The 113,650-nt window shown below is 39.5% G+C and overlaps 4 protein-coding genes and 1 non-coding gene across 11 annotated transcripts in view; 2 read left to right on the forward strand and 3 right to left on the reverse strand.

Moving 5' to 3' along the window:
• GFI1 (growth factor independent 1 transcriptional repressor) overlaps nt 1-2,102 on the reverse strand; it is a 12,869-nt gene extending 10,767 nt beyond the window's left edge. Inside the window, exons 1-2 of the mRNA XM_059854246.1 lie at nt 1,962-2,102; nt 194-421 (exon numbers count right to left, since the gene is read on the reverse strand). Of these exons, the coding sequence (XP_059710229.1) occupies nt 194-308 (115 nt within the window). The 5' untranslated portion in view covers nt 309-421; nt 1,962-2,102. The remainder of the gene's footprint in view (nt 1-193; nt 422-1,961) is intronic.
• A 6,100-nt stretch (nt 2,103-8,202) lies between these two features.
• On the reverse strand, nt 8,203-78,405 carry EVI5 (ecotropic viral integration site 5). 7 transcript variants are annotated; one of them, XM_059854232.1, is made up of 21 exons: nt 72,479-73,839; nt 67,609-67,660; nt 67,126-67,355; nt 62,986-63,175; nt 59,787-60,011; nt 58,777-58,851; nt 57,988-58,113; nt 57,054-57,197; nt 55,960-56,049; nt 55,767-55,864; nt 54,323-54,383; nt 52,351-52,404; nt 50,012-50,044; nt 49,305-49,451; nt 42,981-43,115; nt 40,771-40,911; nt 40,083-40,241; nt 38,317-38,463; nt 35,472-35,567; nt 26,477-26,572; nt 8,203-9,475 (listed from the first exon to the last, which is right to left on the reverse strand). In XM_059854232.1, the coding sequence occupies exons 2-21, from the start codon at nt 67,615-67,617 to the stop codon at nt 9,170-9,172; spliced, it is 2,562 nt and encodes an 853-aa protein (XP_059710215.1). In that variant the 5' UTR covers nt 67,618-67,660; nt 72,479-73,839; the 3' UTR covers nt 8,203-9,169. The 7 variants fall into 7 exon arrangements, with proteins under 7 accessions (XP_059710215.1, XP_059710217.1, XP_059710216.1 ...); XM_059854234.1 differs by lacking the exons at nt 67,609-67,660; nt 72,479-73,839 and adding an exon at nt 78,387-78,405; XM_059854233.1 differs by lacking the exons at nt 67,609-67,660; nt 72,479-73,839 and adding an exon at nt 78,124-78,241.
• A 3,249-nt stretch (nt 78,406-81,654) lies between these two features.
• Nucleotides 81,655-88,222, forward strand: RPL5 (ribosomal protein L5). Its single transcript, XM_059854248.1, has 8 exons — nt 81,655-81,797; nt 82,540-82,609; nt 82,706-82,821; nt 84,288-84,422; nt 84,977-85,179; nt 86,056-86,233; nt 87,355-87,443; nt 88,059-88,222. The coding sequence occupies exons 1-8, from the start codon at nt 81,795-81,797 to the stop codon at nt 88,156-88,158; spliced, it is 894 nt and encodes a 297-aa protein (XP_059710231.1). The 5' UTR covers nt 81,655-81,794; the 3' UTR covers nt 88,159-88,222.
• Nucleotides 85,808-85,904, forward strand: LOC132331419 (small nucleolar RNA SNORD21). The gene has a single exon (XR_009487571.1). It is a non-coding gene; the product is annotated as a small nucleolar RNA SNORD21 (small nucleolar RNA).
• A 1,153-nt stretch (nt 88,223-89,375) lies between the features above and the next one.
• On the reverse strand, nt 89,376-101,019 carry DIPK1A (divergent protein kinase domain 1A). The gene is made up of 5 exons (XM_059854245.1): nt 100,763-101,019; nt 94,332-94,466; nt 93,951-94,058; nt 93,103-93,279; nt 89,376-92,153 (listed from the first exon to the last, which is right to left on the reverse strand). The coding sequence occupies exons 1-5, from the start codon at nt 100,814-100,816 to the stop codon at nt 91,341-91,343; spliced, it is 1,287 nt and encodes a 428-aa protein (XP_059710228.1). The 5' UTR covers nt 100,817-101,019; the 3' UTR covers nt 89,376-91,340.
• Nucleotides 101,020-113,650: the final 12,631 nt, after the last annotated feature.

Here is a 113,650-nt window from a genome sequence, read left to right on the forward strand (position 1 = left end):
CCGTGATGGGAGCCAGCCACCTCCCGCGCGGCCCGCTCCCACCAAGGCTTGATGCCCGACTCTCTCCAAGCCCGCATCAACCCCTCCGGCGTCCCGCAGGGGCTGCAGAGCGACCGCCCGGTGCCGAGAGCATCGAGGTGATGTCGGGCGGGTGGGCAGTCTCCGAGCGAGGATGCGACAGAGGGACTCCTACCTGCACAGATCTGGGCTAGCACCGTCTCCAGCCGCAGGCTGTAGTCCTCGTCAGCGGAGCGAGGCTGGTGGTAGCTATGCGCTTTCTTGCTCTTCACTAGGAAGGACCTCGGCATGGTGGGGTGCTGTCACGGCCGGCGCTGCCGCGCTCCCTCTCTAAGCGCCGGGCACGGCGGCGGCGGCGAGCGTCACCCCTGAATCTCCTTCGGGGCGGCGGCGGGGAGACGACCTGCGGAAAGGAGCCGCGCCTGCCGGTGAGGGCCGGGGGCGCCGGCCAGGAGGGGCCGCTCGCCAGGGGCGGCGTGCCAGGTGGCAGCGCGCAGGTGGCTCCGGCCACCGCCCCCGGCCCCGCTCGCCTCGCCCCCTCTTCTAGGAGTGCAGATAACTCAGCCTCCAACCACCCCCAGCAAACGCCTTTTACCCCCCCCTCCCTCCCACCGTGGCCTTGGGGCCGCCCCGGACACGCTCCGACAGCCACTGCCGGATTGCGGGGAGCAGGCAGTAACAGCAGCTGGGCACCCTTCTTCGGACGAGCGGGGGCTGAGTGAGCTAGGGGGTGCGGTCGGGTGTTATCCCGTCCTTCCAAGTGGGCACACCGCGCCTCCGTGTTTGCCCCTGCGCTGGCAGCCACGGCAGAAGCGGCGCCAAGAACTCTCCCCTACGAAACAGCTAATCACATCCCACCACCCTGGACGGGCTGGCCGGCGCGGAGTTGTTACCGGGATGGGAGGGGGAGTCGTTGCAAACCCGACAGCCTAAACCTGGCGCCTGAGAGGCTGTTGCTGTCGGAGGGACTGATTCACCCATCCCGCGCGAACCACGATAACACGAAAACGAACAAAACGGAATCTCTCCTCCAGCCTGCAGCTGTCGGCGCCGCGCCACCTTGCAGCTGCGAGCACCGAAAGCCGGGGCGGGGAAAGGAGACAAGGTGGGAAAATCTCCTGCGGGAGTCGGGGGGGACCGGGTTAAACTAAACTACCCTGAGCCCACTCTTCGGGGAAAGGCCGGAGATGTTCATTCAAACCCATCCAGCACCGGGCCGCTTCTGCCTTTACATTTGACTTCGCTAGTTTAATGCACGTTCGTTTGGGGGACTGGGGGCCTTCGGAGGGTTGCAAACGGGGAAGAGAGGGAAGAGCCCCAGCCCACCAGGTGGGGCCCAGGAACTGCCCCGTAGGTGGCGGCACTGGTTGCGCTTCAAAGCTCCGGCCCGTCTGCGCCCGGCAGGGGTAGGGTTGCTCAGCGCTGCCGGGGAGGCGCCGCCCCCCGGGTGGGAGCGTTGTTGCCAGGACCCACCTGTGCCTGCGTTCATCCTTGAGCAGGGGCTAGCAGCCAGCGGGCCCGCACGGAGGGGGCAGAGAAATCAAAGCGGCCCGATAACGCGTTACCCACCCGCGCCCCGACAGCAACGGCTGCCGCAGCCGTTGGGGGCTCCGGGCGCCGGCGCCTCTCCTGCCGCGTGTTTCCCTCCAAAAGTCACGCCGCGGAGGCGCCGCCGGCTTCCCAAGGCCGGAGCTGGCCAGGCAGGTGCCGGGCCCGTGGGAAGGCGAATCCCGCAGCCCACCTGGCCGCCGTTCGCCCTGGCTCCCGCTGGCCGCACCCGCCCGTCGGCCGTCACTGCGGGGGCGCGGGGCTGGCGCCGGGCCGCGCGGCTAAGGCAGGGCCGGAGCGGCGCGGGGTCCCAGCCGAGAGGAGAGGGGTCGCTGCCGCCCCAGCCCGCCTGCCGGCAGCTGCCCATGCGAGGCGAGAGAAGAGAGAACGCTTACCCATTTGGAGGGCCGAAGAAAGCCGGGCTGCAGACGGGGTATGCGCGGCAGCCTGCTAATTTGTGTGACTTTAAATTTAGTCTCCCTTTAAGGAGTAATGGTGCTTGAGTTTGCTTTTTTTTTTTTAAACTTTTCTGTCTCTCTCAACTCCTTCAGAGCTCGGCCCCCTAAACCACAAATTCCACTTCCTGAGCGTTAGTTAGGAGCTTCTGAAAAAAAAAAAAAAAAAAAAAAAAAAAAAAAAAAAAAAAAAAAGGTTACAAAAAGCGCCAAAGCCTCACAAATCAGTAGTGGTTCCCGCCTCTGTTTCTCTCTCAGTTTTCCTTAAATGAAAACGTCTTACCGTATTCCACATCACAGAGCTCGCTGAAGTGACATCGAAGTGTCATTCTGGAATCGGGCGTTTCGCTTCTCTCGGGGCTCTGCTCTAGAAATTACACACATCTATCTGAACTATTCTTGGATCCCTTCGACTTCCGCAACGAGAACAAGTCACAGATTCAAAACACAGATTGATTCGGGCGGGCAGAGGGCAGGGGCTGGGGCAGCCGGCGCTCGCCCTGCCCGCTGTGCGCCGCATCCTCTGCCCCTTGGCCCGGCAGTGGGGGAACACACCTCCCGCCGCCATCGGGCCGTGCATGGTGTTGTTATCGGGGCTAAGGCCGGGCTCCGGGAGACGGAGACCTCTCCTAGGCTTGAAATAACTTGTTGTGGAAAACTCTTCTGGGATAAATACGCCCAACGGCGCTGAAAATACCTTAAGACCCAAGCCTAGAGGTTTGCTCATTTCCCTTCGGATTTAGGTAATGGTTAAATATGGAAGGGGTAGGCGAGAGGTGTCGTCCCCCCGTCCCGTCCCGTCCCCCCCCCCCTCCCCCCCCGGCTACTGTTGCTTGACAGCGATTCAAACACAAAGGCGAAAGCGGAGCGGAGCCCGGCAAAGTAGGGAGAGATTGCCCTCCTCCTCGTCTGCGTGCCGGTGCTCAGGTGCTAACTCGGGGAGGATCCGTGGGGCACCGGCGACGAGAACGGTAACGGGATTCGCATCAGGCAGCATCCTGCGCCAGTGCGGACCCCTGCGTTGCACAACGGGGAAGCCTGCTCCCTTCTGCAAAAAGAAAAGGGTTCGCCTTGCTTTGTGCACACACACGACCCCAAAAGACAGTCTTCCAGGTCGGATCTCGGATTGCTAACGCAGCCAGGAAGTCAGGCTTAGGTCTTCGCTATCTTTCTGAGGCGGTTCTGGGTTTCGCTCTTAGACATCTCAGGCCATCAGTAACTTCGCTTCGGTGACTGTAAGGTCGACTTAAGTGCGACATTGTAGTGAGCGAATCGAAGTTTAACACCATTTCGCGTTCAAAAACGACAGAAAAAAACTTCAGCCTCCTTCACGCTCAGGAGTATGCTGGCTTTGAGACCAGATGCTTTTTTTTTCACTACCAGTCCCCGAAGCATTTACAGAAAAATTAGCCACTTGGTGCTTGTAAGCCCCTGCAGTTCACAGGACTAGCCTGACTTTCCAAAATCTAACGAAGCAAGCGAACACCACCTCGAGTAAAACTGTCCAACAACTGTGTGATGCTTTACTGTGACACAAAAAGAAGCTGAAGAACACGACTGATACCTTCATTTTTGCCGGAAAGTTCCTGGTGTTGGGCACAGCAGTTTTACTTAGGGCATCTGTGTACCGCGGTCGCCTTGCTGCCATTAATCTTAGGTTGGTTACTCCGAAGATCATTCACGCCTTCAGCTTCAAGAATCAATGCTGGAATCAGTAGAAATAACCAGAACAACTGGGTGTAATTTCGTGTATGCGTCTTCGTTGACTTTTTCAAAAACGATCTCTCTCGTTTGCCTCTGAAATGGGATGATAAATTCACGCCCTTTCGTTTACCTTGCTACACGTCTCTGTGTAAAGAAAGCACCAGAACACATTAAATTACTAGTAATGCTCATAAATAATTGTGACCTGGTTACAATAAAATACACATTGGTCTTTATATATGTAAATTTAAATGTGTACAGGTGCTGCTGTGGGCTGTAAAGCGTGGTGATCGCCGTTCGGAGGGTGCTTGCAGCCTTCCAGGAAGCGGGATGGGCTGCCGGGCGCCGAGTGGCTCCTCTCGGGGCTGTCCTGCGGTAGGCACCCTGCTGAGCCCCTTGTGCTCAGTCCACCTGTGGACGGCCCTTTCTCACCTACTGCTTCCTAATCAGGTTAAACCCCTTCAGCAGAAATAAATAAATCAAACGAGTGAACAAAGCAAATGCTAAATCCAGCATATAATCTCTCGTCTGAATGTGGGTGCTGCACGGGCACAGGGAACGCACCTCCGGTTTCTGGGGTGTCAGCTTTCTCAAACGATTAGATGAGAAATGGTACGAAACTGGCTGCGTTTCGTGTTTTGCAAAACTAGCTCGTGCTGAAGCACATCCCCTGCTTTCCCGGATCTCGGCTGGACGGGCTATTTGTTTCACGCCGCCGGTGAGGACGGGGGAAGCGGGGCGCAGGCGCTGCCCGCAGAGCGGTGCCGAGGATGACCCGAAGCTACCTGCCAAGTTTTGTCTTTAGCTCTGTCACCGGAAGGTGCGCGAGCAGCAGCCTTGCCCGGGACGTGGCTGCGGGTCATGGCACGGGCCGGCAGTAGCGGGGACCGTGAGGGCCCGCACAGTTAGCACAGCCCGCTCTGCCCGCGGGTCATGGCACGGGCCGGCGGTAGCGGGGGCCGTGAGGGGTCGCACAGTTAGCACAGCCCGCTCTGCCCGCGGGTCATGGCACGGGCCGGCGGTAGCGGGGACCGTGAGGGCTCGCACAGTTAGCACAGCCCGCTCTGCCCGCGGGTCATGGCACGGGCCGGCGGTAGCGGGGGCCGTGAGGGGTCGCACAGCTTACACAGCCCGCTCTGCCCGCGGGTCATGGCACGGGCCGGCGGTAGCGGGGGCCGTGAGGGGTCGCACAGCTTACACAGCCCGCTCTGCCCGCGGGTCATGGCACGGGCCGGCGGTAGCGGGGACCGTGAGGGCTCGCACAGTTAGCACAGCCCGTTCTGCCCGCGGGTCATGGCACGGGCCGGTGGTAGCAGGGGCCGGGCGCGGGGCCGCCTCCTGCGCGCGGGCTGCTGCGTCACGTGCCCGCGGGCTGTGGCGCGAGGCCGGCGAGGCGAGAAGCCCTGAGGGGAGCTCTCAGCAGCCTCCTACAGCCATCGTCCCAGGGCTCTTCCCACCCCGAGAGGGACTGCTGTCTGCACTATCAACACGCCGAGCAGAGGTGAAGAGGTTCAGCTTTTATTCTTGGTTTACGGTGTGACCTGTGCGCCGCAGCTCAGTAACCATTGAGATGGTCTTGCGTGTGCAGTGTCGAGCTGTGTGACAATGCCAAGTGTTCTGTGGTCCAGCGTGGAAAAGCCATACGCCAAGCGCAGAGCTGGCACAGCGATGTAATTAATTGGGAAATGTAAGGCTGGGTTTTAAGGAAGTTACTCTAATGCTTCTCTCAAAGGGAGTGTGATATTCAAAGTTAAACATAAAAACTTGGTAAGATGCATTTGAATGCAATGGCACATGATTGTTATACCACAGTGACAAGAGAGGGGAAGAAATAAATAAAAGGAGGGGTTTAAAGTAGGGTGGGATTATGTTACAGTCGTGTTTAAGATTGAAGAGCTACTCAGTGTATGTAACTCACTGCACGGTTTACAGTAGCTGCCTGGTGTCAGCGTTAGAGCTAAAACATAAGATAAGGCACCAAAGGTGTCAAGCTGGAGGTGAGATCTTTGCGTTCAGAAGTGATGAGACACTTTGCAACAGGAGGAAGGGTTTGAAGAACAGGATTTGACAGGTTAGCTGCTTGGTACAGAGGGGAGGAGAAGCAGTTTCCTGTGTGGGGGAGTCAGGATTGGGAGAAGACAGCAAAAAGGATGATACTGTGGGGAATTTATACCCACTTTAAAGTGATAAAACTTGGGATCACAGTTATGCAGAACTGCTCCACTATGAAATGCTGCTAGAACTTGTAGCACTGTGTATTCCCTTGGGAAGTGTGTCTTTACGTTTGTAAAACTTTTTAAAAGTTACTTTTAATGCGTTGCTTGTTGTTTGGTTTTTTTCCTCCCAGCATCTTATCACTACCTTCTCTGTGGTCCTCCTTGTGGCATAAACACATGCTGTAAATATGTCAGAAATTAATCAGTGATTTTGATTGCAATTTTTTTGATTGCTGGGGAAACCAAAGAAACTTCTGCTCCCAGAGCAGATTAGAAAATGATCACTGTGAACACAAACTGGGGAGGGAAAGTGATGGTAGGCTATGGTGTTGAAGGCTGGGATGAAAAGAGGGATTCCAGCTTTGGGAAGGAGCGGACCCAGAATGTACCTCCATTATGAACAGAAAACAGTTGAACAATAGTTACAGAACATAGACTATGCAAAATGTTCTCATAGGAATTCTAGTTTTCATAGTGGGGCACCAGAAACTTCAGTCACTTGTGCAGTACTGTGCAATTCAAAGCGTTTACACGCTTTTTTACCTTATGCTTTTAGTATTCATATTGAACTTTTCCAGCCTGCATGCAAGAGCAAATCTAAGCAAATAGCAATGTCTGTTAGAAGGTAATGAAAAAAGGTCATGGTGTCTAGCACAATTAGCATGTTTTATTTGTTGACATATTATTATATATATTGTCTATTATGGTAATGATTTGTCATTATTCTGATGTATATTCAAGCTATAATACACATAGGCAAAGAGATTAGTGTAATTTATTTGCCAGAAGACTTGGAGAAAAAGCAGAATATTCTGAAGAACCTATCCTGGGCTGTCTTTCTAGGACAGTCAGTGTATAACCAAGTCTGAAACTGCAGTATGTTCAGTGATTCACTTTTATCACTAGAAGAGATGTAGTCAGATGGATACGTACTTCTGCATATTTTATTTATACTATTATTCAGTATCTGTATTTATTCTATTTGTATACTTTAAAACCACAAAAGTTCAGGAAATAACTCTTGCCATCTAATCTCATTTGCTATCACTTGAACAGTAAGTCAGTTATTGCAAAATCATAACACTTCACTATTCAAACAGACAGAATTTTTATGGCCCTCCAACTGAATTTTACTCCTGCCACTTATTACAGAACATTACCTTTAAGAGAGGCTTGCAGCTGGTATTGATGACAGGCAACAAGACACTTGTCACCTATCCTCACAGGCAACAATGATCCAGGTGCAAACATAAGTTAGCAGATGCTCATTGGAAGGAAAGAAGACAACTGCTACTAATTTGTGAACGAAAGTGTTCCTGATTTGGTTTTGCATACATGACATTTTCAACAGGAATCTCTCAGCTAATCCAAGTCAGAAGTGGCGATTTCCATAGGCTGTAATTGGAGCTACATATTCACTGGTAGGATGTGGGGAAATTTGGCAGAAATACTGAAACAAGTTAGGAGCTGCAGAAATCAGTAATTTGTCTTATTGCAAAGATTGCACCTAGGCAGATATATTGTTATCAATATGGTTTGAGATGCCCATACTATGCTTTTTCCATACAGTCTTTATCATTCTTTGAGCGTTTGTTATCTCCTAGTCAGGCTGTTTCTTTCTGAAAACACATTTGAAATAAAGGGAAAGGAAATGTCTAATGGGACTAGCAGGTGCATTCAGCAGAACACTTCCACGCTCTTTGCAATTTTAAACAACTACACTGCTTCTTGTGGGTAGCAAGCCAGTTAACATACACACTGCCTATCAGTACCAAACTTCAGCATCACTACTTTTTATTGAATAGAACAGTTGTAAACATTACTAAAAGAAGACTTAAGGATTGCCTAATTACATAAGAGGGCAATAACAGAATAGTCTTGACTCTAGACTGTGTCTGCAAGTGCACGTAAAGTGCATGTTCATATGACAACAGTAGAATATCTTGTTCTGTTCAAGAAGCTGAGGCTGTTTGACCAGATCTCAGTTTTCAGGAGACTGGAAGCAGATTGCTCAGCTCAGCTCTTACTGCTTTGCTCAATTACAGCTATTTGGTGGTGGCACCAATAGTTTATTTCCTAGATAGCTGTGCAATATAAACTCTAAGAGGACTGAACTATTTCCACTGCACTAACTGTGTCTTTATTAAAACTAAGACATGAATAATTCTTCACCTTATCTGAACCTAGCTAGAGCCCACAAGTAACTTTGTGGCAACCAAGGACTATAGCTTGAGAGGGACTAAACAGTAAATGCTGCAACCTTGTTAAATCATGAAAAATTTATTTTCATTACATATACATGAAGGTAAAAGATTTCAGTCAATAGTGTTTTGAACAAGCATTTCTGACATGAGCCTGTTAGTGTAGCTAGGCTGAAACTTAATGCAAAGTTAGTGTTTTGCCTTTATTTAGTAATTCACTTTTAGTGTGTATATACAGAATTCATTTTCCTGTTAGAATACCAGAGACAGTAATATTGCAACATTTACATTCCTCATATAAAATGGAGTAATGTACATTTTCAACTTGGTGTAGATACATAAATATGTACAAAATAAACATTATTGTAATTAACATATTCAGACCATTAATTATTTAGCAACATCAAAAGCAGATGCACATAGATTTAAGTGAAAATGGTGAAAAACACCTTCATGACATTAGTGACCATTATTTGCATATATGAAGTAGTACAGATAAAGGCTTGCCTTTCAAGCCTTCTGTGGGCATCCAATAACTTTAGTAAAAAAACAAAACTAATTGAGAAGCATAAGATATATATATATATGTGTCATGATCAGATGGTTTACTAGGGTCCATCTTGATCACAAAAGGATAACAATGTAAAACATACACATTTGTTCAGAGCATAAAATATTGCACAAAAGCAACTTCTTTTGAGGAAAATAATTCCTGTGTTTGTGAACAGCAAAACTGCTTCTTACACATTAAAGAAATAATATATTTGCAGTTTCTAAACCAAAGAACATTCAGTAATACTGTCAAAACTGTCATCCATCAACTTCTTCCCAGCCTGTTTTATGGCAATGGTATGTCATTAGCAAGATTTGGCAAAGAGAGAAGGCAGATAGACAGTACTTGTATATATTTATCACAGGCCAGACCAAATCCAATAGTTACCTAAACCAACTGCTGGATGGTTTCAGTTCCCTCAAAATTTCAGCCTTAAAGAAATATGGAAGTCTTCAGTGCTAGTCACAGTGATAATCACACAGTAGTAGAGTAAGATTCTGTTCTTCTCTGCTTAGAAACCATCTTGTCTGAATTCCCAGTCTGAAGGGCACTTTCCTCAGTATCACTGTCACTGCTGTCTACGAGTGTGTGATCCAAAGACATCTGACCAGTCCTCCTGGGAAGATGAAAGTTCACCCCACTCTCCTGTATGGAGTTAGTTATAAAATCTTCATCAGAAGAATGAAATGATTCATCATCTCCTGTGAAATGGTTGACAATGTGAATCCCATCAAAAGTGGGTTGGTCTGAGGAGTTTCTCTGGCCTTTTAGACATTTGATCTGTTAGAAAAAGTGGAAGTTGACAGTTAATCACAGCTCAAGAGTCCAGCTATAAAAAACCCAAACAACAAAAACCAACCAACCAAACAAAAAAAAAAGTGCATTTTCAAGAAATGCCTCATTGAACTCTTACTGGATAAAATGAAAGATGAGAAAGTAGCACATTTGATGATCACTTCAAGTATTACAGTTTTAAGGCTTAATAATCAAGGTACCTAGAATCCATAATGAGAGATTCTGCTCTTACTGCATCTCTAAAATCCCCACAAGGATGGTTTCTATCTTCTAGAGAGGACTATTTGTTTTGACAGCACTTTTGGCCTTAACATTTTACTTTTACAGCTCCATTCTCTCTCATATTGCCTGATTTCTTACTTGAGAAAGCACCCCCTTCAATGAACAGGGACCCAAGTAAATATTGCCAGCTTCTCAGAGTCACAGAAAAAAATCCCCAAGAGTATGTTTAGTTCAGTCTACATTGTAACATTAAGTGTCTTAATTATCTAATTCAGATCCAATGACATTTCACATCAAATAATATGAGAGAAACATCTCTGCACAGCATAAAGAGATTGTAGTTGCAATTTTAAGAGAACATCAAACAAGACAAAAATTGTTGTCTGACCATGGACAGGTAACATTTTAATTCAACGTGCTGCAGAGTGATTCACTATTTCAACCATATATTCAAACTACTCAAAACTAAGACCCAAAGCACTAAAGTTTGGCAAGTCTCCTATTAATTTAATGAAAATATAACTGCAACTCATGGAAGACACTCTAGAGGTTGGTTTAGTGGTGTTGTTTGATCTAGAATTTAATTTTTGTTAGCTTTTAGTAGAAAATACCTCAGGGTCAGTTTGACAGTCTGAGATATTAAGATAAAAAATCCCAAGGATGCAGATAAATATTAAAAATGGATTATAGAACCTTCCTGATGTCACTCTAAAAGCTTAAAAGATGCACCTGGTGCTAATTTAGAAGCAGCTTTTTACAATAAGAGACCTGGAGAATAAAAGGAATAAAATGATGAAGAGTTTCTTTACCAAAATCTGTTTGATGTTTCAGAAATCGGAAGCAATATTCAACTGATATGTAAGAAGTGCTTGTATGTTCTCAGTATTGACACCAATAGGAGATTTTTACCTGTCCGTTTGGGGAAGAAGGAATCTCTGTACTTACCACGGGCTTGTGCAGAAGATGAGAATAAAAAAGGAGTTGAAAAAAGATCACAAGAGTCATAATCATGCTAGAAGCCATTAAATTGCATATTAGCATGTAAAAACTCCAACTTTTGATGTTATAGCAAAAAATCCCTGTTAGGATAACGGGTACATGATGTAGATCTAAACCTTTGTGGTTACTATGCATACTAACATTAGTTTTTTTCATTTTCTTCACATACACATAGGCTGCTGTTGTTTCATGAGGACTTTGTATAAATATAAGAAAAACAGAGCTCCACACTTGTACAGCAAGACTCATGATGCAAGCAAAACCAGCTTAGATAAAAAATAAATACACCTGGAATAGATAATTTTTACTACTTATATACCTAGATGCAGAAAGCCTGGTACATAAATTCTTGTGTTATTTAGAAATATTCTTGAAAATATCCTGCAATATGATCAGATTAGCTACCACATGAATTTTCCAAAACAGCTATCAATTTTAGTTACTAGGAAAATAAAACACAGAAACCCAACAATTTCTCTCCACCCTTACCACAGGAAAAAAAAGAACTGCTGTACAAGTGACTACAAACTTCATATTAGAGTAAGAAATTATATGCTTTTAGGTTTGTACAGTTAAGCCATTGGTTCACCTGAAATTATAAAGCTGATACTCAATGTTAGTTGTTTGGAACACTCAGCCAAGCCAATGACCTCAACTGTTTTCCTGAAGACTTAAACATGATACCTTTAGATGAAGTTATTTAGGTAACATGACAAAATCATGGTTTCACGGTTTTAGGCAGCAACTGTTCCAAATGGGAGTCTGTGGAAAATGCTGTTGGTGAAGATAATCATGAATAGACACAGCCTTTGCCAGTTCCTAAAGGGAGTCTCAGAAGACACTGTGTTATCTTTGTGCATCCTTTAGTTAGAATAACAAATCTCTGACTTTCTCTGCGCTTTTGATCTGCAGCTTTACACTTGCCTGCCTTTTTTCTTAAGCACTCCTCACGTGTAAGGGGAAACAGATTGCTGTGAAGAAACATAACATACTGCAGAGAATACACACTACACATTTATCAATGGTCATAGAGCTCCAGAATTTCTGTCTGCTTCAGGAATGGCCACCTCAGCCAGAACACTGTGGCATAGACCTTGTTTCTATTATGAGGATCAACAGGCTGGAGACCAACACTGCTGAAGAGGACAATGGGATCCTGACACAAGGATGGCTAACTCAAATCCACACCACCCCTGGGCAGTGAGGAAGGCTAACAGCATGCTAGGCTGCACTGACTAGGGCAAGTACACTTTCATAGTTGAAGATTGTTCAGAGGCCCTTCAACCTACTATTTGTTCAGGAGCATTTCTGAAGGAGTTTGATTATTTGGAATTTTTACTGCAACAAGAAGGCTTTATATGGCTTCTCAGAGTATTTGAAACAACTTGCAGACAGCCTGTACTCCAGTGCAATTAAATACCAGCAGCTAATGCCAGCGTAAAGCTTTAAAATTGAGGTTTCCAAAAATTAAGTTTTGTACTCTCATATAATTTTTACTTCTTTTAGAAGTGAGGCGCTACACTTCTAAAAGAAAAAGCAGTATATTTTTTCAAGGGAGGAACATTACTGTACTTTTGGCTCAGGGCAATGGTCCACCAGCCTAATACGGTGTCTCCAACAGTGACAACATGACGTTCATATTACCAAGCCTCCATTCACTTGGCCAGAAGCTGTTGTAGCGAATATGAGTGAAATCTTTTTCTAGCTGCTTCAGCATACGTATTATATACAGACCAGCCATCCCTGACTGATCATGTAATTTGCTGTGTACCTCCACATGCTCCTGTGGCAGTAAATTCCAGAAATTCCTTTATTTCTTTCAAACTAATCTACTTGTTTTAGTATCTGCCCCCAGATTCTAATAATGCACGAACAAGTGGTGAAAAGCAGTCCTGTGGTCATTATTCTCAAACTTAAATCATAGTACCTTCTTCAGTTTTCTCTCTAGAGCAGATGACTTCCAATCCATTTTAGCCTCTCATAAACAAGTGTTAAAGACAATCTTCATTCAGTTCCCTTTAACTTTCCTACAGACCTTCTTTAAATTCTCTACATCCATCTAGATACCAAGTGGCAATACAACTCCCTTTATTTGGTTTTTAATATACTTCCTATTAATGCCCAGTGTTGCCTTGTCTGATTTGGCTGGTGCTGCATGCTAAGCCAGCGTCAGAGGACTCAATACCAACTGAAAACATCTTTCCTGATTTGTAACTACCAATTCTAAGTTTGCCATTGTGTAGGTATGGCTTAGATTTTGCAATAGATGAACAACCACCTTATTCACACTGAAACTAATTTACTAACTTGTCAGCTTTTTAAGACAGACTTGAGATTCTTGTTGTCAGTGTTTTATTTGAACATGGGAAAAGAGCTTAAGGTAGGAACTAAAGCATCAGGCCAAGATCTTGCCATTCATCTAGCAAGCATATTGAGACAATGGGAAATCCAACTAAAGACTTGGAATGCAGGATGTGTGGATCCAACCCAAACACTCCCCCTTAACCCTAGTTCTACTCTATACTTATCCCTTAAGGAACTACAGCTACGTTGAGCAAAGTATGGACTTGCACCCTAGGGTCTCTTAGTTTCTCTTCTCTTTTATACAGTCGATATTGGTTAAAGGCTTTCAGTTTTGGGTCTGGCCTTCCTTCATGTGAAGGGAACTAGATCTTACTCCAACAAGTAACATTTAAAGGAACCTGGTTTTTACTGCTTCAGTTTGCAAGAACCTCAAATGTGATCTCCAAAAAAACAGGTCTGGTAAACCCCATGTGTTTTGTTTTAATTCTCAAATCCAGGCCATATTGTCTAGATTCTAGATGACTGCAACTTCAACCCAGTTTTCACTAAAACATATTCATGTGGTCTTTAGGACATTTCAAAGGGTTAATAACATTATGTGATCAAAATATATATCATTATTATCCCTTCAAAAGCCAGCTGAATCAAGAACAAAATCTTAATAACATGCACATTTATATACCTTCTTGTGTCTAAAGAATTCAGCATTTTAAAGACAAATTGTATGTCTACTGGTCAACACATGAAAAAACTGTACATACTCTTAACAGGTAACAATGTACTTCCACAAATATAGAAGAGCTGAGAAAAGGCTAACAATCAGATCCTTGAACCTTAAAATAAACTTTCTTACCTGATGCTGACTGCCTCATCAAGCCATGCATGAAGGAGAAACAGTAAAGAGAAATTTAGAAGTTTTAAGCAATTCAAAAGGTGTTCCATATTAAATCATAGAATCAAGCCTGAAGGGTGATAGTCAGTTGCAAGCAAGTTATATTTCTAAGTCCCTTTGGGTTTTTTGAGTAGGTAATAAGGTTAAACTTTCAAGTGGGACTTCGTGAAAGAGTTTGACTTAAGCTCTGGATAAAAATAAAACATTTTTATGTTGTAACCTGTGAGGTTTTAAGCTAGGAGTTCAGTGGTGAAAAGTGGAACAAAAATCCTACTGTCTGCTCCCTTTAAAAGGTTTCAATCAGTTATTAATTCTTGAAATTTACTCAATTCCAAATTGGTAAAGACTGGTTTTAACAAAGCCTGCCAATAAGTATTAAATCTAGTCACAGTAAGATAACCAAGAAATACACAAGTGAGATGGAAATGTGACCATTGCCTTGGGTGAATAAAACTGGTTTTGGCAGAAGGCAGTGTATAAATTTAAATGTTTATTTAAAGAATAAAGATCCTGAATTCTCAGTGCTTTTACTTGTAAGAAGAGGAATCTAAAAATCAGAGTTCCCTCTTTATTTGTTCTAACCTTAGTAACATCTGAAACTATTAATAAGATTTCCTACTTAAAACCCAAACATGATTCAAAAGAAAACTAGAATGCTGCTAAAAAAATGATCTAACCACATTTAGCTGAAGAAACAAGTCACAAGCATTTTCAAATACCTTTCCTATAATTTAAAAAACATTGCCAACATTGGCACCCTGAAAATAGAGATTTAGAAAATTACAAGTCAATAAAAAATCAGTTATGATGTATTAAATTTTAATCACATTTAACATGAATCAAAGCAAATTAATTGGAATTCTTAAAAATTCCTGAGACTGTCCACAGCATCTAATGGGATCCCTTATTCTACTTAACAGCTGACTGCTCCTTAGTGATGACTCTCCCATTGTAACAAGATGACTCCAGTTTAAGGCATACAGTAGTACACTGTCACTTCTTTAAAATCACTCCCACTAACTTCTTTTGGAAATATGCTTATCACAGCAAATCAAGTAAGTGGAGCATCTCCAACAGAATTAGTAGGAAATACGTTGCCATTAAGGACACAAATATCAGTCCAGACAAATATTACATCCAGCAGGTATTACAATGCAGAAGCCATTCTTCCCCTGTACTCAGCACTGGTTAGGCTGCACTTCAAGTGCGGTTTTCAGACCTGGGCCCCTCAGTTTAGGAGGGATGCTGAGATGCTCAGACACTTCCAGAGAAGGATGTGTCTGAGCCTGGTGAAAGGTCTAGAACACAAGCCCTATGAGGAGCAGCCATGGGCACTGGGGTTGTTAAGCCTGGACAGGAGGAGGCTTATCACTCTCTACAACTCCCTAAAAAGAGGCTATAGCAAGATAGGGTCTTCTCCCAGGCAACCAGCAACAGGACAAGAGGACAAAGTCTTAAGCTGTGCCAGGGGAAGTTTAGGCTGGACATCAGGAAAAAATGCTTCACTCAGAAAGAGTGTGGGCATTGGAATGGGCTGCCCAGGGAGGCGGCAGAGCCACTATCCCTGGAGGTGTTTAAGACTGGCTGCAGCAGTTAGTACCATGGTCTAGTTGATAAGGTGGTGTTAGGTCATAGATGGGACCTAACAGTCTCATTTCATGAGTATCATTTATCCACTTCTCACTTCTTCAAGCAACTGCAGCAAAATAACCTTGAAACTGGCAAGAGTAGCTCATCAGAAATCAGAGCAAGCAGTAAACTCCAGGCTGGATAATCCTACTGTGGGCCCAAGCCAGGATAGTGGTGAATGACAATATTAAATACCTGAACAGACATAGGCTCCTTCTTCTGCCTGTGCCAGTATGGCTGCTATTCTTAAAAGTTAAAAAACCCAGAGAGTCTCTGGACTGACTTTTTTTTCCCTTTTTCCATCTATAGTAGGCTTAAAAGCAACAGTCATGAGGTACTACAGCATTAATTGAATCTGCCCCACTCATCATTAGCTCCTTGGAAACCAAGATTGTGTATGTGATTAATTACTGAAGTCTCCTGTTTAAGGAAACTACTACCTTTGTTTTCGAAACATACTTTTAAAAGAATGACCAACATACTGCTGTACAACCTGAAATATTTATCTCAAATGAACTTTGCTGACCATACCACTAAAAAGAGATAAGTGTGTTGAAAGTGAAAAGCAAAAGAGCAGCAGAGAATTTCCATGACTGAGTAATTTCAGGCTTTGGGGTTTTTTTATCAGCATTTAAATATTTGGCTTCTGTTTTAAATTGCCAGCTTTCATAAGTCATATTCAGTCTTAAGAGTAATACAAAATGTATTACAAAATTCTTATAACTGTCAGGAAGCTTAAATAAATCTACAGAATAAAATCTAGTGGAGCTTACCTCCAGTTGTCCACATGCTTATTTCATACTGCTCTGAATGTACTCTTAAAACTCTTGACTCAAGTTTTTATAAAAAGTGGGTTTTTTCAACATTATAATTTTGAGAGTACTCGAGCTAAAATGAAATATGATGTTAAATTAAATGTATGTTGTAGATCAGTTTTACCATAGACAAGTCTGCTGCACTGTAAACGTGACAAAGACTAAAACCAGCAACAAGTGTTCAGACCAGAAGGTTTCCAGTGAATCAGAACAGGAAACCAATAAAGCGATCAATGGGAGGTCATGACTTTTTGATCACTGCACTACATGGTTAAGTATCTGGTTTTGATCTAGTGCAGTCTAATCAAGTTTAACTTTGAAGTTAGGTATCAAATATACAATTGAAATAGCAACAGCACTGAGGAATACCCAACTTAAATGTTATTTTGAAAAGAAGTCAGTATTTAGTAACTGTGTCAGGTTTTATTTCTTGAGGGAATTTTTGTAAGAGCTGACAGGTTTGTTGTAGTGAGACTAGGTGCAATTCCAAAGGAAGTTCCAGCATGACAGGCCTAGGAATTTTCCTTCTACCTACTAGCTAGTTATTTATAGAAAGTTCCCAGAAAGTCTTTCTACAAGAAGCTGTAATGGAAGTGTTTGTTTGGTGGGAGGACACAGCAACAAAAATATTTTAAAACAGAAGCGCAATCACACTTAATGTACTGCAATTACTACATTTAAGAAAACACCTAAATCTCAATACTCCTTTTCCCTACCATATGCATCTATAAATACAAATGTCACTGAAACCTCAAGTATTAACTAGAATGTACTGGCTGATAGAGACTGAAAATGCACCCATTACAGGCAACAGTTACAGGAAATGAGCATTTCACACTTTTACTCTGTCATTTAAAAGCAGGACTTAAACTCAGCATTTTTAAATGGACTAAGTAACATTTCTGCCCCTGATTGCAGAAACTACTTCCATCTGTGCTGGCTGTAACTCAAATTGATAAAAGAATTTTAGGAGGTGTTTCCACCATATTTCCACTGTTTGCCTGCTTATATTCAGATAAGCTTACAGAGACCTATAACAAACTAACATCTCCTGAGCTTATTTTCTCCTGGAGCTGGCACCTGTGTATGGGTGCTAATACACAGTTTTTGCAAGGAACAACTACTCAGATAAACCAGTAGAACTTCAATTCCTCCATTTTTCATCATTTTTCCTCATTTCTCCAAAATCAGATTTACAGGCAGAAAAACATGACAGACCCTGACATAGCTCTAATCAGTAAAGCAGACAGGTCACACAGCTTCAACAATCAAGAACATTATAATGCCATGATAAAGAAATAACTTTAATCAGTTTACTTGCTTTGGCAATCCATACAAAATTAAAAGGACACAGTGTAATTAATTATAGCTAGCTATATTTATCACTAATGCTGCAATCAAGAACTATTACACTGCTCAGCAAGACAGATCTGGAACTGTGATGTGTAGGATACAGTCAGGAAAAAGAAGGGAGAAAATGTTTATAAAAACAGCAATCACCAATCTTCATTTATTTTAGCACTGAATTCAATCTGTCACTAGTGGCAGTGAAACAGTTAAGATTCATACCAAAAACCATTGCCCTCATCCAAGTAAACAAAGTCATAGCTGTTCCATTTAAGGACTGACTACACCACTATCCTGGTTATATTGATCACATTCAGAGGTTTTCTTCACCCTCACGAGGGATGGAAAATATTTTGTTGATGGTGTTACTGGGGGGAAGGGAAAGGAATCAACCATATCTGACACAAAGATGATGACTCATGGAATGAAGCACCACCATTATGGAATCAATACTGTCATTTAGGGTAAATGTAACGTGTCTGTGTTAATTACACTGTGACCACTCAAAGTTAATTGAATTATTAAAATGATGGTTATAAAATACATAGAGAGTCCACTGTATATTGAAACTGCCTGTTGATTGCTTATTTAAGTGAGATAGTTTCTAAAGGTAGTTGCTTTATTAAGGACAATTAAATTGGAGAAAGCTACTGAATAATTAAATCTCCCAATCAGTTCAGTCTTTTAGTAATAATCTGGTATTATCAAGCCAGTATAACATCTCTAACTCTTTTATGGACAAGCTGAGTTAAAGGAATAAAGCAATTCACTTTTCTAAAGTATAGAGTATATATTTAAGTATCCTGTGTAGACAAAGCTGCTACATTAGATTGGGTGTTTGCAAACCACATGACCTCACAAACGCTATCTTATCACATCACAGGTTCCTCAGACTGACCACAACCACTTAAATCAGACTCTGCCAGCACAGACATTCTGTAACTTTGACACATACTAGTAAAGCAACTACATTTTTTAGCTGTCCTTGCAAGAGCTTTATTTGTGGGGAGGGAAAAATCTGATCATCTCTTGTCCAACTGTTCTTGCAAGATATGGTAAAAGAAAAGCACATGATTAATTGTGCTATAAACTTCCACCACAAGCTGAAATGCTTACTTTGTAAATCTGAGGGCTAACATATTTCCTTTCAGGGACAAGTCTTTTCTTATCAAGTAAGAAAACATTTATAAAGAGTCACATATTTTGAAAGCACTTGTCTAGTAAAAAAATCTATTAGAAGATGTTAATGTGACTCTAATCTAGATTGAGAAACAAGTGCTTTACAAGAGTTAATACAGGACTTTCAACCAACATTACTGAGAACTCTGAAGGGAAAACAATTGACTGAAGTAAAAATTGACTGGAATGAATCCTACAGATCTTAGCTGATTTTATCAAAGTGAGCAAGTAAAATGACAGTTTCCAAGAGACAAATGTAGCTGTGCTTGCACATGAAAAAGGAATAGTACTCGTCTTTCAGAAGAAATGGAGGGGTGGGAAATAACTTAGCAAGAGACTGAGTAAAAGAACATTATATCTAATTGCAAATATTACTGAAAGAAGATGAGACATTTTGGGCTTTGCTGGTTTTGCCTTAGTTCTGATAAAAGAAATGTGACCTATTTCTGCTCCTCAGGTACTTAAATGGTGATAAATTTGATCTTCTCTCATTCTCATTTGCACATATGATCTGATCCGCTGCTATCCGTCACTCTCTAAGTATGTCCTCAGAGAACTTGAAAAAATTTCTGGTCGGTTGAACTTCAACTAGAATTCACTTTCCCCAGCCACTCCTCATCTTCATTATGCAAAGCTATGTTACTTACTCCAAGTTATTTTCTCTGCTTCTGAATGCAGTCTAGTGGTGCATCAGATAAGAAAACATTTGATTTAGTAAGCATTGAATTTGACTCAATGGAAGGCGAATAATAAAATTAACAGAGGAAAGGAATATTGCTTCCCACTGGTATCCCATCATCAAGCCCAGATGCAATTATTATGAAAGAGACAGGAGCTAGGAATCTGCTAGAAGTGGCCAGCCCATCTTGTGCCACTCCAGTGGGCCACAAGCAGTATCTTAATTTTGCTCTCACCTATGGCCAATGCAGAAATCGTCATTTTGCAGCTTGTAAAGCATATCCTCATCTCTTCAGGGGACAACCTTGATCAGTCCGTGCTGGGGCCCAGAACCACTAACTGATTTAAGATTATTAGCTAACCATAAAAAATACAAGGAGAAAAAGCTTTAGAACACAGTTTACCTACCATATAAGTTTATGGTATTTAAGACTAAAGGAACCGTTGATGTGCTTTAGTATTTCATTCTGTGTACTATAGTGCATTGAATTTTATTTAATTTAAGTATTAATAGTGTGGTCCATATAGATGAATTTTTTTTTAATCCTTCACACTAATGAGCTACAAGTTCAGTTTCCCATCTCCATTTTAGTTTCAGCAGTGAAAGCCTAGAAACCTAATGCCACTTGCAAGATGTATCCTTAATTCAGCCATATAACCAATTACTCTGTTGGTCACAACTTATACATTATTTATCCTCCAAGTCATTACTTAAAGTGTCTTGAATTTTATTTACACAAGCAAAATCTTTTAAAAGCATAGTATTTAATCTCCAACTTTTATATCTCTTTTCATTAAGCCAATCTTAAAATGCTAGCTCACCAGGAGCATGATCAGACCAAGAGATAACACCTATATCAGAATCTTACTGACTGAATTAGGTTCTTTAGACATAATATCAGATCCATTCCTAGATAAATTATACCTATGTGGAAATGGAAGAGTAGTAAACTAATGCTCATTACTTCTTCAAAGAGCCATCAAGTTTTCAGATACTGAAATGGGAGACACCTTTAAAAACACCCCATTTTCTGTACTGTCAATATGCAAGAATTTAATCTCTAGAATTTCACTTTAGGGTACTATTACAAAGTCTTCTAAATGCCTGAAAATTATTTTGGCAGAATAGTTATGCTCCAGTTATTTGCCATCTTTTTCTTTTCCATCAGCCATGCTGAGATATCATTAATTGGACAAGTTGCAGTTTCCAAATGTTGGACCAGTGTGTCACACTAACATCAGAATTGTGGTTTTCATTCAAATATCCAACACCTGCATAAGATTTGCACATTATCCTTGCTTCTTCTCAGAATATTGCAACTAATTATTTGTCAAGAGGATATCTCACTAGAAAGAAACACGTTAGGCGGAATTTAGCTTTTAAGATGAAAACACCAAATCTATGTTTGAAATACTACAGTACATAAAGATAAAAACCTGAAATTTTACAGCAAAACAAACACATTAAAGGATTCCAAGAGCAACAAAAAATCACCTAACAGTATGACAAAGGCAAACTTTATAAAATTTCATGTGAAACAACTTAAGCACTTCAGTCCTAAATCACAAAGTCTGAAAGACTGGAAACCACTTGCTTTTGTCTCCAAAGGTGTCTTGTGGTCTGCCAGTGTAGTTTGTGGGTAAGCACATCAATTCTAATCTTTTGTACCACCCCTGTAATCTAGGTAACACATACAAGCCTTGCAACATCCAACAGGAAGCAGAAGCAGCTGCTGGGTAATATATATAAAGTGACTGCACATACAGAGAGGTAGTGCATGAAATGCAGAACTTCAGCAGTTTATAAATCATTTAATTCCACTCAGTCTGAATTTAAAGGAAAAGGTGGAAAACTACAAACAACCTCCTCCTTGTTTCTCTAGAATATGATTTGTGTTTAAAAGAATAACAGCTTGTTCAATAATCATAGTTTTTCTTAAGCATTCAAATTTACTTAATGGAAACTTGTAACAGGCCAAACTTCCAATGTATTCATTTCCACATAGCTTAACAGGTTTACTTCAGTACTACCTACTTAGTGATCTATTCTCTTCAACAGTAAAAATGTTCCACAGAAGTTGCTTTCACATAACATTTCTGTATCTAATCAAAGGCAACTTCTGTGACATGCTAGCATTCCTGGTGCAGCCTGAAAGTATCTAAGCACAGGACAACTTTAAAGGGTCTGTGTGCTCAAGCCATTTATGTCACATCAGTTAAAGCACATGAACTGGGAGGTCAAGTGACAGAGTAGACTGACCACTACACCTTATTTCTCCTGTGCCAAACCTAGGGCAGCCAAGCTTCGTACTTACTGACAAAGAGTAACAAAAGCTGCTTGACAGAAGCTGCAGCCTGTTGGGGCTGCACAATGAGAAGGTGTTGTAAGTTAAAATCCCACTAAGCTAGAAGTCAAGAATGCTGCAGAGATAGCTTTAAGAATGGGAGGGAAAAGGAGAAAGAAAGAAAATGCTAGGTGGAAAGAGTTCAATTAATGAAAAGAACAAATGGCAACTGGACACGAGATTCTGAGAAGGCAGAGTGTCTAAGGCTAGTACATACTGAAAGCTCTCAAAGTAGTTTACATCATGATGTCACGTTTGTGATGATCCTTGATGATTTCAGGTTTTCACAATAGTTTTAGCCTTCAACAATAAAGTCATAAGTCACAACCACCTAACAACTTTGTGCCAAATAAATCACAAACTCAGCCAATAAAGAGGAGAGGAAGTATAGCATTTAATATACAAGACTGATCACAAGATTAGCTACTGGCTAACTCGAAATACTTCAATCTGAGTGTCCTTTCATTACGCATCAGCTGTTCTTTGAATACTGATAGGTTGTGTAAAAGATTACAGGATAGCTGTCAGTAACCTTCTAGGGAAAGAGTATAAAACCAGATATGTTTACTAAAATTCAAAATGCAAGTAATAATTGATCTACATGTACTTGATTTTTGAGTGGAACTATGGTTGCATAGAGGAATTTAAGAATTAATTCACTATTTTACATAGCATTACAAATTATACTTTATATTCTAACCCATACTTGGTTGTTTAAATCAGTGTAAAGAGGTACATGTAAATAGATTTAAGACAATGTGCACAGAACCACAGAACTGTAAAGTTTGGAAAAGGCCTCTACAGAGTCCAACCATTAACCTAACATTGTAGTGTTCATCAGTAAAGCAGAAGTTTACAGAAGTCTAGAGCCTAATAGAGCAGAAGTTGACAACTTCTGGTTATAATGTTCTCAAAGCTCCAGATTTTGTCTGTTCTCCTGAAGTGTTCATCAACTACATGTTTAACACTTACTCTGAAGTAGTTAATATTCAACTCAGCTTACCATGCTTCAGAAATCCTCTGGTTAGGTATAAAAGGAATCAGGCAGGCAGCTTGTTAGAACAAGCCAAAAATCCAATAATTCCATTTATAGTTATTTTAAAGTGTTTGAATGGTAAGAAAAAAGGCATCTTTTTCTATTTAATTACCTTGTACATTTAATACTAGTGTGGCTCATCAGTTCAGTTTTGGGTGCCATACTACCAATTTCCAGTATGTGTAGTTTTATTCAATAACAGGAACAAAACTTGAATTTACCAAATAAGTGTTCTTATAATATTATTTCAAGACTGACTGTAGCATTACTATTCCTAGGTGAGTAATAAAAGCAGCTGAAATTTATCCTTTTGGCTGCAAGCTGCATTATTCTTAAGAAGCATGCAGAATTTTGAGCTCAGCAAAAGATGACCAAAATTAATTTGATTTTTCAGAAGTTTTGTTTATACTTACAAAAACTTCCAACCAATTGCACTTTGTAATCTGGATCCATTGATTAATTATTTGATACATCATGCAGAGTTCCAATACATAGCTGATTTACGTTATCACATTGGAATGAGTGAGAGAAATATCTGAATACTAAGGGCCAAACTTTTCTCGCCCTGAAAGCCTAGAGATGGTACAGCAGCAGCTTGTTGCACCTGTACTATAGCAAACTCCAATCCCCAACCCACCTTCTAGTGAAGAATTCACCTTTAGACACTGCTCAGTAATAGTGACTCTCTGCTGTCCTTATTGGTGTCCCTCTCTGATATTCTAGATTTCCCTCTGCCTGGCTACTAGTCTGGCTTGCAAACACTGATGAACAGGAGACCTTTCACAAGAATTCTGCAATTAGGATGGATCGTGCTGTTGCCACAGCTTGGTATCACTGCCATCTGATGGATGATATCATAGAATAGAATTAAAGAATATATAGCTCTTCCAGGCTCCACTGACACAGAAACATTTACATTCCTACTGCTGGCCAAAGGCACGAAATAGTGTTTATCCAAAGGCCAGAATATGGACTTAGTCAGCAGTTACTTGTATTCAATACAGGATTTGGTCATTATTTTGTTCCATCTTTCAAATGGAGAACCTGCAACTTTTCTGGTGTAAAAATCTGTAAAAATGCAGTGCCGGAGAGGGAAAAAAAGTTAAATATGCAGAATCAACATTGATGGCCATGCCAAGACACTGCACCTTGTTTCACACATATCTGTCCCACCCCTACCTTAAATTATAAGTTTTGCTTTAATTAACATTTGCATTTATGTGCAGTTTAAAGTTATACAATTGCAATGTATTAGAAGGTAACCTTACAGTCACCAAGAGCTCTGTTCCTTTTCCAGTGCCTTTCACATGCTAACCAGTTGGGAGATTGTGGTCAGCATGTCACATACACCATCACCCTATCTTCAGGAAGATGCATTTGCAAACGTGTAACGTTTCTTTTAGCTTTTGCAGAAGTAGAATCAGAAAGCAGCTAGCCAAAAAACAAAGAACGTGGCCATTAATGGATGTATGCATGAAGACACTTCAGTGCAGATTTAAGGAAGTTGTTTATTTAACTAGCATTGACTAATTATACTTCTAACATTTAGCAGTTGAGAGCGAACATTTTTGTCTCTTCCTGTTGCCATTTTCTTCAGATTTTGCTTTTTGAGGAAACACTGCAGGAAACACTGCTTTCCCTCTTAAGATTTGATTTAAAAACTAGACAAATAAATAGGTAACAGTAAGTGGGAAAGGGAAAAATAAGTCATTAGTAAACAAAGTCTTCTGGGCCTGAATATAGTCTGTGTAAAAAGCATGCAAAATGCTGCCAAGGTAGCACATGTCTATTACACAGAGTTTCATAAAATCATAGAATGACTAGTCAGAAAATATCTGTAAAATCATCAAGTCAAACCATTTCTTCATACTGTTCCTATATATCCTGGAATTATTTCCTTCCTATAGTGTTTACCTAGCTTGGATATTAAAAATTTAGCCACCACAAAGAACATATCTGGAAACGGAATGCTCTTCTATATGGAATTACCCAAACTCTGCTATTGTTGAAATTCATGCTCTTCACAGCATTTCCTTTCTGCAACTGAAATGCTGATAAAGATTTGACTAGAATGAACTGAACCAGGAAATCACTGGTATTACTTAGAATTATCATTATTCTGTGAGCTTATGAACATCATCTCTCATCTTCTTTCCAACCTGTTCACATTACCTTATACACATTAAAGATGTACGATATTGCCTGCCTTTATGACAATTCAGTTGCTCAGCCAGGCATATAACAGATGATTTGTATAGAGAAAATTATGAAAATTCTACTTTTCCCCCAAAGCAGTGTTTCTTACCTTTAAAACCTACAGTGAACAGAGGAAAAAGTTAGTACAGTGCCTTATTTTGCTCATAATGCAAAAATACACTAAATATCTGGCTTTCTGGGAATTCTTCAAGAAAGCAACAAAGAAAATTAATTAGAGTGCTTTAATGGAGAAAGCCAGGTTATTGATTTTTAAATCGGTTTTTAAGTGAGCCTAATGATTAGTAAAGGTGCTGGACTGATGACCCTAGAGACTATGCTCCATCTATTGCATAGTGATCTATAGCACAGACAACATTCCAAGATCCTCAACTGTGTTATAAGTCTCAAGGGGTTGATCCTAAAAGCTTGGATCTACCCAGATTGTTATGAAAACAGTATCTACGCTTAAAGAAAGGATGTGTTTATTTAATAAAAGCAAAAAGGCAACAAACAATTAGGTTGAATTGCTTTTCAATCTATGGTTTTAAGCAACACTCTCAGAGCTGTGTATGAAAAGGCTAGAAAGAGACTCTACTGCAAAGATGACCAGGCATTTTGCACATGATGGAGTATTAGGTAAAGACCTTACTTCACAATGCAGCATGAACTGAAATGAGCCAGTGAGCACAGGAGTTACATAAGCCATTTCGGTTTCAAGACCTTCTGATCTTTTTAACTAACAGCAAGTTGCTACAACTATTAGAGTAAGGAAGTCTGAAGACAGACATTTCATAGATTGAAGGTTTTGGCAGTTTAAAAGTTAAAAATCTGTTAACTGATATTAAGCAAGCATCCTTTCTTTTTTTTTTTTTTAAAGCAATCTCAGTATACAACCACATAAAATTTGTCCTTGCAACAGCAAGAACCAGAAAATTTACACATGAATTCTTCTACTTGCACAAGTGAGGTTTAGCTTCTAACTATAGTGGCCTTAATAGCTGCAGCAAATAAAGACATCAAGGGGCTTATTTTCATATATGCAGTTCCAAATGGAGTAAATGCAACATGAATATGATCAATTCATGAAATTAAGGAAAAAGTCAAGATGGAACACAAATGCCAATCTCATTTAATGTCAAATCACAAAACTAATCACTATTTTGTTCTCTTACATTCCAAGATAAAGGCAAGATTCATGTATAAGGGTTTTATTGCATTCATTTAAAATAATGTACTTCAGCAAAAACAGGTACTGAGGATGTAATAACTATTAAATAAGCAAAACCTGCCACAGGTGAAAGGACAAAAGGTACAAGTGATCAGAGACTATATAATATCACTCACCTCATGATGCAGCTCAGCTATCTGATCTTTCAGTTCTCTGATATACTGGTTAGAATCAGATTTATTAAGCTGCCCTTGAATTTTTCCTTCTTCTTTCTGTTTTGGTTAAAAAAAAGAAATCATATTCAAATTATTCAAAGATCTAGTATATTAAAAATCTTATTTTAACTGTCTGCAGATTTTTGTCATGAACTGAAGGTATTCCCAGACACCACCCAGCACTTTTCATTTGGTTGAAGTTACAGCAGGTATCTAGACATGACTATAGCCCATTTTACTGAAGTTTTAATTACACTTGAAGAAAGCAAACAGTTTACTTTAACAGTCAAATTGAAAGTCATTAGCAAAGAGAGGTTAAATACCTTTTAGAATGAAAAGTGTTAACTGTTGATCAAAGGATAAGACAAAAAGCTTTAATGGAGAGGTTCCTTTAAAATATCCCTCTGAAATATAAACCCCAGGACAAAACTATGAGGAGAGATAACATACTACCTTCCAAACCCTTTTGCTGGATGAAGAGAACAATCTAGAACACTGTCAGTATAGGCAATATCGAAGCACTATCTCTTTTTTTCAGGCTTTTTCTTGCAGTGAGGTATGCATTACAAAATTACTCAAAAAATAATTTTGCCATAATCACCATTAATTCCCACAGTCTGTAACAAGAACAAGATCCTTTAATGCATATTTCCATACTGAACCTAATCTCCAAGGTAACCTATGGCCAAATTCACACACATACACAAAACTAGCATTAATATTAACAATACTTCCTGCCCTAAATTTATTTAAAATATCTAAATGCAGTCTGACCCCATCATCTCTCTCTACAAGAATGACTACTGGCCTATGAAACAAAAGCAACATAACCTGCAGACTAAAAATACATCAGCATATGAAAAAAAAAATCTTCCTTGCTGTCAGACACTAAGATTACACACAATGATTCTGACCTGATCTCTTGAGGTAGCAGGAATATATGGGAGAAATTATTAAGCCCTTTCCCTCTGCTTGAAACCTTGACTTTCCCATTTAAGCCTCTTACTCTATGGACTCTACTATGTCACAGCACACTCTGCAATCAAAATGCAACAGTAAAGCAAAGTTTTAGCAGAAGTAGATCAGAGGCGCCATAGCCCTTCTAAAACAGAAGTGTAAAAACCAGCTGAGCTTAGGTAGAAACTGGGTGCACAAGGGGCTGTGAAACAGGCACTGCCAAGGTCAGTCTGTATAAACTTACAGCAGAAGCAGTAACATTTAGCAGGTTGGGTATGGCACAAAAACAGCTGAAAGCTGTTTGCATAGATCATATTGGAATTCCACACTTCCATTACATTTAAGTGGTGTTACGGTTACTTTTTATTCTAGGAATAACACTGTGAAGTCAATGCAGATATTCCAGAATAATTGTGTGTATTTGCTCATGGAAGAGCCGGCTATAGCTACAGTCAGAGCTGAATGGAAGGCATAAGCCTGGCTTGCAAGATGGCATTATTTCTGAAAGGCAAGTAAGTTTCAGTTTTCCTTTCAGAACTACAGATTTTGTAGAGCTAGCAATTCACCAAAAAAAAAAAAAAAAAAAAAAAAAAAAAAAAAAAAAAAAAAGTAACCCTACAATGGCATTTTCTACAAACACACTTTTAAGAAGGTCACGCTGTAACTTCCTCTTGCAACATTCAAATTGCAAGTGATCAGAAGCTGATCCTTTTAACTCGCTGATAAAAAAAATCATCTTCCTAATTAAATAATTCCATGTTCCGTGGGCTACCTAGTCTGTCTACAGTGGATAAATTGGAAGGATGACATAGAAAAAAACTACGACAAGATATCAGAGTCTTCTTTACAGCTGCTGCTCATCCCTGACCAACAGAAAAGTATAGTCTACTAAGTTGATCATATCAGTGTCTTTTAAAGATTCTTATGCAAGTGTGGTAGCAAACCACCATAAAACATGCAGGAGTCAGACACCACAGCATTAAAATATATTTTAATTTCTATCAAAATAATCTAATTTAGAGAATAAATGATAGACAGCTGAAAGCTTACTTATCTAATGGACAAAAAAGGCCTTCAAAGTTTTATCTGTCATATTATGATTTTTATGCTACCCAATGTTTTTAATACTGTGAAATGAGACTGATCTTTCTCATCAATACATACATTTTTATAAAAGTACAAAGTATTACCATGATCTTCCAAATTGTTTCACCTTCCAGTGACATTTCATGTTAGATCTTAATGCAAATAATTCCTACCTTCTGATGAGCATTCATTAATCAAAGGCAAATTTGAATGTGAGGAACTTAAATTTGGTAGTAATATTCTTTAACAGTAGTTTTTCATTAGGGGAGCTTGACACCACCACCCTTCAGCTTCCTTTTCTCCAAACTAAATCGAGCCCAAAATACTAGGCCACTCCTCACAGGACTTTCTTTTCAGCCCTTTCACCAGCTTTTTACCCTCTGGACACATTCAAGGGCCTTCACATCCTTCTGAAATAGTGGAGACCAGGACTGCAAACAGTAGTCAAGGTGAAGCCATACTATCAGTTACTACACAGATGCACTGACATAAGAAAAATTAAATTGCTTTCATGCAGTTTAATTTCATTTAATGCTTCTTATTGTGGCATTTACTTTAGTAGGAACTGGACATTTAACTCTGCATTGCTTGCATACTGTGCTTGAATAGTTTTGGACTACTGTGCTTGAGCAGCTCTGTACTTCTGAGGAAAGCACTCAAATCAACAGTATGGGTTCAAAACTGAATGTTAAGACTCCACTTACAATTTAGAAGTCTTTAAGGTATAAATGTCACACCTTTTAAAAGAGAATAGCATAAGTAATTAATAATCTCCATGCTAAATTCTTTAAATCTAGAGTTATTCACATAGGATGTGGGTTGCTGGCTCAGTTTTTTGGTGGTTGGGGGTGAGGGGGAGCACTATTATAACAAATCTGTGATATCTGGAGAAGTCACAACACAAAAACTAGCTGGTTGCTAGGCAAATCATAGTAATTTTAAATTTAAAACTAATATACAGAGAAAAAATTAGAAAACATATAAATAAGCAAAGTGTGGGTATTATCAGAATTGCAAAATAATGAAAGCTAGCCAATTCTAGAATGTAGGAATTTGTTTAAAGCATCCTGCAGTCACATGTGAATGAATCTCTACGCCCACATCCTTGGCGTACTGCGTCTGCCTATTGGCACTGCTGCAGTGCCTACCTCCTCTTCCCAGAAGGATTTTTAGAACAGCAATGCCAACTGGTGTTATACTGTAATTAAAGATGCATCATCTTGATTTCACTACTTTTGAAGATTTTTAACTGCTCCTTTTTAGTTTCTTCTGACAGACCAGCTCCGAAAGCACCACCAGGGTTAGAAATCTGTATCAGGGCAACAAACAAACACCCTCATGGCAGCTATCACCTCTACCCCAGGGACAGGTGTTTGTAGCAGTGTACTCAGCCAATACACAGTCCAAGCCCTGCCCCAGAGGCTGTGTATATAGTGGGAGTAGCATGGGCAGCAAAGCAGGAAATGAGCTCTATAGATCAAAAAAACCCGCTGCTAAAACAGAACTTAGGCCCCTTCACAGTTTTGGAAGCTCTCACCTCTCTCATCCTGCTCTGAAGTAGTAGAGTGACTGTACTTGTGTGCATACCAAGAGTTACACGAGAGCTCCTGAGAGGAAAAATCTACACTCCAAAAATTTTCTCCTTAAAATAACAAAAAATTCTGTCCACCAAAAACTATCAGCTGAGAATCATGGATTTCATAGCACACTTAAATCCTCTTTTGTCTGGCTTTCTAAGAAAAAAGCATCTTGCAAAAAAGCAACAGCTAGTCTCAAAAAGCCACCTGATGCTACTGAGAACTCTTGAACATATGGAGACCTTCCAAATTCATTTAGCATCAGGCCAGGATGTATAGCCAGCAACACAAGAGTGCAGGGACAGACTGCTTTAAAAAAATGCTGATTTAAAATAGCTGAAACCATTACTGTAGAATGCCCTCCCAAAATCAAGTTTAGTACTCATAATAAAAAAGGGTTTATACAACAAATACATAAATCACCAGAAAGCACCTGAAAAACACTGGAGGCCTTAAGCTGGCTTTTGCTGCTTGATCAAAGTTAGGATACAGAAGATTAGTGTAATCAAATTCCAGTTGCAGGTGTTGCATCCCAAGAGGAGTACAACTTTTCTAAAACACTCAGTTATGACATCAGATAGGAACGGAAATATAGATCAATAAGAAAATAACATGTTTTAAATAATAAGGAAACATTTAGGGTTGTTTTCATTTTAATAACTGTGAACTTAAAAAACACAGAAAAAAAAATGTTTACATAGGCAGTCAAATTCCAGGCACACTAGACAACTGCCTGTTCCTCAGATAACATCTTTACTAAAAATGACTGGAAGATAGGATGTTTCCCTAACACCCTTAATTTGATCTTTTCTGGCTTAGAAATATTTACTTGGTAACAACTTGCCTCAGCCTCTTTTCAGGAGAGGCTTTAAAATTCTTACTTTGTGGCAAAAGACACTGCATTAAAAATGTAAATTAAGTATATTCAGAAGGGTAGATGTGGTAACTAGTGTCCTTTCAGTGACTTTACAGTGACTCATTCTAGACTTTCAAAAAACACATCACTAACATCACACACCACTATTGATAAGAGTAAAAAAAGGGTTTCCTGTAATTTGAAAAGATGGAAACAATTTCTTTACTGAACAGTCAGTACTTGGAAAAGTTATTAAACAGAGGTCATAGAAAGGCTTCGTTCTAAAGAAATAGTGCTAAAAGTTTAAGCTGTGGAGAAATTACTAGCACAATCATGGATTTCTTTTACAGTTGTTCTTAAAGCTGCTTTGACCGGGTTAGAGATAGGGTAAATGTGACAAAATTCTCTGAATCTGCCAGGAAACACAGCAGGAAGAAGTGATGTTACTGTCTGTCCAGATCAACCTAACCAAAAGAAGAATTAATTATTACGGATATTTTTTGTTTTAAGATTACTCAGATGTAAAACTAGTTTTTCATATTATGAGTTTGCTCTATACTGCCCAACTCAACCCAGCCATGGTTAATTTGAAGAGGATACTACATGTCACCAGCCTGCAGAAATGGAGGGAAAGGAGTTAAGCTCCCAAGCAGAGACTACAGCTGCCCCACTCTGCTTCCTCAACCTGCCCACACTTCCACTGGTCTACTGCTCCTCACCCTAGGCAGCTGAGTGACTGCAGCTTGTAACTGATTTAACCCTGCCTGAATTTTTCTATTCTTCTTGAGGCTGAGAGAGGTGGGGCTGCTCAGCCAACAGTCTGGGGAGACCTTAGAGCCCTTTCCTAAGGCAGCTACAAGAGAGCTGGAGAGGGAGTTTTGACAAGGGCATGTAGTCACAGGACAATGGCTTTAAACTGAAAGTGAGTAGATTGAGATTGGATATTAGGAAAAAATTCTTTAATGTGAAGATGGTGAAGCAACCTGGTCTAGGGAAAGCTGTCCTCCCCATGGCAGGGAGGTTGGAAAAAGATCTTCAAGAGTCCTTGCAATCCAAGGCATTCTGTGATTCTATGTTTACCACCCACACATAAACTGAACTGGCAAGTGAGAGAAAAATAAAGACATGATAGAGGAGTAAACAAATGCTGACAAAGTAAACCTTTGTTTCCACATAACAGGTTTATAACATCAGGGTTTTTCTTTGTCACTTCTGGGGCTTAGGTATGTGCAACATAAGTTAAACTTTAGTTATACTTCAATTCCGTGCTAATTTTGCATGGAAAGTGTAAAGAAAGACCTAGAATATCCATCATGTATTGGACAACTCATTGCATTTCAATATATTTACACAAAAGTTTAAAAGCTCAGCATCATTAACTGAATGCTCAAACAAGACAAGGTGACATTTAGAAAATATTAAGAAATAACTTCTTAACAACATAATAAACTGACAACTTGTTGCAGAATTACATCTGTTATTGAATGATAGTTCACTCTCCATCCCAGTCATTATTACTAACCAAAACTAAGACTGACCCAGAAACTGTGATTTAAATCTAGCATGTGTGTGTGTGTGTGATGTCAGATCAGTTCTTATGTGGGAGTAGTGATACTCTGCATTACAAATTTAACATCACTGTCTTGCACCTACACCTACATAAACTTTTAAAAGAAAACCTTGCAATTTAGGTTAAGCATTGCTATGGCCCATGTGGACCTGGCAATGAATCCCTTGAGCTTCTGAGAAAAGCACCACCCCCCTCAAAAAAAAAAAAAAAAAAAAAAAAAAAAAAAAGGAAGGTTATGTGGTAGGTTAACTTCCCCCCTTCATTTTTATCAGCTTTGAAACAGCTTGACAAGCAGACCTATTTGTGATGCACTGTGCATCTGTTCTTTAATGCTGGTGCCTATTCTCCAAGACTGGCTAAATGTATTTCTGGTATTAAATATTGCATTTCAGGTCATTAAGGCAAGTTCTGATTAAAAGGGCCTCTGCTCCCCACATCAGGTGACACCAATTACAGCTGTCACCTGATTACAAGCTGAACAGAAGAGAGCAGGAGGCAGCTCTTTCTCCAGTGATGAAGAAGTTATCCAGATTTTCAATCTCCTTTAAAATTCCCTTTTGTTTAAACCCTATTATCAATTGCATGTTTTACGGCTGACAAGCTTTGGGAATTCAGGATTTCCAACTCCATTATTACATTTCTTTTGGTGCAGTGTTTCAAAGGCTTTTGAGCATGAGTACCCAAAAAGGAAGTTTTGATCGTAAGTTTCATATTTGCTGGAAAAACACGCTGGTGAAAAATATCTGCTTAGATTTTTTAAAAAATCCCAGACATCTATCACAGTTCAATAAAAGCAGTTCAAGTAATGTCTATAGTGTCAAAAATAAATAAACATTAGCAGAACTTAATTCTGCTAAATTATTTGTTTTAAATACTTTAAAGTTCACACCTAAAATCTGTATTTCACAATTGAAGAAATGATCTTCCCTGCTAGTGTAAGTAAGTTTGAGATCAGATGTCCACCAAAAACCTAACAGTGCAAACTCATCAAATGAACGTGAACCTCAGCCACGAAATGACTCCATACTCCACTCCTGTATACAAAGAAAGCACAGCCACTCTCACTTTTGTGAAGAAAATCAAGAATTTTACTAAGATCAAACTCAAGAAATCATTAGCAGGTGATAATCTGAGAATACCATAAAGACTGGGACTTGAAGTGCACTTTGGAAGGAAACAAAAACCCTAGAACAATAAAAACATAACTAAAAATTGCATTGTGCAAAGTAGTACTTGTGAAAAAGGAGAGATGATGTGAATAAACAACTGAACCTGAGACAGTGCAATATTATGACAAAACAGGAACAGTGTGATCTTTAGATGCATTAGCTAGAATCATAAAATAGATTACATTCCTGCAGTTCTTTCTGTCTCACAACAAGGTATTATAAAAATCCATATGCAATTCTGGATCCCTAAGTTAAGCAGAAATATGGAATAGGAATAAGAGAGAGCAATGAAATGATGGAGCATGGATGGTTTGATCAGTTACACAACAGAAAACCAAGTCAGATGTATCTACACTAAAAAATGAACACAATTGGAACTGCATGACAGCTATCCAAAAATTCCCAACTGATCATTAGGGGAATGATCACCATTTCATAAGATACTGACTACATTTGGAGAGATGTGAATCTATCAAACAATGGAAGCAGATGGCATTTGAAGTCTGTGCTAAAGTAAAAATAATGTAAAATGAGTACTGACTTCTTACCTGCTAAATCACATTGTTTGAAGTAACCTTTAAACTTCCCCTCTCTTTTTTTAAAATGCCAGTTTGAGCAGAAGATTGACCTAACTCATCTACTCTCTTCTTTTCTTACTAGATGATAAATGATTCATATGCAATGCTTACCATACTTATCTAGGCATTTCTAATGTACAGATCAAAGCATTATCTAAGCATGATATGATTTAAAGAAATGATTGCTTTAACTTTCAATAAGTTTAGTGCCTGCTGCACTAGAGGAAATATAACAAAAATTCTTTATGCAAGGTCAATTAAATTTATTTGTACATTCCATATACGAAGAGATGAAAAAGATACAACTAGCTGAGAAATCATAAGGAGTTGGAAACTATATAATAAAATCATCACCTCAAAGGTAAGATTTCAGAGGGAAGAAACACAACAGCAACTGGGTTTAAAAAAAGTAAACCAGAGAGTAACTAGATTGTAACTTAGTCAAAATAACCAAGAAAAACTTTGCATCAGAATTCAGACAGGACAAAAGTATATGATTATAGAAAGGTCACACTACAGTAAGACATCATGATTTCCCAAAGCCAAGAAAATTTAAAGCACAGCAATCTCTGGTTTTCTCATTGAGGGACCAGCAAGTTCATGGGATGCTGAAAGCTCCAAAAGGAACTGAAAGTGTAAGGAACAACACAGAGGCCAAAGGATGCATCTTGAGATCCTACAGTGACGTGGTAGCAGTAAATATTTCTGGTTTCAAGATTTACATGAAGGAAGTAAGCGTTTTACAATAAATCCTTCAATACTAATCATAGCAGAAGAGTAAGCACAGAAAAAAAAAAGGTTACTGGAATCAAAATTGTATGCATCTTTTTTTGGACAGAGGATGTTTTTAATCTCATATATTAATTGGTAAGAAATAGCAATTACAAGGAAAAAAACCCAGAAGTCAGAGTTAAAAAGAGTGCTGTCTTTAACACGGTATTTGTACAAAAGGAATTATTAACACCTCACAAGTATGTGCCCAAGTTAGATTTAAGGCTTTGCTTGTACAGGAATTCAGCAATACAGCATTATCCCACTTGGCAAAGCAGTGTCTTGTATTCACAGTAGAGTAATGAAGAAACACAGCAGAGGAAGAAAAAAAACTCACAAAGTACAAAATCTAATCAGTATCAAGTTTCACATTTAATGCCATCACTCATTACCTGGATTTCTAAATCAGCAATATGCTGCTGGAGTTCTGCCACAGCTGCAATGCGGTCTGCCTCACGGAGCCGTACTGCCATCACTTCTTCTTTACTCTGAAAGGAGTCACAAATGGGAGCTAACTAGTACCAGTTTTAGCTGATTAAAGACTGTGTACTGCTTTTACTCAAAATCCTGAGAAAACTTAATACACTGCTCTGCAAACTACCACTATTCTAAAGAACTTAAATTTAGTTTTAACCCATAGGAAGAGCATGTAATAATCTAATATAAACTCTAAAGTATATTAATCTTAAAAAAAAAAATCTGTGCAGATATGAAAACTTGCTGTTATCAGTTTCAAGGTCCAGAAAACAACTGTCTCGTTTTCCAGAAATATTATATTGTAAATTAAGAAAAAGAATCAACATTATAAAATAAACCAGCTCATGCTTTAATTTTGGACTTTCTATATAGAGAAACAGCAAAGCTACACAAGAGTTACTTATTTCATAATTTCCTTTGTCCTAAAAAATAAATTAAATACAAAAGCAAATGTATTCTCAACCTCATTTAGTCCAGCTATCTTAGTCACAGTATATAACAAAGACATTTTACAACAAAATACTAATGCACGTAACCTACAATCAGCCTCCCACCGTAAGCTTAATCTACTAGTGTGTCTATAAATGACAGGTAATTTGAGTTTGAAAAAGAGAGAAAAAATGTCCAGTTTCATGAGGCAAGTCCTCCAGATTTCAGAACATAATACTATATTGTCAGCAGCCTGGTACAACCACGGAGAAAAAGCAGTGTTAGATAATTAGTGAGCAATACTATCAGCTGAAGAGCAAACAGCTCTGGGGAAGAGACTGATTAGGCTCATGTACACCTACTTTTATAGCAGACTGGTGTAACTAAACTGTATTTACTGCAAATCAGTTCCAGTACTGCAGTTATTTTAATGTGTGCTTCAAACAAACAGTACTCAATCACCCTTCATTAGACAGTACAGTTAAAATAAAATCAAGCTTATCCATAGTAGCTACTTCTAAACATGCTACTTGTTTGGTTTTGGTTCCTTTTTAAAATATTCCTGTAATGGAGGTATATAATCTACAGGACCCAACTAACTGTATTTGTAATCAGTGAAGCCCATTTCAGAGAAATCTATCATGTGCTAGACAAAGTTTAGCCATTCTTGCTAAATTCTGTTGCATGATTGCTTAAATAAAGCCAAACCGACCAGTCCACAGGATTGCACGTATTTAACTGAAAGCTGAAGGAAAGACTGGCTTGGTTTGACTTTGGGATCAGAGATGAGTCAATAGTGCTGCTCTAGATGGCACTAAAGCTTTATCTCTGAAACAGAGCATGTTCTCAATAATTATCACAGAAATTGATATAGTAGGAAAGACAAGATTGGGTAGGGGCACAAACCTTAAGTTGTAAAGTCTTTAGCACAACTGATTAGAAAGATCAGTGGTGAGTTTCAAGAAAAAATTTGAAATTGAGTCCTTGCTGTAGAAGCAGTAGTCAGATTAAAAAAGGGAAAAACATAACAATACACACCTGTGGCAAAAACAGTTGCCATACAGGTGGTATGAGATGCAACTGGCTACAAAAAATTTATGTTCTGCTTAAGCATTTCAAGATATCTTTTAAAAGAAAAGTACAAGCTCCTGAAATAACATACCAGTTTATTATGCATATATTTGGAGTTGAAAATCTAAATATATACTTTTTGAGACAGTAGAAATACTGCTACCTAGCCAAGACAAAAATAAAACTAGATCATGATTTCAAACAACTTGAAAAAACAGAAGGAAAAAAAATACAACATCAGTTAACAGAAATCAGGAATAACTGTTGTTGGTTTTGATATATAATCAAATACTACTTGTAAAACATCTTACAGTGTAAATTGTAATATTTTTTTATTAGCTGCAAAAAATGTTTCAGGCTCTAATGTTAGGATATGTCAGTGAAGATACTTCACTGGCTATTCACCATAGCTACTTTCAGAATTTCAGAGAATCTCTAAAGAGTATGACTGGTGCTCTGTCTATTATTGTGACACTTCTCCAGCCCATGCTAGAACATTGTTCTACAAATGTATTATCCCATTGAGAATACATATGGGCACTAACTCATTAATCAGCTTAAAGACATATTTACATAGTCAACATAAACCAGAATATTGATTACACAGTCTCAATCCTCAATCTCTTAAGGATTAATGAGCAGCTTCAGTATGAAAAACTAATCAAACAAAGAAAGTTATGGGTTATATGAAAAAGACATCACCAAGATTATGATTATTATTTAAAAAAATCAGTAAAATTAATCTCAGCATTAAAAAAATAGTACTTAGGAAACCAGAGGTTATGACAAACAAGAAAGTCAGTAGAAGCAATTTCTTCTAGTTAAGATTCAGTGTCTTTTTGCCTAAAAGTTTGTGATGGAGTTTGATGAGTCATCAGAAGTTACTTCTCTACTGCACTGTACATTCAAGTCCCACTAGAAACAAATGGAACTGGCAAGACAGTAAGAAAAATGAAAACTGGAAAGAGTCTATTGCTGAGGAGTGTCTTTTTATACTATACACAGACACTATTCTGAGTAGAACCATGCTCTAAAGTAAATGTTTATCTTCGTGGGACCACAAAGAAGCAGCTCTGTCAAAACCTCAAGTGGTTTTTGTGAGATAGTAAGTTCAAAATGATATTGTAAAAGTCAGTAAAAAGAATTTTGGTTTTATGATTTATGCTTCTCAGCTAAGACACAATTTTATCCAATAATGGCAGACAAGACTAAAATATACATATATTAGCACACAAATATTCTTTTCAGGATGTTGTTTACCTTGCATTCAATCTCTGCTTGTCTACGTTTTGCTTCATTCAACTGAGCCAGGAGTCCTTTGTTCTGTGCAGAAAGATACTGCACCTTCTCCTGTAGGTTGGTAACCTCTTGCTCTGCCCTTCGTAAGTGATTACTATTGATCTGATTCTGAAATGTACGGCCAAAAAAAGGAAACAAAATACATGTTAAGGAAAGGATATTAATCTAACTCCCTGACATCTGACAAAACAGACTTAGAGATGATTTACCATAAAAAACTTTTGATGAAAAAGCATTCAGAGTTTTCCAAGTGTAATCAGAAGAGACTGCATAACATTTTGTTTATCACCAGGATAGTCAAATTGTTCTTAAACAGAAGACTCATTGTAAGAACATTATTGCAAAGCTCCACCACAATCCACTAGATCTCTTTTTCCCAATTTGTTGCCTAGGTAAGGCAGATTTTGTATCCCAACTACACTATGCATCCAGGAAAGATCAGGTATGTCGGAAATATTGACATTGCACATTTCCCTGCCCAGTGAATTCCTGAAAGCCACACGGCACCTTAGTTGAGATCAGTGCACAAGTACAAGTCACAGCATTTGTACCTGAAGCTGTGCACACCATACCACGAGAATGGTATTTCTGTCAGATGACAGGTGAACAGCCTAAGCACGTACAAAGACTCGATGTGTAGCACTGAAGTGAGAATACCCAAGTACATGGGAGGCAAACAGCAGGATCTCTCCGCCCCCTACTGACCAAAACAATATTGACACGTCAGTGAAACTTAAAAGGTAAGGCAAGAGGAAACTTGTTCAGTTGGCATAGACGAAGTGGTACCTCTGTCAGAAAGGCATCCCTTTGTCTATACCAACTGCCTTCATATGCCTTCGTATGCCTTGCAGTTGGTTCATCTGTGTTCAGGAGCATGTCCTTACATGCTCTCCTGCTTTCTGGAATTGCTGAGCCTTTTCAAGTAAAGCTGTTGATGTTTAGTTTCCTGGATGCATAGATCTCTTTCAAAAAGTAACAATTAGCAGGTATTTAATGGGAAGATTTCTTAGAAGCCTCATACAAATCCTTCTCAATCATCAGCACATTGTGCTTATTAACTTGAGTGAAAGTTTACTAATACAGTATGAACTCATCACTTCAGTGCATTCTCATTTCAGGTGCTAAGCAACTTATTCCCTAGTTATAAAAAAAGAATCTCATCAGTCAAGGTATAAGTGTCTTTTCTGCACAAACCTCAGCAGGAGTAAACCCATGCTTTTCTGTTCTGACACATTAAAGGCAAACCTCCTGCTAAAAACCCCTGCCCAATAAACAGCTGCTTTGCTGAATCCACAACTTAGTAACCAGATTCATTACCTCAGCAGAAAATCAATCACCAATATCATCAAAAGAAAGCACACACTGCCACCTAAACATTATCAGAACTGCCAATCCGATTTGTGAAATTTAAAACATCTTAAATATACTTTTGTTGTTATTACACCTGTTAAGACTTAATGACTTAAGATACACACACATTCAGTGTCTAACAACTAACCCAAATTAGAAATTCAAGAAGCATAATCCTGGAAAAGATTGAAGAAGAGACATTAAAGTTAGACTGTATGCACTAGATTCTCTCATCCCTAAGATAAGTAAAAATGTCCCACATTTCGGAACTGAAGTCCTGCCTGTAGATAGTGAAGATCATCATCAGGTACCTACCATTTAACACCAAACCGCCAGCACCCAGCTCAATTCACACATCCTTTTGTTCAATTACATACCTGTGTCTCCACCTCCATCATTCTTTGTTTGGTCTCTTTCAGCTCAGCCTGAGTTTCTGCTTCTCTCAAGCGCACTGTCATCAGCTCATCCTGTAGCTCATTCACTGCATTTTTTCTGGGAGGATCTTTCCATCTTCCCGTGGTACGAGCTAGGTGACGCTAGAAAAATGGCATGGTTTTGCTGGCAATGCCTGATCATTCCTGGTGCTTCCTTACTTCATTTAAGGTCTCAGTTATATGAGGACAAATAGCTAGAGTTCCCCTGTTGATCCTAAAAGCTAAAAACCCATGGAAACTTACTGGTTTTAAGGACAATTAAAAAACTGAACACATTCATTCCTAACTACATTAAGTCAGAGAGTTGCATGTATATCCTGAGACTTTCATCTATTTCTAGATCTTTTTAACATGCAGCAAAGTGGGAGTACTGAGCATGTATTTCCCTCCTACCATTACAGTTACCTGGTTGCACAGGCCCTCTGCCATCGATAACAACTAAGCACCGATTTCTAACATATTTTTGAAGTTAAGTTAAGTTTCTTTTGACAGCTGAATTTAAGGATTTTCTCACCTCAGCAGTTTGATCCATAATCATTAGTTTCTACTTGATCTCAGTATCTCAAAATTTTATAGTCTTATGCTTTATCACTGAAAACAAAAATTCATAAAATTGTATTGCAACCCATACCTGCCAGTGTTCCTCCAAATCTTTGACTTGCTGCCTTAGTTCTTTGAGACCCATCAAAGATTCTGCTTCTCTTAATTTTACTGCAATCAATTCTTCTTGTAGTCTGGCAATATTTTCCTCATCAGGGAGGGAGCTGTTCCTCTGCAACAAGGACCATCCTCTTAAATATGTATTTGAATAAAATTGTGCTTAGTGAAACCCAGTCCAAGAACATAGACATGTAAAAATAACTACGAAAACGTTAATGCACATCCTCTGCAAAATAAAAGCCATCAAAAAGCTAAGCTTCTGGATATCATGTGTACAAATAACTTCCAACTGCCAACTACAAAAAAAAAAAAATTTATAAGGTAGTAGTTCTAGGTATTCTTACTTCAAGCTTTCCCTGAATGGTATCCCTAACAAAATGTTACACTTACAATATCAGAACACACTATCAAAATATGGAGAGTAATCTGGAAGGTTTTGATCTAGTTGATAAAAAGTAAAGCAACAATGAACTGAAATTACACCTTAAAGCTATAACGCTTATTTAGGTTTACAGGAAAAATAATAAATGGAAACTAATTTTTTAGGAAGTAGGTCATCAGCCTTTGAAAAGGAGAACAGATATGCTGACAAAGGAACCATCTGTTAATATTTATAAACAACAACCAGTCAAGAGGTCTTAGAGATGAACAGGGCAAGACACAAGAGGAAAAAGCAGAAAGGTGAGAGAAGGCTAAACAGAAAACATGAAAACACCAGGAAAAGCATAACAGAGACAAAATCCTAATGATGGAAATGTGGGAGAAAAACAAGAGGGGAAGAAAATGGACAGGCTGTCTACAATATCCCTACAACAAATCACTGGTCACCAAATATTCAAAGCTGAACTGTTCTTCATGACTTTATTTCCCTATTTCCCACTTGATTTTGCTGAGTTGTTCTCAGCAAAATCAAGTGGTTTTGCAGATGTATAATACTGTGACTGTTGTCAGGTTTTCTTGAGAGTTGAGTAAAGTACCTGATTAACATTAACAGAACTCAGCACAACCACCATTGATTAGCATTCCATGGGAATTTTGGGATGTGAGTATTGGCAAATACAGGAAATGAGAGGGTTTGTTTCTCAATGCTTAAGGCAATGTCATTGTGGCCATGCAAGTCTCAGCTCATTCAGCAGAAGCTCCCCAGGTTACACGACTCATCACTACCAGCAGTAAAGAGCTCTACTGGAGGAATGTCAGGGGCTTCAGCCACTTGCTCAGGTGCATTAGTTCATTATGACAGACTAAGATATTACTGTATATCTGAGTTTGTCTGGTGCACTGGAAATAATCCCACTATTCCAGTTTTTCTTCACAGATAAGTTTTCATTGTATGCTGTCTCCATGCTGATGAAGATTAAAGAGTCTCCTGAATTTTGAAAAATACTTTATATCCTGAATTCTTACCAATGGTCAATACAGTAAAAACTACCACACTACTAATACTAAGCCCATCAGATAATTGAAAAATAAATCTTGACTTCAGTGGGTTAATCTAATTAGCTAGTAAGTTCTAGCCAAAGGCCAGGTATATAGCTCATTAAAATTTCCTAAGGAAACTAATTCCAAAGTCAGTACAACAAGATCTGAAAAGCTTGCTTTATATCAGGTCAGTTATTGTTTTTCTGGGTTTTTTTATCTTGCAGTTAAACTTTGCTTCAAAGAAAGGTGAATGTTTGACAGTAGGTTTGATCTCTGGCATCAATAAGTTACAAGCTAGCATGGCACCCAAAAAGCAGTAGAGATTCTGATACTGAGCAGTGAAGGGATAAGGGATTCTTTCCCTGCCCATAATGGGAATGGTATTATTGAACCCATTCTTCTTCCCCTTCCAAAATATTTAGCTTCACATCATCTCAATGCTCACTCTAAGCCCACTGCTCTTGCTGCAGGATATAGTTTCGAAACAACTGATGTTTCCTGTCAGGACTTCACCAGAATCCAAGTTTTCCACTACAGCAGGCTTCAGGAATAGAAGAAAAGTGATCAGTTATTCACAAACCTTTCCCAGCACAAAGAGACCTTAGTTTTACTGTTGTACTTTCAGGTTTAAAAAGCATCTTGCAGTCACAGAAGCAGAGAAGAGAAGGTTCTAGAGCACAGTTCTGCTTGCTAGGAATGACAGGGACCTGTAGTTTGTTTCTAGTGCTGTTCTGTATAGAAGGTCCTGGTTTGATTTACCTTTTCCATCTCTAGAACTTTATCTTGCATCTCCTTCAGGGCACAATGGGATTCTGCTTCACTCAGCCTGGCTTGGACCAGCTCTTTTTCCAGCTGTAGCACAAAGTCTTCACTGTATCGTGAACTGCATTTATGCTACAAAGTTTGCAGAAATATGTTTAGTATGAAGTATAGATTGTTTGAAAGGGGTTTTATATACCAGATTTGGTGGGACAAGTACATTCAAATGTCTAATATCAGGAGTACCAGCATAAGTGCTTATCATATACAAGTCTATTAATGTCAGTCCAGACTGCTAACAAACGTATCCCTACTGAAACAACTGCACCTCCACACAGCCGAACGTGTCTGACAAAACTGAGACCCCCACCAGTACTGACAAGCAGCAACTCACACTTTTCTCTCATTGTCAACCTAATTGAAAGATTCTCAAACAATCTGTGATTATTTTGTGATCTGTAGAAAAAAATGTTTGGGAAAGACTAACTAATTACAAGATTAGTACAAATATCACTCAATCCTTGTTCACTTGAACTCCAATTCAACAGAATCCTTCCATAATCTTGGCTTTAAAATAAAACTACATGACTTTTTACAAAGTCATAAAACTTCAATGACTTTGGTTTGCCCTTTTCTTCACAGCTCTTGGGTCTCGTTTGCTCACACACTGTATATTCCTTCTGACATTCAGATACATCCAACTGAAGCACTTATATTTAAAAGACTCTCTTTTCCCCCAGTCAATAGTCAAAAAATACATTTTATTTCTTTCCCGGGTCACTTTAAAATGACTTATCAGTTTAACAGATTGTGAAACTTGCTTGATGGGCAACACCAACCTAAATCAGGTTTTAAATTTCTGATTGAAGAAAAAAGTGGGCGTTGAAATCCTCAAAGCGTAGTTGTTTAGATACTGTGTTTACATAGCTACCCTGAAAATTACATTTAGAGGAAAATAATCTATTTTTGGTGTCATTAACTACATTGTGAAATATAAGTACTGCCCTTGGATTCATAGATTCAGTTTTAATTAACAATTCAACTTTTTAAGGATTATTCATTATACTAAAGATACAGCTGTGTCTTACATTATGTTTGCATCAAACAATTTCATCTAAAGTTTCATCATAGTTTGCATCTAAAAAACAGTAAAAATATGAACAGAAGTCTTCAGTTCCACATGCTTCTGTTAGGGTGTGACACTCTCTGACTTTTTATGTATAAATAAAAGGCAAACAGGACAAAACAAGGATTTAAATGTAACTATACAGTCAAGGATTTTTTTTTTTTTGCTTTTATACTTCTGCATGCTAATTGAACCTTTTGTCAAGACTTACAGTACAATCCAAATTCAAAATGTACACCCGACTCTTAGTATTACTATATTTCTTGAATATATATGTGCCTACAGGAAGCTGTAATGAAGGGGATATGTACAAAGCATTAAAATGCAAAGGCAGCTCAGGCAGGCAGTTTTTAGTGTCACTGACACTGTCCACTTAAGCACTCGGCATACTGTGTGCACATCAACACACATGGAACACAGATACACTATGATCCTTGTACATTAATACTAATTTCTCCCTTATACAACACTACTTGAATTCATAGTATTTTCAACCCACACAGTGTTCTTGCCTCAGCAAGCAGTGGAGGCAGACCTAATTTGAGCATAAGGAGGAGGATGGTGGACAATGCTGCTTCATTTCTACAGTTGTTTCGCATCATGTAGCAACACAAGTACCATATGTAACACCATGCAGAGGCAGAGCAGAAGCAAGCACTCTTTTCTATTCCCTGGCTGTTTGTACAGGTTCATCCCCCAATACACAGAGCAACTCAGATGGACTCTACATTTCACGTTCCAGATTTCTGTCTGTGACACGTACGGAATAAGAGCAAATGCAGCATTCTCCAGGACATTGAGAGAAAACAGCAGATTTGAAGAACTGAATACATGCTGATTTTGCAATAATGTAAGTGTATTCCATAAAAATCTAATTGATGTTTATCAAATAATAAGTAATGGAGAATGTAAGAAAAGTTGTTAATCCAGTTTCAAGCATGAGCCATGACTTCTTTAAATCTGTCTTTGGATTTTGCCTGCCTAAGGAATACGTTAAGAATACTTATTTACTTAGCCACAACAAACTCTAAGTCAAGTCTTGATATACAAAAAACCCCAGCCAAGATCAAAACAGGCTGAAGAAATCAAGATTCACAAATTAGAAGGTGTGCATTTTGCTACCTAGTAAAACAAAGCACATTTTCAATAATTTAGTATATAAAAGTAACACAAGTTATAGTTAAAACAGCATTTGAAAACTACTTTTAAATTGACTGCAGGAAGAATATCTGCTTTTATATATTTGCCTTAATCCCTAGAATTTCTGACAAAAGCCACAATGCAAATACAGACTTTCAGGCACCAAACATTTTAACCACAGTAACACTTTCTTGCCTACGTTGAAGAGACATAAGTAATATAAAGGACTAAAACTGTAGTTCTACTGCCATTTAATTCTAAAAGAAACAAGTCCTTGCTGGGCTCCATACAACTGGATTTATTTTCACCCAACTTTTCTTAAACATAACCATACCAATTATTATTTTGGCTGATGACAGATGTAATTACACAATGTTTCTCCAGTACACTATACTGAAGAGCCCTTAACAGATGATTCAGCAGCACCCAGCTAACTTTATTTATACATTTGAGCATTAACTGTAGTACTTCCCTAAATACAGTATTCTTATTTTCTGCTTTTTTGTTGCAAATCAGAACACAGTATTAGGAAAGTATACTGTAAAATAAAGTGAAGCCTTTCATAAAGTTGCATCACTCATTTTCAAGCATATATTCCCAATATCAATTACTATGTTCTTAATTATTAGTCATTTTCGCATGAGTTCCTGAAAAGAAACCATGCATTATGAAGTTGCTGTAACAATAACCAAATACATCTCTATAAATTACCTTGTAAAATGCATATGCTTCCATCTGAATGCTTAGTCAATTAAAATTCTATCTTCACATAATATAGCTGAAGAGCCTATTTAAAAATAAGATGTGAACTAATTTTAGCTTGATTAGCCTCCAATTTATCAGATTCAATTTTAAAGCATTCAGATTGATGAACTGGGTAATCATAGACAATTACAGTGTCACAGGGAAAGACAAGATTTGCATTCTGGAGGTGTTTACATCCAGCAAGAAGCTACCCCTTTCATTTAGAAAAGAAGGGGGAAAAGAACAGAAAATAAAACCTTCAGCACATAATTATCAGGAGTAAGTTACAACAGGCTGATTACCCCTTCCCCTAACTCCTTAAATACCCTTGCTTTTAGCATGCCTCAAAAGAAAACTGTATTTTGTTCAAGTCAGGCAAAACTTCCTCTATGCAGTTCTCGATTTACCAGCAGTACGAGGAAGAAGCCACCTCCCTCTTAATCACTTGGTAGCACACCATGACTTGCCTTTGGCAAGCTTCCACATTTAAAGGCCAGACAAGCCAAAGAGAGGTTAGTATCATTTGTTAGTATAATGATTACCTCTTTAAGTAGACTCCACACTTCATTATGAAGTCTTTTTGGTTCAACTAAAAACTCCCTATAAATAGTTTAGCACAGGAAAAAATAAACTTGTATGTAATTTGGGCTTCTGGTGTTGGGCTTCAATCAAAAGAATATTCTTCTACACACCTCTGTATTCAGAAGTGCTGCAGGGGAGAATTTCTTCAGACACAAATCCAGTAAGTATTAAAAATACTTACCCTTAAGCCATCCAACTTATGCTATCCAACCTCACAGAACAGGGAATGAACCCTTGATAATACTCAAATACAAATGAGTAGCCTTTTTACAAAGGCTATGTTAACCTTCTTAGAAATACTATTGTTTTGATTTTTTTTTGCTACCAACAAAACAGTGGGTTTTTAAAATCCCACAGTGCTGTTCAGAAGAGGCAGTTGCAAGTACCTTTAGGCAGTTCTTTCCATACATTTCTATTCAGAGAATCATATCCAAATATTACAGTTGTTCATCATGCCAAAACAGACAATTCAATACTGAAAAAGGTGTAGATGATAAAATATATACAATAGATGCTGTATCTTTAAAAAAGTACAGAAACTATGCAGTGATTTACAGCTTTACAATGCAATCATTTTTGCTGACAATAAACAAAGGTGAAATAATTAGAGAAGAAAACATTAAAACAGATACAAGACAATACTGAAAAGGAGTACTGCCAAGAACAAAGCTACTGGCACTAGCAAGTGGCAAAAAATTAGCAAGTGTACAGTAAAACGCCAAAATTCCAATAAATCCATGCATTCCCACCAGGTGGCGCCCGAAACGCACGCAGCTGCTTATATTTGTTGCTCCCACTCCCATGCTTGGAAACAGTTAAAGCCTGTTCGATTACAGCCTTACTGACGCAGCAGGATCTCGCAAACGCTCCTCACTTAAACCATTTTAACTCTTTCACCACATTGTCTAATTCTGATGAGTCTCAAAGCCATACTGCTATTCCTTGCACGTCTGAATAAGCCAGCACAAATCTGTCTATAACCATATGGTTTTACAGTCTCAGTTCCACACACAGACAACTTCCTATAGCCATGTTTACGTTTAAGTGGAGGAAAACAATGCTGCAAGCACGGAAAGGAGGAAGCGTGCTCGTAATTTAATTTACTCTCCTCTCCACTCCTGCAGTACTTATCCAGCTGTCTGCACCCAGAGCTCCAACCCAGCCAAATTTACAACCCACAGTTATCTAAGGTTTTGCTCAGGATCAGTTCCCACACCTAGGCAACCTGTCAGGCCCCCCCATCATTGATACCCAGTCAGGTCCACAGCATAAAGGCATTAAAGGTCATATTCCCACCAATTGACAAATAAATACAGTATCTCAGTCTTCTTCTCATAACTTTTCACTGTATACAGGTCATTAACATGGATGTCTCTGAAAAATACATTCCAAAGGAATGGAAGCTGGATATCCAAAAGTCTATAAATGCTTCTCATTGTACTTCATTTGAAAGATTATAATTTATCTAAAAATGTTGGAAAGTATTACTAGACCATCCCATCTTAATCATAATTTCTTCATATTTTTCCTCCTAAAGAAATTGTTTAAGTTCTATAAAAAGCAGTATTTCACATGAGAGAGTAATAGCTCATTAATCTCTTCTTACAGCTATTCCAAAAAACGTATCTTCTTACACTGAAAAGCATTAAACATACATAATAAAATAGTTCTAGAATGTTGCATTTAAGTTGTGACTTCTTTTCAGTCTAACAATAAATCTCATCTTTACCTTCCAATATGAGACACAGGTACTTCTAGAGCTTTGGCAGAAGACATGTAAAACAAACTGCCATACTGACATTAAGAAACCTGGGAAGGAGCTGCAATATACTTAGTTCTAGTAAGTCGTATTTCATACACCTGAAATTCCCAAGACTCCAGACAAGTACTTGGATACCACTTACTTAAAACAATATGAAGCCATTCACATCAACACTAGTAGTGCACAGTTTATTCAGCAAGTGAAGATGCTAAAATGCTTCCCCCTATCCCCCAAAGAGAAGATACTGAGCATTTCAAGTGTCTTAGGGAAAGTAACTTCACTATTACAGCAACAGTCAGAAGTTTTGAACATTTCACTACCTAAAACAGAGTGCACACAAATACAGCACTATAAAAGGCTACTAAAATTTATTTTCCTGCTCCACATGCCCATAAACCCATACCTGTTAATCAAGTTTTGTAGTTGCAAAATCAGGGATGATACTCTTCTACTTCAGCAAGCAGTCAATTTTAGCATACTCAGAAAAAACCAATTACGGGTACCCAGAAGAAACACCAACATGAAAGAAATTACTTAAATTATACACTAGGTAAGGGCACTGTGACTCAATCCTCAAATTTGAGTATTCGAGTGACACAACTTGCAACAACTAGATTCTTAGCATTAAGAGCTATGAGAGGTTGTATGTGTGCTTTTTCTTAGCATTTCTTTTGTGGTGGAAGGGTTTTGGGTTGGTTTGTAGGGTTTTTTGCTCGGTGTGTTTCATTGTGGGTATGCTGTTTAGTTTTTTTAATTAACTCATTAACTTACACCTATCCAGGGTTATGAATCTCATCTATCAGTAGAACAGAGCAAAATTTCATTTAATCCAATTTGTGTAATTTTAAGAATGCAAATCACAGTGAACAGGGGTTTAAAAGACAGCACAGAGACCATGTCATGTAATGATGAGGAAAAATAAACACATGTGAGGGGAAAAAATGAGATGATGTGCTGCCAGGCTCCTTACCCATTGCTGCTGTTGCTGGAGCTCCCTGATGGTATTCTCAGCTTGCTCCAGCTTAGTATTGGCCTCATCACTCTGCTGTTTGATGGTGGCCAGCTCCCGTTTTATGAGGTAGTTTTCCTCAGCCTCCTGGGCCCTTGTCACTTGTCCCTTAGGACATAATTTATTTTTTTAGGCACTTGATGACAAATCCAAGGAAAACTGCCTTTGTGATGCTTAGCTGCTTATTTTATCAGATTGGTTTTGCAAACAGCACAGAGTACAATTGGTAGAAATTTTAGGACAAGTAGTACTAAACAGCTGCTTTAGTACTTTATTACAAAGTTCAGCATCCATCTAGCAAGCACAGCTTTGCACTTGCATTCAATAAAATTTCTTTCATGCATTATTACTCAGTTGTACATGCACAGATTGAGGCTCACAATATTCAATTTCATTGTTAATACAGTGTCATAGAATCCATTTGCCACAGGAATTTGTACAAAAATTACAATAGGTTAGGAAAATTACTATAACGTGCAGGTATTGGGTTTATATATTTTTAGTAAACAAAATTAAACAAGTTTCTAGCAAGATGTATTAGCTCTGTATTTATTCCAAATCAGCAAAGCAGGGATAGAATACAGCATGCAAATATGCATGCATTAAAGCAGTTGGGTTTTTTTATGAGTAGGAAGAGAGTCATACAGTAAAAGACTAAAAGACTATACCTGTATCAATCTATCTGCCAAGGAAGCACTTTCCTACAAAGGAAAAATTCAGACAGGAATGAGGAAAAGGGAAACCAAAATACAAGGGACTGATAAATAGTGACAAAAAAGACTAAGAGCTGATAGAAAGAAAATGCCCAAATTCTACCCATTTTTAGTAAAAACTCTTTTTACAAACTTAACAACTCTTCATATAAATGAAGGCAACTCTGTCCAAAGATCCCAGGAAGCAGCCTTTTCTGCAACGGATTTAACACAGTCCATCTGTGATACAAAAAGGTTTCAAAGCCAGATTTCTGTAACATTTAAAATTCACCTACAGGAGACTGGTTGTTTTTGTTTGAGTGGCTTGCTCCTGAATTAATCAATGTTACCAAAGCATTATCTGATAGGATGGAACAGATAGCTGCAAGACACCATCTACAGTCCCCCCACAACATGAAACAAAGGCATAATTTGAGCACTGAGAAACTCCACTAAGCACTGAGGCACTCATGCAGAACTACAGCTTCCACTAAGATGAAGCAGAGCAGTTAAAGGGTACAAACTGACAGACAAGTAGGAAATGTCAACTATGACAGCTAATGTTCTGTTTTACTGAACTCTTGCACTAACACACTCAGCAGTTCATAGTCTCTTTTCTTGCCAAAGTTGTGCAAAAAAATTTCACTTTAGCACACTGATAAACCCGACCGCCCTGCAGTTGCATTTAATTAATCCCTACTTTATCACCCCTGAAACCAATCAATTGTTTTGAACATTCTACAACAGAGAAATACATCTATTCACAGACCTTCTTTGTCCTTGAAGCTTTTATTAAAACTGAAGTTCAAACTAGTAGATAAGAGCTATTTCTTAGAAGTTCAGGTACACTAAGGAAACCACAACTAAATCAGATGGGTTTGAATAAAGGAAAAATGTTTTTAAAGTGTAAGTTTCCAACAGAAGAATTTAATGTATTTTTCACACTTTATGATATTCTTCGAATGCTGCAATGACAATGATCTTCAGGAATTCTTAATAATATTTTCCAATTTTGAATTGTTTTGATTCCAATCAGATTGGGATAATCTGAAGGTGAATTCTGAAATTGTAAGCACAGAATTTGCAAAAGCACTAGCATGTGGCAGTTCATCCTGGACTTTAGAATTAAAAAAAGAAAATATTTCAAACCTCTGCAAGTATAAACAGGGGTATTAACTATTACATATTTACCAAGGTCATTGAAATGAATCACTACAGCTTCAAGCTTCTTAAAGAGAACCTACTCTCTTCCATTCATTTTATAAATGTCCAATACTAGAAATAAAAATGTTCATAAAATTGTATTGTTGGTCACAACTTTCACTATGTGCCCTTATTATGCATCTTTTCCAAACTAAATTCTGAAACCAGTTAATTAGAATTTGACACAGACCAACTTCTTTTCAAAAAATTGCATTGGGGTTTAACATCCTAAGTGTGATGTCTTTCAATTATGTCACTCTTAATTGAAACATTACCATTTTCTTCCCTGTGAAACATGAACAACTGTTTGCAACTCATAAGATCATTCAATTCCATTTGCTGAAAGATGGTCCCTGTTGGTGCTTAAGATGGGCAGGAATGCTCTCATTCCTGAGCCTCTAGAGCAGCTAAGATGCAATTTGCCACAGGAAGTTGATACCAGGATACAGTAGAGGCCACTGGAGAATAGTTGGAAACGTATCCACAGCAGAACTCATGCAAACTTTTGAAGTTCCAGTTAGTTACAAAAAAACCTAACAAAACTCTACTCCAGACTAAACACACGAGAAATAAGTCTTTGGATATTCTCCCCACCAGGTACCCAAAATTGCCACAAAACCTCAAAACCACATAGAACGAATGAATGGCAGTGTTCCTGTTCTCAATATAAATGCTGCAACATCTCTTGGTCATTGGAAGGTCTGTCATTTTGCTCCAACATAAAAACATCAAGCAAACTCCAGATTTTCAAAACTGAGGATTCTCTCACAATGACCTTTTTTTCCAAACAAACAGTCCACTATTTCATGGAGTCTTCTGGACTTTGAACATATGCTTCTAATTCAGAACGAAAACAGTACAACATAAGCTGAGTATGTCAAAATGTTTGATTTTATAATCACTTAGACATAGACATAACCTTACATATTTAAAGCATTGACCTTAATTGCTCGGTGATAGCCATGTTATTTGGCTAAGCACTGCTAGTTAACACCAGGAGATTATCAGGAAAACAGTAAACTATAATTCTGAGATTCCCATTTCATATAATGAAGTTGCCATCAATAAAATCTAAATTAACAGAGATTAAATCTAATCCCCAACATACTTACTTTTTCTAGCGTTTCAATGCGCTGTTTTAGGAGTCTATTTTCAGTTCTTAACCTCTGGAAGGTAAACAGTTCACAAATCCATTTCTCAAGTTATGAATTGAAAGTCTGATAAAAGCAAAGCAAACTACCAACATTTTTATCTCATCACATCCATGAAAATCAATATAAATACAAAAATAAATTGTGACCTTCTTAACCTTTCATATTATGCACTAGCTCAAAATATGAGTTTGAACAGCTTGCTACAGCAAAAACAAGAACACATCTCATGTTATGTGAAACCATCTATGTTGCATTTGCTGAAAGCTGTATGTCTGCAGGGGAACCATGGGGCTTAACCCACACCAGAGTGGACAGCCTCCCTTTCATAAACAGGGTCAAAGTCTTCATGGTTAAGGGACATGACAGCCCACTCCCTGCAGTAGGACAGGCTAATGAGGCAGCTCCAAGGTTTCCTTCCCTTTCCTCACAAGAATTTACATTAATCTGTAAGGTTATACAGAGAATTACCTCAAATGTGCCAGAAGTAAGAAAGAATTGTACTGAACTCTATACTTTACAAGGGCACTTCCTGTAAATTTTAGCAGTCAGCATTCAAACAGAAGAGATCCATATCCCTCAGAAGAGAGGACTGGATATCAGTTCAGCAAATGCTTTATTCTGCCAGCCTAAAAGGCAAACTCAAAATATGATTCTATCTCCCCTAAAATAGTCTCTTCTGCTAAGAAGCTCTGCTAAGTCAGAAATTATTTACGTATGTCCCAAAGCAGGGCCTAGAAACAGATAGCTTTGCATTGTTTGGTTGGGGTTTTTTTGGTTGCTTTTTGTTGGGGTGAGCTTCATGGTTTTCGTTTTGGGGAGGTTTTTTGCTTTCTCCCTTTTTGGGGGGGAATGGTGGCAAGAAGCAAGAAAGGATTTGAAATGAGTTAATATACTAGAATCTAAAGTTACAGTTGTCTTTCATATGGTATTACTCTGTCCTGCTCTGCAGAGAGCTGTCATTTGAGCCCTGCAAACCTGATTTCAGCTGCTGTTACAGCAGATACTCCTGCTGCTAACTGCCTCACTGCCTGGTACAATAACAAACTGCCTGAAAAGACTCCTAATACCTTTAGTTTCCCAGGTGCATCTCACAGCCATTTTTCTGAAGAACTGATGCCTCAAAACCTGATATTGAAAGGCAAAATGACTAGCAGTGGACAGGAAGAAGGAAGGCTGTTCCTAACTCTCTCACCCAGGTTTTATATAATATACTTGCACATAATTTCTCCCACTGTCTTTTCTCATAGAACTGGCTAAAACCACAAGGAAGAAAATCCAGATCAAACAACATGCTGTGAAAAAAAAAGTGAAATAGGAAAAAAAGACATCAAAAGCCTATTTATGTCACAAAAGCAAAAAGATGCAGTGATTAGGTACATACAGGAAGTAGGTCAGTTAGTAAAAAGGGAAAAATAAACTCCACTGGCAGCTTGGTTTTTTTCCCTCCAGTTTGTATTAACTGCAAAAGCGCCAAAAGAAAAAGTGACTGCAGACAGAAGATGCCACAATTTGAGTCCAATGCATAAGAAAAATCAAGATATTAAAATCAAAGACAAACCACTCAAGTGCACTCTATGAAGTCTATCTTAACATGTGTCATACAAACCTCCTGTGTGGAGCACCTACATCTAAACCAGCATATTTGGAACCTCTGATAAATGAGGGCATCTATTATTAAGCTTTTGTCAGCAGGAAATACTAAAAAAATAAGTACAGACGGTCCCCAAAGATTTTTTTTTTTAATGTCCACCAGAAGTCTCAATAATTTCACTGTAAGTGTCCTCTATGAACAGACATCCCAAATATAAATGCTGAAAGAAAAGAATTCAGGGGCCTTAATTATGTCCTGCTACATGCAGAGATCAAACATGTAATCCCCCCATCTAGGAATTAAATTTATTCATAAATATATTTGTTGAGGGCTCCTTACTTTAATTTCAACTTGTTCTTCCATTTCTTTTGTCTTTATTGTAGTGTATTCTTTTTCTAGCCTAAAAATTAGAAATAGTAAGTTATGGTCAGAAACATTGCGGATAATTTACTTCTTGGTGTAATACCTAACAAATAACAGTAGAACAGAGATACAGATTATTGATATTTCCTCTCAAATACACTCCAGTAAATGCTTAGGCAAGACCTTAAATTTAAACACAGGTTTCAGTACATATGAGCTGACTGAACCAGCACTCTGAAGTGCAGGAGCTTGCTTGGATACATTACAGTGGCAGCAATTTGGAGCTACTCTGTAATAACCCCTTCATGTAATATAGTCATCAATTCACTAGATTCAGCCAAAAGAAATCAGAGCTTGGAAAGCCTGGAAGACAAAGATGCAAAGAAATCTGAGAAAAATACCTTAAATATAAACCAATTTTAGCCTTTCCCCAGCAAACCAAATGAAAAGAAAAACCCACAAGCTGAGATAGCAATGCCTCTACAGAAGGCAGATCAGGAAGTTCAGACTTGAAATGGTGGATTTTCAACTGCATACACTTGTACTGGTTTGCAAAGAAAATATTTTTCCTGAAAGCTTTGTTGTTACTTCTTTTTTTAGAGAAGATTGCTCACTCTACTGATCATAGGCTGCTGACAGAAAAAAAGAAAAAAAGAAAAAGATTGACAAATTCAGTTTGGAAGACCCTGGGCACAACCTGCAGTGCAGCAATGAACATAGGATACTTTACAACCGACGGGTGACCCAACAAACTCAACTCTGGCAAATCACACTATCTGCAGCTTGCTAATCAAAACAAAATTTACCAAAGGCAGAAGAGACATGCAACTAACCTTAACAACAACAACAAGTAGCAGTATTCTCAAGATTTCAAACCCCAAATTAAAGTTGTTTTACTGTTGTCAGTGTTACTGCAAAGTTTTATCAACTGATATTTTAACTAGCACTAATTTTGACTATAAATGCACTCTTTAGCACCATGGTTATTCTTCCAGTTCCTGAGAACTAAAATCTTCAGAATTTAGGCCAGATCACAAAAGTTTCATGTCCGTTCACCCTGAAAAAAACAAAAACAATCTCCCCTCCCACCAGAAAACCACCCCCTACCCAACGTTCCTATTCAGTTCCTTTTTACAGAAGTGCTGTAATTCCCCATAACTTGCAGTTTCTTCAAATGCTTTTTTAGTTATTTTTGTAAATGAGATATAGCTTTATTATATTTAAGAAAAATAGCAAATACTACTTTAGAATCTTTTTGTTTTCAGACAGAACTGCAGTTTTAACTGTTCATAAAGTATAAAATCCCCAAAAAATGTAAAGATGGAAAATTCAGAATGAAACACCAAATAACAATTTTTAAGGGTAAACAAACAGTAACTCAGCAACAGTATAATCTATTTTCTCAAAATGTAATACCTACTTTTTCATTTTTTTTGCATTGTATTTGACTTGGTAAGATGCTTGGATTAATTTGTCTGGACCACTGTCAAACTGATGTGGAATGACCTTTTGAAAGTGCTAAAAGCAATCAGAGCACAAGATTACATATAATTAACAGCTGCAAGGAAATAAACACACTACTATCTCTTAAAATTATTATAACCATAGCTTACCTGTAACATTCCTTCCATGTCAAGTTGCAGTAATTCTGCCTGGTTCATCTGAAGTAATGCTAAACCTACTCGAAATACTATCTCTAAACCCTGAGAAGAGAAGTCAAAAAATATCCAACAATCATTCATGCCATTGTCAATAGCACAGAGCTTCTCTACTATTTACTAACATTGGAAATCTCACCCAAGTAAGCACAAGTAAAAGGGCTACTGAAAAGATCTCTCAACAAATTACTTCTGTGTTTCTTTTTTTGTTCCAAGGACAAGCAATCTGGCTATTTGTCCTGATGCCAGACATCTCTCACAGAGAAGTTAGTGATGAGGCAAAATCTCAAGTGACAGGAATTCTCTAGGTCAGCTCTATCAACCATTTAAAGTATATCTAAGTAGAAAAATCCCCAGTACCTCTCAAAAAAGCTATTTTAATTTCAGACACAGTACAATGCACTTAAACTACTGGGGGGGGGAAGTCTCACTATATACTCCATCTTGGACTTTCTTGAGGGCAAGCTGAAAGGATCCACCTTTGACTTACTGCTTTCTAAAAGCTGACTGAAGGCAAGCATAAGCTATGATTTGTTACTAGTTACAATTGTGCAAAGCTCTAATCCTAAACACAGCATAGGTGTCTTTGTGATGACACTGAATAATTCCCAAAACTTCTTTGGCCCCCATCATCATCTGGTCAATAAAAAGAACCAACATTCCCCCTTCTTGGCTTGCATATCCCCAATGAACTTCAACTTTGGCCTGAAAGCAGCATTAGCTTCCACTGCAAACTCTCCATAATACTGAGGAATGGATATCCCTGCTGCATGCAATGCTAGTGCACTGCACCCAGAAAGAACAGATTTGGGAACACTTCAACAGGCTTAGACAAAGCTACACACAATACCAACATTCAGTGACTTAGCTCTCTTCCTTGACAAACTGCACACACAGACACCTTCCCTTAAAATAATCTGATCAGTATAAGAAATAAAAAGCAAGATTATGAGATTCGTCCATCATGAGGGGATTTATACCACTACCTAGATAACTGCTTTCAACAGCTACTCTTGAAATATAACATATGACTACTCTTTAGTAGTTACCTCAGACATAAAGATATCAAATATTCTCGTTGCAATTGGTAGTGGAAAAGTTGTAAGGAATATAGTTAAAAACCATGACGATGCATACATAGAAGTGTGAAAACTCTGAGACTGAAAGTGCACATAAAGCTCTGGAAGATGTTCCTGGAAAAGAAAAGGAATAAAATACACAAGTATGTTAAGCTACAAGCTTCTGCTTGTAGTTTTAGTGCAGATGTGTTTTTGACAAATTTTGAATATAAGAAAGTAATTGATACTTAGTACAGATAGGAGCTGTACTAGCAACAGGACTAGGAAAGATATGACTCATCTTTATTAACCATGCAACTGAAGTCCCAACACAGAATATCCTACAGAATGTCTACCCTGGAAAGCAGATAACAAAAACACTTCCTGATCCTAAGGGGAAGTCAAGCTTGTAAATCCCTGAATAATAACTAGAACAGGCTACTAAAAAGAGCTGAAAAATCTAAGGCTATGTGATATCTCACCCTTGACCACCATGTTAGAAACTGGATCACAAAAGAGAAACCTATTTTTCTCCATCAGCCTGACCAAGAAGAACCTGCATTTCAAATCTGAAAACAATTTCAATTCTAGATATGAGGGTCCCTCCCAATCTTCACCTTTTAAGATACTATAAATTGACTATGAAGATTTTCAGTGTCTTCAATCCAAACAGTATTAAATATTCCTCTGTTTAAACTGCAGCAACACAAATCCTCATGCTTCAGTGTTTGAGGCCAGTCACTGTCTGCCAAAGGTTAAAAAAAATTGCTCTCAGAGCCACATGCATTTAGTTGCGAAGTTCTGAAACCAGCTGTTGTCAAGAGTGCAGCCTGTTAGCCAACAGACATGCCTGCTCTTGAGCTGTAACTCCCAAGTTCCTTACTAATAGTTACCGAAGAGCAAGTTTGATAGATTTTGTATGTACCTGGATCATGCATTCAAACTGGTACATACAAAGGCCCAGTTCAGCCATGCTTGGTTTAAAGAGTTCTCGCAGTCTGTAATCTTGCATTAATTTAACAAACACACAGAATGCCTCTTCTTCCGGCATCTATATCAAAAACAAAAAAGCACAGTAAAAACTCTGAACAAACATAATGATATATCAGAGTAAGTGCCTTGGAGGATTTAGGGTGGGGCTTTTGTGTGTGCGTGCATGTGCACACAGCGGAGTTTTTTTCTTGGTTGCTGGTTTGTTTTGTTTAGGGGATTTGCAGCCAATTACTCCAATTAATTTTGTATATATTAAATTCTAGCAAATAATTTCTAAACTGAAATGGAGGTCTGTAAGTTTCTTACGATATAGCCTACTTTGTCACAAACCAAAAACCAATAATACAAAGGAAGCTTTAAGATAATCAAGTCAACTGCGTAGTTTCATTTGACCTCTGAGGAGATTCCATGTAATAGAAGAGAAATAAGAAGTTTGTTTATTTTTGAAATATCACTCACCAAAATAGCTTTCAAGCCTGCAATCCTACCTTAGCTCTGAGAAACCAATACATTCTCCCAGTCCAATACAAGTATTTTGGCAAATAGAACGACACCAAGTAAATCTCATTTTATTTCCAGACTAAACAGCTGTCCTTGACACCTCCATTGTAACAAAATTATGAAGAAAAACCATTGCAAAAATTCCCAAAATAAACCATCACAATATATTATGCATTCTAGAATGGATTTTAAAGGTTCACGTATTTTTAAATATTTTTACCTGCATAAGCAGCAATCCAACTATAAAAGCGCTCCCTTGACAGTATCCAACCTCACGATCCACCAAAGAGTAAGCCTGGAAAATAAAGTTAAAACTCTCAACAATTAAAACCTCATTATCAATAAAAAAGTAATCATGGCTCATTCTGCTATCTTGTTAATAACTTACTCTCCCTCTTCCCAAATCCAACAAGGGCAGACATCCTACCCAGAAATTTTAGTCAGACATTCTAGTTTCTACCTGCTGCTACAAACTCTGCTCTCTGAGCACACACAAAGCTAAAACTAAGGCATACCTATCAAACACACAGGCAGTTTTCAACTACAGGAATTTGGTAAAAAAGAAGAGAGACCACTGGCATACAAAGCTCACAAACTACTACTTTTACAAGAGACAGACCAGACAATGAAACAAATTGTCTTCAGAAAAAATACGTGCAGCAGTTTTATTTACAGATGGATGAAACGTGGTGATGTCCATGCAGGTGGCATCTTTGTTTTAGAGTTATGGAAATTACTATGGTTTGGAAACCTGCCAACTTTTCCATTGAAACCATGTTCTATGGAAAAGTCTGACCTTCAAAGTTTAAGTGCAAACAACGCTACATTGGCATTTTCATTTTATGTTTGGGCACTGGAACAACTGCACATTACCTTGAACCTGCCACGTGCACTTCAGAAATACCTGCAAACTGAATACCAGTTCTGATTGCCAATGTTCTTGTCTCGGGCAATACTGTTTAATTCATGACACACTTCATTCCATTACACAATCAGCAGTAAGTATGTGGCTTTGTTTTATTGCCAACTTGGTTTTACCATGTGAGATATAAAAAACTTACAGGAATGCCATCAAAAGTAAAACAAGATTTGTTAAACCATCCCAGTCTCTATGGTTTAAAAAAAAAACTTATAACCCATGAAACTGGTGCAAGTTCTTTATATACAAGGCAATCCAAGCTGGTGCATGTTCTTGCTAATATATTCTCAAGGGCTGAAATACCAACTCACCTTCATTACGTTGAACAAGACCTCCTGCCCAAGGCTATCTTTTTCTTTGAAAAAATCATGCTCAGGGTATGTTCTAGCAATGTCCCTTCTTATTAATTTTTCACAAGGAGATGTCATTTTTAAAAGCTCTGAATACTGATCCTTAATTGGCATGCTTTGAGCACTGCATAAAAGTTGCCAAACAATTGCTCTGAAGTGATGAGGTATCCCTTTTCGAACCAGCTCCTAAGGCACAAAAAGACAATTCATATTTCCTGAAAATATTACAAAAAATAAACCTAGAGAAAAAACAACTTGAAATCAAGTTCCTCACAATTTCAGAAAAAAATTTACATCACGGCAAAACCTCCTCATACAGTTTATAACATCAAATTTAGTGTGATTATTAAGTTCACAAAAGTAAGCAGTCGCTGAATCATTTTTAGTGGCTAAATTAGCTACTGAAAGTAGGTCCTTATTCATGGCAAGCTATGTGACAAACAGAATATTCAAATAATTTTACACAAGAACTTCCATTAAACAGAACTTAATACAGTGATATCAATATTTCATGAAAGATTACTGAAGATAACACCTTCAATAATATCTGTAGTAACTGAGACCTAAGAAATCATGACTAAAAATTACTTCCAAGATAGGTAAATGACAAAACATAGAACTAACGGTAGCATAGTCAACTGCAACAAAAAAATTGCACAGTACAGCTATCATTTAACAAACATGAGAAGTTGTGTCCAGTTTTTCTGGTGTGCCAGTACTTCCAAGTTATTTTCTAAGAAAGTATTTAAATGCAGTTTCAGACACTGCACCAAGAAAACATTAAGTTTACACCTACTAAATTAACTAAATTTACTTTATCTTTTGAAAAAAATTTCTGCTAGGTACTATACAATTCAAACATGCCCAGATGAGTACAGCGAAGAACCTGTTACTTGTCCTTTAAGAAATCACAAGGACAAGTAGTCTTGATGTTTGATCTGAAAACTGAGAAAGAAGCATTATTCAGGAATTAAACAGACTCTTGGTGGTATGTTCTGGAACTAGAATCAGTCTGACCTAGAAAATTGTCTCATCAAGACTATTTCCTTTTTGTACCTTAAGAATTGTTATCAAGTATTCTGTCTCCTAAAGGCTAATTTCTTTCATTACTATTTATTCTGAAGCTAGAGTAACCTCCTATTCTGCAAAGCTTCCTCTTCCTGTTTGTTCCACATATTTCTCCTACTTCTCTAATATTACAATTAATTAATGCAACACTGATAACTTTCAAAGACACTCTGCCTTTCAAGCTTTGTTTTTCTTAAGCTTAAACTCTGCTGCAGGAGTTTTACAACACTGACCTCCATTTTTGATCATCCCTAAGTTCTCAATCCATCCTTCTACAGAACCACCATAGTAATGCCACTCCAACTATTTCTCCTGTCTACAACACCAATGTGTTTTTCCTAAAAGATTCCCAATCCAAGACAAGAACCTTAATACATCAGCTTTACACAACTGTATCTCCCTATCCTTTGTCAACACAACTGGACTACACACCAGTCATCTAAAGCCTCAAGGGTACTAATAAAGCAAGAAACTTCTTGGTAATGCCTCATTAATGTACCTGCTTGATAGAATAATAGTGTTAACCCCTCCAACTTTCCTACAAGGAACAGTAGGAAACACATCTACTGGACATGCCATGTGAACTGAACAGCAGGACTTGAGTCATCCTTCAGAAGTGCTCCATAAACAAGAAGCAAGTTCTGAAGTGGATTGAGAGATGTAAAGGATGGAACACATCATCTTTGGAGGAAGGCTTAGACACTTATGCCTAAAACCTAAAAAACTTACCAGATTTCTAATAACCTAAGACCAGCTGTTACAGCCAGGACAAAAAGACACCTATGCTGCTACCTATTTACCTACTGGCACAATCAGGGAATAGGAGTGGATGTTCTGATATTCCATCATAAATGCAGACTCACAGCTAAGGTTGACTTTCAACAAAAAAAAATACTGAGAATTATTTAACAGCAAAGGAAAACGTGGCTGGTTTTCAATATATTAGTCAGCAATACAATTAAATATTCCCTGAAAGTTAGTCAAATACTCCTCAAATTGTACTTGGCCAGCTGTAAAAAACAAGTGACACTTTTGACACTTGAAAATGTTCAAACAAATTCTCACTAACCAGATCTTATTACCACCTCACTTTTCCTTTTCTTGCCAGATCCCCGTGGCCTTCTTTTCATGACCTTTTGGAACACCTTTCCAGAAACTGCTTTCCCTATGCATGCAGGAAATCTTTAGTTCATTTTCTTCCCTTGTTTCCTCTCTCAAATCATGTTCTCTCTTCACAACCGCTCCAACAAAAGATACTTTACTTTAGCCCATTGTTCTGCCTTCCCACAACCTATTCATAGACACACATTTCAAACTGTTCAAAAGACCCTGACACATTTGTATTCTGCACATAAAACTACAGACTACAACCAATAAAGAACCAAAGCAGAACAGACTTGCCTGCTAACAAAAAAATCCCACGCTGTTCTGCTTGCTGCCACTGAAACATGAATATGTTCAAATGCACTAAATGCTTTTTGGTTTGAATTTAAAGTGTAATTGAACCCCACTTCTGTACATGACCACAACTAACCCAGACTGGACACACTGGACAAAGTTCATCCAATACATCCAGAATTTAGAAACTGTGTGTTCTTCTGCCTAAGGTCATCTCTGGGGTCAACATACTTGGCAAGCACAAAAACCTAAACTCATCGTAGCCTTTGAGTAGAATTATCAGCTCCCCTATTAAGAATGCTTTAAAGAGAGCTGCTCATTATATAGCAGCATAGCATACACATACGTAATCAGAGCATCAAGCTATCAGATGCCCTTCTGTTGATTTTCAGTAATTCCATTTTTGGAAAGATGAAGCTAATCATCCTTGCACTCATGGAAATCTCTCAGCAGAAGTAAACTGAAAGCTTTAGTATTCAAGATTCAGTAAATGCATCTGGTTTTCAGCAGGAGACATTTGCTGGGTGACAGCACATAGGAAAGTTACAAAGGAAGCATTAAGGCTGAGGGATGGAAAGATTCAACTGGAAGTTTGTCTTACATTTTAATTTTAAAAGAATAAGCCCATCACAAAGATAAAACAGTATCATTTATATCACATTAAAAATAAATCCAAAAACCAGTTTCCAACAACCTTAACTTGCTTTTCTTTCTTTTTCCGTACATCTTCCCATTCATTCACAATCCGCCCCCACAGGATCCACGAGTCTTCTTCAAGATGGCTGAGATTGCTAGAAGCTGATGAACTAGATACAAGAGAAGATCCACTATTTCTTCTTGACCCATTTACTGATCGTAAGGATTTGCTATCTGTTTCCAAAAGTCTGCAAAGAAAGCACACAAAAACCAAATTCAAGTTCTTCTAATCAAAGGGTCGCACTATTAATTGTTTTCTTGACAAAGAACACACCCAGAGGCTCAGTGAAACTGTTTCACCAGCATTCATTTGGACTAAATGTGAAAAGAACTGTTCAATGTTACTGCTTTCTCTTGAGATCTCAAGTAAATCTGCAGATAGAACAGTTCACACTGCAGCATTTTAAGAAACAGATAAAAATGTCACCCACAGCTGTCATGCATCAGCCTGACAAAGAAAACCTAAGGAAGTTAAATATCTTCAATGATAACATCAAATGTCACAGAACTTAAAAAACAGTGATTTAAAAGACAAAAAAAATTAGCCTCCTCTAAGTCTACCTGATTACACTTTTTGAAAATTGACAGAATAAATAAAGACAGAACAACTAAAACCTCTGAAGCAATTTTAAAACAACTGACGCTTGCTGACAACTGTGCACAAATCAACACAGTGTTTTATAAATGCAGGGGAGAAATCCCAGACCTGCAGACCAAGGACAAGGCAACACAAGTGACTAGCAGAGCTAATGAATGTGCAATTAAAGTGAGGAGCTCAAACGTGAGAACCTCTGGGGCTGCCCAGCAGCAAAGTACAAATAAAGATGGGTTAAGTGCTAGACAAGTTCCTGAGGAGACCTCCCTGTGAGCTGGTTGCTGTGGCCATGGACTAGGCAAAAAGGCAATGCTTTGTTTATCCTCAACTAATATCAAGCCTCATAAGCATAGGAAATTTTTTGGACCATGTGTTAGTAAGAGCAAGAATTCAGACTAACTTGGAAGTGTTTCACTATACCATGAGTTCCATTTGTGCTTTAACTTCTAAGAATCCAACATCAGTATATCAGAGCCACGTGGCTGAATAATTTCTCATAAATTAGTACAAAAGTTAATCCCCCAGCATTTCAGAAAGGTCAGATTATGTTTTAGATATTTAACAAATTATAGCCCAAGGCATATTGTATCTGAGACGGTACAGAAATTTCAGAAATACCTAATATTTAATAATACAGAAATACCTACAATATTTAAGCTCTCTGCTACAATGAAGTTATTTATATTAGCTTTCCCTGTTCCCAGCTTTCACCTACTGGTGTTTATGAAAGCAAGGGAAAAAGTAATTTAACTCATGAAGATAAACAGCACAGTTTCTGCAGGAGTATTTTGTTTGGAAGAGAGTTAAATGGTAAAAAAAAAAAGAAACAAAAGAGCATTTTCAAGACAAAATTTCATTTGGGATTTTATTTTTTAAAAAATTCAAATAATTTACCATTTATTAATGGAATGCATAACATTTAGTTTTAAAGAAAATACTTTAAAAATCCACTTCAGATGCTTAGAAACCTGGCTTATACTGGTCCATAATGAAAAATTAGTTTGAAACTCTTTCTCTCAATCCCAGACAATGCCTCAAAACCAAATTCAAAGTAACCACAGAGGAAAAAACACAGAATAAACATTAAGATTATAAAAACAAGGTTCTAATGGGACACTTCCAGTTTTCACAGGTTTTTGTAAAAGTTATACTAAGTTTTGGTAATTAGACCTTACCTGGATAAACTCATTGTCCTTAGATTTGAAAACAGGAAGTTCTGTTCACAGTAAGTCGCAAGCTCTGTGACATTTAGTCACTGTTTTCTTTCATTTAAAACTTTATAAATGATTTACTAATGCCAAACTGTTCTACCAGGACTCTGGACTGAGCTTCCTCTTTATTCTGTGGGGACTTTCAGTATAATTAGATTACAGAATGCTACAAGACATAGCTTGAAACAATTTGAGTTCTTCCCTTTTCTTAACTGTTACCTAATTCATATTCTCCTTCTGTCATAAAAGCTTACAAAAAACCCAAAACCTTTACAAACATCCACAGCAGCAGTTCTTCCAGCAAGCAGAAAGAATGGTTCCCTGTGAACAGAGTACAATTGTCAACAAAGTGCCACTGTGCTAAACTGCAGATGCAAACTGTTCTGAAACTACAGTGCAGCCAGCACAAGAGCATCGAATTTCAGTATTAAAGGGCACTATCTCACCAGCAAGGATACACTTGATAGGGCAGGCTCTAAATAGAATTCACACACAAGACTAGTGTGGGACTAACATGTCTGGCTAAAAGGAAATAAAACCAGACAAGACTGGCTAGTTTACTTACTAAATGAAGAAAGCTGACTTGAGGCAGAAAGCCCAAACTCACGTTCTTCTTTCAACAAGCCAGGCAGTCTGACTGAAGGCCTTAATGAGATGGGCTCAAGATGTAAAGACATTACACTCCAACATAGATAAGCAGTCCAAAGAACAGTTTGCTTTTCAAATACAAGTTAGTTGCTTTGTCCTGAACAGACTAGAAAGACTCAGATTAAATGCAAATTAGCTTTCTAAAAAAGCGCTGTTTAACTATTTTTCTGCTTCTTTTGATAATTTTTCATTTGCACAGCAAAAATTAAATGGAGTTCATCTTTGAAGACAAGGAAGAGTGTACAAGGTGGTTCTAGAAGCTTCCTTCTATTGTCAAAATCTAGAGAGATGTATCAAATTCCCTTAAAATTGTGGTGCTATCAGGATGCAGAATGCAGACATAGGAGAAGACATGCCTGGTGACACACAGGCATTGCCTCTCCTCCCCCCAGTTACTCGCTTCCTCCACTCAATGCTACTACCCTCAGAAGTGACTCAGCAGAGAAAAAACAAACAAATAAACAAACCAACTAAAACAAAACCCCAAACCAAACAACCCCTCCCAACCAAGAATAATATTTTTTAAAAAACCAAAAAACACACACAAAAAGAACACAACCAAAGAAAACCACATAAAAATCCACGAAAAAGCAACCCCCCTCCCCAAACCAACCAACCAAAAAAAAACCAAAAGCAAAAAACCTTCAAAGAAATCCAACTCAATCGAATAGAGTACCTCAACTGCCTCAGTGCAAAGGCCAGCACTCTCATAGAAGCTGGAAGAGAAGCTAGTTTGAGCTAAATTATCAAACCTTCACTTCACTACAGCTCAGGGATATCCATCTCCAGTAGGTAACAAAGCCCTGCAGCTAACTGCCAAGTCTAAAAATCTACTTGGAGATCAAGTTGTTAACAGCCAATGTCTCAAAAAATATTGAAACATACTTGTCAAATATAACCAGATTTTGCAAAAGGACAGATGACTTAGGAGTCCTGCCTCAAAAGTGCAAATGAGTACGGCTTCTAGAAATTCAGCCTTAAGAAATTATACAATCCAATTTCATTTCTTAGTGATCTTGTGAATTTGCATCACTGTGCACATCAAGAGCAACTGATCCACCTGAAAGTTGCATCTTCAGTTGTACATGGTGCAGATAAATAGGCACATGAAAAGACTACCATGAAAACTGTTACTATACATAAAAAGGCAAGATGAACAGACAAAAATCTCATTAGGAATTTATTTTAAGTAAGACATTATGCAAGAGGCACAACCAGTGTAACAGCAAGAAGGTAGCTGAACACAGTTCTATCTCTCTACATAGCAGGTTATGTAGCTGAAACAAGAACTGGATAAAAGTGGGGAAAAAAAAGAACTGAGAAATATTCAAGATTTCAAGAAATTAATAGAAATTATAGTTATGATCTAAGAAGGTAAGAAGGTTATACACGTCTCATCCCTGGGATACTCTAAATTGGATACTAAAAATCATAGTGTAATTCCTTACTGTCAGAGGCAGCTATAAACACTCCTGTAAAACCAGTAGAGAAAAACACCTTCTAGAGTTTCACAAAAACATAACTTGTAAAAACACAAATTCTTAAACCTTTGGGCTTTCAAACTGAAGTGCAGTGCCATGAAATTTTTAACTAATTCCCCTTTAACACCCTCTATGCTACAATTGCAATAAACCAATTTTAGTCTCATTACTGTACTTCGAAGAGCAAAAAGTTTTCCATTCACCTGTTCTGTTCCTCAAGTTTAGCAAGTAATTCCAAGTCGTCTGGGCTCAGCTGTGTTGGTGAGGATGGTGACAGGGCGGGTGTGGACAGAGTGGTGGAGGGGGATGTGGTGTGGAGGGAGGCAGATGGGCTCGCCACCTGGCTGGCCATTTGACTGACGGTGTGCGATACCGTGTTCTTCACCCATGAGAGAGTGGAGCTCAGCTTGCCTGCAACCTTGTCTGTCGCCACCTGCATCGACACAAAGAACGGGATGCAAAAGTTGTCCTTTTCAAACTCCTTTTTTCCAGCAAACCTGCTGCATCCAACAAAGGAAAAAATATACAATAGGCACAAAGCAACACTGAGATTATATTTCTCCAGGACCCCAAGGCTGTCAGAAGTAACACAAGCATCACCAGCAATACAGTATTATAGAGGTAACATGCAAGTCTGTTGCTATTCCACAAAGACAAACCCCAAGAAACTCCTCATGTATACTCACAGAGCTCATCTCTGCAGTACAGAAATACCACAGGATCCAGGATCAGCTCCGACTTTCCATTATAAAAATAAATAGAAATAAAAGCTTATTTTAAAACATCTTTATAAACTAAAATAATGGCACAGAAACTGTAGAAATATAGATATAGAAACAATCAACTACTTTACTGATAGACACTGAAGCAGAATATCAGTGTAACCCCCCAGACCACCCACTGCTCACCTTCACTTATCCCTATAGTGCCAGGACAAGGAGCAGGGGCACCACATTTCTGATGTACACCAAAGCAAAGCATTCCTTAGCATTGCCAGTGTGCAGAAGTCACCAAGAATCTATGCCCATAAATCTACAACAGCTGAAAGTCTCACAGTAAGGCATCACACTGCTGCCTCTTTTCTTTCCTCACTTTCTCTTCAGGTCACTTCTACACCAAATGTCCTTGATCCCCAGTCCCACTGCCAGTGCCTGGACAGACCCCAGGGTTTTGGGGGAAAAGCAAGAGGTGCTGCTAGAGTCAGGGAATCAGTGTGCCTAGGAAAGCAAAGGTTAACTGGTGCTGATCATTATCTGCTGCTACTTCTTGACCAGTGCAATGGACAGAACAGCAGCTGTTGGAGGCATCTTCCAGTGAACCCCTCACTAGAGCGCTGAAGAGGAACTTCTGAAGTGGTGTTGCTGGTAACTATTTATTTTGAACTTTGCTGATTTCCTCAAAACACTGAATTACTCAATGCCACAAAGAATTCTGCAGTACAGCCTATAAATAATTACTAAGATTCTAAAGACACTGAGCTACAGGGAAGACAAAATCCCTTCCCAAGATCCTCCAATAGAATCTAATTAAATCAAAATATCAACTGAAATAAAAAACTCCATCTCATCACACTGTGCATTTATCTGAAGTACAATATATAGACTTAATGACTGATTGCTGAAACAGAAGCTTTTATTTGGATACAATGCTACAAAGAACTCTCTTGTCAATCAAATCCAGCAGTATTTTATTTTCACTTCATATCAAAAAGAAGACACACTGAATGCCTTCAGAAAACAAGCAGAACAACACAGACCAAACCCAAAAAAGTGGTAATCAACCTTCCCACTTATTCTTCAACAACAACATGACACCTAAGAGCTCTCCTAGAAGAAATTTCCGATTTCCATATGCTTAGCATTCATTCTGAAAACGGTTATCAAATTTTGCTGGAAGTCTTCAGAGGTAGGGATGCAAACCACAGGTGGGGATAGTAAAATACCAACTTAAGCATCAGAAAGGTTCCAGTTGGTTCTTGTCACTGTTGAACAGCAAAAGTCAGGTATAGAAAAAGAAGAAAAAAGGAAAAAGAAAAAAAGCCCCACAACAACCCAAACCAGAAAGATCCCAACACATATCTTTTAAATATAATCTTGGAAAAAAATGCTTCCAACACTAGCATTTGACACCATCTTCTATAAAAGAAAAGAATGAAAATTACTAGAGGTTTCAAAACTCTAAGTTTAAAACATGCATTAATATTTCACTCAGTCTATATCCTTTATTCACTATTGCTATGAAAGGATAAATTACTGCTGTTTCACTTTGAATAAAATCACATTATAATGAAGGTAACCCATACATCTCACTTAAGACTGATTATTTTCTCAAAGGCTTTAAACTGCTTAAAATATCACAAGTAATTCCAAAAATAAATGCTGGCAGAACCAGGGCCAATCTCAACACAGTAGAAATGACTGCCATACACAGCAGGCTTTAGGAGTCACCCCTCTAAGAATCTTAGGTGTAAGGATTAGAAAAGCAATGATTTTGAGTAATACCCTATGTGGTGCAAACAGGAAAAAAAACCCCATACATTCAATTTTTATCTAAGTAAAATAACTGGAAAGACTTAAGGCATGAAACAAAATTCAAGGTCAATCTGGCCTATAAATGATGAGGTTTATACTGTACAGTAAAACAGCTGAAGGGGGTGGTGTAGGGACGGAAAGCAAGAATCTTCCTAACATTCATTCACCAACAAATCACATGGCATTAAAATTAACTCAAGTGTGAAGAAGCCAAATATGTGAAGAATATAAAAAAAATATGGCCAAGTCAAAACAATGTGCCTAACAATACTGTTTCTCAGGGCAGCTCAGAGGTGCATTAGAATGTATCAGAGAATTAGTACCCCAAAACTATTTCTAGCCAGCTATCTGAAAATATTGACAAACAGAGCAGGCAAAGTGCACAACTACCAAAAGCAAATGTTTGAAGATCAAAAGGCTCACAGTGAAATTTGCATCAAAAACACATGCAGAATTTTTTGGGGGAAAAAGAGTTATGGTAGTCACCTAGGGCCAAGCTAAATTAAGAAAAACACAATTCTGATCAGACAGCTAACTAGTCACGCCTACATCCTTTTTGCCAGGCTTTTCCAGGTTTCCTAAATATCTAAAGCCAGCTCTCTTAACTTGTCAGCATCAGCAAAGACTCCTGAACCAAGACATGAAGGTATTTAGCTAGGTGTTCATCATCCATTTCCCTAAATAGGATACAGTAACAGGATTTTTCATATTTCATCATTTTGCCTATCTTAATTTCAAAATTTACAACAGTGGCAGAAGATTTCATGGAGCTAATCTTTGAAAAGTGATTTAAGACCTTCTAGAAAACTGAAATTTGAAAATGAGAAAACCTTGGGCTTTATCCCAAGAAACCTGACCTGAACAAATGCATACTTCATTAATAAAGAAGATTCTACATTTTTTTATATCTATGGCTCTATTAAACTCCCTCCAGAATCCAATATGTATCAGAACATTAATAGTAACATAAGTCATATGCACAGTTTTTAGTGTTTCTTTCCTCTGTGTGGTTTTACTCTAATCTGAGAACAAATTGGTATTTTGATGAGAAGTGGAAATAAAATACTCTGATTTGGAATTACAATGTACAGGATTATTTAAAAAAATAAAAATTATAAATTTGAAGAATTATAAAATACGAGGATTTTTGAAAGCGAGTATATATTTTCATTAGTAATTTTAGGTGTTTGGCTTTGCTTGTTTATTTTAAGTATATCTTTTCTTTTGGTTCCATTTAAATACTAACATCTCCCAGCTCCAAAGCAGGCACACTCACTCAGGCTCCCAGTCCTAGTAGCAGCTACACGGCTCTTGGCTTGCCAAGGAACCCAGAGCACAGGAACTATTCATTGGCTTCTGCCTGCCTAAGGTCATGCAGAAAGCCCCTAAAGAAAGGTGTGAATTTTGAGTTGGAACATACTGATCTTTAAAATGATGGGGGGACACAAGACACAAGAATTCATTACCAAAGACCTTGTACTCTTACACAGTCTCCACTGTAAAACAGAACTACCAGCAATTCTCAGCCACCTGATGAGTCAATTAGGCAAGACACAGACCTATCTAAAATATTGCAAAGATAATAAATGCTCATACTGATACTAAACACAGATGCATGATATGCGGCACATATATATGCCAACTAAAATATATAAAATTCGGTATCTCAACTTTTTGTTTAGTACCCTTAATTAGCTGATGATTACAGGGCTTTATTACCAAGAGGACTACAATACTGTGTTTAGTTTTCCAAATTACTCAAAGGAATACTGCATTGAGGCTGCATATACAATATTTTAAGTAAGGCCAGCTAAAGGTAGACTGCAACATTCTACATTACACACAAATGTATAAGCCTCTTTCCCTGAGAATACTCAGGTAATGTGTATCACCTTACAGAAGGCCTAATTATGCTAGCACTCCTTGTATTCGCATTTGCCAGACAAAAATCTATTTTTCTAAAAAAGTCTATTTAGATTTCTTTAAAAAAGATATTTCACTGTACATGTTGAATTTGCTTACTACCTTTTACCTGCATTTACCTGAGGAACATTTGTATCAAGCAATTATGTCTTGAAATCTTGATTACCCAAAAGATTACAGATATCTTGAAATACTGTCTCAATTATTCTTACCACATGACAAAGTAAAAATAACTGCAAGCCTTACACAAACACTACTGTATGTATCATTTGTTTCAACAATTTCTTCTCTTCACGAAAAGAAATGGGAACTTCCAGAATACAGGAAGTAATCTCCATACTACTCTACATATAAAAAGAAGTCTGACATAATTGGGTCTGAAACTGTATATGTGGTTTCAAGCCAGTATTATAGCATTCCATAGACCCAGTCTCCTTCCTGCTTCAAAGTTAATAGCATTCTAATATCTGTAGAACAAATTAAACCAACTCAGTCAATGACACATGCAGGAGATGTAGCTGGTGAGTCAGCCAGCTATCATGCTCCCTTACAAGCTAAAATCCTAATTCAGGGCTCAAATATGGCTTCACTATAAACTTCATTTGGGTCTTTTACACTAAAAATTCATAACTGATTTCTGCCAAAGCATGAGTGAGAAGTCCTCACTTATGCTCATATTCCTGATTTTTCTTGTAATATAACCTAACAATAGTTAGGAATATCATGGCTACCATTCCCTACCTTCCATTTCACTTGATACACACTAGCTCTCCAAGTCTTTCTGAAACAAAAATATAAAGCAGTCTAACATTTTAGATTGTACAAAATTTAGGCTATCATACTTAGCGTAGCATCATTTTTAAAACTCATCATCTGACTAACATGTCATGGGGTTTTGATTGTCCCACAGAAAGCTGAAGTGGCAGTTCACATGTACAACTAATATATGAGGTGCTTTAAAGAGGAACTTCATTAGAAATGTTGTAGCAACCCACTAAAGGTTGAAACCATTGCTAAAAGTCATATGAGTATCATTTCCATCACTGACCAAGTTGTACTAAATTTCGTTTCTTTCAAAGAACAATTCCAGGTTTTTAATTACCTCTGCAGTCCAATGTGATTTACAGTCTGTCAGGCATTGTCCCAGTGTGCTCAGAAGATAAAGCAACAGTGCTTTTGCTGACACTATCTTCTGTCCATCTAGAGATGGTCCTTTAGCAAAAAAAGTTTCGTGTCTGACACAGGAATGTAACAACCTTCAAGAAACTGAGGCCTTCTTTCAAGGGAAAATAATTAGATACAGCACTTTTGTACCCAAGATGGCTGAAAGCTCCTCAGAGCTGCAAGAGAAAATACTGATTAACTACAGTAAAAACCTTTAACAGAAAACTTCCTTTGTTCTCTTAGACCTCAGTCTGCAAAATATCTTTGTATTTGAGGTTCAGCATGTCAATGGCACACACATGTACTTGAAGGAATATAGCCTTGGCTAACAAAACAGAGGCAACATTCAGATTATCCAGCTAAAATAAAATCAACCTTGTCAAGTTTTTTATGCAATTGATTGGAAGATTTAGGGGTTTTGTCTTTTCAGTAAAATGCAACTCAATTATTTAACTGGAGTTCAAGTATTATCAGGCACTTAAAAAAGAGTAACACACTCTGAAGCACATATGTTTATAATTATAGCTCCTTTCTACAGATTTTACTTTCCTACTCATTCCCCAAAGCCTAGCTTCCTCCTGGAAAGGAGGCAGGTTTAGCATCTACACTGCATTAGGACAGAAATAAACAAAAGTGCACAAATGCAGTTAAATTTACTAAAAGCTTTAGGTCCGTATTTTGGAAGTGAAAAACAATTTTGAGTCCTAATTTTAAACATTCACTACCCCTTAATCAAATTCAATGTTTTTAACACAACAATTCATTTTAAAAAGATACAAAATTTACAAATAGTTCAACTGGTAAGTTTAAAAGGATTTCGTTTCTGATAGATGAAAATCTACCATTCCATGCAACTTGGCTTACATACTAGCAGCTGAAGAATTTTCTAGGTCTAATGCTCCTTTTTACAGAGACCAGATAAACACAATGTGCAGGTTAGAGCCAAAATGCTCATCTCTCATTTACCAAGCTGGGCACAGTTCCCTTCCCAAAGAGATGTATGAAATGAGGCTTAATGGAGAAACCAAAGGACACAAGGATGTCCCTCATGCAATACAGTAACACTTAAAACTTTATTAATTACTTCCTAGAAGAAAAAAAAACCCACATGACAGAGGTTGGTGAGACCCTCATCTTCAGGATATTCCTCTCCTTCATATGATCAGCTAAAAGGCCACCTTTCTATCAGTTACACTCAAAAGTGAAACAGTTTCTAAATTACTGACTGGTAGCCAACCTTTCTTGCGAACTACAACTCACTGCAACCTGCAGCTGCTGACAGACAAGAAATAGAATGTAAAAGTTTCAGCAGTGAGAAGAATAACTAATTAGTAATTTCCACATAGGAAAGGTGTCCAGGCTATCCAGTAAATAGAGCAAATATAAACACAGCTGCAAACATCAATAGTCACTTCTTTTAACACAATCCATACCAACATCTGTGGTCCCACAGTAATATTCAATTTTGCCCACTAATTTACTTACCATAGCCATGACTTGCCTACACAAGCACTTACAGCATAACTGGAAGCAGTGTACTTTTGTGCTGTGGCAGGGTCTCCCTCCATGCTATTCAAGTCTGGAATAGCACTCCAGCCTTCTCTGAGCACAGCACAGAGAAATCTAATTTTCCTTTGATATTTAATAAAGAAAAGAGAAATGGCTCTTCAGAGAAATGATGTATCTGCTCATCATCAAATGAAGTCAGTTATGTTCTGATTAGTTGGCCACTGACTTCTGCACTTTTATTTGGAAATAAGGGCCTGTTTACTTCTTTCAAAACTGGGGAAGAAGGAAAGGAGATCAATGAAACACAGATGATTTTTCATGTCAGCCTGACACCAAAAAGTTCACATAAAAATACCAGGTCCATTTTAACTTAATGCATCTCATTATGGGATTTAAACTTGCTTTTGCAATCTTGCCTTAGAAAGACTGATCACAACTCTTTCTCCAAAGGGCTGGGAAATACTTACTAAGACTTAGCCAAACCCATAAAGTTCCACCAGTAATGCATTCTAATGGAGGAAAAAAATTACTTTGCTCAATAAACACTAAGTTTTAGCTCTGCTGTTTCAGACAGCATAGAAACTGGAATTTCTTTTTATTATGTCTGGAAGTAGTTCACTGCTTGAGCTACATATAATCAAGAAGAATGCATGAAAAGTGAGACACATAAAACTAACTTCTACACAAGTTATGTCAACAGTACATGTTCAAAATGTAAGGTTTTGGTTACCTAATAACTTTTTATACCCATTTTAAGTGACATTTGATAGTTTTAGCCTTCTATAACAAAAATTAATGGTAAGCTCCTTTAACATCATCTTAGCTACAAGTGCACAGTAATTTATGGCAACAACAATCCACTACTGAAAGACTGACCCCATCTGCCAGCCTTATGGAAACAATGAAAAAATACATAGTTAATGCAGTATAAGATACTGCTGAGTCAGAATTCTAAGATCATGTTATGATGTCATCAAACAGATATTTAATGCTATGCTAAGAATCGCTAAGATTTAGACATGACGATAGGCCATAAGAAAACTCAGGAGTTTGGGAAGATCAGTAGCTTACCATATGGCAGAATAAATGAACACAGCCTACTACCAAAATATTAAGTTTGGATTTTTCTTTCTTTTTTTTTTTTTTTTTTTTTTTAAGGATTGAACCATAGAAACAAAAGCAATACTGGTCAGACAAGATGGTAAAGTAACACAACCCATCAGAGACAGGTAAGGCTTGTTCAGGCAAAAGAACAAAAAGATATTTGATGATGGCTTTTGGCTGCTTTCCAAGTTGAAAATTAGGACAAAATAGGTGTCCACAGTCATTCTATCACACCACCTTACTTCTTGTCTAGAATAAAGACCCACCTTAGTATTTTACTTCAACCCCAAATATACAGCTGCCTCACTGGGACTGGGGAGGATCACTCCTACAGACAATTAGCAAACAAAGTTGACAGTCACACTGTCAACATCATCATTGTCATCATGACTGAAAGGAGATCCATTGCCTGAACCCCAGAGCAGGCTCCACACTTCCTAGGCTGTCCCCAAAACACCACTTGATGGCTAAACTGAATAGTTTCCAGAGTTCTCAGCAGTTAGATGACATTAATTATGGAAAAGTGACAATTCACTAAATCACTTCTGCTGCTCTGAGCAGACTGTTTCAGTGCACACACACGACAAAACCACATCACAGCCGCGTGTACAATGAGCAGAGGCAGAGCAGGGCCCAGGCTCTATCCATCACCAACAACCCATTCCATGCAACCACCACTGGCTGGAGAGGAAAGGATGCACTGCAATGGACAGACACTTGAGCAGAGATCACTACAATGAAAGCAAGACGGTATTCCCAGCTTAAAGAAGCCCAAACACTGGCAACACATGATGGGGAGCGTTACAAACATGGAAGGCACAAGGCTGAATTCAGCATGCTCCCTACACACTTCAGTGACATATTCAAGAACTTCAGGGAACACATTTCACAACTTAAAATGATATATTACTATAATATTTACTATCTGCCTTTTCTAAAACTGTTACTGTTTTAACTGGATCTACAAAAGAGAATTAAGAGTCTATAATCAAGGCAAGTATAGACTGGTTTAGAAAGCAACATTCATAAACTCAGGGTTAGTTTTTATTATTGTCTCTTGGATCAACCAAAAAAGATTTTTTTCTTATAAACTATGCACTTGACACTTAAAATTATATGCAAAATGTTACATTTTGTCTGTTTCTTAAGCATTAGAATTTCTCTTTCTTCTACAACTTAAGGAAACTGAAGAGTAAGAAAGGGTAAAAAAATCTTAAGTATGCATACCCCCAACTCAGCTGTTTTCCCCCTTCTAAATTGTGATATTAGAACATTGAAATAGCAAAGTAAGCATGTAAACGAAGTTTTTTAATGACAAAGGACTTGTCTTCCCATTTTTAAAACTTCTCTGTTTACTATCAGTCTTACCCAGAAAATAAACTGACAGTAACTGTTTAGGCATGCCACTTTCTCCATCCCTCCTTCTGCCATAAATCTGGAAGGGCTTTTCTCCTATCTCTTCCTTTCAACTACTCCAACCACCTCCTGCTTACTTGTTCAACAGAAATTCAACAAGTCCACAGAAGACAAAGATATGAAGAGCAATTTGAAAAAACCCAACCAAACAAACCAACATTACCAAAACAAAATATCCATGCCACCAGCTGTAGCTCAAGAAGTGCTTAAGCCTCAACCTGTGGGAGTGTAGGAAGAGATATGGGAAGGAAGTAGGGCTGCTCTGTTGAAGCCTTCTTCTCCAAACATCTGTTCCTCTTCAAAGTACTGTGGGGCTGGATGGACACTCAGTGACAATCACTACAGCTGCTGTCAGCCCACTTGATAAAATTCAGGCAATGCTGACTCATAATACTGAGTGCTTTCCTCCTGATCATGCCCTTCTTTCACCGGCTGTCTCTATTTCCTCTCCTAATCCTTACTTGAGAAAGAACTCATATCTATGCATTTCAAAATAAGCCTTAAATCCTTATAAGCATAAATACAGAGCTGTGATCAAAGCTGACAACTCACACTGGGAAAGGGAAGAGAAAATAAACAAGCACATTTATAAAAACATTTTAATGCTATCTACCAGTAAACCAAACAAGATCCAACTGCCATTTCCTTTAGGCACACAAAGTAAAGTGAATGAAAAAAAAATTTTTTTTTCGCAAATGCTTTAGGAGATAAGTAAACATATTGAATATTATCTGTCCTTCTCTATATTAGTGTCTTCTTTTCTACATCTTTTGTATGTGATCTTTGAAAAAGAAAGCTATCCTGGACTGATATGGAGTACAATGTTTTGATGCAGGCAGTGTTAACGGCAGCTTACGCTGGAAATTGAAAATTAAGCCAACTTCTCCTTCGCCACAAAATTGCTTTATCAATGCTGACGATTAGCAGGTGCTACATGGAAGCACAAAAGCACGGCCATAACTGAATAACTAAACCTGGAATAAATAAGTAGCCAGAACATTATTATCGACTTTTTACCCTCATTATATAATCACTTTCAGGCTGATGCAGCTGGAGTTCTCGTATTTGAAAACCGAAAATTATCTCGCTCTAGAACGATAGACCCGCGGGTTCCCGGCCCGGCGTTACGCCGATAAGCCAAGGAAGAACTCGCCCTCTGCAGACAGACCCGCCGGAGGCTCCCCGGGCCGCGGCCCCTCCCGCGGCCGGTGCCTCAGGGCACTTCCACCGCTGCCCACTCGTGTCCCGCCGGGCCGAGGCGCGGAGGGGCCGGGACACGCCGGCCCCGCGGCCCCCGAGCCGGGCAGGGCCGCGCAGCGCGGCCTCCCCACACCCCGCCCGGCGCGGACGCTCCCTGCCCGGCAGCGCCGCCCGCTCCGCCGCCCACCGCACCAGGAGAGCCCTGGCGGGGGCGGCCGGCGCCGCCCCGGCACCGCTCGGCCCCGCCGCCGCCCGAGGGGACGGGACACCGCGGCCGCGATTGCAGTGCCGTGTCGTGCCCCGCCCGGGCCCGGCCGCCCCCCGCGGCGGGGCCACGCGCCCGGCGCGCCTCACCTTGGGAGCGCTGCCCGCGGCGGGAAGCGGCGGCGCGTGCGGGCATCGGCGTCCGCGCCCCGCCGAGCCCCGCGCGCCGCTCCGCCGGCCCCGGCTCCCGGGCCACGTCCCTGCCTGCGCCGCGCGCAGGCGCACTGGGCGCGCAGCCGCCGCGAGGGGCAGCCCCGGCCCCGCTGGCCCCCCGGGAGGGGCGGGCGGCGGCTCTGCCCCGCCGCGCTGCCCGCGGGCAGCTGGAGCCCGTGGGTCCGCCGGCGGGAACCCACCGGCACTGCTTCCGGGCGGTGCCACGGCTCTCCCTGCGGGTCTCGGGGCTCCCAGTGCCCGCGGTGCCGTACGCTGGAAGGCCGGGCGGCGAGCCGTCTCCGCAGCGTGCGGGTCGCTCGCGTGCTGCCCTCGCGCGGGTCGCTCGCTGTGTCACCGCTGCCGCCTCCGCACGGCCCCCGGCCGTGAGCCGAGCCCCCCCCCGCCCCGGGTCGCGGCGTCCCCGCCGCCCGCACTCGCTCCTCACGGCAGCGGCACGAAGGCACCACGGCGCCGCCGCCGCGCGAGGCGAAGCCCCTGCTCGGCGGAAAGCTGGGTTTGGTGTAATCCGAGTGTCTGCCCGGGCATCTCCATAACGCCGTCTCTGCGCTAGAAGCTGCGTACGGTAACGCGTTCTCCGGGAGCACCAACGCCTCGGGCTAGACGGGCCCGTCCCTAGGCTCATTTGTCAGACACGTTTCAGCCAGATGCCGATTAGGTTACACAAACGGATGAGAGACTGTCTGCCCGGAGCAGCTCCCCATCTAATAATGAGCCCATTCGCCATTGTCCTTCTACAGTGAGTAGAGGCTCCTAGACAAAACCATACAGAAATTTTCATTTGGAGGAATTCTAACAAGACCTTTAATAAATAAATTTTATTTTAAAAATATTTATGAAAGTAATTCCAACACTACTAGAATACATACAGTACTCTACAACACTACTTTATAGCCAAGTATGCAAAGAATACACTCTTAAAAAAAAGTATGCAGCAATAGCAGGTTTAGGCTATCGCCAGGCCTTCAGCCAAACTCTTTTTTCATTGAAATAAGGCTGTCACTCTTGCAAGCAACAGCAAAAAAGATCCAAAACAATCCTACAAGTGACCACAAGGGTCAGTCCAGTCACAGACCACAGCTTTACTGCCTTAAGTCCTCTGCAGACAGAGAGTCCCTGCTTGCAGGAGGTGCTGCTCCAAGCATCAGTTTTGTCAGTCTAAGAGACTTATAAGTACTAGACACTGCTCTAAAACCCTTGCTTGATACCTTGCTCTCCAGAACACACCTAAGTAAAAATATCACATACAAGATAAATTGAGAAATAGCATTAAAGGAAAAAAAGAAAGCTTATACTTTCCCCCCATCAATGTGATGCAAATAAAAGGTACTTCATTCAAGCTTTGAAAATACTAGCTTTTACCTTAACGTGTTCAGAGTGTGTATGAATAGCAGTCACCCTTCCAACAAACATTGCCAATAAAAGCCAGAGGGAAAAAAGCCCGGAGGAGCCATTCACCCTGAATTTGTAAGAGATGCTGGGGTGGGGCTAATAAACCCAGCTGGAGTCTCCACTTTGCAGGGTGGCAATGAGGAAGAAAGCATGTGGGTGTGGTAGGTTAACAGGCTGATTTTTGCTGTGGTGAGCTATCTGAGGAGAAAAAAGCCTTCTTACAGAGAAGATTTTGTTTTTCCTTGTTTAACAAAAAGACTAACAAGTCTTGCTTATGATACCATTGTCTGTGAGGCATTTGTCATGGAAGTAATTGCTCAGGAGTAGCAGCAGACTTTTTGAAGACTATGGATTTATATGCCAGAGGGGAGAAAAAAATATGTGCTCTGCTAGAGATATTTTCTGTACAAATTGAAAAGCACATAGAATTCTGAACTTTCTAAAATTCATTCTTAGATCACAGAATCATTTTTCAATTAGGTTGAAAAGATCTCCAAGATCATTGAGTCCAACCTCTGATCACTGCCTTGTCAATTAGGCCAAGGCACTAAGTGCCACATCCAGCCATTTCTTGAACTCCTTCTGGGATCGTGACTATGCCACCTCCCTGGGCAGTCACTTCCAAAGCCTAACCACCTTTTCAGTGAAAAAATTCCTTCTGATATTCAGCCTGAACCTCCCTTGGCACAGCTCAAGGCTATGTTCTCTTGTCGCTAGTTGCCAGGGAGGAGAGGCAAATCTCCATCTTGCTACAACATCCTTTCAGACACTAAATTACTTCTAAAGCTAGCAGGTCACTACCAAGTAGGAGCCATGCTGGTATTTGCCTGATGTAGCAAATATTTTTTTTTTCTTTAATTTTCTTGTTTATTTATATCAAACTAATATTTTTTAAATATTGGTTTACGTATAACTAGCTGCGTGGATTGTTTGTATTTTTTTAGTGAAATGAATGAGCATACCAGACAAATGCATCAGGAATGAAGATTCACTATTGCCTGACAATGTCAAGAAACCTCATGCCATTTGACCTGTTTGATCCAGTGTATATATATATGTGCAGGTCTATATTCTTGCTTTAATGCATCAAATATCAATAATCCCAAGCAGCTATAATTTATTGTAGGAACAGTATTGAATTGAGATTTTGGTTTGTTTGATGGTATTAATTACTTGCTGCTTGGTTGGTTGTGAGAATTTTCCCTATAAAATGACGGGAATTAAAATCCTATAACATATACATAAATGGTGACTTTATAAAAGACCAAAGCCATGGATTTTTTTCTATTTAAGAACCCCTTCTCTGTGATATATCTCTGGCTAATAACTACCCAGTCATTTAACATAAGGAGACTTGGAAGCAATCATGCTTTAGATGATAGCAATATTACTTCTCCCTCAGCATTGTGTTTCTCCGATATTACAGAATCAATTAAGTTGGAAAAGACCTCTGAGATCATCAAATCAGAGCTTTGACTGAACACCACCTTGTCAACTAAACCATGGCACTGAGTACCATGTCCAGTCTTAAACCCCTCCAGGGATGGTGACTCCATCAGCTTCCTGGGCAGCCCATTCCAACGTCCAACCACTCTTTCTGTGACCAAAATCCTCCCAATGTCCATCCTAAACCTCCCCTTTAAAGTGCAGCTTTACACTACGTCCTCTTGTCCTATTGCTGCCTGCCTGGGAGAAGAGGCCAAGCTCCATGTTACTATAACCTCTTCTCACGCAGTCGTGGAGAGTGACAAGGTCTCCCCTGAGCCTCCTTCTCTCCAGGCTCAGCCCCAACTCGCTCAGCCGCTCCTCTCAGGACCCTTCATTCTCCAGACTGGTCCCCAGCTCCGTTTCCCTTCTCCGGACTCGCTCCAGCACCTCAGTGTCCCTCGTGAAGTGACGGGCCCCGGCGGAGCACCCGCGGGGCTCCGGGCCCGTGCTCCGGGGGATCCGGGGGCTGGGCGGGCAGCGCAGGCAGCGATCCCGGCGGGAGCCGCCCGTGCCCGGCGGCGCGTCTCGGACCGCCCGCCGTCGGTCCGCCGGGCCGGCAGGGGGCAGCACGGCTCTCGCGCGGCCCCGCCCCGCCGGGCAGGGCAGGAGCTGCGGCTGCGCGGCGCGCGCGGCCTTTTCCCGTTTGCTGCGGAGCGCAGTCGTTGTGCGGAGCGGGCCCCGGCCTGAGGGACCGGACAGTGCCTGGCACGATGGTCGGTACCGGCACGGGGGGGGTCGGCGGCATCGCGTCCGTCGTTCCGCGCTTGCCGCGCCGCGCTGCCCGCACGGATGGAGCCCGATTGTCGCGGGCTCGGGGCGGCCGCCCGGCGCCGGCGTGGCAATGGCTGCCGTTCTGAAGGGGCTGCGCCGCGGGCGGCTCGAGGGGCTCCAGCGGGGCCCGGCCCGGCCCCGTTACCGGCTGCGCTGTCCCCGTGGGCCGCGTCCTGCGGGGTCCCACCGCCGGCGGCTGGGTCGGGGCCGAGTCGCGGGGCCGGGGCTGATACAGCCCCCGGTGCCCTACAGCAGCCGCGCCGGGCCCCGGGGTGCGGTAGTCGCACCCGCTGAGGGCGGGGGGCTGCGGGGGAAGCGGCTCCGTGGTAGAACGTGCCAGAGAAGTCACGGCTGTGCGGGACTGACAGGAAATAAGCACAGGCATTGCTCCTGTCCGTGCGGACGGGCCTTCAGTTAAAAGATACTTTGTTAAAAGATACACTTTGGTTTTCTCTTGAAACATTAGTTCCCGTGGAGGGGTAAAATTTACGGGTTTTGATGTGCCGGGTGCTTTTGGGTTTTTTTACCATTTCATTTTTGTCCTGCTCTTTTTATCTAAACATGCAAGAAAATCTATTTAATTCCTGATTGCACTATGGTCTTATTCATGGCACGTTTAGTTAGAACGGTGTTGGCTTACAGGGTTATACGTTAATAACACATAGTTTATGTTTCTTATCCAAGGGGTTTGTGAAAGTTGTCAAGAATAAGGCGTACTTCAAGAGATACCAAGTGAAATTCAGGAGAAGGAGAGGTATTATTAAATTGCCTGTAACACACAATTAAATGTCCTTGGTGAATATTCCTACTTTGTGCATGCATTTTGCACACTGCATCTGTTGTTTTTCAGAGGGAAAAACTGACTACTATGCTCGCAAACGTTTGGTTATTCAAGATAAAAACAAGTACAACACTCCTAAATACAGGATGATTGTGCGTGTTACCAACAGAGACATCATCTGCCAGGTAAGGCCCGCGGTGTTTGCTGCTTACCTGCCGGCCTTGCCCGGGTGAGGTCAGCACAGAGAGGGAGGCTTGGAGCACCTGGGTTTCTTAGGATCTGCGCAGTGTTGGTATTGTAAAACACCTCCTTAGAGGAAGACAGTCTTCAGTGTTACCACAACTTCAGTAATAAACCGTGTGCATTGTAGAAAAGAAGTTTCGCAAGTGTTATCACTTTTGCTGTTGTTGTTTTGAGGTTGTTTGTTATGTACAATTGTACTGCTTTAATGATTCTGGGCTAAGTAGAACATTTTTGGGAGAGAGAAGATGTCTATGAGGGTCTTTTTTTTGCTATATTTAGAGGGCTTCAAAAAGAGGTCTTTTTTGCTTGGCTGAAGACAACCAAGTTGATAGTGTGACCTTTTAACCTGCATTGACTTGTGCTGTATCTAAAGGTGCCTTCTCTTTTGAGAGTTCTATTTCCGTGTTGTGTGGCTCACATGAAGCTCTGAGGCCTTGTGATGGCTGTCCTGTGAGATTGAAGGAGGCTTGTTAACAAGAACAGTAGGCACTTTTTCATGGTCATTAGTATGTGGTTGTGTGTAGCATCATATGCAGGTCCTCACCATGGCTCACTTTTCTTGTTTAATTTTTAGAATGTTTTGACTAATTTTCAAGTTTAAAACTTAGGAATGCCTGTTTTATAATAAATATATGTTGTTGAGCTCAAAAAAGAAGCAACTAAATTTAACTTGGTTTTTCATAGAGTACTTATCTGATGAGAACAGTTCAGTCATTAATGAGGTTATTTTATCTTTCAAACTCAAAAGGAAAATCAGTGGTTGCAGGGCCTTACATCTGACTGATAGTCCCTTTCCAGTATGTCAGAGTCCTGTAAAAAATGGGACAACATTTGGGTGTAGAGAGGAGGTGTGAGAGTTAAAAGGAGAAGATTCTATAGATGAAAGGAACAGCAGAAACCTATCTGATAGTCCTGCTGTCCCACAGGAGACCCTGGGATGATGATGGTCTCAGACCATGATTAATAAAATCATCCCATAAGGTTACTACCAGTGTTGACATGCTGCTTGTATTTTTTGAGATGTGTCAGAAAATGGAGCAAAATTAATCCCCATTCATAGTGATTCTTTGAAAGGTTGCTCTTGTAGGCAGTTTCTGGCCTCTTGTGGCATCTATGTGGAAAGGTAGTTACCAGTTGTTGCTGACAAACATTTTAGCTGGACTAATACAGGTTTAAATTTTTAATGTCTTTACTTGAGGAGTTGATGACTCCTTTTGCAAAAACAAATGGGGAGGGCAGAACAAAAAACAACCCCCCAACAAACCAAAGCAGCACCACTCTTTGAGCTCGCATGCAGAGGCTGGCAGTTTTTGCACACTTGAATGCAGCATTCCTGTTGGCTTGAGTAGGTGTCAGAGGAAGAGCACGGAGCCCCAGTGGTGGAGCCCTAACGTTTGTGTGTTGCCAGATTGCCTATGCCAGAATCGAGGGGGACATGATCGTGTGCGCTGCCTACGCCCACGAGCTGCCCAAGTACGGTGTCAAGGTGGGCCTGACCAACTACGCTGCTGCCTACTGCACCGGCCTGCTCCTGGCACGCAGGGTACGTACGGCCACGGCTGGGGCTGCTGCTCTGCTGCCCTCAGGGAACAGAGGGACTGCTTCCTTCAGTGCTGCATCAGCCCACTGAGTCTTTGGGTTCTCAAAATCCTAACTTTTCCTCTTTACTGTCATGGATTTGATGTCTTGTGACTGGCAAGTCACAGGGAGAGGTATGACAGCATGCAGTCTCAGCTCCAGCAGCCCACTTTTATGCCTCAGCCCTCAAGTTTGGTGGAGAAAGGGAGGGAGGGAGGACAAAAATGTAATAAATGCACCTTGTGGAGTTCGAAAATATGTAAACAGCAGCCATCCATTTTCCACAGGGTTCATGAATAAGTTCAGTGGTGTACTTGTAGGAACAGAAGGTTGGAACTTAACAGACACACAGTGGTGGTTGTTAAGAATCTTTGCTATTAGTGTTGGGTACAAACTTTTTGTAAAAAAATGTGTTAAAAACACGATTCTACTGTAAATTCACATTTTAAAGTAGTGGTAATTCTAAATTAGTATCAATAAATGAAGGGAATTTCAAAAGTGTGTTTTATTTCCCCACAGCTTCTGAATAAATTTGGCCTTGATAAGATCTATGAAGGCCAAGTTGAAGTCACTGGTGATGAATACAATGTGGAAAGTGTGGATGGCAAGCCTGGTGCTTTTACATGCTACCTGGATGCAGGTCTTGCCAGAACTACCACTGGAAACAAAGTCTTTGGTGCTCTGAAGGGTGCAGTGGACGGGGGGCTGTCTATCCCTCATAGGTAATGTGTGTTACAAAGAATTTATATGGGGCTAGCCTGAGATGCTTCTGTATGTGACAGTCTACTTAGACTAATCAATTTATGCTGAAATAATTTTGTACTGACATAGTAATAGTTATGTAATTAGATTCTGGGTTTGGAGGTTTTTTGTTGGTTGGTTTTTAATCTACAAATGCAATTCTGATAGTGCTGTTGGGAATCTTAAAACTGTCAAGGTATTAGGAAACTTATAGAAACTAAAGAACTATCTTGTTGCTTTTACCAAAAATCAAGTGAATGCCCTTATCAGATCTTCAAAGGGTATTTGCTTGGTGTAAGTCTTCACCAAGTTGTGTATAGATGTTAATTTCACTGTGAAAAAATTACTTACCAGGTACAAACCCACTGGTACTTGCTACAGTTGTCAGTACAGCAGTAAGTCTGAGCAGTCCACCTTCATTTCGAATTTCCATATGGATATTTTGACTGTTATCTGGTATTACAGATATTAAATAACACGGGTATTACAGGTGAGTGCTGCTTTCTGGTAGCAGCAGTGGAGCAAAGAAACTATTGAGATCTTTTGTGTGTTTTCCTAGCCTCTCCCACGCTGTCCTATTGGCTAATTGTCCAGATTTTTGAGTTGGCTGCTACGTGATGATACTTGCAGTGACTGAACACGCTGTAGTTGGTCCACAGCATGTATATGATGTACTGCAGTGTTTCAAGACGGGACTGATGGCAGCTGAGATGAACTTAAAACTTCCAATTTTTATTTTTCATAAGAGTGCCCTATCCCTCAGTTATCTGTAGGAAAATCTGACGTATGAGTCATTTCAGTGTTCGTCTTAGCCTCTGCATTAGAGCCTTAACGTGACTGTACCTGCTGTTTGACAGCACCAAACGTTTCCCTGGCTACGACTCGGAGAGCAAAGAGTTCAATGCTGAGGTTCACCGCAAGCACATCATGGGCCAGAACGTGGCCGATTACATGCGGTACCTGATGGAGGAGGATGAAGATGCCTACAAGAAACAGTTCTCCCAGTACATAAAGAACAACGTAACACCCGACGGGGTAAGATTCATCCACCTGGAGCTCGGGAATTTAAATAGAGATGCTGATAGGGACTTCTCTAATAATGCTAATAAGTCTGATATGTAAAATTATGTGACTCATGATGTATGTTAGCCATGCAAAGAAAATATTTTTTTCCTTCATTGAGCGCTCTAATATTAGTGTAGAACTTCTGAAAGTGGAACCTTTTTGCCTGCTGTGAAATTTTATATTCTCCCTATAAATCAGACTTGACCTAAATCTGTGCTGGACCACTTTCCCCCCTTCCCAACAAACTAAATAAGAAGTTTTGCTAAGGACTCTCTACTCTTTCCTTATCTTGCCCCACAGTGTATCATTTCTGCAGATGTAGTGCTTGTAACTCTGGGTGAGCATGTGATTGTGGGTGACATCTGTGGTACTGTTTGTGTGACCCTAGAAAGGAGTTCTGCTATTCCAGGTGAATAGAGAGAGCCCAGGGTAGCATTTCATAAAGGTCTGGACTGTAATACACTTTATTTTAGTACTGCTTCACATTTTAGAGTTAATAAAATATTAGAAGATGATTAAGAATACAGAGGTGGTTCTTCTAGCTTTTCCAAGTATTCCTTCCAGATGGCTTGTCCTGCTGCTTGTAATATTCTTGCTTGGTTCTCCTAGTAAGTGATCTTGGAGCTTTAAAACATAGCTCTCTCAAATCCCCTTTTTAGGCTACAGCAAATGTCATTCTCTATCCCTTCATTTCCATAAGGTTTTGGGGTTTTATAAATTTAACTAGTTGCTAGTTTTTTCTAACAAATTATAAAAAGAAAGTAATGTAAATGCCAACGTCATCTGCTTTCTAAACAAATAGTAGTTATAGATTGTATTCAAATGAAGTGAGTCTAGGATTTAGGTCACTATATAGACACTTGCTTTTTGTACATCTAAAAAGTTTTTCACAGCTGAGATCTAGTGGTCTTAATTAACCACCAGCAAAGATATTCTTAACATTTGTGCCATTATGGAGCCAGAGTTGGCTTTGGGATAGAGCAGCATTACTGCATGCCTGGGGACAATGCAGGCACAGGAATCCTGGATTTCTGACAAACCTTCCACTGGACCACTGTGGTAAATTTAATTTTTTTCTTTTTTTCCCCAAGATGGAAGAAATGTATAAAAAAGCACATGCTGCTATACGGGATAATCCAGTCCATGAAAAGAAACCCAAGAGAGACATCAAGAAAAAGAGGTAAAATTCTCATTGTTTCTAACATCTGTGTGACTTCTCTCTTGGAGGTATCTTAGTTACAGTGAAACTAATAATGCAGTTTTGCAGTTATGAGGTAAGTTATGTCTTGTGGGCCAGATTAGGATACAAGCAGTTCTGTATAACTTCAGAGTTAAATTAGCATTAGGATTATAAAATTCAAGAGCTCTTAACTATTTAAAAAATCAAAGTGAAGAATGTTTGTGGCTTGAATAGCTGGAATAGTATGTACCTTCAGGTCCCAGTGTTTTCAGTGGGAAAGCTGCTTCTCTTCAGCTGAGAGCTCATTGACTATTTTGTCAGTACCAAACTATTTGGATTTTTAAGGGTGTGTGGGAAAAGAAATCAAGACACAGCTGTTTCATTTGGCTTGATAATCTCTATGCTTCAGTCACAGAGAATACAGAGCTTATCTCTAGAGAAATTGGAACTGTCCAGCCATGCTTTTTGTGGTGTTTTAACTACAGCTTTAGATCATGAGGAAATAAAGCATGTCACAGAAGTGGGAATATATTTTCCCCTGCACTCTTAATCACAGTTGGGTTGCACTGCTACTTTTTTGCTTTGGATCTACTGCACACTGTGCTTCCATTACAGATGGAACTGTCCCAAGATGTCTCTTGCCCAGAAGAAAGACCGTGTTGCTCAGAAGAAGGCCAGCTTCCTCAGGGCCCAGGAGCGCAGAACGGAGAGCTAAGACAACTTCCACAGTTTTCTGTGAAGCTTTGGAAAAAGTGGCAATAAATTTATTGAGGAAGCAACTGCGTAAGACCAGCTTATTTATCTAGTTTATAAAAATAGAGAATATTTTTATTATTTTTATTAGATATTCTGTACCTGAAAGGGTTTTTTTTTCTCCCCTCTCAAAGTCCTGTGTGAATTGAGTTTTCACAGAGAAGAGAGGTGACAGATTGACAGACTTCAAAGACCAAGGCTGCTGCATCAGAATTACTTCTATAAGAAGGAGGAAGTAAATTAGATTAATTTTTAGCGTAGTTAGTATCAAGGACTAAGTATAAGAGTTTGCTGCTTCTAACCAGAGAAAGATTTCTATTTTGTTTTTAAAGGCTGTACCTGTATTTCACAATTCTCTCAGCATACTTCATGTTTGGGGGGAGTCTGGATGTAGCTTTGGAAAAAACCAAGAGCAGTCACGGTAGGTTCTAAAGCCTCTGCCCAAAGGTAACCTTAGGCTTTCAGGCACTTACCACCTCCAGGCTTTGGCTGCCACTGAAACAGGTACTGTCTTGAACTGAATACTTCATGTTACTCAGTTTGTAAGAGAATTCATTTTAAGTTGCATATACAGGAGTAGGTTCAGAGGCCTTGTTAAGGAAACATTGAGATTCAGACACCAGAGCCTTTCCCCTTGACTCCCCACACACTCACCAGACCATGTTCCCTTCCAGTTCACCCCTAGGGTTCCCTTAGAGCCCAGAACATCTGGTTACACAAAGCAGTTTATTTCTAGTGCAGGAGCAACTGGAGATGGTTCCTCTCAGGAGCACCCCATGGCTTTCATACCCTCACGCTCCCTGCCCCTCCCTGAGGCCAGTCTGCACCTTCTCAGTCTTCTCCTGCCTCCCCTCTGTGTCCATCCACCTCACCAATCACCAGCTTTCACCTCCTTATCCTAAAGGGTGGCACCTTCCCAGAGCCCAGTCTGTGTTTCCCTCTGGAGCTTGCAGGCTGAGGCACCTGGAAGAGAAGTGTTCCTCACCAGCCTTGTCCTGTCCTGGTCCTTTGCCTTCTCTCAGTTTCACAGGCACTTCTGTGTGCCAGTAGGTTTCCACTAGACTCAGAAACTCTTTGCACAGTTTAAACACCAGTAAAGCAGGCTCCATGGAGGAATACTTTGCTCTAAGGTACTGGTAGTTGGTGTAAATTCTGCTATTGAAAAAAAGAGGCCTGTGATTTGTTGTAAACCAAAGTGTATTTTTTTTCCCCAATGAAAGCTTCAACTTTATGCAACAGTAATAAAAATGAAGATTGTGTACCACAAACTGCACTATTAAACATATTCTCCAGTTAAGATACCCAATGACATTGGGTATTTGAAGTAATCTCTGCCCAAATAGCAGTCACTGTCAGATTTTTTCACAAGAACATGACCACTTTACACTTGTAGTGCATTGCTGGTTACAAATACTTTTTAGTTCATAGTTGGAGCACATTAGCAAGTTCAAGACAATAATTAGCATGAGCATAGTATTTCTTAAACTAAAAGGCTGATGTTCACAAAACAATCTTAACCCAAGCTGCATATTATTACATCTGGTATGGAGAAATTACCTTATTGTGGTCCTGTACTTCACTGTCATCATTCTAGGAATGCATTTAAGACAGGATACCTAGAGCAGTTAACCTTTCAAATACTTAAAGCATGTTCTTACCTCTGCTGAAAATGAATTAAGGGGCCAGGATTCAGAAGTATACAGATGACTGCCATTAACATCATAAAGATTGAACAACTTTATACCTAAAGCATTTAGAAATTAAAGATTCAACAGGTAAGTACTGAGCATGATTCAGGTGTATTATGGACATCCAATTCTGTATAATTATGAACGCAGATGTAAATTGAAAAATACAAGGGTGAAGATTAAAGGTGGTAGAGTGGTCATGCTCTGTGGAGTGCCAGGATCAGGTGATGTTTATTTACTCATTATTTGAGTCTTAACAGTGACTCATAGATGCTACTAGAAAAAAAGAATAGTATCAGACTGCAGCTCACTTAGTAACAGCTAGGAATGAGCTGGAAAATACCTCATAGGCTCCCATTTGAGCAGTATTGCACAATTCTGAACAATCCAGCTTTTGTCCTAAAATTCAGGTCTAGCTCTTGCTTACATATTTCCTGCAGTAGGAAAGAAGATTGAAGTACAGGTCTGTAGCTAAATGTGGAGGGACAGTTGCGAGACAAGACTATCCACAACTATTGTTTCTCATGTCATACAGCAGATTCCTGCACTATGCAAATGTTCTTTTTTAACTGGTTGGACATGTCTGCTATTCAGTATTTTTAAAAATTCAGTTTTCATACTATAGCTTAGTCCACAAAGTCCTTGCTTTTCACACTGTTTGCTACAGCTTAATTTGGGTTAAAGGTTTCCACTGAAGTTTTGAAACAGATGCTGGTATTGCTGCTAAACCATATAGATGACTTTAAGAAATAATATTCTAAAATTGTTGGCTCCCACAGGGCTCACCATACAATGACTTAATTAAAAATGTTGAACTACTTAAACATTCAAGATGTAAGCATGAGGTAACAATGTGTAAACAGAATCTGATTTGTCTCATATTACAACCCATCCATTCTAGAATAAAATTCTAATTTTCCACAGTTAAAAATTATTTAGTGTGCAAATTCTGCCATGCCAAGGTATTAGTAAACTTCAATCTCACAGTTCAGTTTATTCATAACAGCAGCTTGGACTTGGACACATTACTTGCAGTAGTGGTGATTCTTCATAAAACTACTTAGGAAAAAATCCTCTGCAGGTATTTCACAAGTGAGCAATGTTTTTCTCAGAAATGGAAGATGTTCCCTCAGCTGATGTGGTGGCACAGTGAACACTTTCATCCTGTTCAAGATCTGACAAAGTGCACAGAACAGTCAAGCATGCAGAGTTCTTGTTTCTGTAACACAGCACTGAACACCAGAAGGCCTTTTGGCCTCTGCTGGGTCATTCAGTGGCATGTTCATTCTTTGACAGGCCCTGTCCTCAGTTACTGATTGAAGGGCAGGACTGAAAGAACCATTAATAAAATCTGAGTAAAGAAATATCTTTTTAAAAAGGTGCAGATTGTTTTTATCAAATGTCTTAGGCCACCTCTAGTGGCAGGCATCAATATTCTCTTCTGCTGGTGGAGAAGCTACGAATCATTTGTATGAGAAATTTTCTTCCACAGTAAAGTTTTTAAGTTATTGAGTATTAAAGAATGCTCCATTTCCATCTGATTTGCTGTGACTTTAAGGGCAATGCACAAGTACAGTTGTTTCTCTAGTTCTTCATGGATATCAGAAGGAGCACCACGAAGCAGATAGTCTTTAAGGAGCTGACAAGCTTTTGCTAAGTTTGGCTGAATTACTTCAGTGGTACATCTCATTTTGCTTTGGTCACATACCGTTCTACAGTCTGTACCATAAATGCAGTCCAAATCTGAGTCGCACTGACGATCTTTAATTATTTCCTTCAAATTAATTTCTGGCACTATTTTTCTCATGTCCATCATTTTCAAATCATATTTATCATTATATCCCAAGTTTTTGGCACTTGTATCACACATAAGAAAGTTTCCATAAGGTCCGTGGAAAATATCTTCCACAAATTCTAAAAGCCCTATCGCTATTTTTGCCTTTCTTGGCCATGATGGAGTGAACCACTGGTCCATGCTTCTTCTGAAGCCAGAGGGAATGAGAAGTTCTATAATCCATGGAAGGCTGATTCCATAGAGAGAGGTATATTCAACTCTTTCAGTCACATAGAGATCCCCACAAAAACCCATCAGCTTGGGAGTATGTTCTTTATCCTGCAAGATCACCATTAACAGAAACTCCTCTAGCTGCAGGAGTGCCCATGCAGATTTTGCCTCTGGCAAAGAGACTCTTCCATCTTTGTTTCCATCAGCGAAAGACAGGATGAGATTAACCAGTTCTGAAAGATTCCCTTGTTCACCCAGTTTTGCCTGAAAGTAACAAATGAAAAAGATTAAGTATGACTTCATTAACTACTCCCAATCCATCTGTCACTCTGCCTCTGTTACTCTCCTTCTGTGAATAACAGGAATAACTGGGTGTGTTGTGGTTTTCATTGGTTATGGATGTAACAGGACCTGCCATCAGCTGCCTGCAGAGCTTCCTTTTTGTTCTGTTTTCATAGGCACTGAGCATACAATCTTCTGAAACAACTACCTTTCTTTGCACTTTAAAATGCAAATATTAAAATTCAATCATTGTTCTTGATCAGATCAGTCTTTTGAAAAACTGTATCAAGTAACTTGTTCATTGTTCTCTACGAAAAAGTATAAAGAATTCAAAAGTTTAGATCAGGTTTAGTTTTCAGCTGATTAGACCTTACAAAGGTAGAGCAATAATGTTATGAATTACATTTTGTCCAATTATTAATAGTACCAAGACAAAACTGAGTACAAATCCCATAATTACACTGAAATGCTTAGTTTTGTTATTTGATGTAACCATCTCCATTGTAGGACTACAGAAAAAACAGCCATTGCTGGAATCAGAACTGTTTCATTTTCAGCTAGGCAGATCAACTTTTTCCAAATTTTCCTTAAAACTAACCTAATACACCTGCTGCTCACTATTGTTAGAGACAAAGTTGTTGTAATGTATGACAACTGACATCAGCCTCACATCATGTTTTCTATACCAATACTAGCAAAATCTATAGACATACAAGATGAATGCTGGCTTACATCATTTAAAGAGTAAGGAAAAAACCCTGATAATTAGTTACTTCAAACTTCATGATAAGCACCTCTGGGAAAACCTATTTTTGTGCTAATTATTTTTCTAGCATACCCTTGAGAAAAAGGCTCATACAACAATGTATTTTCTCCAGCTTCAAGAAAACAAGCCATTCTGTCAAAATAGAATAAATAAGAATATACTTACTTTAAAAAGACTATATACCATTTCTTTGAATTTCTCAACAGTGGTTCCTCTTGTTGGTTTATCAAATAGGACTATTTCCTTCCTTGGTTCTGGGTCAGTACCAAAATCAAGTTGAGCAGCTTCTTCCATCTGGCATTTTATAACACTTTGCAGATTTCCCCAGATTCCTAAATAGATCTATGCAGAAAAAGAGGGGGAAAGGTATAAAACACTGTAGAAGTCCATCTGAAGACCACCTGTCCTCCAACCATTGCTTTAAGAGTCAACACAGACCAGAAACTGAATCCTGTGTGCAGACAGCAATTAGCAATTTGAACAGTGGCAGCTCCAAAGACAGCCCACTGCTGCAGGAGCCACTGCACTGTCAGAACACAGACAGCTTCCCAAACAACAGACTGGCGTCACTGCCACCTTTGCACAGCTGGTTACGAGGCTGCTGCTTCTACTGGTGATGCAGGATAGCAGAGAAAGCACTATGAAGTACAAAGTGTGCACAGTCTGGCAAACTGTGGAAGGATATTGTATATGTTCACGTAGTATAAAATAACCATATACCCCTCTACATACAGGAATAATTTCTATTATTGTATATAAGTGCATATTATATGTATTAACTTGTATTACAGTGTATCTTCTTTGTGTGTGTGTGTGTGTATATATATATATATATATACACACACACACATACACACACTCGCACACACGCTCTGCCTATCACAGCAAACAGAATTTGAAATAATCTGTATTAAACAGATTCAACTTGCTGACACTAAGGTCTACCTGACATTCTAGACAATGACATTTCAGTGGGAAATAATAAAAACTAGGTTGGATGAGTAAAGCCTTACCTGGTTATTGGGCTTTGTTGACAAACATTTTCCAAAATACAATGTTTCTTTAGCACAAAGACTGCTACATGCTGATCCATCAATAACACCGGTCTTGTATTTATCACACTGAAACAAACAGGGAGAAAAATATTTAACAAATTGCCTAGGAAAGGAGGCAGCAACTGTATCTCTTCCAACACCCGAGTCTTGAAAGAAAAGCCTAAGAAAAAATTTTAATAACCCTATGCTAAAATATTGTTAAGAGATACAACTGGTTTTATTTGTCACTGAAGTTGAAATCTTACGTCAGCATGATGGAATATGAGAATTTGATTAAATCACACATGGCAGAGACTGAAATAGTCAAGCATTTCAGAAAGCTATACTAAATACACTTACTATTATTTTCCTACAGTCATGGCCTCTGCAGAGTTCTGTGTAGGTGGAGTACTGAACATACATAATCCAGCTGCCAACAAACACCACCAGCCAGGAGATGAAGAGGTACTTGATCCGCATGTACGACAGACGGACCTAGGGCACACAAAGGGAAAATATTGTTTGTAATTCACTGAGCAGCAGGAAATTTACTATCTCATTTACTAAAAATCATTTACTGTTTCATCTCTAAGGAATTTGACTTCCACAGTGATAAAATAAGCAGACTGCGTTACATGGAACACTTGCTTCCTTCAGTGAGCAAAACTGACAGGGGAGGTCACTTTGATGTATGTAAGTGGAAGGAAAATTGAGATATAAATAAATAGAAGAAAAGCTATCAGACCCTCACAGGGCAAGCCAGACTGCAGGAACCAATTTGATCAAAATCATAAACTCCCAGAGCTCAGTTAGGTGCATTTTTCTCTAAGACCAGTTACCTATGTTCCACTCATGGTAAATCAAATCCAACAGACCAGGAATTTGGTAAAAAAATAATCTGTGTTAATGTGTAAATATGTAAGATAGAGATACAATGAGCAGAATGGGTATCAGGGTCAGGTTCCATATGCTGAAGTCTTCCACTCCTTCCTTGAAATGACACCATTAACTATGCAAATAAAATTCTTCTATAGTAGCCTTACCTTCACCTTCCCACAAACTGTTGTTTCTGTGGCCTCACATATATAGTTTTCACAGGGGCAGAAGGAAAAACTATTTATAAATTAAGAACTGAGGGAGAGCTAAGTGTCTTACAAAGTAGGAGGGATATTTTGATCTTTTCCTTCTTTTTTTTTCCTCCTCCTCAGAGTCTGGTGTGCTAACAGGATGATTTTCATATTCACATCAGGATCAGAAACTAATTAGAAGATCAGGATCAGCTTTAGCAGCAGGATATAAGGAAGTGCATGAGAGCAGCTATATTTGGTCAGTATAAGATCCATTTCTATTAGTATCCTGATCTTCAGCAATAGCTATAAAAAGATGCTATTGAACATATAATAACATATATTATATACACCAAGTGTGCTCCCAGTTTCCTCTAGAAGAACTTGCTGAGCCAGATGTGATACTCTATATTTAGTAAATCTCAAATATTTCACTAATTTACCCAGATTCTCTTAAAAATCCACATAACCATCCACACCAAACTTAACAATTAATTCACAGGTCTACTATCCACTACCACAGTCAGGGACTGGACTTTATTTTGCTGAAGTCTGATTCATATTAGCTTTGTTTGAGCCCGCCCCAGTTCATGTATTGGAAGAGTGAACAATCTCTATCCACTCTGAGCCCATCTGACATGATTTTGTAGGCCTCCATAACACACCTCCCCGTGATCTCATCTCTTTTGCAAATTGACAGGTCCTAACTTGACTGTATGTCATGGAGAAATTATTCCATATGTTTGGAAAAGAAGGGTACTACTCATGATCAGTTTTGCCATCACATACATACACAGAACTGCAGCAGATGCAAATAAGCAATTTTTTTTAACCAGAAAGACTGCAGTAATTTATTAGTATTTATTAAAATTTAACAAACAACCAGCATGCATTATAGCCTTTCTCTCGGAAACAAAAAATCCAGAAAAAGTCTGTTTCAAAAGGTGAAGGTGATTCCAATCCATAAAGCTGTGGTCCTGCCACATGCCTCAGCTGTGCATCCCTATTCCTTCACGCCTTCACACACACTCACTTGACAATCTTAAAACTACCTGGTTAAAAAGGGAGAGAGCTACAATTACCTTTTTATTCCAGTGATTTTTTGGTTTTTTTTTTAGAGACAGGTTTTATAATTTTGGGGTTTTTTAAAGCTATTTCTAATAACACTATTATGTAGCAGAACATGAAGCACAGAAAACTACTGGTAAAATCTGGGGAAGATCAACAGAAATAAACCAGACAATTTTAGGGAAAGCTGTTTCATATGTAAAAGCTGCTTGGGAACCAAAGCTTCTGGGACAGCAAACCCTCTTCAATCCTCAGTGTTTCTTGCTAAATCCTTCCATAAGGCTTTAGAATACATTTTAAATCAAAGTGCTGTTTAATTAAATTTTGTATTATTGTATCCATTTAGTACAACCTCAGAGACCAGCAGCAGCTTGCAGGCCTCAGGACCACTGCAGAATATTGACCATTCTCCCAGTATGGATACTGTATATATTGTCTTCCTCCTTAGGCTGAAAGGGAATGTACTTGAGACTGAAAATCCTCCCCAAATGCCTGATCTGACAGCATCATATATTTGGCAGGAAGTTCCAGAGAAGCTAGATTTATTTTGAGCTCAGCACTGTGCCAATGGAGTCATGCAGCTTTTGACTTGCAGAAGCTGCCCAGCCAGTTTAGAGCATGGACAACAGCATCCCTCTGCTTACAGACAACCAAGGTTCCACTCTCTGGTTCAAAGGGAATTACTTCTCTTAAAAGGACTTCCTCATCAAGTTCAGCAAAAGGCACAAACATTATTTGACTTGCTCTCATACATTCCCCTACCAAATTTTCATGTACTCCCCAGAACAAGTCTGTGAGCATCAACCCATGTAGCTCACCTCCCCTGGCACAGGCACACGCTGTCCTAATGAGGGGATGGAGCTTTACTGAGCTGCTCTGGCCACACGGGTGAGGCACCCTGAACACAAGGACTTCCACTGCTGTGCAGAGCACTGGAACGTTTCTGAGCAAGAAATCCCAGACAGCATTTAGGGAACAACACATATAGATGGACTCCATTTGAAACTGTGACAAACTGCCAGGAAACTTGTCATAAGAACATTTTTAGGGCAACAGGAGGACTGAGAGTTCCAAAATTATCAAAAAAAGGAAGAAAGTGTTCAAAACAAGGAAACAGTTCCTTTTTTCAACTCTACTCTTCCATCAAGACTTAAACATGAGCCAGGGAATGCAAGAATGAGGGAAGCACTTGCAATGCTTAATGTTACAGATTCAACTTCTTCCATCACTTGTATATTCTGCTAAGTCATATGCACTGAATAATAATTAGACACTCACCCCCTGAAACAGAACTGGAAAACCACTTCTGGCAAAACTCAAGCCTGGATGCACTCCAAAGCATATGGAGAGTAGTGAATCAACATGCAACATAACTTGACAGATTTTTGGTGAGTGTACTTTTTATTTAAAACACTTTTATGGTTAAAGAGTATGAAAGTGTTTCTTTGTTTAATAGTACAGAGAGCTTAATTCTGGAAAGTATTACACATAACCATAGTGTAGTAATCTCCAAATCAGAGTTGTTCGCTCCATTTGTCTTACATGCTTGCAACAGAAAAGGACAGATGAAAAAAAGTAGGCCAATCATGTTAGAAATTTTGTTCTCTGTTCAGGTTGATTTGTCTCTCACAGGAGGCATTTCAGGTAGGCTGACACAATGTCTGAGAGCATTAGCCCACACTGTCTTGGATGCCATGAACAGGACATGTTCACATCTTTAAAAGCAGACAGTGCATGCTTATGATTATGCCAATGTCTTGAGTTATTTTGTATCCTGAGTAACCAAAGTGAGGAAACAGAGCTGAGGTATCTTTTGAAATAAAATAATGACCAAGATGGAAAATGGGACATCTCTCCTTTAAAGGTTAAGCAGAGCAGAAGGTATTAAAATCTTAGAGCAAAGAGATTTAGGAAATTTCTGCTATGTGGGGCTTTAAACTTGCTTATTCTTTGGCCCTTCAAAGACAGTCTCTTGCACATTATTGAAGTCCATGAGGCACCTTTAAAGAGTCTGTAAACTTGATCCAGAATCTATAGTCAAACTTCAACATGTGCAAGTGCTCTTTACATGATTTCTGTCATAAGGAATCCTGCTGGTTAGTCCTCAGCCTCACAATATAATTGGTAACTACAGCTATCAGAAAAGAACTTCAGGGCAATGTCCCTTAAATCTGGGACACTAACTCTCCTTGTCAAACAAAATCTCAGTGTTAATCACCTAACTGTAAAATCCTATAAATACAATTAAATTATTTTCATGGTCTTTGGCGGCATTTAAAAGTTTTTCAGGTTTTAGGGTATTTTGTTTTGTTTTCTATTATTACATGATTTGCAGTCTAAGCAATGGCAGAGCTTTATACTTCAGAGTTACTATTTTTTGCAGTGACAGGACTTTAACATTTACTCAGGGAGGACTTAACACTAAGTTTTGGGCTGAGCTAAGATAGCTACGAGTGTGTGCCCTGCTCCTTTTACACAAGCTGACACAAGGCAGGACGTCTTTTTTAGGCTCAAAGATCATCAACTGATTACCTATGGGTCTTGCATTCTGCACAAAAGCTGAAGTGTTGAGCAAGAAAACATTTGCCAAAGAATATCTACTGCAACCCAGCTCATAACATCCTGCTCCCATTAGGGCAGAAAAGCTGGAACAAGTATTAAGTTCTGACAGAACTTGATGTTCTGGCAATTCATTTCACAACATAATGTTGAAGAAGTCTGGAACACCAGCCAGCAAAGGCTGGAATTCACTCAGTGATAACCTTCCACTGTACAAACATCTCCCCTGGTGTACTACTTGAAATGCTGCATAGAAACATTGCAACAAGTCTTTCCACCTCGCTCATAGCCCTCAGTGAGTTAAGTCTACCACTTACTTAGAGAGCTTTGGCTTCTTTGGAGACAAATCTCAGTAAAGCACTCAGCAATTAGTGTAAATCACGACTACATTTGTCATGTACCAACAGTAACATGCAGTGACAAGAAAAGCCAATATATTGATAGTTGCTTCTGTTCTATGGATGCATCAAATATCAACATACATTCACTAACACAGAAAAATATGTTTAGGGTCACAAAGCCACTATTAGCTCTCCTCAAACAAGTCCATAGAATATACAAAATCAGCTCTCAGTATAAGAAACCACAATCAGATTTATTTTTAATCTGCAATAAAAACAAACATTTAACTTCTTTGGCTTTTCTAATAAATAATTTTGTGGTCTTCTTGTTTCTTAGCAGATTTTAAAAGAATGTATTTTGCTTGGAAGGCCTTAAATTAAATTTTGAGAAAAGTAGAGAAGAATATTATCAGACACAGCCATACGACGATAAGAAAGAAACTATCAAGGCAAAGGAGGCAAACAATTTGGAGACTCCTAATTTGAAAGATGGCATATAGATTATGAATTCATTTTTGTTTGTATTGAAGGCTTTATGCCATGGGAATTCAATTATTGTACATGTGTCTGCTTCATTAAATAGATCTAGAGTAATCTTTTTTGGTTTAAAACCCAAGTGATATGGACCCAGAGTTGCAGATACATACCATGAAACAAATACTGAAGAGGGCAAAATTAGATCTGTATTCTTCTCATTAAACATTACACCCCACTCCACGTACTTCCAGAAAGAGAACAAGATTTTCCCCCCATCTGGAACTTTTCCAAATGAGGAGAAATTCAAACATTCAACATTTTAAAAAGCACCAATGTGAAGTTTAAATTTTTTTAATCCAATGATCACTAAGCATATCAACAGATGACAAACACAGAAGCAGCATATATAAGAAAAGTAAACATTATTTATCTCCTCAAACTCAAAAAAATACTCGTCTTAGTTACCATCTAGTTAAAATACAACCCAGCTGATAAGGGGAAACCCAGTGGATAAACCATCAGGCTAGCACAACGTCATGACAGACTAACATTTCAATGCAGAACTTCCTACAACACAACAGCCACAGCACTTCCTACCAAAACATCCTTACTCTGCTAACTGAAGTAATGCAAACATGTACCTGCATATAGAAATACAAAAGTGTGTCTGTGAACATAAAAGGAAATGCACGGCGCAGCAGTAGTAAAGTGCCCGACATTAATTTTTTAGAACACACGCAAAAAAGGGCATGAGTGGCTCCTGCAAGCTGTGGTCCATGCGCTGACAGGATGGATCCCGCAGCACGGGCGATAGGTGTAAAGCGGGGGCGCGGAGCACAGCACGGGGCTCCGGGGCCGCGGCGGTGCCGCAGGTGTCGCTGCCCCGCCGGCCGTGCCGTGAGCCCGGGAGCCGCGGGCCGCCTGCCGCGTAACAGGTCCTGCGCCGGCCGCTCCGCTGAGCGCGCTGCGCCCGGAGGCGGCGGGAGAGGCCCGATCCGACCGGCGGGCGGGCGGCGAGAGGCACCGCGGCCCCGAGGCCGCCGCCACCTGCTCCCGTGCCCCGACACAGCCGGCCGTGCCCGGCGCCGCCGCCTCCCGCCGGCCGAGCGGCAGCGCGGCGCAGCCGAGCCCCGGCCGCCGCCAGGCGCCGGCGGGAGGGGAACGGCGGCCGCGCCGGGCCGGGCCGGGGGAAGCGGCGAGAGCCCTGCGGGGGGCGCCCGCTCCGGAGGGAACTTTGCGGGGAGGGACGGGCGCCGGCCGCGGCCCCTCGCCGGCCTACCTGCGCGGAGTAGGGCTTCCTCAGCCAGGCCCCCGGGAAGAGCAGCCTCGCCATGGCAATCACACATCCCCGCAGCGGGCGGCGGTCGGAGGCGGAGCGGTGAGGAGCGCTCCCCCGCCTGCCGCCGCAGCCGCGCCGCCGGCTCCGCTCGGCTCAGCGGGGAAGAGCTGCCTCGGGCACCGGCGGCCGCCGAGAGACGGCGGCTGTCAGCGGGCAGGGCGGGCGGCTGCCGCCTCGGCAGCGCTCACGCCGCTGCCTGAAGGTGCGAACGCAGCAGACGCGAGGGAGCGAGGCGGGGCTGAGGCGGCGAGGCGAGGCGAGCCCCGCCCGCCCCGAGCCCCTGGGGCTGTCCCAGTCCCTTTTCCCCCTCCAGGTCCCACCGGAGCCCGTGGAGCCGACAGCCATCCCCGAGTTCCCCTCGTGTCTGCCAGAAAGTGCTCGGGACGCTGTCTGGGGACAATTATGGAGAAGTCAGTTAATAAATAACGCGTGCCGTTGATTGCGAACAGGCTCCCATCATTTACTGGGTAGACTATTAAAACCAGCTGCAGGCTCCTTACAGTCCTTAAAAAAACCCCAACACCCCAAAAAAACCCTGCAAAACCCCAAAAAGGAGTAGTTCCTCCAAAATCAGGAAGGAGTGTTTACCTGGACACATATTAACACAGATGAACAAGTTTTTTAGGGTGAGGTTGGTAAGAACCGCCTGAATAGGTTGCCCAGAGAAGCTGTGGATGTCCCAGTTGAAGGCCAGGTTGGACAAGGCTTTGAGCAAACAGGTCTATTGGGAGCTGTCCCTGCCCATGGCAGGAGGGTTGGGAAAAGGTAATCTCCAAGGTTCCTTCCAACTCCAGCCATTCTATAATTCTACATTAGTGCTAGAAAGTGGAGAAACGTTACCTATTTCTTCTTCACCAGGTGATCTCTCAGCCCTTCATACATTATGGGAAGCCTCAATCCAATCGAAATTTGTGGGGACACTATAAAGTTCAAGTAAAATCATCCTTTCTTAAGCAAGGTTTGGGTTTTGCAAAGTCTTCTTGTCTTTATGACTTGATTGTGACTTCTTTTAATGCAGTGTGTTAGCAGAGTCAAAGCCAGAAGCTGGGAGTCTCCAGTCCTGATGCTTTTTGTCTATGAGACTTCAGGCACAAAGATTATGCCAAGGTGCTGGGATAAAAAGGAGACAAACATAGCTTGTTATGGCTTTGGGTGTTCAGTGCACTTATCAAAGTACGTTGCTTTGATGAAAAGACAAGTCACAAAATACTACTGTAAGGATAAGCTAACTCTTTTTGGCAGGGCTTACTCTTAAGGAAAGATGTATATGTGGAAACCAAATGTTAGGAGCTCACAAAGAATTTACAGATTTGTGCTTGAAGATTCAAGAACAGTCTGTGACTGTTTTTTGAATGATATTATCACTGCCAGAGTCACCCTGAAGTCTAAATCTGAAAATTAATTAGTAAGATTTGGCACTCCTGTAAAAGCAATCCTGGCTTTAGAAACAGCCAGTGACTCTCGCAGGGTTTTCTTCCCTTCCTATTCAGCAGGCCCAGATGGCTGCGCTCTGTGCATCACCTCCCTCTGCAGTTCAGTGGTTTGCACGAGTTTAGCTGGGTTGTGGCCATGCAGCAGAACAGCAACGCAAGAGGAGGCCACAGAGCAAAACATTTTAACATTTTGCTGAATAATCTCAAGCCCTTACTTCATCCAGTGCTCTATGCCAAGCCTTGGAATGACAGGCTGGGAGTAATTGTGAAATGTCGGTGTCCCATATGGCTGGCAAGGATCTAAATGTTTCATTCCTGTTCCATCTAGATCCAAACAGCTCCTGGCATATGTTCATTAGGGGATATATTTTTCACTTAGTACATGAGATCTTCATCATCTGTGAGAGCAGGCGCTTTATTCCAGCACTGAAATGTTTAGTGCTTCAAGTATTCTTTGTGCCCAGGCTTTGCTGAATGCTATAATCTAAGGCTGTTTCAGCCTTTTTCAGTTACCTGGTAAATTGCTGGTTAAGCTTCAGGAGAGGCAACTCCCATGAAAAGCAAGGCCACATAAGCCATGACAGTAACAGGAACCATGTAACATGCACTGACTTGGTGCTCAGAGGATGTGGAAACCCAAAGGAATATTCTAAAGACTGGGGGGCAGATGCAGAAAAACCACACAGGTAGAACATAAGTCATATTGATGTATTGTCTACTGTACAGCCTTTCCATTCACACTTTTCCATTCTGCAGTTCACTCATCATCCATTTTTGTAGGCCCACACCAAAGCTTTGGTATATATTAATGTCCAAGCAGTAGAAGTTATGCTGATTTATTGCTGCCTACTAATTCTTAAGTTTCCTATCCAGCTATAACAACACTAAATGTTATTCTGGTGATGCAGGGTTTTTGTATAAGACAGAAATCGACTGCTAGTTGTACAATGCTGTGTTAGTCACTCACAATGTCAAAAGGTAAATGTGGTTTTATAGTGCCCTCTTACATTCACCTGCAATTCCAGGACAACTTAGAGTGTATTACATATTAACATAACTCAGAAAAACCAAAACATGGTTGCAAAGATTGAAGCATCCAGGAATTTTAGAAATATAAGGAATATGAGACAATATGAATATGAGACAAATGAAAATACTGAAAAGCTACAGAGAAGAATCTGAATTCTTCAAGATAGTCAGTGTAATGTGCACCTTTAAAATATAATAAATAATTTTATCCAATTTCTTTTGAAGGCAAGTCTCTGTAACTTGAGCAAGTAATACAGGTTTTAACATCACATCAAAGCTAAACATTAACTTATTGCAGTGGTGCTGGACTTGCTTCTTTCAGTTATTTGAAGCAGCTGCACCCACATACTGATTTAACTCAAATGTTGTCATAAGAGACTCCATGGGAAATCCTCAGGGTTCACCCACTCTCCCCACCATCATATTATATGCAGGGAGCCTCTGGCTAATGTTAATAATCACGAGACTTCTCTTTCTCACAGCAGCTTTACTAACTTCCAATCTGCCTAGCATGGCTTCCTAGATTAACTCTCTTTTGCTCTGGATGTGCCTAAGAAATATTCTATGATCCTGAGCAGCTCCCACAGTCTTAAAGTATTACAGCACCAGTAGAATGTAATGCTCTAGCATTTGCCATTGCCCAGCTCTGTAGCTCCATTTAACAAGTGTATTTACACAATATATAATATGGTGATGATTTAAAAGAAGAATGCCCTCATTTCCTAAAATAAAGTCTAGAAAAATTTAGAGGTTTCTCTCTTTTTGTGCTACTCAGCTATCTACTTGCTCACATATCTGTCTAGGAGTCTGTTTTTATACAGACTACTTTCTTAGGCCTGTCTTTGTGGATGAGAACAAAGACCTAGGGACCCTTCAGAGAGAGACACTTTTTCCTTCCCCTTTGCAAACTTCTGTGAAATCTGACTTAATCAGTGTATTAGATTTAATTTTATCCTAATAGATTATTTCCTATTATTTTCTGTTCACATTCTTACAAATGCTAATGCTTCTACAGCATGAGTAGGTGGAGTCACCTCTTACCCAGAAAGCAGACACAGCCTTTTAAGGATTCCCATGTCCCTTAACTCGGTGTAAACAAATCATTCATCTATTTGAGGAAACAGACTCTTCCAGCCAACAGGTTTCATTTCTAAGGCTCTATTTGCATGGTCACTTTAATCTCCCATAAATCCACCCTGCTGCTGAGGCAGATGGTGTCACCTTCTCTCGCTGTTGGTGCCTACCTTCTCCCTTGGGCTGGCACAAATATTCCTCTTGTTGTATAAAGAACTAAATCTATGATGCGAACTAAAGACTAATCTTGACTCTTTTTTCCTCTGAGATAGGTTAGAGGCACTCCAGTTCCTTTCATCATGGCTTGGACTTAGGAGCAAAAAGGCTGTTTGTAACCACTGAAACCTTTACCTTATTTAAACACATGTCCTTGTAGTTTTACCATCAGATAAACTGTATAAATGTATGTGACTCCTTTGCAGCTCTTGACTGAGATTAGATACAATCATTATTATTAAACATGCAGAGATACTGATTAATTTGACATATAAGTCTTTGCTTTGAGGGACACAATGTTTACTCTTTTATTCTGGTATATTTTTTAAAATTCAAAATGTACTAAAAACATTACGGTAAATAGGTCTTAATAACATAATATATCTAGAGTAAATAGGTCTTCAAAAATCCAGAATAGAAAAATCCTGTATACATTAGAGGACTAAGAAAACTTCATAAATATTGTACTCAGAAGTAAAGATTTGAAGGTGGTCAATTGCAAGCAAATGCAAAAGAACAGCTTGCATTTATATTTGCATGTCTGTATTTCAAAGTCTACAAAGACAACACAGTTGAGATTCAATAAACCAGTAAAATTAGGTTTCCTTTGTACATATTTGTGCTTTCAAGTCTACTTCCTCTATTAATTGCTGGAGTTGTGAGGTTCAAGAATTTTACCCAAGATTAATTGAGGTTATATATTAAAATGCATGGTCAGAGTACACTTGCTAGCATTAATCTATTTCTGGTTTGGAAAGCCTTTTAAAATTTTCAGATAACTTATCTTCAACTTGGCTATTTTACTTAATTATCCCAGATGTTTCCTTCTTTGAATTAGAGGCAAAATAAAGTTATAATCTGCTCTGAACTTCTTTTACTTGAAGTAAAAGTCTTCTTTGTTCTGTTCTTTTGTGCTTGTGGTGGTCATCTGTTAAAAACCACAAACCTTTTATAATAGAAATGTTAGTCTTAATTCCTATTTATAGACATTCTAATAAGCAGCCTAGCCGGCATTTTCTTCATGCCCTACTCCCATTTCCCAAAATTCCTTCCCCTGAATTAACACTTGCACCTTCCTGCTCACTTTATAAGGTAAAAGAGAGAGTTAGAAAATATCCAAGTCCTAGCCCACACTCTTTAAAAAATCCTCTTAGGTTCTAAATTGTAGATTCCAGTACTGAAGCTGGTGCGTACTGATACGAGGAGGTCAAGATAAGGAGATGAGCAGAATTCAGTTCAGAAAGAAGATGCTAATTTTTAACTCCTAAGGAAGTTTAGTATTGGAACAAATCACCGAGCAGGGTAGTACAGGAGGTGCACTTAGGAGAGCTCTGACCTAAGCACAAAGCAGCAAACAGCTGCAATGGTTTAATGCATTGCTACCCCCCTTTGTCCTGCCATCCCCTGTGCCCGAGGACATTTCCACAACAGAACTCTTTCAGTTCACAGTCGAGCACATTTGCTTTAATTGCCTGAGAAGTCAGTTCCTGCTAAAATGCACGACTGTGAAGCTCAGCTAGTGAGGTACAGCTCTGCCCTGCCTTCTGCCAGCTATGGTAGAGAGGAGAAGAATGGGCAGAAGAGCAACTACAGATAGCAGAGCCGCTGTGTGAAGCCCTTTCCTCGCTCATCCTCTACTACTGACACCTACTCCCATGCTGCTCTCTCACTTCTGCCATGCAGCTCTTTGTGTGGGTAAATGGTGAACTGTCTGCTGAACTCAAAAATAACACAAAAAAAGAAAAAAGCCACATCAGTCCCCCACTTTGATTATGCATGCTACTGCAGAGTGCCATATTCAGAAATGCAGGAATACCTTGACATTTGGAAGAAGTAGCAGATACAGGAACTACTTAAAATGGGATATGATGAAAAGCACTTCAAGTCTACCCTCAAACTGATGTCTCCTCATAATACATACTCCAACCTAGTGATTTGTTGGGCAGAATGAATGAAACCTTGTGTTATGGAGGAATTTGAACTGCTAATCATTGTGTCAGGCCTTAAATCATACACAAGTAAGTCTGCTTCAGTTCACAGGCTTTAATGAAGCTGGAAATCTGGTCCCATAAGCAAGAATTAGTATAGTGTAGTGGAATGGCTTATCAAACAGTCTTCATGATATTGATAAAAATTAATCCAAACATAACACTTTGTCTTACTCTCTTTGGCTACATTCAAAACCTCTATACATGAAATTCAGAAATTTTGAACTGAATTGTTACAGGATTTTGGCAACACTCTTGAAAAAGCAGTAATGATTAGAAGAAATCTCAAGGAAATAAATGTTTCCTTTTAGAAAATCTCTAACTGTAAGGCATCAAATTTTAGGCAAAAATAAAATTAATGTATTTTTAGTAGTAGCTTATTGAAATTGGCAATTTTGAGGTGATTTGTAATACACAAACTTTCTTAAAAAGCTTATCACCACTTATGAAGCCTGCATCTATATTTCTAAAGTTCCAAACTCTTAATAAATATATGTACAGCTAATCTATTTAAGTATTTATCACTGGGGTATTTTCTAGATAAAATAGTTTTCGCTTCCCTTTAAATAAACAAAACAACAGACAGTCAGGTATATTCCTGGCACAGAGCAGATGCCTTTTTCATTCCCTAGAGTAGGCAATGTATTGATTATATACTAATTAATTTCTGGAGCCTACTTCATGGAAAGTGCTGTGGGATTGTTGATCGAAAATGCCAGTAGGCATTAAGTAGTAATTGAATTATTTTAAATTTGTCAACATCTAAATTTCCATAGTACTTAGCAGGAATTCCCACTGTAAATATAATTGCTAGAATGAAGTAAAACTATTTTATTCTTAGACTGATTTTTTAGAAGGAAAAATGCTGTTTTAAGCAAAGTAGGGAGCTGCTTTCACACACACATTTTCTTACATCATTAAAAATACATAGGCAGAATAAATTCAGTAGTCTAAAATACATTCTTTGGGTTCTTCTCTGTGTAATAGTACATATTTCTGAACAACAGATTTTTTTAATCCATCCATACAACATAGCAAAAATGACAACACAATAAATGCCAAGTTACAGCATTTCTAAAGGTGTTTTCTTTTCCCTAAATGAATGACAGAAGGCAATTTGGAGCAGTAACAGTTTAAAATGCTATAAAATACAATTTTTAAAATAACCAAGCTCATGTTAATATAGTATGCAGTATTATTTTTAACTCTATGCTTCATTATACCTCGAGGTAAGTATCAATACACTCATAGATTGACTATACCATATCAATATGCTAAAAAATACTTTGTCAAATTAGGCTTATGCCCAGCTCTTACAAGGCTCTAAAAGTCTGGTGTTGCAGTTCTCATTGATCAGTTCTGCTACATGCTTTGACAGCAATACTGAAGTTCACAATAGAAGAACTTAATTTTGTATTGCCCCATCACAGCTAATTTTATTTCTGTATCACAGACACACCATTCCACCCCTCCATCCATCAATATTATTCAATTGTTTTTAATTAGAGGTTATTTTTAACCTGGATTATATCTATTATGAAATTTGCAGCACAGCTGAACAAAGTTTTTGCCTGCACTAAGGGTGTGTGGAGAGAACCCAAGAAGCAGACTGTGGTCAAAACTTATTAAAGCAGCCCAACTGCTAAAGAAAATGCACCAGGGAACTGAAAGCAAAGTAACTTTGTTATTTGACAGTGTGGTATCTGTTAGAACATAGGCCTTAAAGACATATTTTAAGATTGCCCTGTATGAATCTACATCAGAAATCATACTGATTCCTTGTCTTTGTTTAAAAGAAATCAAAGCTGCATTTTATATACAATCAAGTGTATTAAAAATTGCTAAAAATGTCTAAATATATAAAAAATAAGCTCTTGCAGTTAATGAAATCTTTTATTATCTCAGAGAAAAGACACTGAACACATCTCTTTTGTGCTAAAGGGAATATATTCAGTGTCATTATGGTGAACAGTGCAACTGTTGTGCCTGCCCTGAGTTCTCATTGTACGTGCGTTCAGAGCCCTCCTTCCCTCCTTCCAATGACACCACCATCACTCTCAGACACGAGCTCCAGCAGATAAAACATTTTCTTTTGATTGAACAGGCAATCAGACCCTTTCTAGATCTTTTGTATTACAGTGAAGCTGAACAAAAGGAAACAATTCACAAACCCACATTTCCAACCCACAACACCAATTTTGGCTGGGATTTGGGAGTACATCTGAAAAAAAAGAAGTAGGGGGTGAGGTAAACTGAAGACACAGAGAGTCTTTGTTAGAACTTTACACCTCTAAGAAGGGTTAAGTAGTAACTGGTCAATGCAGTCATTGTCATTAACACAAATAGTGTGATTTCTATGAAAATATTTCAAATTACTACAGATACTTATTTTCTCTTTTGTCTAGATATTTATTAAATAATTTGTTATAGTTTAGGCTGACCTTGATGTCAGATTTGCAGAGTTTTCAATCAACTTATTTTGTGACTTCCTCTTTATACACAGACTTAGTGGGTATTGACATTCTAGCTTTTACCTGTTTTATCCCAGCTTTTTGTTCCCATTGTGCAATTGTCCACATAAAAAACCCTTCCACACAGTATTGTTTGAACCTGAACTCATTTACAAAGCGAAGGATATAGGTTTATATCTAGTTTTACTTCCAGTCAATCTCTAACTACAAATATAATTTCCCATCAGGAATCAATGGTTACAATTTGTTTTAATTTAAAACCAGAGCAGAGTGGTAACTATTCAACTTTTCCATCTCTTTTTTTTTTTTTCCCCATCCATCTTCCCAGCCATCATTCTTCTAAACAGAAGAAAAATACATTTTCAATAAATTTGCTGTTTCTGATTTAAAAAAAAAGGTTTAAAATAAGACCTGGATTTACAGGTCTAGCAAGTAAGGGTGCCCTTTTCACCACAGGCTATCCGTTGGTAATTAAATCACACCAGTAATCTGATACAGCATTAGATCTTTAGTAGCATGATAGCACCGTCACAGGCATTTTACATCCTAGAACCTGCAGTAAATTAAAAGTCCGTGGAGACCATCACTACTTGACCTTTTGGTCTGCTGAATTCCAGGCAAGGCAGAAAAAAATCAGCTCTACTTTTAGCAACCTCCTGCACATCAGTGCAGTGTCTTATCAATGCTTGCCTACATTTCCTCCTATCTTTGGCAAATACAGCTCTAGAATTGATGCTGCCTGAGAAATTAGAGACAGCTGGTAAAGTTCCTGGGAGAGTCAAGCTGACAACAGTGTGTTGTAAGTTGAAGGAGAATTAATCTATAGCAAACTGACTTCTGACTTAGATAATCCTCACACATGCTTATTAGGTCTTCCCTTTTGTGCATTGTCTTCTTTAATTTGCCTCAGCTTTTTCGGGTGTTTTTATATTGACAAGCCCTTTGAATGTGGTGTTCCATGTCCCAAAGTTTTCTTCACATCTGCTTACGGCAGGTCTGGTATTCTCTTTTGCATCTCTCATGGGCAGGTGGATGGGCCTTGCCTGGGTGTAATGGGGCACAGCAGAGCCACCAGTACCCCTCCAGTACTGGTGGCAGCAGTGCTGCCCAGTGAGGGAGGCACGTGGCCCTCAGCCCATCAGGCTCAGCCCATGGCAGGGCACTTCTCAGCAGCAGTGAATTCACAGGGCCAGTGTGCCTACTTGGCAGTCCTGCCTGGAAACTTCTGCTCCCCTCACACAAGAAGCAGCTCCTTTGTCTCATAACAGAAATACTTCCATTGTTCACTTCATAAGCAGCCCATGACCATGGAAATGTATTGGGTATCTGAAAGAGATGGCAGCCCATGGGATCAAACTGAAGGTCAGCTTATGTTTCCCTTTTGGCTCATTGTAGGTGTTTCATCCTGTAACTTGAACACAGGAAGAAATAAGCCTTTTCTCTCTGCATTTCCATTTTGACATGAATATTTTTATTACCTCTTCTGCTACCTCAGTTCTGTACTCTCTTTTCAATATGTACATGCTCTCAGCTCCTGAGCCCCTGAAGTCTTCAAGCTGACCTGTCTGCAAATAAACCTATTTTTGCACATACATGTATGTGTTATATATACATATATACATTAATGTTTTTCAGCAGGAGCAGTTCACTGAGCTGCCACCTCTGCATGGCTCCTGGCACAGAGGAGAGCCAGCATGTCCCTGAGCAGAAGTGAGTGACTGCAACCTTAGATGGCAGCAGCTGTTGGGCAAGTGTGGCTGAGTCAGGTAACTGTACCCTCAGCTACATCTGCAGAGAAAAGATGGATTTAAATCCCCTTGCTAGTGTTTTGCTCCCCACCCCCTTCTTCAGCCCAGGCCTCCCCTGCCTCTGGGAGGAGTAGGCTCAGGGGACTGAACAGCAGAAAACATTTTAACCACTGTTGTGGGCTTAGCTTATACTGCTGAGGGTATGGAGCTGGTCAGAGGAGCACCCCCGTGGGCTCCGTGGGAGCCATGGCAGCATACTGAGAGGGAAGCAGCAGGACTGCCAGCTCTTGATGTGCTTTGTAAAATTCACATTCCAGCTCGCTGCAAAAGCTGGCAGAGGGGATGAGTGGATATTTAACTAATATTTAGGGACTCATCACAAAAGAGCATAGCACAAGGAAAAAAAACCAAAAACCTGTCTGTTGCAGCAGCCCCAAATTTTAGGGATTGAGTCAGGACTGTATGGATGCGGATCTGCCTCAGTGCTGGTATGAAACAAGCCAAAATAGAAAATAAGTGACTGATGTAATGAGAACTGATTTTGATCCTGTTTCTGTACACTTTTTTTTTTAGCTGAATGCAGATAAGGAATGCTGTGTTGGAACAAAATCTGGGCTTTCAGGCTGAGAGAACATGACATCCGTGTGGAGTGATCAAAATATGTGTGTGACAATAGCTATTACATTTGGATTAGCTAAAACAATGACACTTAGACTGCACCTTTTAAGTAAGCATATCAAAGTTAACAAGTGTAACAGTATGATTATTTCATAAGCATTGCAAGAATGAAGCATGCAACTGGTGACTTAGCTGGCGTCTCAGCCTGGGACCACTTACAGTTCTTTCTGTGCAGCCCCCTGGGGCTGGCAGCAGAAGGGGGTACTGCCTTATTTTCTGCCCCCACAGCTGAATTTTCTGGGCTGCAAACAGCTCTTCAGCCTCTGCTAAGTGTTAGCAGGGTCCTGTCATTCTGTACTGTTCAAAACTACCTTGTCTCCATCTTCATAAATAAAGAGATGCTATCAGGTAGGGAAAAGAAAAGAAAAGAAAAGAAAAGAAAAGAAAAGAAAAGAAAAGAAAAGAAAAGAAAAGAAAAGAAAAGAAAAGAAAAGAAAAGAAAAGAAAAGAAAAGAAAAGAAAAGAAAAGAAAAGAAAAGAAAAGAAAAGAAAAGAAAAGAAAAGAAAAGAAAAGAAAAGAAAAGAAAAGAAAAGAAAAGAGGTATTTTCCATCTGAGTGAGACTTGGCAGACCTGTGGAAAGCTTGTTTGAAGGCCCATATCACATACCAGGTGGTGGGAGAGCAGAAGGAATGCTGTACTAATTCTCCCTCCAGCCAGACTCATGTCCAGAACAGATTTTTCTCTGCAGATGAAATATCAATATTCTGCCATGTAAATATCTCCTGAGGGGCCGTTAAGCATTCTTTAGCTTCAGTTTAGAGTTAAGAGGTAAGTCTGGTCTGTATGGCTACAAAATTTAACCACAAAAGAGCTGGAAATTCTGCTTTGGCAGACATTTTTACAGTCCACAAAGGAGCACAGATGCTGACAGACAAAACCTTACTGTAAAACACTATGATGTTCCAGTCCTCAAGAAGTTATGATGCAGCCCATCTCAACTAGAATATCTGAGACTGCAATTACTTTTGCAAATCTGCAGAGCAGAGCTAACGTGAAAGAATAAAATGCTTGCTTAGGCTTTAGCTCTGAAATGCTGACTCTGCATTTTAACTTTAGTCACTAGCTAGGGCTTCAGTAACTGCCTTGAAATCTGTGTGCAGAGAGAAGGGGAAGGAATGCATCACACTGGTGCATGACTGAATTCTCAGGGAGTTTGAGAACCGGAATCTCTGATCCAAGCAATTAACCAAAATTTCAAGACTTGGCAGCTGCTTGTTTTCTGAAAGGAAGCAATTATACGACCACAGCAGCAGAATGACAGTGCAGGCAGAAAGCAGAGTAAACCTTTCTTAAATTCCACCTCTGAATAATGAGCTCAGATTTTTATGAACTGGTCTCACAAGAAAAAGGAGAAAAAGATTACTTAGGACCATACTTGCCTACTGTCACAGAATTCCCACTAGCTGGAATTGTAACAAGTTGCAGTTCTCTCACAATTATTTTGTGGATCTAAAATACTGCTATATTTGCTCCTAAGTCTTCAACTCAGAAAAAACAGTATTAGCAGTAAAACACAGTAATTCATACATAAGCACTCTCAGCAAGGCCACATCTAGTCCAACATGTATTTTTTTCTCCTTCAGACTCACTCACTATCTTAGGTACAAAACAGTGTTGGTATAACCAAGATAGATGCAAGACACCATCTCTTACAATAAAAGCTTTTCCTGCTCCTAACAAGCATCCCCAAAGATGTTGTAAATAATGTAGAAACACTGTGTCTCAAGCTCTTACTATTTCTGTCTCTGAGCATCTCAGTCTACAACAAGGTTGTGGGTTGTTTTCTTTTTGTTTGTTTGGTTGGTTGGTTGGTTTTTTTTCCTGCACTGTTACACATATGAGAATTGAGGGATTGCTTCTTGTTCAGCCACTTCCAGCAAAGAGAATTCAGCCATGGCAGCATATGAGCTACAACACAGGAACAACTAAGGGCTCATAGCAGAATGATTTGAGCATTTAATAGCTTGTAAGTGCCTTGAATGATGAACTCTAGAGCATTTGAAGAACTATCTATCCACCTACCAAAGATTACTCAGTCATACAAAATCTTGGCCTATGTTTTACAACGAATTTCAGCAAGGTTACACACCTGGAATAAAACTGAAAGTGAATGAAGCATTAAGGACCTTTTAAGTGTCAGCTTGTTTGACATTTTTTCAAGCAGCTGGAATGTCTGCTATTAGATGCAG

This window comes from Haemorhous mexicanus, chromosome 9, assembly GCF_027477595.1.
Source record: "Haemorhous mexicanus isolate bHaeMex1 chromosome 9, bHaeMex1.pri, whole genome shotgun sequence".
Classification (NCBI taxonomy): domain Eukaryota; kingdom Metazoa; phylum Chordata; class Aves; order Passeriformes; family Fringillidae; genus Haemorhous; species Haemorhous mexicanus.

Coding starts and splice junctions, on each gene's coding strand:
- EVI5 (XM_059854232.1), bottom strand. Junction 58,114..58,776: donor TTGGATTGCTGCTTATGCAG/GTAAAAATATTT, acceptor TTTTTGATATAG/ATGCCGGAAGAAGAGGCATT. Junction 26,573..35,471: donor TTGCTGATTTAGAAATCCAG/GTAATGAGTGAT, acceptor TAACCAAAACAG/AAAGAAGAAGGAAAAATTCA.
- RPL5 (XM_059854248.1), top strand. Junction 84,423..84,976: donor GCCTGCTCCTGGCACGCAGG/GTACGTACGGCC, acceptor ATTTCCCCACAG/CTTCTGAATAAATTTGGCCT. Junction 86,234..87,354: donor ACAACGTAACACCCGACGGG/GTAAGATTCATC, acceptor TTTTTCCCCAAG/ATGGAAGAAATGTATAAAAA.
- DIPK1A (XM_059854245.1), bottom strand. CDS start 100,816: ATGGCGAGGCTGCTCTTCCCGGGGGCCTGGCTGAGGAAGCCCTACTCC. Junction 94,059..94,331: donor ATGACTGTAGGAAAATAATA/GTAAGTGTATTT, acceptor TGTTTGTTTCAG/TGTGATAAATACAAGACCGG. Junction 92,154..93,102: donor TGGTATATAGTCTTTTTAAA/GTAAGTATATTC, acceptor TGTTACTTTCAG/GCAAAACTGGGTGAACAAGG.